The 144,179-nt window shown below is 38.3% G+C and overlaps 1 protein-coding gene and 1 long non-coding RNA gene across 4 annotated transcripts; both read left to right on the top strand.

Annotated features, from left to right (window-relative positions):
- Nucleotides 1-79,804: 79,804 nt before the first annotated feature.
- On the top strand, nt 79,805-101,570 carry LOC309438781. Of its 2 annotated transcripts, XR_014183860.1 has the most exons (4): nt 79,805-80,347; nt 88,765-88,888; nt 96,184-96,233; nt 100,568-101,570. It is a non-coding gene; the product is annotated as an uncharacterized lncRNA (long non-coding RNA). The 2 variants fall into 2 exon arrangements; XR_014183861.1 differs by lacking the exon at nt 100,568-101,570 and having other exon boundaries at nt 96,184-96,817.
- A 1,753-nt stretch (nt 101,571-103,323) lies between these two features.
- PCDH18 (protocadherin 18) lies at nt 103,324-112,656 on the top strand. Of its 2 annotated transcripts, none has more exons than XM_082051331.1 (4): nt 103,324-106,328; nt 107,239-107,327; nt 107,457-107,620; nt 111,472-112,656. In XM_082051331.1, exons 1-4 carry the CDS (start codon nt 103,824-103,826, stop codon nt 112,134-112,136), a joined length of 3,423 nt encoding a protein of 1,140 aa, XP_081907457.1. In that variant the 5' UTR covers nt 103,324-103,823; the 3' UTR covers nt 112,137-112,656. The 2 variants fall into 2 exon arrangements, with proteins under 2 accessions (XP_081907457.1, XP_081907458.1); XM_082051332.1 differs by having other exon boundaries at nt 103,325-106,328; nt 107,242-107,327.
- Nucleotides 112,657-144,179: the final 31,523 nt, after the last annotated feature.

The raw sequence follows: 144,179 nt of genomic DNA, 5'->3' as shown, positions 1-144,179 counted from the left end.
GCTTATCTGGCAGACTAGAGAACCCTGATATTTCACTTGAATCAACTGTTTAAATGAGCAGTTTAATAACAGTCATTATTTGTGCAAGATTTGCTTATGTAGCAACTTGAGTATTTATACAAAGAATAGAAGCTTGATGAAACAGAGTTAAGAAATGCATGCAAGCAAAATTAGATCTGTGCCAAACCATCTTGTTTCACATTTTTTTACATTAGAAGATGAACTCTTTTTCCATAGATGGAGAAGTCTCATTGCTTAATATGGGAGAAGTTAAAATGATTCGTACTGAATTTTAATTGGGTTGATTACACTCTAGGAAAAATATGAAGCCTTCTTCCTGTTCAGGCTACCTGGATATGCTGAAAGAATCTGTTTTCCTCTGGCATGCAGGTTTCTATTTGCAGGGAGTGGGTGGGGCAAACTTTAAAATAATCCAAGCTGGGTCTCTTTAGTTTGGAGAAGAGGAGACTAAGGGGGGACCTTATTAATGTTTATAAATATATAAAGGGTGAGTGCCATCAGGATGGAGCCAGGCTCTTCTCGGTGGCAAACAATGATAGGACAAGGGGTAATGGGATCAAGCTGGAACACAAGAGGTTCCACTTAAATTTGAGAAGAAACTTCTTCTCAGTAAGGGTGACAGAGCACTGGAACAGGCTGCCCAGGGAAGTTGTGGAGTCTCCTTCTTTGGAGACATTCAAAACCCGCCTGGACATGTTCCTGTGCGACCTCACCTAGGCGTTCCTGCTCCAGCAGGGGGATTGGACTAGATGATCTTTTGAGGTCCCTTCCAATCCCAAACATACTGTGATACTGTGGTTAATGTATTTCTGCTTGTTGGAGAGTGCTTAATAACAAGGGCTTTCAGGGTCACAACTTTCCCTGTTAACATGGGATAGGATTCATCTTATCTACATCTGCAATCTGTATGATTACATCTAATGGGCATAATTCATTTGGCTTGTTTTAGATGCATCTCACTTTAGGATGAGATGTGTAGTCCATCGTAGTGCCTACTTATCTCCATGGAGTATGATGAGATCCTAGGGAAAGGTCTCAGATCTAGACTTTTGTAAAATTGATGTCTACTTCTGATCTGGCAGAAACTCCCATGCACGCCTGTTTAATGGGGGAAAAAAAAAAAATATATATATATATATATCTGCTCTTTTAAACTAAAAATTACATATGATCATCATTTTCCATTATAGTTTTACACAGCTTAGCTGTTCTTAGGAATTTGGTGCTTGTTAGATGTACAATTTGTTTCAGCTCATACATCTTTTGACATGACTGCCACTTTGAGGGCAGAAGGAAAGATTAGTCACTGAGTGAATACGACGTAAACCCTTGCCCCTCTGTGTTATCCCAAAGAGTCATTCTGAACTGTCCCATTCGAGGAGCCACATTCTTCTGTCGAAAGACACTGTTGGAGTTTTTCTGCTTTCATAAAGGGTGACGGTATCCATAGATAAGTTTTTCTACTCAACACAACTTGGTCTCTGAGCAATCTCCTGAGTGATTGCTATGTCTTGATTGCCATTCTCTCCTTTTTGTTGTTATGTGCAGAATGTGCAAAAAAATTTAATGTGCTATAGGAATTGTTCAGTGTTTTCTCAAGAGGATTGGTCAATATATATGCCTTTAGAAAAATATTATCTAAATATTTGTGTTTGAGTATTCTTGTGCTCACTTTACCTATGTACTCTGGTAAGTACATTTGTCCAGAAAAACACTTGTGTGACTGCTGGCTTGGTTATGCAAAATAGCTACAGAAAGATATTCAGAAGTGATGCCATGAGACCTGTACATAATTCTAGACTGTAGAATATGAGTTGTCTGTAATGCAGTGCTTAGAAATGTATTTATAGAGCAAAAAATATTTACTAACATTTTTCAGCAATGATTTTTAATACAAAATAAATTCAACAAGAAGTGTGTATTCGCGGGCAACTGAAGAACTACATTGAACAAATTACTTTCTGTAAACCATTTCCCTACTCCTAGATATGAACAACACAAATATTAAAATATATCTTAGAAACTACAAATAGACATTTACATTAAATTTAACAGACTTATCAGGAAAAGAATGCAGGCCATACAATAAATTATCATTAATGCTAACTACTATGTTTGTAGGAGTCTTGACTTCTACATGCAAACCCATTTTAGTTAAGAACAGTAAAGAATATTTAATTCCTGGGAAACATAATATAGATTGATGTGAATATTTCCATATAGGAATTTATTTTATTGCAATAAATTAGGTAATGTAGATATATCTGCATCATACAGTGTAGCCCCTCTGCTAGGACTCCTGCTATAGCTCACAGATTCCCTCCCAAAAACAGCTCTGTTAACTGCAGACATTTCTGCCTTAGCTACTTCTCTTGTCCCCACCCTTGCAGGATGTTGCTGGATGTGATGCTTCCACTATATTTTTCTATTGAAAGAACAAGATAGAGTAATCTAATAAATTAACCAATATGCTTTACATATCCAACTTTGACTGAAGGGACACTGTTGGCAAGGCAGCGTGAGACAACACTGGGCGTGCTTCGAGGACCACGGTTTTATCAGTCACATACAAAAGGGGATGTGCACGCCAGCACCTGGGGTGATACATCTGGGTCTTCATGGTGCTGCTTGAGATGATGACTCCTTTGGTGATGCAGGGCTGATTGAGCCTGTATGCGATGATATGCAAACGTTGTTGTCTTCTCTGGCCCAGCATAATTCTCAGCAATATACTGCACAGGGCTGTGCAGAACTAGGTTGCTGAGGAATAGTGTGGGAGCTGCCACACAGTGCTGCATTGCACTGTGCAGGCACAGGGGTGGATTTGTTAAAGAGAATCAGACAGAAGTAGTCAAAGCACAAAAATCTGCAGTGGCCTTTGGCCAAAGCACCCTTTCCCATGTAGCTCTCAGCAGGATGTAGAAATGTTTTCAAAGCACAGAAGACTAGTGTACATTCAGTAAGAGAAATATAGCCATATTACTGATGGAGAATCATAGCAGCTTTCAGAGAGCTGCTCCACTTGTGGAAATTATTATAAAGCAGTGAACAAATGCAAGTTTGCGCGCATTGGTCTTTTATGACAACTATTTACAATTTGGTTTTAAAGTCTTATTAAGATGACTTACCATTACTTGATTTACGTTTGTTTTACGGAACAAACAACACATGAATTTGCAATAGTATGAATCTCTGCCACATGTATGCCTGTGATATTCTCCAGAATCTTTTGTTACAAATTGCAGTAAAGTTGAAAATCAAATTAGGCAATGAGCTTGTGTGGAATCCCATCCCTCTGGTTTGTAAGCCTACAAAGAAAATAGATCATTGGCATTCCAGTTTAGTTTCACAGCCAGATCAATTATGAAAATGCAACCATGTCGGTGAAGCTGCTTTGACTCAAGGCCACATTCTTATCCTCCCACACTAGTAAGTCTGATACAGATGATGAGCATGAATAAAGGATCTCTAGTATCAAGGGGCTGTTATGCTCAAAGATTGTTCATCTTCAACTTCCGTCCTAGCTATCAAAATGTTTCAACCTCAGGTTATTTTGAGAGATTGTTTTTGTGTGAGAACTAACATCTGAGTTTTTCTTTGGAATATATTAATATTTTCAGAAAAGAGCTTGCCCATGATCTGATTCTAAAGAAACTCACATGCAAGGGTTGAATTTAGGCACTTTTTCACAGGTTTCACTAACTGTGAAGTGCAATTTGCCATAACTCTGAAACTATTACAATATTTCATCTAAGGAAAATTTTAATTTTGAAGGTATTTCAAACAGAATAAAATAGTGTTGGGTGAAAGGAAGAAGAATTTATTCAGCCTGGTTTGAGACAGCAGCTGTAATAGGTAACACTGCTCTCTTTTTTAAAAACTCTTCTTTCTCTATAACAAACAACATATGGTTTTGTAGCTTGCCTCTTTCTTAGAGAAAAGTGAAATATGGCTTCTTCAGAGCTGGATTGCTCTGATACTACTGGATAGAATCAGGCGATTGGGATATACAGAATCCACTATGTGACTTATGTGGTGATATGTTATAATGTCCTCTTCTCAGGTTTGAACAGCAGCCTAATAAATCACAGCGGTATCTGGACAGAACAAAGTAGCCTCAAAAGACAATTCACTAGGTAAAAGTAAAACTTAATAAATACACACTGACTTAGGCTAAAGCTAATTTAAGTCTTTTCACTGAAATGATCACTTAGTTCAAGACATTTTTGCTAGGAAAAAAAAAAGCTTTTTATGAAAGACGAAGTGCAGTGAACAAATCAGTGCTCTAAAAGTAATCTCTGTGTTTTCTGTCTGCCAAAAATCTGTTTAAATCCTCTGAAAATATAAAAGGACCATCTAAGGACATTTCCTGATGGCTTCAGTAGTGGCCAATCTCTTCAAACTCATGGTGAGTTGGAAAATTGAGAAACTGAATCCACAGGATTAGTGTGTCTGGAAAAAGAGGTAGAACAATGGAAGTTCATTAAAGTTAAAAGGTAGTTTTGTTATCTGGATTCAGTTTGAGCTTAAAAGGAGCTTGTGAGGTTCAAAATCCTGTAGAGATTTGACAGCTCAGAATACAGTAAGATAAATTTGTTGTAAAAATTATTTCTTTTGGCAGTAAGACTGATCTATGAATATTAATAATTCAACTTAGCATACATTAGAATTCTGTGGATGGCATTCACGGAAGCTCTGTAGAGGCTCTTCTTTATCTCACCATCCATGAAATATAATTCTGTTTCAAGGGAGGAAAAACATTAACAAAGCTTCTTTTACTTTTCTATGAATCACTTGACTTAGTGTTGGCTTTCAGCTCTACAATGTTCCTTCTAACATGCTGGGAGCTAAGACGCATTTCCACGTGAGCCCCATAGCTGGCACTCACAATCAATAGGTTTGATATGTGCTGCCATTATGCCTTCTTGAGTGGACACAAGAGAAAAAACAGCTCACTGCCAAACACCTGCTTCCTCTGCATTCGCACTGATGGAACCTCTGCTGAGAGCGTATGTCAGGGCCATACTATCAACATCTTTAAACTTTTAATGTTATGAGCCCAGAATAAAATTACTTATCTGGTTATGCTCCAAAACATGTAATAATCTTTCATCTTCTCAAGGACAAGCAATAAGTGGAGTGAATGCAGAGCAAGTGAGAGGTAGAGAGGTTCTCAAACAGGCACACCTATTCAGCAGCTAGTTGTGGGGTTGTCCAGCATGCTGTTGCTACTGCTGATGGTAATACAGAGCTCTGCATGGTTAAGATCCTGAATGGATCCTCAGAAGTAACTGCCATTTAAAAGAGAAAACATTTGATGGTAGAAGAGTGTGGGGCAGCAATGACAGCTGGCAGCTCCACAAGGGCAGGTGATTTGGGTGACCAGGGTGACGTCCAGGCAAGTGACGGGTAATTACCGCACTGACAAGGGGCCTGAATCAGCACTATCACGGTCATGGTCAGGCCCGGAGACACTGACTTGGATAGACTTCAGTTCAGTGATTGCCCAGCAAGTCTATGGTGACGAAGCAGGTCCCAGGTTGAGCCAGAAAGTCAGGTCAGTGTGTGAGGGTCAGGGTTAAGGAGGTACGAGACCAGCTTCTGGCAGGGCTGAAGTGTGAGAGCTTCAGCTTGAAAGCTGCTTCCAAGGGGAGGAGAGGGAAGCCCTTGCTGAGGTTCTTTCCAGGTCCTCCTTCATGCCAGCTCCTAGAAGTGAGCTGGCACTGAGTGTAGGGAGCTAAATTCCTCCAGGCAATAGGGTCTGGCACAAGAACAGTTAAAGGAACATGAAAATTTATTATACCCATTAGGTTGGCTGCTTAAGAAATTAATATTCCAGATCATGCCAACTTGTTGATATAGGAGACGACAATTTTTATCTTATCTCACAACACACGAACCTTTGAGTCTATGTGTGTGTGTACGTATATATATATATAAAAGTGTAGTTTACATAGTTTGTGACCATATGTTAAAATGTGTTACTAATCTTCAGGCTAAATATCAAACCATATGTTCATATGTTCTCCTTTTATTATTTTTTTTATTTTATTTTTTTTTTTAATTTTACTCTGTAGAACCAACAAGTGTGAGGAGGACTCTACAATAAATAACCAATGTAAGAGTAAAATAATATTCCCTAGATGTAAGACTGATAATGTAGGAAAAATAATGCAAAATAGCACAGTGCATGTGGTCACAAAAACATCTGTTGTAACTAAGGAGCTGATCCTGTTTCCTTATTTAGACAGGTGTCGCTCTAAATCTCTTATCACCCCGAAATGTCTGTCTGTCTGATCTTAATCAATATTCACTAGTGAGTCATATTCATTAGTTGTGTTTGTAGGTATGTATTAAATATGGTTCATACAACAATCATGTTGTATGAAATACTAGGATTAATGTGTGGAAAGGCAGAACTTTGTTGCTGGAGTGATTCCTTGCCTGGGAAAAGGAACATTGTTCCCCTTAATGAGTTGCCAACCTGTTAAAGGCTTAGGCAGTCCTGGGAACAGTCATTAGCAATCTGTTTGGGCAGGGAGACAGTTTGGAGGAGGCCCAGGGAATATTAGCATATCCAAAGCAAGCGGTAGTGCACTGTTGCTTGAGGAAAGTGAAGGTACAACTCTTCCCAACTGGGTCACTGTGCTGGAGAGAAGGTTGAAACACATCTGGTGTTTGCACCTGAAGAGTCTCAAAGGGGGATGTGGTCAATAAAAGACAAAAGCTCTATCTAGCTCTGAACCTCTGTCTGTGAAGTTTTTATGGCAAAACTGCAAATTGTCTGCCAGCTTATTAGAGTTAATTGATGTGCAAAGTAGACAGAGATGACTTTTCTACATTCTTTGAAAACTCAGAGGACAGGATGTTTTTTCTGACCGTGGGAAGAAGATGACCAGGGACAGATGGACAGAGACCCGGATGATGGTAATACTCAAATTGTAAGGCTGGTTTAAAAACTTGTAGTGCAGGAATCTGAAAGGTAAAAGTGGCTTCCCCTGGTGTATGAAGTGAGATATGTAGGAGTGTGCCTGAACTTCAGGAATCTAGAGAGTCTGGGGCAGCAATGCCGGAGGGAAAAAGCAATTTAAAAGAAGTAAAACTTTTATATTTACCTATTGTCATAGCGGTTTTGGTCTGCCAGTCTCAGTTATGAAATCAAGGACTAAAGAGGATATCTGACCTGAGAACATCCTGTTATGAAATTTAATAAATGCTGTTAGTACTATTTCATCCCGAAATGCTTCCACTTACTGTGTAGGAATTACATTCTCTGCTCTCTTTCCAGCAAACATTGGAGTAGTCTGCCCACATTTTTGTTAAAGCATCTTAGTATGTGAACTACAGTTGGGAATTGCACCTTTAATGTGATTTTAATTTGTGTTAACATAAGTGAAAGGGTTTGGCAACCCTCAGCAACTGAGCACCATGAGAATGGAAGGGGTACTTTATGACATTATTCCAACACCTGTATTTTGTTTACATTTTTTTCAATTTCCTGTTTTCTTAAGCACTGTCAAAACTCTCATGAAAGTCTGTAGATAGTAACTATTTGGATTCCATTAAAATATTTTTATTCCTTTTTATCACAAGGATATAAAGCATGATGTTTTAATTGCAGGCAAGAGAGTGTAGCTGGAAGCACCAGCCAGCATAGCGCTGTCAGAACTATTTCTGTCTCTAAACGGTTGGCTTTGAGCAGAACACCAAAGACGACAAAACTCAAAAATCATTTTAGGGAGCTGCTGATTCTGAAAGTAAGATACCAAACATCTGTTTCTGGCTCGTTAGCTTACAAGTTACCTTGATGTGAGGAGAAAGATGTTTGCTTGTTATATTTTTCCCTACAGCATTAGCACAAGGTATTATTGAGTCTACTTTTATGCCTTGTACCTATTCATGCACAAAGCTGTGTTGCAAATCTGATGTGTTCTATCCAGTTCTGCTGCCTACCTTAGAGTATGATCACCTGGCAGTCAAAGAGGTCCCTTCTACAGTACTCCTTTTGCTTTTCCCCAGATTTACTGGGAAAGAGTCATAGGTCGGTTTATTGTAGGACAAAGAACCATGATATATGTCCTCCAAAGTGTCCCAGTACTACAGGTTACCTGAGACACATTGCCCTTGGGGGATTTCTTGGTGAAGACACCCAGGCTCTGTCTGGTCTGTAAGTGCCAGGAGGGGCCCCAGGTCCATCAGAGTATGTCTGTGCTGCACACCAGATAGCAGCTTTATGCCAGACAGGAAGAAAGATTAAATCAATTCCATGAGTCCAGCTGCCTAAATTATCGCTACCCAATCTCCACTGGACATACATGAATTCTGAAGAATATACCTTACATACTTCAGGGCTTTACCTGTCATGAGAGGTCCAGCTGCTGGAGCCGAACTCTCTGCTATATTTTGAACTCCTGTGTCCTTTTTGCACAACAAAGCACCTTCTCCTTTCAGTGTACTCAAAATACAACTGGAAGGTGCTATCCTCACACACTCCAATTTTCGCCCCCTGCTGTCATTCCTCCATCCTATTTAACTAAGTCCCATTGCCCTACAGTTTCTCCTCCACCTTCTTTCAGAATGTTTAAGGGGTGATCCCTCTCTCATTTAAGAGGCCTGCCCCCTGAATGTAGGATGCAATAGTAAGGTTTTCTTGCTGAAATAAACAGAGAGGGAGAAAAATAAAGTCTTCTGTCAGACCTCAGACTTGGGTGTTTCTTAGTAGACTAAATCTCCCAGCCATCCTTACAAATACACAAGCTACTGAATATCTAACACATACGCCCATGTACTTAATCTCTAAATATGGTTCACAGTTTTAAAAAAGTCTCAGTTTCCGTATTGTCAAAGGAGCAAAACCTCCTTTTGCTACTGAACAGGAAATGTGATCAGAATAAAGAAAATCGTGTTCCCAAAAAGCAAAATATGCTTTTTCTTTTCTTCGTGGAACAACTTTCTCTAACCTCTGCCTTTCTGAATGCCTGTAACTCATTTAAAAGGAGCAAGAAACACCACTCCTCCACTAACAAAATGTAGTCTTATGTAAGGGTAATTTTTTTTCAGCTTACTTCAAAGAATATCCTCTGAATTTGTGGAGGTTGCTTATTTTCTGTAGGGGACGATATTGTCTCTTAATTAGGCTTTTCAAATGTAAATTCCCAGCAATGAAACATTTTAAGGATAAAAGCGTTTGTTTGTGGCATAATGCCTCAAAGTGTCAACAAATCTGAGCCTGTAATCTCCATATGTTTTGATTACTTGCTATCAGAAGCAGCTTCTTGCAAAGCAAAACTTTTCTTTTCTTTTCTTTCCTTTTTTTTTTTTTTTTTTTTTTTTTTTTTTTAAAAACACTCTAGCTGCATCTACTCTAAACTTACACCTGGTGCCAGTACTCTCTTACAACTGACATATGACTCTTTGAGTGGGAACAAAACCACTTTGACAGATGGGCATAAATTCAGGGATGCCAAACAACCAGTGCCTGCACTAACTTTGAATGCTAACAGGCCATTCATACCCAGTGGTGTCAGAACAACAGCTTGTTCACAGCTCCAGGTCATTAGGAGGGGAGGGGAGAGCAGAACATGTAGTCAGACTAATAAACCTGAACATTATCTTGCTGGTTTTAATACTATAAAAATAAATAATAAATTAGAATAAATAAAGTATTTAACATCTGAATTTAGAGAACCAGGTTATATAATGCATAGAAGGAAACAATGCATCTTCGGTGTAAGCAGCTCTGTATATGGCCAGCTGCTGTGAAACTTTGAAAGACATCAGAAGGAAATTCTTCGTCCAGCAGTTTACACATAGTTTATTTGGCTGCAGTAATGATTTTTTTGTAGCTTGCTTAAGCCATCTTCAAAAGCCGTCCCCAGTAGTAGACCATTCCTAACGATCAGTTATTTGCACAGACAGATTCTGTCAATTTTTTTAGGCAAGGAGACAGACTGGCCCGTCCTCCTCAGTTGCTTTCTATAGTGGCCTGTGCAATGAACCAGGTGTGCAGCAGCAGTGTTTTGCATCTGCTGTGTTAGTTCCACATCACTTTTTAAAGCAAGATTTTGAAATCAAAGGAATTACACAGAAGATAAGTTGCTAAGTACTAAGGAACGGTTCAGCTGGCTCATGTTCAGGTACTCCTCATTACACTGTCCTGGGGGTACAAGCTTACAACACGTGAATAAAGAGAACCCCTTGCTCCAGTGACATATACTCTACTGGATTTTGTACTCTGCAACGATTTTTTACCTTTTTTTTTTTTTTTTTTTTCAAGGAAAGACTGAGACCTTGAAGGATAACAGTGTTTGTCTTCCCATTTTTTAATAATTCCTTTCCATGGAGAGATATTGAACCTCTTGGTACAGGATTTAGGTAAGGTAGCTTAACTCAGGGGAAAAAAAATTGGAAGGGAAAAGACCTTTATCATCTAGGGCTTATTAACGTGGCCAGAATTGTACATAAGTCTTTGTGCTTGGTTTTTTTTATTGGCTAGCTTCAGGCTTTCAAAAACATTTAGTGAAAAGGAAACACCAGACTCAGGGGCTTAGATGGAATTTAGGACATCTGAATAGCTCTCAGAGTGTATAAAATAAGCTGGCTTTTATCTGGACTAAGGTTGTTGACTCTTTGGGGGCATGATTGTTTAGGATTTAATTTACAGTTTTGGCTACATGGCACAGATCTCATTTAACTTTCCCTTCAGGCGCATATTGAAATTTGTTTGACTGAGATTTTTCTAGCCCAATTCTAAGTTTGTTACCAGGGCAGAATGGGTGAATGACATTTCCTGGCCTTCCATGGCTCTGAATTTAGAATTTTTTAATGATGACATCCTCTTGTTGAAAAAACATGCACATGTTTTTTCAATTTGGAAGAAGTGTTTACTTCAGATTAAGGAAAGGAGTAGAAAAAGAAATTCCCCTTCCAAAAGAGAAAGCATTTTTGAGATAGTGCTTCCTCTTTAACATCTACCTTAATTCATGTGTGGCAGTTTTGGCCATGCAGGCCTGACATGTGGAAACAACATTTGATTTAAAAGTTGCTATGGAAAAAGAATGGAACTAAAATGTCAGTACTCTATTTTAAATGGTATTTATCATTCATTTCCAAGATAGCAGCATGGATCATTAGAACATTATTTTTGTGAGAAAACAGTGCCAGTTCTGGTCATAGTCACAACTAATTTAACAGGCTTGAGCGGATGGAGAGTTTGGCTCATTATTTGGAAACCTGAGAGTTCAAATTCATTATTTTATTCTGTTAAAAGAATGAAAATTTTTCTAAAATATTTCTTTGTATTATGAAATCAGTGACATCTGAGAAACATGCACATATAGAAACAGAATCATAGAATCATTTTGGTTGGAAAAGAGATTTAAGATCTATGAGTACAACACTTGTCACATAAATTCCTGTAGACATAGATAAATGTACTTTGGTTTTCTTGAGCCTTTATCTGATAAATATTTATTTTTATGTATATAAATGTATAATAGGAGAGAGAACAATGTAGCCTAGAAGGCTCTTGTAAGTACACATGAGCTACGGACCATACTATATATGCCTTTTCCTGTAAAATAGCTTTTTGCAATTCTGTTTCATTTCTCTCTCATGACAGACAGGCAGGAAACACCAGCCCCTGAGTCCTGCAGAGAAGTGGCATGTGCCACCTTCCTTCACTTTTGCTTGTGACAGGGGCAAGAGGCATGACATATTTGTGGCTGGCGCACTTTTCAGCTGCACACAAATGTAGGATGGCCTGCTCATTTCAGCTGTGGCAAAATCCAGGGTGGAGAACACAAGGCTGCTTTCTGCTTGTGGTCATGATAGGTAAGACCCATACTGGATTTTCCCATGCACGTAACACATATTCTGCCTGTGACCCATGGGAATTGCAGATGGACTTTAAGGTTAGATTGAGTCATGGAAATCATATGATCTGATCAACCCAGGACAACAGTTCATCTAATTCTTCTCCTTAAGTTTTACATCTACCCTCTACCCTTGGGGCAGATGGTAGCCACATTTGAGACAGCTGTGTGATGTGCTTGCTTTTGAGGGTCTTTTGTATGTATGTATGTGCTCCTTAAAGGCTGTTTATTTTCAAAAATCAATATTTTGAAAGACAGAGGAAATCCTGTTAAACATTGACTTTCTCTTTAAATACCAGATGTTGTGAACCTTCCATCTGCTGATCACTTTCCAGACAGATGCCTGAAATAAGATATTAGGCTTTCCTACCTCTAAAATATTCCCCTGCATCTCTGCTCCTACAGCCTTTCTTCCCACTCTTTGCACCAATATCTTAATTTCTGTCCTCCCACATGTATACAGAAATATATATACTTAATTTCTACTACTTTTACTATTTTACTAGAAGTCTTGCATTTTATTTACCACTATTTGCTCTGATTTATTATTTTTAGCAGTTCTGTTATGATTTCTGAACTGCAGGAGATCTGCTGCAAACCAAATGCTTGCACAGTACTGACGACAGCTCTTCAGGAAAGCGAACAGCCTCAGAGACATAACCGTATGGATATTCATCTCCATGCTCTTTTCTGCTCTTGGTGTTGATATGTCACAGAGAGTTAAGGCTCAGGGTTTTTCCCTTATATGGTTAGAAACAGAGAGGGAAGCCCTGGGATCAGAGCAGAGGACTGTGTTGTGATCTGCAAAGTCACATCAGGGCTGGCATGGGGTGAGACATTTTCAAACAAGTTTCATTCTCAGTTTTGTCCATCTGGTGTATCAGCCACTCCTGTAACAGGAAGCAGAAGCACCCGTGGGATGAAGTGAAGGACTATCATTACAACACACTAAAGCACTTTAGTCACATTTGAGCCTGACCTGGGCAGAAAGCTGTGGTCTGGCTTAGGTAGTTTTGTTCTACCTCCAGCAGTGTGCTAAGACAGTTCTGGTTCAGAAAGCATTTAGACGTATTAATAATGTCTGAGCAGGGAAGTCACCCATAGAGACTCTATGCAAAACCAGCCTTTTTATGCAGCAGTAGTTAGAGGACTCACTTGGTATGAGGACTCACCAGGTATTTTTTATACTGGTATTTTATCAGCTCCGTATGCTGGCCTCTCTGAAACCCATTCTTAGCTACATCTTCTTAGTACTACAGGGATAACCAAAGTTGTTACGTTGGCTAGGCAGCTGCATAGTTAAAATTGGGAACCTCTTTTGCACATAATTCCCAATTGTAGATCTCATTCTGAGTCATTCAGGCCTGTATTTAAAAGGTGATTAGAAATTTTAAAGAATTATAGGCATTTAAATAACTTTTCAAACTGTAGCTTCTGACTGTTTGGAAATGTTATTGTGCAGATAGATTGGGAGATGTAAAAATATTTACAAAATGTGAAGATAACATTATTAAAGGTGAAATAGTATGGTAACAAGATAAAAAGAAGCTATAGGTTGAGCATGAAGTTCACATTTTTATTGGCCAAAATGTTGCAATGTGTTTAAAGATTGCTGGGCTTTCAGCCAGCATGAGACCATTCAGCTTTCGGCAGGTCCTGCAGGGTATGTACTGTGACTGGGTCCAGAGACAGAAATCCTCTGTGCTTTTGAAACAAGCAAGCCACACAGGCGGGTTACAACACAGCCCATGCTGACCCAGTTTGAACAGAATTAGAGTCTGCTGGGTCAGACCAGGCTGCAGAGGCTGGCCAGGACCATAGCTCAGTTGCTCAATGTAGCTAGGTACTGTCAACACTAAACTTTGAATGAAGTCAGAAAACATCTGTGTTGTAACCTTGCCTGATGACTCTGGTTTTGGGTTTTTTTTGTTGATGCTCAAAAACACTGAGGAAAGCCATGCATAATATGGAAAACAGTAGGAATATTTGGACTTCAAGAAGTGGTGGGTGGAAACTTATTCTTCTGTTTCACAGATGATTATGTTAGATCTGATAGCACTTAGACCCCATATTTGAAAATTCACTGTGAAAGAACCCAGGTCTGCACTTTGCAACATGCTGCCTGGCCAGCTGATGCGAAGTCTTACAGCCTTTGACTCAGGTGCCAGACAGGGAACTGCAGGGAATTTTGTCCCAGTGAAGCTTTGTTGAATTCAGAAGGAACCAGCAAAACTTGCCAGAACATTGGTCAAGGATGTGAAATGTCTTTTGTGACCACATGCTTTTGGAATTTTGGTGCATTTCAGCCACAGATGTTCTCTTGGAACCAAGTTTTAGCACGTTCTGGTTTAATTCCAGTGCTAGCAGTAGGATATTTCTGAGTGAGTTGTGTTGCACACTCTCTGGTTTCAAATAACTATACCTTCTGCTGTTATTTTGCTCCTACCAAGTAAGTGTCAGCCATTTGCAAAAAGGAATACACTTAGCTCTGTAAACACTACTGTGAAGAAAAAAACATGTCATAGCTGATTATACAGGAGGAGCTGTAAACTCCCTCAAGGGCAGAGAGACCTTACAGAGAGATCCAGATAGACCTAGAGAATTGGGCAGTCACCAACTGTATGGTATTTAACAAGAGCAAGTGCAAGATTCTGCACCTGGGATGAGGTAATCCTGGTTGTATGTACAAACTGGGGGACAAGAAGCTGGAGAGCAGCCCTGTGGAAGGAGATCTGAGGGTCTGAGTTGATGGCAAGTTGAATATGAGCCAACAGTGTGTCCTGGCATCAAAAAGGGCCAAACAAGTCCTGGAGTGCATCCAGCACAGCTGGTCAAGGGAGGTGATTGTCCCACTATACCCTGCACTGGTGTGGCCCCAGCTCAGGTACTGTGTGCAGTTTTGGGCACCTTAATATAAGAAGGGCATCAAACTACTGAAGTGTGTCCAGAGGAGGGCAATAAAAATGGTGAAAGGCCTCAAGGGCAAGACTTATGAGGAGTGGCTGAGGTCACTCGGTCTGTTCAGCTTAGAGAAGGCTGAGGGGTGACCTCATTGCTGTCTACAATTTGGTTGGAGAGGACAGCAGAGGGAAGGTGCTGATCTCCCCTCTCTGGTGACCAATGGAAGGACACAAGGAAATGGAATGAAGTTGTGTCAGGGGAAGTTCAGATTGGACAGTGGGAAAAGTCTTTTCACTGAGAGGGTGGTCGGTCACTGGAACAGGCTCCCCAGGGAAGCTGTCATGGCAGCAAGCCTGTCAGAGTTCAAGGAGCATCTGGACCATACTCTTAGTCATATGGTTTCATTTAGGTAGTCCTGCGAGTAGCAGGGAGTTGAATTTGATGATCCTTATGGGTCCTTTCCAACTTGAGATACTCTATGATTCTATTATATTAAGCCTAGCTTTTAAAAATATGTACAAAAATATTATGTGCATGTGTCATGTGTGTTCATAGCAATCTACATATATGCATATTATACATATAAAACACATCCATATATGAACATAGTTCATATGTGCCCCAGTCACTAGTGATATACCTAATGTCTATTTAAATGTCCATTAATGATTATGTGTGATTTTTGTTTACTATGGAGAATGCCCTATAGGGTACATAGTTTTGAAAGCTGTTCAGTGCTGTGGACATAGTGAATACTGTAAGGAGGAGCACAGTCTCTACAGAATTCTGCAAGGATGATCTTTTACTGCCTAGACTGAGGGAGGGTGAATTGGCCTGAGTTACAGTTTCATACCACCCAGGCTAGATTTCTCCTAGTGCCCAGTAATCCTGACTGCTCAAAGAAATACCCAGCTCCAACCCTGGTGATCTGTCTGCTCCAAACAAACTTAACAACAAAGCTCTAGTGGCTTATATTCTAGGAAGCTTTAGTGTGGAGAAGACTTCAGAGGCAGGACTGAGCCATGTGACTTTGGCTCAATTTTGGCAGAATTAACTTAAGTAAGGGTGAAAGCAGGTCTAGCTCTTTTATCTAAAAAAACACTCCCATAGGATCCTGCATTGGCTCAGATGAGGGTGTGGATTATTTTTTCTAAATATCTCCAGGACTGACACTGCCTAAGAGGTTAACCAGAAAGCTGTTGGTAGATGTAGAACAGAATCCAGGTCTCCTATCTGTCTTGTGTCTTAGCTCCAAAATCATCCTTTCAAGGAGAATTCCCAGGACCAGTCATGTTTTGTTATTTATAAGCATTAAATTCACTGGTATTTTAATTTTTAAAGTTTTATAGAGCTGAGGAGCCCTTTTCTTAAGCTCTCCAGATGCTTAGAGGCAAATATCTTTCTTTTCTTTTTTTTTTTTTTTTTTTTTTTTTGTTCTAACTAAGCCTTCCTTTAACTGGGGGGCGGGTTGAAATCACAAGAGAGGCTTTATGCTGCTTTCCTGTTTTCCAACATGACAGATGCATTAGAAAGTGTAATGCACTCTAACAAACAAGGAAACTTTGCATATTGAATATAGCACATGAAATAATAAAAGAAGAACAGCTGCTAAGAGACAGAAAGGAAAAAAAAAAAGAGATAAAAGTTAACTTGAGTTGTGTTTTATATGAAGAGCTTTGAATTCAGTCAGATTTAAAATTCAATGCCAAGTACATTTACAGACATGTGGGAAATCAGGTCACATACTCTTTGTTAAGTCTGCTACTACTGGTATAAAACAGGGCACACAGAAATGTAAGCCTGTCACAAGGGCACCCTTTTTCTTTCATAAAATGACAATTTAACAATTACATTCATACAGCGATTAATGTGACCAGTGATAACTGGAAACAGGATAAAACCAGAAAGGGATTATAATGAGATGGAAACTTTTCCAAAGTTTAAGGCTATCTGAATCTTCAGGTTCACAGAGTAATGTTTGTGCCAAATCTGTATTTGCTAAATGAATGCTAATGAAATCTTGTGCATCAAGACATTAACTTACCATGGAAGGCATTAAGAAAGCACACTTTCAGCACTGCAGAATAAATAACTGTTAAAAGTGAAATGATTTCAAGGGATACTGCTGTGCAAGTGCCACTGATCTCAACCGTCAACATATAACCAATAGAGAAAATGCATATAGCAAGTTGCCTTAGATTCCCAGGTGTGTGTCTATAAGTGTACTTTGTATTAAATGTTAGATTAGACTGGCCTTGACCAGCCAAGTATTTCCACTTTGTCCATCCTCAGAAGCTTTGAGGGTAAGTTCATAGTGGTTTTGATGCCTTACATTGGACTTGAAGCTTAGAGGACATGGCAGACCGTGCCCAGGAAAAATGGCTGAAGCTGTGTAAGGTGACTCTGCTGAATCAGCTTTGGTGGTTGCATCTACTTAAATGGAAATGCCTGTTCCCAATAGGTTAACGGATAGTAGTTTAGTCTAGATTATGTCTGCAGTGTCCTAAGCACAAATATATGGAGAGTGGTCTCATGGTTACAGCAGTAGGACTTGCTTTAGTTTGACACGTGAGAAACAATAAGAAGATAAAACTAGCAGAATATGCTTTGTGCTTTTTTGCTGCATTTTAGTTTTCCATTAACCACGCTTGTAAATATCTTCTGAGTTATAAGTCCTCATGCGTGTTTTAAGTTCCAAAATTGGAGGCAGGCCCCCTCTCTCCTACCACAGAGGAAGCCTGAGAGAAATTGTTTTGGCTTCGGATTTTCAATAACATTAATTTCAGTGTGTGTGAGACAGCAAAGCAACACAAGATGAGACATGTTCCATCAAAGTCTATGCTGAATTTTCAGAAATGTACAAAGTCCTCAGCAGGGCATGCTCCTCAGCAATGCTTTAAATGCAACTGAGAAATTAAGCACACTAGACATGCATGCTGCGTTGCTCTTTGCTTGAAGTATACAATGAACTTAACAAACCCCAAAGAAGACCTCTATAAAAAAACTAACATATCTTGTAGGCTCTGGATGCTTCTTGAATGCTGATAAGCAATTCCTCCCCTACATATTCCATTAATCCTTTCAGCCTCTCAGTAATTCTGTCAAAAAGGCCCAGCAGGTCTGGCTGTTCGCCTTTTTGTTTCAGACCCAGTACTGCAAATATCAGAGTACAGATTGCACAAATTTCAGCATATGTGCCTGGAGCCTGACAACAGCAATTGGATAGAGACAACAGTGGGCACTACACATCATGCAGCGTTTTGTGATTTCTTCAAACTAATATGTTTAGCCCTGTTGGTTGTGAGGAGAAGCAAAAACATCTGTATGCTGTACATGTATTTTTGAGTCTCCGTGCAACCTAAAGTAGGAGTTCCAAGAAGACACAAAGGCTGACTGAGGGGTTAGGGAGAGCAGTGGGATAATTACAATAATATTTCTATCTTCTTTCTGTAGTTGATTCAGAAGGGAGCGTGAGCAAGTGGGACTTGTCCTGAGGGTGACTGCTTGGGCATTCTTGTAGGACTTCTGTGCAAAGTTAAACTAAGCAGCCTTCGTTGCCAGGTGACATGATTAACTAGCATTTCTACTGACATGGATAAGGAGTGTAATGATATTTTCATACTAGCTGTGTTACGAGATCAGTAGCCTTCCGTAGGGAGGTAGCAGTAACCAGCTGCGGGGCTGGTATAGTGAGAAATTTTCATACTGTGTCACAGGGTAATGCTGAGATCAAGGCTTATTTTGAGGGCATTATTGTATTATTGAATTTTCTCAATAATTTTATTCTCCAGTAGGATTCTCATCACATTAGTCTTTACTGGATTTATCTGTTGCCTAAGGTTTGAAAATCAGGCCACTCCTGGTTCTAGCATTAGCCCTTTCAGCATGGGGATCTGTGCCCTCCAGCTGCTCTGAGGAGCAAGGCAGAAGGGTAGGGCAGGTTCCCTGAGGCCCCAGACTCTCCTGCAGAGGCAAAATACCCACCCAGGTGCATAAACACTCCTCTCATCACCTCTTCCTAGCTGAAGTGGCATAAAGAGGATTGTGCAGAAACGAGAATCTGCCTTTTCCTCTTTTCTGATCAAGGATGGCAGATACCTCTCCCTGACAACTGCTCAAAGCACCTAGTGTGGCAGTGGTGGGAAGGGGCTCTCAACGCTCTCGAAGAAATATAGCTTGATACCATACTTGCAGTGACAGAACCTGAAATCCTTTATTCATTTGTAGTGTGTGGTATTTTAGTCTCCCTGTTTTTTTCTTATTTTACACACCTGTGCTAAGATTTTGCATTCCCTCAAGCAAAAGCTTAGGAGGTGTTATTTGGGGTTGCTCTCTAGGCTGTACTGGATGCATGTCAGTTCTTACCGCTTGACAAGACAGACCACTATCTTAAAATAAACAGTGCAGTGACCAAGAGGAATGGGGTGGGGAGGGAAGAAAGAGAAATCCCATCTAAGCCTCCAGTATTTTAAGTGTTGAATTTCACATCACATTTTCTTGGTGAAGATGAAAAGCCTTAAAAGAAAATCAGACTTTGTAATCAGATGATGATGCATGAAAGGAGGTGTCTGGATAATGTGACAGATGATCCTAACCTTCATTAATGTTCTTTAATTGGATTAAGCTCTATGAAAGGCCTTTTCTTCTTTTTCAACACCTTCGGGGCTCTTGGCTACACAATGTGAATGTACAGAACATCCTGCAAAAGGGCACTCATCCAGCTTCATAGACATATGCTGTACATCCTGACACTGAGTTAACATAAACAGAGCTTATCTCCAATGACAAGGCCCCTAGGGTGCCAGGGAGTGGTGGCCATCAAGTGATAATTGGGCAGTTACAAGATTTGTTGCAGCATTTGGAGCACTAAATCCCTTTACAACCTAATGGATTGCTGCACCAGGGCTGGAAGCTGTCAGCACACACATCAGCTCTTCAAACTATTTTTAATAAAAGCACAGACTACAGATGATTGACAAAGGGACTGCCTTGCTGCTGTTGTTAATACTGAGAATGCTATTCCCTGTGTTGTCTCACAGTTTTCAATAGGACTACCTGGGGAGTAAGGTATTATTGAGCATAAGCCAAAGTGGCAGCCACTCTCATGAAATGATGGACAGCAGCGGGAGGAACATATGTTTTTGCCTTGCTCGACTGGGAACCCGTTCTGCATCATTTTAGACTATTTTTGTGAATAAGGTTTACTCATACAACTATTTTTCTGACCTCCCACTCCAGGCTTACTCATTTTGTCTGCTTTTAAAGATTCAGCAGATTCAACACTGGCAAATTCCTCACAAACATTGACTGTAGTAGATTTGTATGCTGCATATGGGTTGTTAGTGGTGGAAAAAATATTAGAGAGAAATAATTAAATAATCAGGGTGGGAGATAAGAGCTGTGTGCTAAAGGAAAAAGAAAGAAGGTTTCTAAAACAAGAAGTGCATTTCATGTCCCATAAAATATAGCATCTCATGTTAACCCATTTTGCTAGTCATGGAGTCTTCCTCTTAAATTTCGCTTACACTTCCTCTACCTCCCACAAGCATTATATTATGTGGTTAAGTCAATGAGTATGACACTGGCTGTGGCAGTTGTGCATTCAAGTTGGAGATGCCATTGTACATGTAAATTTCTGTCTCTTTAAAACCTAAAAAAAGCAGAAGCAGCTGGTTTTTGGTTTTCTTACATTATATTGTCTTTATGTTCTTGGAAGTGTTTTTCTAAAATTTGTTTAACATACAGTATTTACAGTAATATTGGAACTACAATTTCATGGGAAGCTACAACTGTATCACAACTAGAATACTTTGTGCAAAGAATGTTCCCACAATACGTCTTTAGGGATGTGTCTGGGAGAAAGCCAACAATTCTGAAATATTTCATATTGATTCATGACTTTCCAAATGTTATTTTAGTCTTCTAGATCATAGTATGTGACACGTTCAAGATTTATTTCTTTTCCATACTTTAACAGGCTGTTGAAGATCTTTGCCCTATCTTTTAAGATCGCTTTTGCAGCTTCCTTTTATTTATTCACATGGTTCCAGAGTACTTGATTTTTACTTTGGGAATACTTTGACTTTTGGTCTTTCTCTTAGTGTTAACACATTATTTCTCTAACTTGAAAGGGAATACAAATTTTGCCTTGCTTTCAAAAGCTTGATTTGGCTTTTATTTGCTGATTGAAGCGTGGATGGTGGTTAAGTCAAGTTAGGAAAAAGATTGCTCATCTTTCTTCTCATTCCTTGATGTGATTAAGTCTTTCTTGTTGTTCCTTGGTGTTTTTCAGCCTGTACTAGTTTATTTATTAAATGAAGAAGAGGAAAATAATGGTTAAAAGTAACAATCTTTTGGGACTTGAACAACTCCCTAATGCGCATAGCATTTTGTTCCAGCACAATATCATACCTCTGCCCCACTGAATGTGGTTCTACAAGGAAAGCCTAATACCCATTCAAAAGAAAATGCATAGAGTGACATTACAGACACACAAATAAGCCAGAGTGGAATATTTTGTGCTCACAAACCATCATGGCCGATTTACTGTGAAAGGCTGTGTTCTGTTGCCATAGACATTTTCTAAACTAGTAACTTTTGGTACCCTCAATAATTCTATGTAGTCTGCGTGTTATTACAGCTTTAGAACTGGAACTTTACAGCTGCTTGTTAAAAAAATAAATAAATACATAAATAAAATAACAAGCTGTCAAAATCTGAGGTCCAGATGCCTGTTAGACTAACTATGTAGATAGCTTAAAATTATTTAGGTGGGCATATTTATGTCAAGAATGTTCTTGCCACCCACACCTTATACCTAGGTTTGCACTACAAGAAATTACCTAGGAACAACATCCCTTCAGAAATAGAAAAAAGCCTTTCACGTAGTTCTGTTATGCCATAACAAAGCCACAAAGAACACAAACCTTGTGTTTTTTCTCTCCCTTTCTAGGTCACCTTTAGTGAACTTCATGCTGCCTTGCTCGCTGACCTCTGAAATAGAGCAGTCAGCCAGTGACAGCCTGCTTCAGGCTAGAACTCTGTTCTTCTTCAAACTGCAACATTTCCCATTAATAAACTCTCTAAGGTCACATGTTAGTAACCAAAATACATGCATGTTTGTAGCAACCAGCAGTGCTGCAGAAGTGCTTTAGAAGAGCACATGCTATCAGCACACTGGATTGGGGGCAGCACTGCTACATGGAACTACAGCCTGCCAGAAATAGCAGGAGGTGACAAATTGTTTGTGACTGTTGACTTAGAATTGATGTTTCTCATGTGCATCCTGCAGAGGTGAGCACTTCTCTCGGGGAGCATGGCCTGACCCTGCTCTGGGGGTTCAACATGTTCAGCATGTCTGTGGCTTGGCTGAGTGCACTGACATTGTTCCAAGGCAGCCCAGGCTCAGCTGCCTACAAACTTGAGGCTGGAAGGACACAGGTGACCTGTAAGCCTGCTGCAGGCTGTGTGGGATGTGTACTGCAACCTGGCTTGCATTTCCCTCCACTTTCCCCACATACAGAAATCTCTGCTTGTGGTGCCCAACTTGTGAATTCCCATTTTCTCTTTCCTCATCCTTCCTCAGTTCCACTTTGAACAGGTAAAACTTTTTGCCTTGGCAGTTAGGTCTGTGTCTTCCCAGCATGGAAGACAAAGTTATGTACACACTGATGTAGGGGCTGAAGAAAAATTCTTAACTAGCATTGTGATGGTGGTCGATCAGTTTGTTTGTAGGTGTATATAACGTGAAGGCCATTGTGGCACAGGCATAAAATTGGGAGCCTATCAGGATCTTTAGTTTGCAGACCTGAAACTTTTTTGATGTTTTTGGAGACTCCCCTGACTGTCTTCAACACCTAGAATGGAAGAACAGTGAAGGCACGAAGACCTCCCCCTTAACTCTGTCCACAAACTAGTTCAAGTCTGAAACAGTGTGAACAATTAACCCGATGCTGCACACAGTTGTTTTGGTGCTTCCTTATCCTACCTGTTTTTCTACTGATCACTTTGTTGCACTGGAGAGATTTGCTGGGTCTAAATTGGGTCAAGGATTTCTGAAGTGTACTCCATTACGTGCCATAAATACACAGGTTGTAAGTGTACAGTTAGGAAAAGTCTTTCCTCTATTTTTCTTTAACTAAGCAGGTTAAAAGTCTTCATCTGATGAAAGCAAACAGGAGGAAAATTGAAAAGTGTTAATATATCTGAAGCCACCCATAAGGGCCCTTCTAGAAACTATTGCATTTGTCCACCAAAAACCTTCAGGAGTGCTTAAGAGGAAACTTCCTGTTGCCAGTCCTCTGATGTGCTGCTTAGGAAAGGAAAGGCAGGGAATGCAGGTGATGCTTGCAAGCTTCAAAGCTCCCTATCTCCCTTGAGAGATGGATAACAAATCATCCGAACTCTCTGTATCATTTTGGCCTCTTTGCTCTCTAGTTTGGAGCCAAACATATGGTGACTGGCTGCAGGCAACATCCTTCAAGCTGGCAGGACAGGAATGCTGGCTGTCAGCTCATCTGCCCCTTTCTTTCTGCCACTTCCAAGGAGCATCTATGATATTGCTCTCATGCTGATATTTGAGTGGGCCCAGACTTTTTTTATAGCTCCAACCAGAAAAGCCACTGGGCACTCTAAAAAGCTATGAACCTGAGCCAAATGCAGACAAATTAAGGAGTGAGAGCAGAAGAGTTACATCTGTCGGGTCAAGCTGTGTGCAAAATGGCTTTGGAGCTGCTGAAATGGAAGAGGAATTTCACCATGTTGAACTTCTCATGAGAAAACAGCCTGCTCTTCCGTGTCCTCCTCCCAAGGCCTGTGTGAATCAGCTGAAGTGGTATGCAGTTTACAGTACAGCTCTGGAGGAAAAAAAATAACAACAGGCCTGAGAATCCCAAGGAGATAAAGATGCTTATTATAGAGCCCTTGTACTGCTAAGCTGTATTTTCTCCCAAGGGCAAAATCTTAACAAGTAGCAGTGGTCAGCATGAATAGCAATTTAAAAGCATTATTCTCTTTTCTGGAGAAAGATTTTGAAAAACTAACTTCATCAAAAAACCATTTCCTTTCAAGTATTTTACTGCTACATTATTGATATGTTTTCCTTTTTAGGGAATCATTTACACATAAATATAATCGTTCCCTTCTTAATTAGTCTGCACCAGCTCAGGGTATCTTCTGAATGCTGGATGTGATCTGTGGAAAGAGCAGGGGATGTAGATTTTTTTTTTTTTTTTTTTTTTTTTTTTTCCCATGGGGAAAATCAGAATGTCTACTTCAACTTGCTGTGCATACTTATAGAATCATGGAATCATTTTGGTTGGAAGAGACCCTCAAGATCATAGAGTCCAACCATATGTAGACACACACGCACAGTGCATGTGTGTGTGTCCTTACAGGATGTGGTCTGCTTGCTCTCTTAGCACGTCACTGGTTCTGAGCTTCTTATCTTACCTTGATGCTGTACTGGTGCAGGCTCATTTAAATATATAAATTGCTCTTGGGAAGGCCAAGAGAGATCATTTGATAGTTACTGCTAAAGGAATAGTCACCAACCAGCCAAATATCATGTTTGTGCTAATTGTTGAGCCGGTGATGAGGCACAGAATAGCCCCCAACACTTCTGTTAACCACTCAAACTGGGTAACATAAGCTTAGTTAGCTGCACCTTTTCCCCGAGGGCTACAGTTTCTCCAGGCTGAGAACTGAGATCATAAAATGACTTTATATCTCCTCTTTTGTATGACCTGTTTTCCTTCACATGTGGCATGCATTTCTGCTAACATAAAGCTGGAAGCCAGATGCAAAATGGGATGCTATTTTTGCTGTTCCACTGGGACAGTAGTAATAGTTCTGTGGAGTAAACAGCAAGGGATTTTGCTCTCGCTGTTGTGGGAGTGGGGTGGGCTGTGTGTTCAGTAGTGAGCAAATACATCTCTTAGTTGGAAAGATCCATGTGGGATCTCAGCTCCTGAGTACTTTTGTTTTTCTCTCTAATGCCATGGAAGCTACTGGCAGGACTATATGGAGCACATAGTATCGTTAAAAATCTTCTAAGAAATTTCCCAAAGTTTATCTCTGTTTCTCTGAACAATCACAGAGAAGCAAGATGAAGAAATGTGATGGGTGCAAGGGTTGGTATGGCTAGGAATGCAGAGACAGAGTTGAGTTTGAATTTAGCTATAGTGTTTCATGAATCTCCTTAGATAAATGCTGAGGGCAGCAACAGTCAAATATTGATTCTAGAAGATGTAAAGTACCAGAAGATCTTTCTGTCAAGAGAGGAAGAAAAATTTCCATTTTCTTTATTATTTTCTAAGCATATGTAGTGCAATACACATTCTTCTGGTCAGAACTCTGACCTTCATATAATATGCGTAAGTACAGTCATATGAGGCTCTTTTTTTGAAACAAAATGACCTCAGTTAAATGCATTCTTCTTAAACATGCTATTTCTGCAACTGACCACAGATTTACATGCATAAATTTGGAAGTTTGATTGAATCATGGAGTAAGCTCACATGAAGTGGGATACAAGATAGCTGAAGCTACTCTCATGTCAGACTTAACTAAAACTCTGATCCTTTGTCCATGAATGAACATGCCTATATTAGATTCTTCTCTTGAAAGACATCATGTTTTTTTTTTTTCCTGGAAATTAGCATAATTCCATTAAAAGAGTTGAAACTATCTTCCAACCAAGTGCTAGCAAATCAGTCTTGAAGCTGTTTTATCTAATGGTGTATAAATTAACCATTTAATGGGTTTACTATAGCTAATAAAAACTATTTAGCAGATTCCCCTTTCATTATAACCTGAGGGGTCTGATGCAGCTTGAATGCACAGAATCTCTTAAGAAAAACAGATGTGTGTTTTCAAACAAGTCTGAACTTATGTCCAGATGCCTTGGGTAGAAAACCTTCTGAAGATTGTACTGATTTGTGTCCTAGGATGTACTGCAGCTTAAAAATTTTGAAGGCCAAATTACCTTATTTTGTTAGTGCTGGTGGACCTGTATGGCTACCTTCACGCTTGTTCTGTGGCTCCAGCAGTGTCTCTTCCAAGCCACAACAGCAGAATATAGATCGTAGTAGTAGTAGAAATATTTTTATTTTTGACTTGAGAGAATGTCATCAAAGGAGGTAGATGAAACAAACATCCCTAAATGCAGACATAAACAAAGGTTTGTGTTTTGTATGTACATTATTTTATAGGTGGAAGGATCCTTTCATACCATATATTTTGCAGTTGTCTGTAAAATGCCTGCAGAGCTTTTAAGGTAAGTATCTGTTGGCTAAATTAAGAATTGATCTCAGTCTGCAGACGCTATGTATGACCCATGACGTCAGGAATAGGTTACAGTAGAGATACAGGCTTGTCCTACCAATAACAAGATTTTCCTTTAAGCTGGCTGTGCTGTCATGCCTGATACTTGCAGCTCACCTGCTTCTCCTCCTCTTTCCTTTAACCACCAGCACAAGGGGAAAACTGACCCCTTTACATTGTTATCTCCCCATTTTTGCCACAGAAGATAGGCATAGGAGAGGCAGTTTGAATTTTTCTTAGCTTTACTCAGTCACAGCAGACAGTGGATGCAGTCTGTCTCCAGACAAGTATTTCTCTTGTGGCACAGAAACTTGTGTAAGCCAATGTCAAGTTACTCTCGAGATGAGTTTTGAAGGGAAGAATTTGCAATACTAGGCAGTACTAGAAAGTAATGGTTTCCAGACAGGATTTTCCTCTGCAGACAATAAACTAAACTCTGTCTCTGCCCCTTATGTACGTAATTAATTCAAGGTGGCCTTTCTTGGGTAAACACTGGAGGGGGAGAGAATTAAAAATGGTTGCTGAAGTGTGTGGAATTTACATGGTGAAAATAAAAATATGAACATAACTTTTAAAATATCAGTTTCACAGTCAGAAAGATAAACTTTCTGAAGAACATTTAAAATTATTGAGGCTTCAAGTACATGCTTCATCATCTTCCTCCTGTCTGTCGCCTTGCTGTGCTAGCTTTGTGCAATGTTACATTCTTCCAGAAAAAGAAGAGTGTAACAGCTGGTCCCAATTATCTTAACTACAGTGTGACTACAGACATAAATGTCCCCCATTTCCATTTGGTTCCATGGCTTAATGAATGAATTATTAAAAAAAAAAAAAAAAAAAAAAAGAGAGAGAGAAGGAAAAAACCCAACTGTGGCATTTGTACTCTGCTTCACCATTTGTTTCTGTTTACTCACATTAGTGGAGCTCAGCTCACATGATCTCCCTGATCAAATGCCAACATATTTGATCAGAGAAGAGAGCTTTGCAGAATTAAACACACACAGTAGAAAAGACTATGTTTGATACAGAATAACATTAAAAGTTCCACCTGGAACGAAATGATTTTTTTTTTTTTTTTTTTTTTTAAACAATGCTACAAATGCAGACAACTGTACTAATAAGAATGCCTTTTTATTTCAGTTAAGGGTAACTGAAAATCACCCCATGTTCTGATCCTGAGTGACCTTTATCAAAGTCAAAGACTCCTAGCTACACTGAATTATTAAGACAAAAACTGTATGCTCTGTACTGTCCTTGATAAAGGTCACGTGAGACTAAATGTTAGACCTTTTCAATCTCTTCACCTTAAGTAAAAACATTATTTTATGTACTAAAGCTGTCTCAATTAATTTAGTGTTTTAAGGAATTATTTGGGTCCAGTGTGCCCAGAGGAGTTTTGTGTTAGTTTATAACAAACGAGTTGTTGAGTTGGGAACAGGTAGAACCCTGGAGCACCTGCTTCATGCATTAGAGAGTACAGTCATGCTGTTCATCTGTCCCCATTCCATATTCACCTTGCCCTTTTAGAAGTCAGGTGAGAACAAAGAGGAAAGCTCCAGGAGAAAGTCTGACAGTCAGAAACTACAGAGAGTAGTATGTTGTTAATACATAGCCAGTGCTTTTTCAGGCTGTCTTCTACGAACAGTTTTTCGCCAGAGGCCAGTTTCCTCTCACACATGTTGTTCACAAAGGCCCTGTACAGGAGCCATTCCTCTCACTGGACATGGCCACCACTGCACGGTTGCCCTTGCTGGCTTCTTATGAACTTAACTTTGCTGCAACTGAGCTGGCTCAGCTCTCTAGCCACCATTTGCCAATAACGGGGTTTGGAGATTTTTGGGGAGAAGCATGCCTTGGAGTCAGTGAACACACTTATGTGGCCTCTTCTTTGAGCCAATGCTCAAAGCATTATTCCAAATAATTTCTTATCATTTATGTAAATACAAATAATGTCCATGATTTAGCATTATCAGTGGCTCTGGCCAGGACACTTCAGCCCATAAAGATGAAAAGGTCACAACCGCAGAAACTGCCAAGATCTGAATGTCCTCCATGGGGAACTGTGGAGATGGGACCTTGTCAGTGCAGGTACAGTAGCAGTTGAAGCCTTCCAGTTTCATAACTTGGAAAAACCCAGTAAATCACAATGTGATGGAAGAAACAAAGCTTACAAGAGCCTGTAATAACTATGTTCTAGTATTTTGAGACAAGATAAAATATTACATCTGCAAGTAAACGTACTGCTATTTTAACAATATTTATGCTTTACAGAATATTTAACTATTTCTTTTGGAGGAACTACTCACCTGTTGATGTCTAATTTGGCTTTATCAGTTAAGATAAGAGGTCTGGACTCTTATGTGCTGTCTGAGCAGATTACACTAGCCAGATTGTGGGAGGCTTTTTTTGTTAGAAAAAAATAACATGCTCTATACAAGCTTCATTTTCCCTCTTGCAACAGGATGTGACCTCTTCCTTTCACTCTCCACTTCAGACAGGCTGTCTGAGGAAAGCAGTGAGCCTGGCGACTTGTCGCTCACTGGGGTAGAAATCTTGTTCAGGAATTGGACTGAGTTGGTCTCGCCCTGAGGCAGAGGCTAGCTGAACCACTGTGAAAACACGTGTTAGGCTTTGTGAATATAAGAGGGGATTTTTGTTACATAAAATAGGTCGATGGCAACATTTTGTGCAATATCAAGGGAAGCTACTATGTGACAAGTAAGTTGCTTAAAAAAGTAAAAAAAAAAAAAGGTTGTACAAAAGACCTTTATGTATCTTCCAGTGCAACTCTGCATCAAGATGCTCCTGCTACAAAACGTTCTTCTGTAATAACACAAGAGAGCGAACATTGATTCTCCTTTAACAATGTGGTTACAAATGTTTTTCAAGGCAATTAAAAAATGCCTAACATTTTACCATTTGCTTGCACTGGTTCTGGCTGGCTGCCTGGAGTTCACAGGAATGTCTCAAATTCAAGTGTTTAATAATCTCCTGGGTTGTCTGTTCCATATTTCAAAACACTAAAGCAGCAACACTTGCAGTATTATAAATAACACAAACAGATATCACTGTATGCTTCCAAGTTCAGAAACAGATCACTAGCATAGAGAATATATTTTCAATTTACTGGTATCAAAGCTAGCTTCTTACTGTCATCAAGTTTATTCACAGAGAAGTTATATTTAATAATGATAAGAAAGACCAATATTTTTAGGCATATGATCTGCATTTTAAGGCAAAGTGACAAAGTTAGTTGCCCTTCTGGCTTTTAAGGATGGGTTTTTCGGAAGATCTTAGTGATGACCAGCTTTATTTCTAACACAGACAGTAAGTATTTGTTGTTGATTTAAGCCAGTGCGATCAAGTTGTGCTGAATGAGTTTGGAAATTCCACTTATTCTCCAGTATAATCCCGAGTGTGACTTAAATTTTGTATTCATTTATTTTCTCCTATTTTTGCTATGAGTTAATTTAGTAACTGTTTTTTTCACACCTATATGGTTTTGGCTATTTTCATTTCCATAAGTATTGGCAATAGCTTTAAAACTCTGTCTCTTGCTATCCCCGTTCCATTAAAAACATGAGTGTTTTCCTCTTAATTCACTTGGGTATTTTACAAATCACTATTTCTCATCTCTTACTGCTGTCCATTTCACAAATGTAATCTATTCACTGAATCCATTTTGGATTCAACTGTTCCCATATTTCAGAAGCATTTTCATCTTGGGCCTCAGTTCTTCCCATAGATAAAATTAAATGACATAATACTTCAAACATTAAATGCAGGATGGGACAAACCATGTTCTCACTGTCTTGAAGTATATAAGAATGGGTCATTAGCATCTGAAAACTTCAGTCACAAATTCATTTCTGAGGGTAATGCCTTATTCAGCAAGTCTTTGAAAGTGTCTGACGGGTGTTTTTATGCTGCAATCCACAGTGTACTCAGCTCCGGAGAGCCTCCTGTGCCCATCAACAGGGTTTGGACGTGGACCAAAGAACAACATGCGGTCAGGTAGGAGGCTCTGCCAGAGTGGAATAAGGCTACAGTCTCCAGAACAGGATGAATTGGCCAGTCGGGTCTATAAGGATTTCTTTAATAATATTGCTTTTGGCTGAGTCTCAGCCATCTCCTCTTTCTTCCTTTTTCATAATACTCATTTTGGCAGAGCTCAGAAAATTCTTGGCTCTCACAGAGATTCTTAAAGTGTAGCATTTATAAAAAGTTTTGAAACAATGAGCTGCCCCAGAAAGGGTAAAGATACTCCGTTTTTCCTCAGACATACATATTCAAACTCTGAAATAATTAAACAGGATGGAGAACAGAAACTAAGTAGCAGAGGCAACAATAGGGAAAAGTATCTTCAGATAATAATACCATCTTGTGTTAAAGAATGCTTGATAAGATTTATCAAAGTGCATTTATTTCAATATAATTTAATTTATTTCACTTCATCTATTAAAAATATTTAGAAAGAAATGTTGATCAAGAAGGTTAAAGTGTCAGAGTTTTTGTCATTTCAAAAAATTTCCATCACTGAAATACTTACAGGTACAACAACATACCAAAAAGAAGAAAAACACTTTTAGATGCACATTAATATATAGAGAACAGTGATAGTTTACAACAAATGAGATCAGTACAAGTATGGATTCTATTAGATGTTTCCTGTTCTACCATGTGTAGAAAACCTGTAGCCATGTAGTCCAGTAGAATATTGGAGATAAAGAAATTCAGACTTCTCAAAAAAATAGCATTTTTTGTTTGTTTTCTTTTCTGCTGAAAACAATTTTAAAAAAATCTTCTTGAAATGTTGACAGTATAATTTCTGAAGAAGCACTTCATAGATGGGCTCCGCATCTGGGCAGTGATTCAGTAGAGTTTTTAAGCATGTGCTTAACTACATGCACATCAATAGCTTCTGCTGGACTTGTTAGCAGTGCTCTCATAGTAATACTTAACAGTGCACCAAGTGCTTGACCATTGCAAGGTCAAAACATTCATTTCCATCTAATGATTTTTGGAAGTTCTTTTCAGCTTTTGAACCTCACAGAATCTTTAGACTTCAAAGATTAAAACCGTTATGAGCTGCTTCTCATTAATGACTAATGTCTGTTCCTGAAAATGTTATTTGCTGTTGCTCTGATAGGCACAGTAGTGATAGTTCCGTTATTACTTTCAGCCGATATCTGAGCTAGCGAAATATACTGAATAAAATCTGACATTAAAAAAGAAAGTTAATTATTAATTACCTATTTTTAACATTGAGCTGTGGGACAGACATTGAATTTTCTCATAAAAATGTATCTGATATTTAAATGTCTATTCTGTGTGTGACTGGACCTGGACATACTAATAGGCTTTTAAAACGTGTTGTTCTACCATACATTACAAATGAAGTGGTCATTTTAATAGTCCCTAAAGTGCTATTTGTTTTAACATGGACAACAAAGTAATTAAAAATGCAAAGTAATAGATGGCTCAGATTTAATGTCTTTGCATTAGATTCAAATTATCTAGAATGCCAAGAACCACAGAAATGTATCCTAAAAGTGTCAATACAACTTATTAATTTTTCTGAGCTACAAATATTTGGGAAAAAAATATGTCTTAAGGTTACAGGCAATGCAGAAAGTTTTGTTAGGTTTATTAAAAACAGGGTCTCCCGTCACCCTGTGGAGAAATTAGAAGTTCCATAAAAATTATTTTCCTTAGGCACCCTAATAAAACTTTTTTTACGGTGCAGGTAATGCTGTCCAGTTAGTGCTTCACAGCTGAACACTAACGACTTTCACAGGTGTTAAAATGTAGGACTCTTTTGTTCATCAGAACCAAAGTTGCTCTATAAACATTGTCTTTGTGATTTATTGGGATGATTGTCCTAACAAAAGGAGAAGAAAGTTGTATTTTTCTTTGTAACCTTAAATTAGAATTAATAAACACTAAATCATAAACAATATGAGGGAGTAATATGCATTTGTGAGTAAAAAGATGGGTGTGTTTAGAGTAACAGTGTGGACTATAGAGGTACATTTGACATATATTTGCAGATGTAATTCCCAGTTCCTGTAATTGCAGAATAATTTATTCTAGGTCCTTTTTCATATTTTGATCAAATTCCACCTTCAAACAGGATGATTATCTTCCACTGCTGATATGGGAATGCTGCTTCAAAATCATACTGTTCTGTTCCTAGAAAACTTTTGTCTTATTCCTAACCTCATTTGTATTGATGGCCAGTAAATATTAGTTTGATCTTATGCTAACAGCATGCCATAGGATGTTGTCTAGGATGTTCAGGTACACAGAGACTTTCCTGAGGACAAAGGCTATTGCTGAGCCTTGTACCTATGCATAAACAAGATATTTTACTTAGTATTCACAGGTATATTCACCACCAAAACTATCCTAGAGGTCTTACTTTTGTTAGACAGTAAGATACCTTTGTGAGGAAAGGCTTCTGTTTCAAGAAGAGTTCCTCTTCAACATTTGTGACAAGAAACAGAGCATTGCAGTAAGGGACTCAGCAGTGTTTCATACACAACATAAACACTTCCCAATTTTTGTGGAAATATCTTTCTTGAGGCAGCAGAACTACATTTAGCTTTTATAATAGCTTCCCCACATTGGTGGCTTGTTGATAAACATCTGTATCTTTCTGTTATTGCTAGCTGAAAAAAATCACAGTATAAAGCAGCAACTATGACTAGTCCCTGATGGCATAACCTTTAAATGTTTACTATATCATTTCATCCCTTTTTTATAACTTCACATCTCAAAATGCTCTTTTTCCCTTGTATAATTCTTCTTCTTGAAGTTACAGTGCATCTTGTGTTTGTATCAGGAAATTTATCAGCATACTCCTGCTTTTTCTAGTCAAGATGATTAATGAAAATAATGTATAAGATCGTTCACAAGAGTGATCCTTGAAGAACCGTATCAGAAACATCCCTCTAGCCCCAGGTTTTAATGCAACATTTATCTCCAATTTAACCAGTTCACAGAATCACAGAATGTTAGGGATTGGAAGGGACCTCGAAAGATCATCAAGTCCAATCCCCCTGCCAGAGCAGGAACTTACTATTTTTCTAATTCTTCACAATTTCCCATGTGCACTAGTGCTTAATTCTGTACTGTAATCCAATACTATTTCATTTTCCTAGAAAATAAGTTTTATAAAAACTTATTCTGACTGGTCTGTAATTTAAAAGAATTTTTTTTTACTACACTCATATTTATTCATTGTCCAAACAATAGCATACACACCAGTTTTTGTAGTTGCATAATAAAATTATATTGGGCTAAATCCACGAAGATCACAGAATCACAGAATGTTAGGGATTGGAAGGGACCTCGAAAGATCATCTAGTCCAATCCCCCTGTCAGATCAGGAACACCCAGATGAGGCTACACAGGAATATGTCCAGGTGGGTTTTGAATGTCTCCAGAGTAGGACACTCCACAACCCCCCTGGGCAGCCTGTTCCAGTGTTCTGTCACCCTTACTGAGAAGAAGTTTCTTCTCAAATCTAAGTGGAACCTCTTGTGTTCCAGTTTGAACCCATTACCCCTTGTCCTACCATTGGCTGTCACTGAGAAGAGCCTGGCTTGAAGGTCTTCTAGCCAGAGTGCCAGGACAACTCTTCCTGAAACCTATGCAGAAGGATTTAATACTTTCCAGAATTAAATGTTCCCAGATGAATATAGATTAGTTTAATAAGAAACATACACAACATAGGTTAGAATAACTATATAGTATTAAGTGATTGAATTGTAGGTATCTTGCCTCTCTGACAGCAGTTTCTTTTCAACAATGAAAACTGACTTGCACCGAGATCCTCAAATTGACTGGCCAGTAATCCAAAACATATATTTGTAAATGATTTTCAGGCAGGAAAGTACATATTTGCAACATTTCTCCTACCAAATGGATAGTTAGGAAGGACTTGTGTCACTAATTTGGAAATGACTTGATCCTGCTTTCAATGACCAAACTCCAGTTGACTTCAACTAGGACCAAGATCGAATTATATGGTGTTTGTAGTAGCAAATTTATTTATTTTTTCACATTTTTCTCAGTTATAGATATAAACCATCCACTTTCATAAATAAGAGTTCCTTCTGCCAAGTCCAAACCAAAAAAGAAGGTCTCCCATTGCTTGCATAAATTCTTCCATTTTATGAGTTGGTACTCCTGCTTCAAAATCTGGGTATGTTTTGTTAGTTTCACTATTTGTAGAGATGAGGAAGCAAGCTCTAAGAACAGTTAGTTACTATCCCCATGAAGACAGTAAAATCTAGAGTGTGTCCTTTCTTTCACCATTTCCATTTCTTTCTGTGAAAAGTTACTGGAATGCAAGGAATTTGGCATTGTAGGAGGTCATACTGGAAGTTATCATCATATCCTTCAGGGCAGCTCAAATCATGCCCTCTCTTCACACTTTCTTTCTAGCCTACTAACACTTCCTCAAAATTTATGTGAAAAACTGCCTCTGATCTAAAAGTGTTCAGTTGGGGACTGGGGAAAAAATGCTGCTGGGAAGGGAGAAGGGAAAGAAGGGTCAAAATATGTTTTCTTAAAGGCTTTTACACTTTATTTCAGAGTCACATCAAAAACAAAAGCCTAACATCAAAGAGGTTGTAGACATTGTGAGATATCATACACATTTAAGCTTTGTTCTTCGAGAAACCCTCTGGAAAGAGGAACTGATAGTACAACAATCTTCAGGGATAATCATATACAGCAGTAATGAAAGCTATTGGGATGCTACTGGGTTGCTACATGCTGCTCACTGTGTGTCTTTGTAAAGTAATTTACTGGAAAAAAGATGGAAGATGACAGCCAGAGAGGTTGTGGAGTCTCTGTCTGTAGACATATTAAAAATCTGGACACAGTCCTGGGCAAGCTGCTCCAGCTGACCCTGCTTGAGCAGAGGTATTGGACTAGAGGATTTCAGGAGGTCTTGTCCAGCTTCTGTGATCCTGTGACATGTTATTGGTAACCAGTAAATATGAGCCTTTCTTGCGAGGAAATGAAGACTGGATTTAAAAAGCTATAGAACAGCTAACCTTGTAAGCCTTTAATTTGGCCAGTATCCAAATTTTCATACCAGCACATGTTGATTTCCAAAATCTAAATCTGAGCTCAGTATTTTTTCCATCTCTGTTGCATTGTTCTTATTTTTACAATGCTGATGTTTGTGGTATTACACAAGGTCAGATAACATATACCGTTTAATGAGCAACCAAGGCTGATACAGACCTGAAGAAGAACAACTTTGAATGTATGTGCTAGGAGATCCAAGTGGTGTTCTCTGCTTTATGTTTGGTTAGGGATATGCTATTATTACATTGAGAACCTTGGAAAGTCATTTGTCTCTCCTGAGAACGAAAGGTAGAAAAGAAGACATGGTTATTTGAGGCCGACCTGAAACTTGTGTCTAGTAAACCACATAGCTTCGGGGGTCTGGGAACTGGACCAGGGGGTAGGAAATAATTTGTTTGGTTTGCAGGGTTAGTGAGTGATGGATGAGAAAAAAATGAAATGTCATCTAAAATTTGTCAATCATTTCCGAAATATTGAGCACCTCTTGGTTTGGTTTTGCTTGTCTTTTTTTTTTTTTTTTTTTTTTTTTTTTCAGTGTTTTTTGTTCGTTTGTTTTTTTGTGGAGGTTTTCATTTGTTTGTCTGTTTTGTTTTTTTTTTTAATACTCTGCAGAGAGCACTTTATTCAGAATCACAGCATTAGAATATACTTCAGTAGCTCTATTTTTTACTTAGCCCATACGTCCTTTTGCTCCAGCTATTTATTTTCTCCATCATATTAGTTATCTTTCAGCATAGTCAGGTGCTGTGTGTTAAATATTAACTATCTCAAACTACTCTAAAAGAGTGGAATTTTGTTCTGAAGGGAGAAGGGGGTTTTTAAGCCAAGTCCTATGGAGTCAGTCTCATAAGGGATTTTGGATCCAAGCAAGTCTTTCTGAAATAAAACTTACACTGATTTCAACAGGAATTTTCCTTTCATATGTGCTGAGAAATGTCTTATAAAATCTAAATCTGGTAAAGTAACTGCAACCATATACTATTATCTGGCATTATAAGAAGCATTAAAATATTGCATTTTATTTTACACACATTTATTGAATGTTTGATTTCATAAAAGAAGCAGAGAGAATCACCACAGTTTTTGATACACAATTTAAGTTATTGGAGGGACTCCTACTTCTCTGAATTGGCTCCCAAAGAGAGACAAAAATATGTTGAATTGAGGAGGAGTCCAGTAGGTAAGGCTTAAACTGCTACAGAATTTCAGTTCCAGTTGCCCTGCGGACTTTAAGGGTTGAGATACCTTGGAGAAATTATATGAATATATATGCTCTATATCTATTTTACGTTTGTGACAAAGAGCCTACTGTGTAGTTCAAGGAAATCAGTTCACAGCTTTTAATAATAGTGTATTTGGGCCTAACAGGGCTATGTGCAAACTAGTGCACATACAATGTCTTCCTTTCTGTCCAACAGTTAATTGTTTACCAGGGACCCTGCCAGTGCTGACTTGAAATCTTGTTACTGAACATGATTTAAGCATAATACATTTATAGGAGAGAAAAATAATGGTTTAAAATGTCTAAATTTTCTGACAATACTTAATTTTTTTTTTTTTTTTAATTAAGGGCACGAAACACATGAGAAATTGATGATCGTATAGATTACATGTTGAAAACTCAGCTATTTTTCCCTTAGCAGAGCAGTAACACTATCTTGTAAACAGCTTTGGTGGAAATCAGGGCACTTCTCAAGTAAGATGCCTCTGTTCAGCTTTTTTCCCCACTTCCCTTTGCCCAGCCAGTGCTTTGACAGATAACCAGCTCTGACAAGCACACTCCTATGCTGTGGAAGTGCAGGTCTGCGATTTTGTGAAAGATTATACTTCACCATCTAAGTGTTCAAGTCATTAAGGGAGGAAAAACAACTTTTTGTTATCATTTCAGTTTTCCTTGCATTAATTCCAATGGTTTGCAATGACGCTGGCAATGCTCACATCATGCTGTGCTGAGAACAGGCAGTCTCGGTGAACTAATCTCTCACCACCCACATTGCAGCTCAGGAACTGCTCAACACTTCACAGTTCAAAGCACCTTCAGGCTTTATTTCCACACTTCTTGAGTTTGGCTTGCTCTGTGAGTGCCTAAGTGTGCTCTGACAGTAAGGCAGAATTTGCACTATTTGTCCTCTGGAGAGGTTTTGAAGCTACAATATAAGAGGTTGAAAGCCGTGAGACAGACAGAAAACCTAGAAATACCACTGGTTCTTGAGAAAAAGTGAAGTGTGAAAGAGCAAAACCAAAAGTAAGGACTCAAAGTGCATAGTAAGGCCCTACTGTCTGTGTCCCTGAATGAAATTGTGCAGAGTTTTACCTCAACTTCCAGAAAAAAATGTATATCTGACCATAAGCTGCAGTTGTTTACAGAGGGGCACAAATTATTTCTGAGCAAGTGAGCTCCAGAACCAAGGAGGAGAGTGAAATTAATTTGCTTGAGTTAATTAGCAAGCTGAGAAAAGCAGGTATGTCAGAATGGTAAGATGTCTGTCTTGTTCTTGGCATTCTGGCTCCTACTTTTCTGTCTCTGATATGCACCTTGCTCCCTGGGTTTGAGTTGACTCCCCAGTTTCTGATGTATAGAAAAGCTTGCCTGGCTGTGGTAGACTTATGGGAGAAAATAAGTTTTTATTTGTTCTAGAATCAATATATTTCTATAAACAGGATTGAGCAGGGTCTGGCATTCACAGAAATATTCTTCCTTAAAACCAGACCGTGTCATGTGAGAAGCCTACATGTCAGGAGAGTTTGGTTTGACAGTGAATTCCCAGTTTTATTAATAACAAGAATAAATAACAGGACCTTAGTCACTTGATAGACTTCACAGATCACTCCTGTCTCTTTCCCTGGAGTAGAAATAATCTACTCAATTTGTAGTTCTTCTGAGACATCTCCACAGGAAATTTTTACATCAGGTTTCTTTGTAGAAGCCTTGTACATAGACCTAATGAAGAATGCATTTCCCTTTACAATGTTTCAAGTCTTTCAAAAGCCCTTTCAGACTCTCAAGAACTGTTTCAATTGTAAGACTGTATATGCTTTTTTTCAGTGAGGAATTCACATTTCAAACATATTTCTGAGAGGAACTAGGGGCTGTCTTATCCCAAGAGGTCAATGGACCGAAGTATCTATCTAGACCAAATTGCTTCTAAAGCTTACTTGATGACAGAAAAGGAGTGCCTTATTATTGAAAGGCTCTGAATGTCTTCACAACTGCCTCTTCAGCAACCAGCCAGAACTGATGACTCTTTCAGACGTCTGACTTTCTGGGAGAATGTCAGTATTTGAAATAAAATTATGGTACTTAGCCCTCAGCCCTATTCTTTCAGAAGCAGAATACTATACTTCCATTTCTTTAGCACGAAAGAATTTGACATTTGCTATATGGGCCTGATGACCCTTGCTTATGAATGTAATAAGGACTGCACAAACTCAAGAACAGCCCAGAATAGAAAAGAATTAAGGACTGAAATTGTCAGGATAGATTTAAGTCTTCTTTAGTGCAATACTTCCCAGACCTGTGTATCTATCTTATTTGCTAACTTGTTTAATGGATTAGGTCTGTAAGCACAAATACTTCTCCATGGCTGGACACCTGTTTCTTAGTCCAAGCATTTTCTTATTTATGTTTGGGGTGGAGGGATTAGGTTTTGTGATTTCCTTGTTACAGATTTTCATAAATTTCTTTCCTGCTCTCAGAGACTTTGATTTTCTTAAAACTTAAATCCCTTGCATTTAATTTTACACTTTTACTGCTCTTCTTTTGCGTTATGCCTCTCTCCGTTTGTTCCCCCTTCCTTCTTGCCTTCAGCGTCTCTTCCGATTTCCTTCTTTCTTTTGCTTTTCTACTTTTAATGGCTGCTTTTGGAAAGCTAAAGTGAAAAAGGGGCTTAAATATTTATTTCCACAGCAAAACAGACACTAACTGCAGTATCTCTGAACACCTACCAAGAGCTTATGGAAAGAAGGCTTTCTTTTTTTCTTTAAACTGTGCTTTAAACACTCTGAGAGTGCATCATTGTGATCTTAGGCAAAATTTCTTGAGGTGAACTGAGTAGGTGCTGTTATAAAGCTTTACTAGGTCTCTGTAATGCAATAACACAATACCATTTAGTGAATCTCAAAGGAAATAATTAGGAAAAAATGCCAATTAGATGATAATTATAGGTTAATTTATGAAACTTCCATAATTATAAGGTGTTTTAACTACATATATTTTAAAGTACTTAAAGTGATGTGGCAATACTAGGAGGGAGCTAAAAGGAACCAATATTAATATTTGTAAGGATGTTTTCATTTGATTTTTTAAAATTATTTTTATTTTATTTTATTTTATTTTATTTTATTTTATTTTATTTTATTTTATTTTATTTTATTTTATTTTATTTTATTTTATTTTTTTTAGGAGCAGAAAATAGGTGGATTCACATTGGATCAGAGAGATTAGAGTTACACTGATCCTGTAGGATGATTAATGCCTTCTACTACTGAATGCTCAGCTTCCTGAGGCAAGCATCCATAGTCTTGCAGGAGTGACCACTAAATGAATGTTTCCTCAGGCTAGTTCAGCTTATGCTGGGCTCTCATGATAAGTAACAAGCTTAACCTAAGGGCAAAGTAAGAGGAATGAGCTTGTTTAGATAAATTTTGCTATTTCACACCAACTTTACCCCTTTCATGTCCTCCCTCCTACTACTCCTTTGCATGCTGTCTGCACATCTATTGACACATTCAGGCTTGGAAGAAATGTTCATGGAGGTTGGGAAGACTTTGTGTGGTCACAAGTATACTTTCTGCCTTTTCCAGCTTCACATTTTTACCTCAAACCTTCTTGTCAAGATCTTTATTCAGTCATACAATAATTCACCAATAAGTTGGACATTCTAATAGATTTTCAAGTGGGACAGATTAGAAACTAAAAATACAAATAGATACTTCTATGTTACAATCTCTCCACTGTGTTTTAATGAATGTGTACATTTCTAACTATGAGAGAGGCACAAGACATGGGCATCATAGTCTTGTGTGCACTGGGTATGGCATAACAGGAATTAGTGGAGAGAAAATAGTACCTTGAATATGAGTAGAGAGGAGCTTGGCATAGAGGAAGGCAGAAGGACATCAGGAAATTCAGACACATTTGGATAATCTTTTAAAAAGCATCAGAATTTTTTAGCCTATTCTGAATCAAACTGTTTTTTCATCTACCTTTATGCATTTTACTACTTGAGTTGACATTAACCGTATGTATAGCTTCTATGCTAGCACACATCAGTATTTAATCTTTTACTTCAAACAATGCAGGAATTATTTTACATCCTTTCCATGTGTTTCTTATTAGTATCTTGAAAGCAGAGGGACCGACCTCCCAGCATTTCCTGCTCAGAAAGCATCCAGTTCTAAACATCTAGAGAATATCTGCAAATATTTGTTTATAAACACATTTTTAGAACTTAGCAGCATTTTCAGAGTCAGGCTGGACATGAAGGATGTTTACAGTTGTCCATATAGTCGGATCTGGAATGTGAATGGTTTGTTACAGGAAGAAATATCTTGAAGGGTCAAATAAAGAGAGAACTGTAAGCTTGATGAAGTTTTGTTTAGTCGAAGTTCTAAATAAATTCCTGAAGGTTTTCTCTTGCTCTCGGCTACTTGACGCCTTTTGATCACTTACAAATGGCTCATGTGGGACTGTTAGGATATCCAAAAGCAAACCTTCTGCAGGCTCCCAAGTCACTTTATGCTAACGCCTTACTACAGCCCAGTTAATTCAAACAATAAGTAATAAATCAGATACTTCAAGCCATTCTGCTACCATTTTGAAGAATGTTACTCTACCCTTCAGGACCGATGGTTGTGGCTCAGCTGAGAATACAGAAATCGGTGTGATCTGTGTGATATCTTTGTTCTGAAGATGCATAACTCAAGAGTTAAGTTTGCCTGATACTTTGGCCTTATTGTGAACCACAAAGTTGCCATGCTTTAAAATCCACCATCTAAACCAAACTGTAAATCTCCACACCTTAGAAGTATTCAATACTGTCAAGAAATAAAAAACAACCAAAAAAATATTATTTTTTATTTAAAGGTATTTAAATTGAGACAGAAAGGATATCTATTAAAAAAAAAGTTGAAATTTTAAAACCAGTGCATGTATATTAAAGACAATTTGTCTGAATGTTAATTGTAGGATGCTGTGTTTGGCATCTTCTAGCCACACACAACTGGAGTAAAAATATTTTTTTAGATAACAATCTTGAGGGCTTATGTAACTTCTTTGTTATTATAAATGCAAAGTCCCTTGTACATGGGCTTGCTTTTTGTGAGGATGTGACTAGACTTACCACTCCCACTTTCGATTATAAAAGGCATTGTCACTTTGCAACTCAGTGTTCTGCTGTATTTCAGTGATTGCATCCTAAGACTTTTTTCTTCCCATTTGTTTAAAGAACTGCTTTATTTTTTCATCAGATAAATTGCAAAGCTGTACAATATTTAATTTTTTTTTTTTCCATTTAGAAATTATGATTATCTGAAACTTCTTCAGCCATAGCTTTTTTCCTGTCTTATGTGGAGATCCCAATACTCAGCAGACAGTTGTTATCAGGGCTTCCAGTCTAAGTTATTTCATCCAGCCTGGCAAAAACACAGCTGAATATCAAAAGGATATTAACATTTCAGCTTGCCAAGAGTGGCAGATCTGATTCAAAGCCGGCCCAGAAGACTGCAAGTAATGGCCTGTTAAAGAAAGGTGACAGATTATCTCATGCTGTGTTTCACGTGTAGTCTAAAAGCACGCTGTGAGACCTGGCTAAAGCTCTAAAGAAGAAAATACATCTTATGGCAATATTCATCTAACAAAAAGAGAGACAGAGATGCACAGAAATCTCAGTGGATTCCTTAAGTCCAAGTTCATAGGCTGGGATAATAATTAGTAAGGATTTTCCCCTCTCTTTTGGCTCACAACAGGCTTGCAATCACATTGCAGGGCTGGGCAATGTCTTCATTCACATTTGCTGAATAACTTCTGTGAATAATCCACAGCTTCTTGCTTTTTCACAAGCATTTCGCCAGTCACAAGTATTTGACATGTGAGCTGTTTCCTTTGGAAACACAGATCACGTAATGTGTCTGATCCATTGTTAGATCTGAAAGAAGGTTTTGATGCAAATTTTTCTGATGATGAATTTAATACTTTTTTCCATTTGAAGACACTTTCATTTCCCAACAGAACATGGTTCTTTCAATGTTTTTCTGATCACTTCTAGTGCTGAATCTCTGAAAAAAATATTAGCTAAAGGAAAATGTGAACCATATGTCTGTACCTGTCTCTGTAAAATGACATGCATATAAAAATATCCAGGAAGTACTGCAGATCAGAGGAACCTTATTTAGACTAAATTAAACATGTTTTGGATCTCACACTTCTTGGAAGGCAGTGCATTGGTCTAATACACTAGTCCAGACTATTAATGGAAAATATATTTTTCCAGCGTGTGTGCCAAAAACCACACTTAGTGGAGCAGTAGAGAGGAAACTGGAGAGTGGGTGATGCATGCTATTTCCTATCTTGAGTCTGCCTGTCTGCTCTTGCATCTCCAATAAATCTGAGCAGCATAACTCTTTGTGCTGTATTAAACTCCTTACATCACTCCTGCAGGGGGATGGGGTAACTTGAGCAGGATATTCTTGGTAATGGGAATCAGACCCCTCTCTCTGAGTGGGAGGCAGTCTCTCCTTCAGTGCTTCCGATGAGTCATGCAATTTGTAACCTCCCCCTGTAAGCCCAGTGCCAACTTCTTCTATTCTAGCTTTTCAAACTCAAAATGGGTGCATTCACTTGAGAAATGTGAACAGGGCTGCAGATCATTAGCCAGGGTTCAAGGTGGCTTGGTTGTCACGGTTGGTGTAATTTTTAGTGTCATTCAAGGCACATTTGCTGATGAGTGAATTTGCATAATAATTTCTAACAATTTGCTTTGATCAAACCCCATGAGTCTATGGGCAAGACACTGGAAGATGTGACTAGAGACAATTAAATGCAGGTGAGAACGTGGCGGATACTTACAGCCATATGTTGAAAAGGTGTTAGTTACGTGATCGCTATAGGGGGAAGGCAGATTAGCACTGAGTAAGGGTGGTGCTAAACCTTTGTCATGCCTCTTCCTCACTCATTTCCTGGCATGTTTCTTGCGGGAAACAAGGTCCATGGGTGAGCTGGGCCCCTTGCAGGCTGCTGGTCACAGAGGCCTCAGGCTACAAGAAGTTTGCAAACTCTCTCGCAGTTGAGTTCCTGCTCAGTTGCACTGCAGTTACCTGTGGGAGGCTTGCCCAAAGCAGGTGTAGTGGCCAAGATAACAGGTAGTCTTGCATCTCACCCTCGGAGAGAGAAGATGAAGGCAGCATGCTCAGGGAGCATAGCTGGCAGAGATTTCCTGCATGCTGAACTGCAGCCACCGAAATGTTAAAGTATTAAGAAAGAACAAGTCAGAATTTCAAATATGTTTGTATTTGGCAAGGTGTGAAGGGACACATTTGTCATTTATTGAAATAGTGGTCCTAGGGCGCTCTTTGTTTAAGCAATTTTTTATTGAAGTGGTTATTGCGATAGCTAATACTTTCAAAAGCAGGTTTGCAAACATTTTTTTACATCACAGAATAGCCAATGATGAAAAGTTTGAAAGGAAAAACACATTTTTCTTGCAATGTTTTCCCAGTGTTGAAGTTAGATCATTTTCAAATTACTGTGAACAAAACAACAAACAGAAAAATGAAATAAACCATACAGACAGCTCTGCTAGGGAAGAGATTAGTTGTTCATCGGGGCAAGTAAGACCCCTGGATGCAAAAGCTTTTCATGTGCATGAAGGTCTGGTCTAGGAAGGCTATTTAACTTTATTAATCTCTGAGAACTATTTTGATTATGTCTTTTTAAGCAGCTTGTTCCATATAAATTGAGTTGTTTGTGGTTTTTTTTTCTTTTTTCCCTAACTCAGCATTATCTGGGAGTGAACTGATCAATACATTCTCACATCTGCCTACACTCATTGATGACAATTTCCCAATGCCACAGGCAAACAACACCTTTTGGCAGTGCTTTTTAGCTTCTGCATTCTTGTTCTGAGCTTAAACTGAATTCCAACAGCTACTGAAACATTTCCAGCTGAGAGAGAGGAATCTGTAATAGCTAACCCTATGATGGGCTGAATATGCCATTCCTCTTTGAGTTACAGGAAAAAGAACCTATGATAATATTTCTTTTGGGTTAGGGTTATTAGAAGAAAAAATCCTGGGGAACTCCTCAGTGTGGGGAAGACAACACCAACTCTGTAATTCATCGCATATATGAGATCCCTAAGAAAGAGGTTGCAGTCAGTGGATAAACAGATACTGCATTCCTCCACAGAATAGTAACATTTCTTGTGTCCTGAACTCAGAGAGATGATTACGGTAACAGTAGGGAAATAGTTTCATTCTTCTGTGACTGGCAAATGACTTGTATTGTTTCTCCTTTGCAAGAAAGGTTACATTCTTACTTTTGTCAGGTTTTTCCTCATTAATATAGGAAGTGCTGATGAGAACAGTATTCACAAGCTCTTTTCCATATATCTGGAATTAAGAAGAATTATGCTCTATAGGGAAATAAATTCTCAAGAATGTAAACAGGAGTTTTATCTTTGTCTACTTATTACATAGCACCTGATGCAATGGTGCAGATTTAACGGAGAGGCAAATTTTGGTTTGCAGAAACATTTGGTCTTATACTTTACCATCAGCTGTCAAGGAGTCTGCTTGCTGCAGATCCCAGATGAGGTGCAGACCTGGCAGTTAGGAAAACCATCTGCTGACTTTTAAGGTACCACTTCACAGTTTGTTATATTTAACCATTGGCCAGTTTGGAAGATCCTGAAGTACCTTCCTTCTGCACAAGGTTTCACACCTACAAATATCTAAGTATTTCAAGGGTGTAAGTTGTTCTGCTCTCCATCAATGTGGCAAGATGGGGCCACGGTGGTGCATTCTCTCCACTTCCCTCTTCCAGTGCTCCTCATGTACTGGTGAAAGCAGCACACGTGTGATGTTTCTCCTCTCCCTTCTTCTCCCTGCACCTTGCCCCAGGGTTGTGTTGTAGGAGGAAATTATTTTTAATGCTACTGAGTAAAATCAGATGTGGGAGCCACTCTGTCACCTATGTAAAACCACACAGTGCTGTGCTTACTAGAGTCACTTCTCATTCTGTAACTGCACTTAACCCAAATGATTTGAGCATACAGGTCTGTGAGATTTGGACTTGCACAATTAGCCAGGTAATGAGCTAAATGAATTTTTCAGAGTAAACTGATATATGCTTACAAGTCAAATTAAATGTAAGGAGAATTAGGTGTGTATTTCACTGGGGGAGCAGAGCCCCAACTCTCAAGAGTGGTGTGCAGCTTGCAAGAAAACTGAATGCATTTCTGTGTGCTGTTGTAAGAGGCTGCTGGAGAATGAAGGTTGCCATAGCAATACAGAAAAATTTTAAACAGCTAATACTTCCTACACAGCTGAATAGAGTGGGCTGAGTAGCAGAATCTGAAATCATCATCTTTAGCACAACGAACTTAATTTTAAATGCAGTTGGTAAATGTTTCATGTCACACTGCATATTCTACAGGACTTCGAAGTGCTGCACCACTGTAATTTGTAATCTAAAAGAGCAGCACTCAAAGGCAGGAACATTCAAGTGGAGTGATGGCAGCTGAGTACCACAACATAAAATGAATCAAGCCTTAGCAAAGGGCCAAATATGACAGTAAGGCAAGTGTGATGTTGTGTCCATTTAGAAAAGGACTTTGATTTTGACAGTCCCTTCTGCAACCTGGCTCCACTGCAGATTATAGAAGGCTGGAAAAATGTATAAGGAAAGTTATCACTTTCTTTAAAGCACCCACTACATGCCTCTCACTCTTTTTTTTATCTTGATCCATCCTGCACCAGTCTTCTGCCACTGACAACAGCCGGTATTGCATGCTTTCAGAAGCTATAACGACAGAGCAGATAAATGGTTTTCCCTTCAGTGATACACCTGTCCAGGAGCTAATTTGTCAGGCAAACTGCAAAGTTGATATGTTTATGAGCTGTTATGTGGTTTGGAGGAGGGGGGATGGTGGGAATTTATTTGTTTGTTCGTTGGTTGGTTTTGGTGTGGATTTATTTATTTATTTATTTATTTATTTATTTTTAATGATCTAGCTGCTTGAAATCATGAGACTCTTCTGCATCTCACTTTTAGACTGACTGCCTTGAGTAGTTTTGATCTATCAACAAGTTTTGTCTTCCCATTATTAACTGACTTTTTTGTTAACTTATAACTGTGTTGACCACTACGAGTCTCAAAACAGATCTTTGTAGGATTTGTGACAGAAAAATGTTTCCTCTGTTGTGAAAACTGAATATTTAACCCTTTTCCTATGTTTAAATAGTGATTATTACACAAGCAGATGCTCTTCTTTTTCCTCTCACATGGAGCAACACAAATGTGGGATCTTGTCTAAGATTTTCTATACCACTTTCTTCCAGCCTGGGGAAAGAAAATTACCTAGTTGCTGAGGATAATAGCTTCCCACATGGTTAAGAAACGTCACACATGATCTATATCCAATTTTCTCCTGTGAGCATGTCCAAAACACACCAAATACTTAGGTCTGGCTTTTTCAAGTCTTTGCTCTTGGTGCGGTGTTCAGCTACAGAGGCATTATTCCAGGCATAGCAGAGTTAGTAGGCTCAAAAGTCTCACAACAAACACATTGTTCTGAAGTAAGTTTGTTACAAAATCACACTGTCTTCAATGCTGACAGAGGCTATTTCATTTTTGCTGAACAGTGTGCAAAGTAATGAATCCAGCAAAGTTACATTATATAGTCACCCAAGGGGGTTCTCCTTGTCCTTGCTGTGCATACAGAAATGTGCAGTCTAGCAAGTAACTTGTATGTGGCTGCATATTTTATTTTTCCTCTAAACACTGTGCTGTCAAAACGTATCTATCCTGTCACATGGAGCAACTGTGTGTCAAGTTATAACTAAATCCCTTTGCATAAGTATATGGTACCTTAATTGCATCCTTTTTGAGTTTCTTTTTTTTTTTGTTTTTTTTTTTTAAATTGTCTTGATCACTTTTGGTAGCATGTGACATCTTACAGGCTCATCCCACAACTTGAAGCTTAGACAGGCTCATCTAGCTGGATGCTTTTATAACCGGTGGCAGCTGTGTTCATTTGTAAGCTGGCATGCCTGCATTGCTGGGCCTGATAGCTGGCGACTTCCATGAGAAATCCAGTTGTTTTTATAAACCTGACATTTCTGCACTGTCATCCATAAGCTATAGTATGTTTCTCCTTGTCAATAATCACAGCTGATCTGCACCTTATTCTTTGGGTGTCATTTCCATTTAATGTCACTGTCTTTAAAATATTTCTAGTTTTTTAATTGTGGTTTCCCTTTGAGTTATTTTCATGATGGACGCATTACAGAAGATGCATTTTTACTGTATGAGCATCTTTGTCTTGGTGATCCCTCAAACAGTGATAACACAGAGGCTGAGGAAACAAGTTGTCAGCAGATGTGAAATTTTACAATGTGAGTAGACTCAGTTCCCTGTTCTTGTTATATTTCTGAAACGGTCAGAAGCAAGACACTACAAAATTACTACAATGAAATATACACAGACGAAAGAGGTGGGTAATAAGGAAATACACATCTGTTCCCACTTCTGATTTAAAAGAAAAATCTAGAGGTGATTAGCTATAGCTCTTCATTTTTAGCATTCTGATGTCTTATCGGCTCTGTTTTCTCAAATCTATAAATAGTGCTTATACCTTCTCTAAATTTTAGACAAATTTACTGTAATTGGTGATGTTATCTCAGAGGATTAGGCAGCCAAAGTGCTTTGACTTTCAATAAGACAGGAATCCTTAGGGACACCTATTCACTACTGCATTATCAGACTCCTCTTTTCTGTCTTCCCCCATTCCCTCTGATACACCCAAGTACATGTCAGCAACAAATAATATTAATAATGTCATCAAGTCTGACAAGCTTGTATTAATTCTGCTCCTGTTTGTGCTTTTTCACATTGCAGCACTGAGGCATGTTAAAATAGCAAGTTATTAGTAATCCTCTAGTTGCTTCCCGCAAATCCTCCTTTTCCTGCTATGTCCCCAGAAGGATAGCTTGGGGACGAAGCAGAATGCAGCTGAGCTTTACAACATGCAGGAGAGATGTCCTCAGAAATTTAGTGACTTACCCTCAGGAGTGCAGCACCAGAACACAGAAGCATGAGGATGGCTTTAGAAAGGGACTGTGAACATCTGTTGCTAAGCTAACCCAGATGCTCAGGCCCCAGTGTCAATTATCCGAGTTTATGCTATAGTCCAGGCATGTCACAGATCCCCTTTGAAAAGGGGCCTTCAGTTACTAAGTGATGTCAGAGTATTAGTAACTTTATGATCTCAGCCTACTAACTTTTGCCCAAATCTGGAAGAATCGCTGTAGATTGATGAACGAAGAAACACTGTATTAGGCAGGGAAAGCTGTAAAATCATTGTATTACTTCTACTATAAGCTCTATTTTAAAATGGTTATAAAATAGGGAAGCTAGGAACACTGTAATATGTGTATGTATTATCTTATAAATTTCCTGGTTCTGAAAGGTTGTGCAGAAAATATTGCCACTTGCAGATGTATCCCATTAGAATGTTTAACTGGAAATTGCATGCGGTTTTATCAGACTCTGGTTGTTGTACCCCCATAATTAGGGCAGGTAATAGCATTTTTGCTTCTTATTTATGAATCCTCCTGTGAGAACTCAAATAGGAGAGATCCCTGCTAATAACACATTTGGCACAGTTCTGAGGAAAAAGATGCCAGAAAAGCTTCACTAAAAAATTAAAATATTTCTTCTCCACCAAAGCTCTACCACCATGCACAAAAACACAGAAAAGAGGGCAGAATGAAATAGATGTGAAATGGGAGTGTCCTTCAGAAGGCATTCTCAAGAAATAAAAGAACACATTTATATTTTATAATGTAGTCCCCAATCACCAAAGAAAAAGCATAAAATTAAACAATTCCCTATAGACATTCTGTATGATAGCACTGCTTTAATAATTAAAACAGAAGTCTTTTTTAAAAGAGCTCGATGTACGGTTCCCTCCTTCCTTCTGAATTCATTACCCTGACTGACTGGGAGAACTCTACATAAAGCAGTTCAATGATATAGTAGCAGCTATATTTTTTTTCTTTAACTTCAGCTTTCTTCCTTTATTCATGCTCTTATCACCCTGGATTTCACAAGATGATCTGACTGACCGCCTTTGAAAGGCACAGTCCAAGTAACATGGCATTTTCCAGAAGTGCACACATAGGCGGAAGGGAAGCCAAGTGGAAGATCCCAGGATTTCTTTAGACAACTGCTGTCTTTTTATAGTTTTGTTAGGTCACATGGAAAACTGGGCACCTTAAAACATATATTTTTGCACATTAGACTTCATGCATTTAGATCTGATTATGATTTACAGGAACAGTGCATGTGGCTCTGATATCCCATTTTAAAAGGTATGCTTTCTACATGGACTGGACTTAAAAAGCCAGCACAGCAAGTTTCTCTGCTACAAATGGGTCTGCTGGTCTGGCATGGTCTGGATTTTTGGAAATATCTATTATCACTTGGGTGGTTATGAATTCTTTCTACATCAGTTTGAAAGCTGTCTCCTTTGTGTTCTCCTGTGCCCAGATGTGGGAACTGGTGCCATGGGTGCTGCAGAGGGCTCATGCACCAGTTTGGTTGCTGCTGTTGCTAGTGTGTGCCTCCTGGTTATGATCAACAAGAAACCCCCGCCAGATGCAAAATGCCCCAAGCCCACCTATCAAGAGATTCCACGCTAGTTCCCTGACACAGAGGTCCCCACCACCACGTCCAGCTTCTTGAGAGTAAGAAAACATACCAAAACTGCATCCCTGTAAGTAGAGGAAGGTGCTACCTTCTGCAGCCATTGCAGTCATTTTGGATTAGGAGTTTGGGGCCTCTGGTAAATCAGAAAGTTTATTTCTCAGAAGGACTATGGGAAAAATTGTCACTCTGTGTGTCAGAGAGGGATTGGTTAAGGGTAGGGATTATTTTGGTTTGTTTTGTTACTTAATCTAGCAAGCACTGATGGATAAATTTGACAGTGAAAATATTTTCTGAGGTTGGTTTGAGAGACACCTTTGGTGACTGTTTTGTTTTCCTGGTAGTGGCAAAAACAGAAGTGCTGTATATCCCGTCAAAGCACAGGTTAGTAGGAATACGCAAAGAATATGAGTTTTTTTATCACCTCTAATTAAGTAATTATGATCTCACCAGAAAAGGATACTTACAAGAATGTGACAAATGTTATAATACATAGAAAGGAACTAATTTTCTCAGTGAAAATAAATAGATCTTGTTAAGAACATAAACACCTTTTGGTCTTTGAACTCCTATGCCAGGAATGTTATTTCTCAGATGACATTTTTACACAGCGGCTTTGCTGTAGAGCAAAAAAGTAACTTTGGGGATAGATACTCCCTTTTGTTACTACGTAGGTGGGAAAGCAAGCTTCCTGAATTTGAGGAGGTGAAGGAGTCACCTCCACAGCTCATTTTCCTTCTTAAAACACTGTCTCTGGGTAACTGGGACAGTACCAAGTATCCTCATATGTTTGCTGTTAGACTTGCTACATTGCTAAAGAAGGAGCCTTGGGAGCTGATATGGAATGTGAAGTGCAGAAATTCATACCGTTCCCCTATTATTTATATAATGCAAAAGCCAGGATCGTGTAAGTAGACTAAATAGATTGCCACTCAGACTGCTTGCTAGTATAATACATTGGCACAGCCACAAATGGAAAACTGTGATGAAGAAAAGCAGAATCATGTCTCCTTTTCAATGCTACCTGGAAAAAAACAGGTGTTATCTGTTTTCTCTTTTCTTTTTGCTGATTCCATTTTCTATCTAAACAATACAACAATGCATCTGAATTCCTTGTCATGCCCAACTACAGTTCTTGAGATTTATTTTTCATGTATTGGAAAACCCTGATTTGGCCATAGGTTTCCAAAATAGCCTTCTGCCTTCCCACCAATATGTAAGTTATAATACTACCCTTAGTGTATTGGAGAAGCCATGGTAATGAATATATAATTTAGTAGGGATTTTCTAAATATTTTTTCCTCTGTGACCTTTCCTTAAACTCACTTTCTCCTCTGTTCATCTCTTGTGAATGTGAAACACGATGCAGTGAGAAAGTATTCAGTATGAAGTAGTTCGATAACATTACCAGCCAATGTACTAGCTATTTTTAGATGTATTATTTCATATTTCACTGCCTCTATCACTTTTGTCTGTCTTGAGCTTCACAAATTGGTCCTGGTTATATCCAAAAATCACACGCTAGAGATGTGATCCATTTAGTAATGAAGAAATAAAGGAAGGGGAAGCCATAGGAAAATTCTCAGAACAAATCCACTTTCCTGTTTTCTATTAAGTATTTTCTTGTGTCACATGGAATACTAAGCACCTAAATTCATATTGTGAAGTAATAGAATTTGAGTGTGAATCTCCAGTGTCCTCATATGACTATTTACACCCCCGGTTGCCTGAAGAAAACGGCATGCATCGTGGTACAGTTGGCCCCAGCCGTGCCATGTGATCACTGTAACTTTCCAAGAGGGCTGGCAAGCCTCACAGTTCTGTTCTCATTGCCTCCCATTTAAAGAACACCCTTGCTGGTCAGAAAAGCTTCTTTTACACAGGAATTAAAAGAAAAAAAAAAAAAGGCAAAAAAACCCCACCAAAAACAACAACCCAACAAACAGCTGCTGAAACCTTTTTATTTTCCTTATAGTACTGATTATTTTGCATTTAGGAGTATCAGTGTTCATTTTGTATGTGATAGTATATTTCCTTTTGCTTATGTGTTGATAGGGTGTGATTTTGTATTTCTTTTATTAAGAATCATTATTTTTCAATAATTATTTTAGCATGTAGCTCTTTCTAAAAGACTCAACGTAGACAAGATGATGTCTGAGGAGCCCACAATGCAAGTTACATTATAAGTCAATGCAGTAGCTTTTCAGCTTTTGATTTTGCACAAAAAACTGTCTGAAAGGGTTTATGATTAGTAAGGGAAGTAGTGTAAGGGGTGAATAAGTTAAGACACGGGTGACATTTTGTCTCTCCAGAGAATGTGTTAAGAGGCACAGCAGTTGTTATACAGGTATGGCATATTGAAGGTTTATATCATTGGACAACAGCCACCCTTTGTAAACCACTGTGATGATCAAGAAAATACACAACCTGTTCCTGAAGCCAAGGAAGAAAAGCCTACAACTCTTTTTCTTCCCTAAGCATCCTTCCACATACATATTCTGTGGCTGCATAATATAAACAGAAATGGATCGTGACTAATCTCAATTTTCAAACATTTAAAACTCTTTTTATTTGAATTTAGAAAACAGCAAGCAAAACATAAATAATTCTTAGATAGAGGTTAAAAAGGGATGAAAAACAGAAGCCTCAGAAAAGAAGTGTTTTCAAACTCCTGTGTGCAGAAGCCAGAGTGGTCATAGGCCACCACTACTGAGGTGGGTGGTGCTTTCAATACCAGGCTGCTTTAGAACCACCTCTACAGAGACATAGAAGAAGAGAGGAGGAAATGCAGTTCTGGCAGGTGATTATCACAAAGCAAGCCCAAATATGAGGTTACTGTGCTTCATTTCAGCTATCCTGCTTCTGTCAAGTCCATTTTTTTTTTTTTTTTTAATTGTGGCTATAATTTTAGGCAGGAGAAATAAAATAATGAGTCCACATACCTGGAATATTAGAAAGACTGGAAGCCAACCAAGAGGAAACAGTACCACATATTCAGCTTTAGCTTACTGAATCATCCTCAGTACACTATTTTGTGATAAGTCTGAAGCCACAGAGGCTTTCTTTTGCTAAGACCATATCCTCCTCAGTGAGAAAAGTTCGAAAGTCATTTGACTTCTTATGCACTGAAGAATCATTGAGTTAAATTGGATTGCTATTCTCTGGGATACACAAAGGTATGACGAGTCTCTTTTTTTTTTTCTTTTTTTTTTTTTTTTTTTTTTTCTTTTTTAAGAGGTCAGGCATTCAGAGGTAAATGCTCTCCTTCTGGTTTTGTGAAGAGCTTTTACATTTCAGCGGTCGTACCATTGTAGTGAGTGAAACCAACAGACCATCTGGTCCTGTATTTGATCTTTGGTAATGGCCAGTACCAGATGCTTCAGATGACGGAGCAGCAGAATCCACTGCAGAATAACCAGTAAACAAGGGGAGGTTTTTTTCAGCTCATGTCAATTAGTGACTCGTTGATGCCTTACAAAATGAGTAGTTTTTATTTCTTGTATTTTTTATATTATCCAATAATCTTAATCTTATAATTGTTCAATACTATTTTGGTTTTGGATTCTGGGAATACTGATGGTGGAAATATATTTATTATCTGCCTCCACCTTTTTCAGGAGTACATTTCATTTTTCCAGTTGACAATAGAGATGATCACAGGATTTTTCATTTTGTGACGTAAAGATAATTTTCAACACAGCATAACTATTCCAGATACATTAGTAGAGATACAGTTAATTCATTATTCGTTCCATTGGCCATCCTGTTCTTCACCTCAGACTTGTTGTTTCACCCCAGTTCAGTAGGAATTTGTTTTTGTAATGATTAGACTAGCAAGTGGAACAAAACTTAATAAATACCATATCCAGAAGTAAAAGAGGACCATGGTTGAATGGGTCTTGTTTTGATGTGGGCCAGACATAATAATTTTGAAGCCTAAGTTAAAATTCAGGATTATTGAGCCCAATTAGTATTTCAGATCCCCAAAGCTTTGCTGATTCATTAGTGCATTCTCCTGCAACCTTTGCCACAACAAAGTGCTCCCTTCATTAGTAGCTCTTGGTACCATTGCAGTACAAGCTATTTCACAATATTTTTTAGTTTGCAGGGTTGTTTTAGGCTGTTACTTCCAGCTAATATCTTACAATGCACTGTTGTTGGCCAGGCAGTGGGATGTTCTTGGTCAGTAATGGTTTATGTATTTTATCTTGCTATTTATAGTTTTTTAATCATATCATTGACCTTTTGTTTTTATTTTCGTGCCAGAATAGTGAACCCTTCTATCTCATGAGATGAAATTTTATATGCTGATTGTCTCAGACCTGAAAGAATGAGCCAGAACTTTAGACCAGAGTCTCTGTATCATGCATGTATGGTGGGAAGAGCTGTGCATATTCACCTTTCTAACCAAGCTGTATGTGAACAAGGTTCAATGATCAGAAATGGAGACAATGGTTCACTTGTTTTGGTGGGGATACAGCTGATTGCCTTCATAGCAGCTCTTATGATGGTGTGTGTTGGATTTGTGACCAAAACTGTTTTGATAACACAGTGATGTTTTAGCTATCACGGAACAGTTCTTGCAGAGGGTCAAGGCCTCTTCTGTTTCTCAGGCTGCCACAGCAGTGAGTGGGCTGCGAATGCACAAAAAGCTGTGAGGGGACACAGATGGAACAGCTGACCCTGAGTGACCAAAGGGATAGCCCAGACCATATGATGTTGTGCTCAGTGATAAAAGGAAGAGGAACAGGGGACATTTGGAGTTATGGCTTCTGTCTTCCCAAGTAGCCATTAGATGTGATGAAAATGGCTAAACACATATGTGTCAATAGGAAATAGTGAATTAATTTCTTATTGTGCTTTACTTGCATATGCAGCTTTTGCTTTACCTGTTGAACTTTCTTTATCTTGACTCACAAATTTCTTCCCTTTTGCTCTTCTCGTTCCTTCTCCCATCCTGCTTAGGGGGTAGTGAACAAGTGGCTGTGTGGGGCTGAGCTGCCTGTTGGGCTTACCCCCCAACAAATGTCTAAAATCTCAAGTGTTATTCTAAAACAGCTATTGGCTTCCTTTACTTGCTTTTAAAAAAGTCCTTGGACTCCCAACTTCCAGAGATCTTTCAGAGTCTGCTAATTTCTCAGATGTTTTGATCAGCTTTTTCCTACCTTTCCTGTACTTTATAATTTTCTCAGCTCATTTTGTTATTAAAAAAATAAATCTAACAGTGAAAAGGACAGGTTTTGTTTTTTTTTTTTAACATGGCTATCGGAGAAAGGTTCACAAATCAGATCTGCCACCTAGCCAGAAAAAACTGCAAAGAATTAATTAATATATGGAAGGAGCATGCACCAGAACATGATTTTACTTAGAGTGCACAGAACCAGCACATTTATGACAGAATTGCTTTGCAGCTACCTTGGGAACACAATTTTAAAAGTAACCTTATGTGCAGAATGAGCAATAGTGGAAAAAGACTGCATGTTATGAAAAGTTAACTGCAAAGTCCTGAAGAGTAATTTTGTCAAGCGTGTAGGAAAGATAATGAAGTCAAATAGCTGTGAAGTCTCACTGCTGTTTCATGGCAGACACACAATTGATTTGGCTTCATATAGAATCACACGTGTCAATAGATGAAAAATTCATGTAGGCTCCTAGAAAATCATCAGCCTTTTGGACAGGCTTAATGTGCAATATGCTGTATTTATATGGATGCAAATTTATCAAGTTTGGGATGCTTGTGGTGTACAAGTGTGATACAAATTGGTTCTTACAGGTAGCATTTGCATTTTCAGTTACGTGATAGCTGAATTGTAAGGTAGTCTCTAGGTGCATTTCTTTTGAACCCTGCATAACATGGTTATTTCAGTGTACCTGTCATCTCGCAAAACTTTTCCTCACTACACTGAAATGATACTGTAACGAGTTATTTCTCTCTTTGCTAAAGACAAAGTTATCCTTGTTTTCAGCTCAGTTTGGTGAAAATGTATCAACAGCTTTTACAAATCACTGCAAGTAGTAAAGAAGAGGGAGAAATGAGTAAAAAATAATCTCTTTCCAGTATGAATATTTACCGTGGCATGAAAAGACAATTGATTCTTACCATGATTAACTACAAGAAATCCTAACACAGCAAAAAAAAAGCCAATGATAAATTGACATAGGGAAGGGAACTGAATGAAAGGAATAGGTTTTCACTATAAGTATAATCTAAAGCAAGGCCTCAAATCACCAGATGGTTTAAGGGATTAGCCATCTTTCACCTTCCTCCTCTGTCCCCTCCCCTTCAAGTAACAGGTTCAAATGTTCAAGTAAGTAACATAAGCATCCAGACAGACATAGCTTAAAGGGTCTTTGTCTGCAACAGGCAGCATGGTAAAAGGTGTCACTAACTAGTAGTGTTATCTCTGTGGGAAGAATTATATGCTGGAGTTGTGTGAATGTTTCTTTGCTGATGAAAAGACATTCATTTGGGTTAAATGGAAATCTTCTCTTTGAAAAGTTTCAGTTTATTTTCAGTTTCTTTTAAAGGACATAATGTTTATGTTCCTTTTGTAAACTTTGAAACAAATACCATTCTGTAGTGAAAGTAGTGTGGTTTAAAAGCTGTTACGAATCTCGTATTTGTTTACTCCAATTAGGAGGAAATGGTTAGATGTAAAACATAGTTTTGAATTTGCAGAAGGGATTTTATTCTTAATTTTCATTATACAGAATGTTCTGTCCGAGATGTTTTCCTGAAGTTTACTTCTGGTCATACTATTTTCTTAGGGGGACACATGCACATACCATCAAAATATGATCATGACTGTTAGTAAGTGAAAATCATTCAGGAAATCTTAGTAGACTACATACTACTGAAGACAACTTTTTAAGTCACCCTACGAGAAAATGTGGAGTAAAAGGTGTTGAAGAGTTATCTTGCTCAATATTTGTAGTGCTTGATAAGTAGATAAATAAAGGACTTTAATCCTTGTTGTGAGGGCTATTGGCTATGCTTTGACAGCATCAAAATCAATAACTAAAATCATAAATCATATTCTACATTTAACAATACTGATTATAGTAAAAAATACTGAAGAGGGCAAAAAAAGGTAAGGCAAAAAGCCAATGAAGCCTGTGTATAACTATAATTCATAATACTGTGCCATTTATTCTTGTGCGTTACTTCTTTAGTTCAGAAAATATAAACATAGTTTAGATTTTCAGCTGGTTGTACTCTGCTGACTTTTAGCTATAGACTTAAATTACTCTCTTTTTTCTTCAACAGAATTAGCATTTTAACCTCTGTGCAAGATAAACGCAGAAGAATAAAAAAAAGCTAGTTGAGTTTAATAACTTGATTTTATGCTACAGCTTTGATAAAAATTTATTTTCTTCCTTTTGCTCTGTTATTTGCCTTCTAAATCAGGCAGCTACAGTACAGTGCATGATTTATACTTGAGATGCTAAAATATTTACTTTATTATATATTCAGACAAGCTCTTAATGTTATATCAAAGTTTCTATTGTAACTCTTGACCTTTCAAGGTAATATAGTGGCCCCATTGAAATCACAGGTAAAGATTTTTGGGACTGAAACAGAGGGGAGGTTGCCATCAAGGATGTCATTGTGGCAAGGCTGTAATGCTCATAGGAAACTCCTATATTCAGAGTAGATTCTTACTATGATTTCACTCTGTATGTTTTCTTGACTGACCTAATACCTGCTGTTATTCTCCTGAATGATATCTCAGATAACAGTATATAATCAACAGCTGTGCTGTGATGTTTGGGTACAACGGTACATGTGAAGGATGAAGTTTGTGATGTACATCTATATTGACTGTTTAAGTCACAAATTAATATGGTTCAGTTGACAGCTTGGTGCCATCCAGCACCCTCTTTTCTTACTTCCAATGATATAGGTGGTGTGGAGAAGACAAACATTGGTTTGAAATGGGCACAGTCTAACAAGCCCCTGGGACCCTTTGACGGACCCTCTCTACTTAACCATGGTGCATGTTCTCTAGAATCAAGGAGCTTCTCGTTTCTTGTACCATATAGGAATACGAGGAACAAGAAAGGGGATGTACCTGTCCTTTACTAATCTACTTTTAGGCCTCTCGGTTATAAAAATAGAATAGAAAGAATAGTTGGACTATTGGACTAGTTGAACAGTTGGACTAGTTGATCACCGTGGGTCACTTCCAACTGCAATGTTTCTCAGTTGGAAGTGACCCACGATGATCAACTAGTCCAACTGTCAGACCAGTTCAGGTCTGACCAAGTCAGAGCATGTTATTAAGGGCATTGTCCAAATGCCTCTTCAACACCGACAGGCTTGGTGCATCAACCACCTCTCTAGGAATCCTGTTCCAGTGTTTCACCACCCTCTCAGTAAAGAAATGCTTCCTAATATCCAGTCCAAACCTCCCTGGTGCAGCTTTGAACCATTCCTATGTGTCTATCAGTGGCTATCAGGGAGGACATCTCAGCACGTCCCTCTCCCCTTCCCCTTCTCAAGAAGCTGTAGAGAGCAATGAGGTTGCACCTCAGCCTTCTTAGCCCAAAGTCTTTAGCTGCTCCTCACAGGACATGCCTTCCAGCCCTTCCATCAGCTTTGTTGCCCCCTCTAGATACATTCAAGGACCTTTGACTTGTTAAATTTCATCCCATTCATAATAGTCAAATATTTCAATCTGTCTAGAACCCTCTCAGTCTGAAAGTTGCAGGACTGGTATCTAAACACATTGACATTTATAGCAGCCACAGTATTTCTACACAAATTACTCATCAAAACACAGAATTTAAAGCTGTGGGCTCTAAACATGGTTGTATGTAAGACAAAAATGCTTCCTGGTAAAATCTACTTTCTAGTCCTTCTCTGAGTGCTGTTAGTGTCATTTCAAAAAATATTTGAGCCATAAAGTTATTTTCACAGGAAAAAGTCCTTAAAAACATACATAGCTAAAAGACTACATGCAAAATTCAGCCCCACAAGTTCAGTGTCAATGTCCCATGTGCTAGACTTATTTTGAAACCAAGTAGTTTGGGACAATTTTACAGTTGTTCTCAGATTACAGTAAAATCCAAACCAGACTATAGCAACGTGCAAACGTTATTGTTAGTCTGTCTTTCAGCTCTGGTCTTGTAAAATAAATTTGAAACTGCAGCTTTCCAGCCGAAAAGCTTTCAGACCGCTGGCCATTCAAGATGATGTGAGATCAAATGGGGGGTGGGAGGACCACCCTTTTCAGAGGTGGGCACAGGCCATGTAAACAGATGTGGCTGCGCTGAATGGGCCAGTCTGAATGGCGGCTTTGTTCCTCGCCTTCCCCGGCCTCCCTCCTTCCCTCCCTCCTTCCCTCCTGCCAAACAGGGACACGGCACAAGCCACACTAGCTGAGGAGAGCTTAAATTCTGCCTGTTACAATTTAAGAAACCCCAACTGCACTGATTTGATTAAGTCTGTCAAACAGCACGAAGGTTAGTTTACCTCCCCAGAGCCATTTCAGAGGCTTCCCAAGCAGTGTTTACAATATATATTTTTTCAATGTAGTTAATTTAAAAAAGGTACTGTCAAATGATTTTGAGCAGAACTTTTACATTTCTAAATTAACTGTAGTTTATTTTCCAGACTAACTCATCTTCAGTTGTCTGTGACTCAAGATGAACCTATGAATAGTAGCTTTAATATATACATACATATATACACTATTCAATAGCTTTACATTAAACACATTCCAAGAAGGAAGCCTCATGAAATACTATAAACATATTTTATAAAATTACATATGCCATGCATTCAGTAAAATCTTATAAACTGATCGATTGTAGGGGCATGATTCAACAGTGTTGATACAAATTCACCTTGAAACTTCCATGCCGCTGCTGAGTTACTATACACATGTTCATTGATTTATTTCATAGGGAACTGTTATTGTTGAATACTTGTAAAGGTTGCATATACCAGCATTTGGAAGCCTGCCCAGGTTCCTTTAGATAACCCCAGGGACACAGAGTTTTGTGATTTCTGAGGCCTTTCTGGGGAAGAAACAGCAATAGTAATGCAGTTGTAGTTTAACAGTTTAACTAGCACTTCATTTTACTGAAGTAAAGTGGCACCATTTTCTCCATTTAAGTTCAGTCACAAATTTATTCGTAAAATACATGTTGTTGCATTCTGCTGCACAGGAGTGGTGGTTTTTCCTCTCCCCTAGTAGTGAAAAAAAGTTTGTAATGAATGTATTTCAGATGTGTATATTTTGTCATTTTGTCAACTTCGTGTGTAAAGGTCATGAATGTATTTTGTAGACAGTTCTGGGGATGGAAGCATGCCAAATATCACCAAGACAGAAAAAAAGGAAGCAAATCAGGAGAGAAAGGAGGGCAAAGGAATGCACACTTTGTAAGTGCCAGTCTGCATTTCTCTCATATTAAAAAAATACAGTGTGGTTCTTCTGCAACAGCTAAATGTGCACACGTGATAATTGGTCTCGTTAATTTTCCATCCTCTAAGTCCTTTGTTTGTATCAACAGCACCTTGAGGAAGCTGAGAAAGCAAAATAAACCCAACAGCATATTTTAAATAGTATTTCAGGGTTGCCCTGCAAGCATTCAGTTTGCAGTTGTGCTGCAAATCTGCAGCCATGAGCCATGGACGGGAGTGTGCACAACCCCTTTGAGGGGGGATAGGGCTTGTTTATTTATTCTTAGGCATGTTATTAAAGCCTGTTTTATTTATTTTTTTCTTTTAGTAATATGAATCTATCTCAAAAACAGTGATAGGGAGTAAATAAGGTGGCCTGATTTAATTTCTTGTTCTGCCACACACTCTGACTTTGTGTCTCATGTCATTAATAGATCTAATAGGATTTTGGCGTGAAACCAGAGGGGGAGGGAGGAGGGGATGAACTGCAGAGAGAGCTGCTGCCTTTCTCAACTCGAAAGCGATGTCAGGCCTATCAGCCTTCTCTTTAGTCCTCCCTGACAGAGCTGGAGGCATTTTTCTATACATGAATGTGTCTCATGCATTCATGAGGCTTTTTGACACCACAGTCTCTTTTGTGAGGAGCTCGATCACGGCTCTGCCCTTCTCCCAGCTGCCATATGGTGCAGTGGAAGGAGGCTTTCAAAGGGAGAGCGGGACAGAGGGGCTGAGGCAGGGCAAAGAAAGAAATGGAGCTGCGGCAGATGAAATTGATTTATTTTCAGAGCAAAAGGGGCAAGCGACTACGACTGGTGGAGAGAGGGGGATGCTTTGCAATATAAAACCATCTCCGGAGCCGGCAGCCAGGCTGTCCGGCTGACAGCCGTGCTGGGCTTGCTCTCCAGGCGCAGCGCTTGAAAATAAGCATATGCATTTTTGTTATCTTAGTAATGCTATCTGAGAAAGACTTATAGCCCTGGTGCCTCAGCGCTGGCCTTCAGCAACTCCATTTTGGCTTGAAATTTTACTGGTTTTTGGAGAACAAAATCTCTCTGCCCTACCATGTGTGTGTAACTGTCATGTGTTAGTCTGGCAATGTTAGAAGTTTCCAAAAAGTATCTGTCTCCAGCATGACATATAGAGAATGACTGTTTAAAAGAAAATATCAGGTGATAAATTCTTCTCTCTGTTGAATGAGTGCAAATCCACTAAAATCAATTCAGTTTGTTTATACTTATAGGTCATTACCTTGTTTTACCAGAGTGACCTACTTTATTTAAACAGAATATTAAAACCAAGTCAGATTTACTTGTTATTTTCCCTGCCTTACACTTCATTCAGCTTCAAAAGGAAGCCTGTTTCACATCTTCTGGCAGTTTGACTTCCAGATTTGGTAGCAAAGTATTACAACTTGAAAAAAAAAAAAAAAAAAAAGGAAAATAATGTGTATGTGTCTTAATTAAGAGAGTTTCTTATGTACTTTATTTAAATTTTGTGGCAAATTGAACTTTAATTTGGATATCAATATGGATCAGAAAAATATATACAAGGACAAATTCATCAACTCTGGTTAGGAAAAAGTTCTGATTAGACTGAAATTGCAATTCTTATTCCCAGAAAATAATAATATTAAATCTGTGTAACTACTTTCATACCTCTCTGGGACTGATCTGAAGTGTGCAGAATGCATAGGAAGGGAATCAATAATATTATTTAGAAATATTGAAATGTTTTGTTTTCAGTTAATTTAGTGGTGTTTTGTGTCCCCTGAACTGCTTCAAGAAACTTAGGGGAATTGAGGTTTAAGGGATGTGTTGAGAGGACTGGGCAGATCAAAGATATGGACCATTTCCACAGGAAGAGAAGATACAAAGACAGGAGAGACGATGAGAGGGATATGGTAGAAGTTTGAAAAATCACTATTAGCATGGTAGATAGGGAATCACTTTTCAGTCTTTCTCAGTGAAAAGACAGGATGACACCCAATACTAATTTAAAATAAAAGTTATAAAATTAGTCAAGGCAATCCTTTCTTCCCACTACGCATAATTAATTTGAAGTCCTCATTCTTGCAGGAAGTTACGAAGTTCAAAATTATAAATGGATTTAAAAAACCAGATTGAAATATTCATTTGAAGAAGCATAAAGTAGATTATTATGCATTGTGCTTTGGATGCAGTCTCTTGCTTAGGAAGTCCCTAAAATGTTGCATTTTTGAAGTGGGGACAACATGTGAGAAGAAGCAATTAATTTCTGATTTGTTTGTTTCTTCATACCTCTTCTACTGACCAGTGTAAAAATGCAACTGTATACTAGAGACTTGTTTTATCTGCCCCTGTATAACTATTATTTTGTTCTTATAAAATATTTGTCACTTCTAGTAAGCTGGGCTCTGTCCTTACTCCATTTATCCTGCAGGTACTAGTCATCTATTTACTTCTGTAGTTCACTTTTGAGGTTTAACTGGAGGGAAGATATTGAAGCACTTGGGAGGTATATCAGACAGGGAAAGCTAGCTCACAGGGGAAAACTCCAGTCCACTTCCCATGAGACAGTGTTGGAAACTCAAGTGGCTACTGAAAGAAATTGAACTGACTCTAAGCAAAATACTAGTTTTCTGAAAAATCAACTGTGTGGCTTGGATTTGACCCAACACAATTTTTATAACAGACAGATTAGTCTGGAATAAAAAAATTACAGATTTTGTAACAGAAAAAGCTCTTTTATAGAGATTGGACTTTCCATTTCCCAAAACATGCTGGGTAGTTCACTTAATTGATCATTGCAAATGGCTTTCTCTAGGAATGCTAAACAGTAACCTAGGTTACTAATAATCTAAAGATGATTCTCACACACTGCTTCTGAAACAGCATTCCATATGTTTGGCTTGTTTCAACCTGGAGGTGGGTCTTCCCTGTCAAGGTTTAGGACCATATGGCAGAACTGACAAAGGAGGAAAACAGTCGAAGGAAGAATAGGAGGCAGAGCCCTTGGAAAACCCAGAAGCTGCGGAGATGGCACAGAGCAAATCTGAATGACTGTGAGGGACAAGGGCTTCTGCTGCCTCTCCTTGCTGGAGAACAAGCTGCTGTCCCCACAGATACATTCCCATGCCCTCAGCTAATGCTGTCACTCTGGGAGCTGATGTGACCACCCTGTGGTTTCTGTTTCTCCCAGAAGAAAAAGAAATCCCTTTCACATGTACACAGCCCAGGTTTTATATGGTGTAACTGCAGTGTTGTTCACCATGTGAGGGACTGACAAAAAAAAAGAAGAGACTTGCTGAAGTGTTGGTAGGATCTCACTGTGCTAGCAGAGCTAAGGAAGCACAGTCCCAGCTGTCCACCGTCTCTTCCATCCCTCTCTCTCTTTGAGCACCCTTAGCTGGCAGCAGCACAAGAAAGGAAGGTCACTTTTAAAACGTCCCACGCTGCAGAGCAGAAGTGTTGGGACAGATCACGTAGGTCCATTGAAATCCTGTAATAGTTGGTGCAGTGAAATGGGATCATCCTTTCAGCCTGTTCACTGATCAGAGTACATGGAGAAATGTCAGTCTGAATTCCTTTGTCTTGCATTCAGCAATGCCTCTGAGTAAGAGTCAGCAAAGCTTGTTTTAAGTTAATGATTGTGCTACACGCAGTCCTCATGGAGAACATGTGCAAGAAATCATGTTCCCCTTTTATGCATATGTCAGCCCTTGAGAAAAGTAGAATGAGATTAATAAAACCACTTCATCAAGATTATTTCTGAGAATTTTCCACTGAGTCTTCCAAGTTTCATATCTTTCAGAATTTAAGTGATCCATATAGTCATGTTTTGCTTTCTGCAAACAAATACATGAAGGAAGGAAAGGAAAAGAATACTTTTGTGAGTTGGTGGTGGTCACAAAAGAACTATTGTGTTGTTTGTTGTTGCATTTTTCTTCTTTATTTGTACACAGTAGGAACAATTCGTATTGTCAAATGAAAAGATGCTGCAATTACTAATTGCCTTAAAAAATGCTGCTGCTTTTTGAAAACAGAAAAGCAGCACTTGGGCTAAATTCTGACTTTGCATTATAAATCACTGTTAGTCACAAGCACACTTATTCAGTATTCTTCTCTACCTATTATCACAGTAGAAAGAGAAAGACAAGATTACACAAAACAACAGACAGATAAGGGGGTTTTTTTGTTTTGTTATTGTCGTCGTTGCTATTATTATTTACACTTAAGAAAGGAAGAAATGCTCTGCTGGGCCAAACAGTGGCCCGTCTATCTCAGGACTATTGTTTGGAAGTGTGATAGTGATTGGCATGTGAGACTCTGTACTTCTGTGAGTCCAGTCCCCTCAGCTTCTTGATATCCAGAGTTGTGTTATTAGCTGTTTTAGGACTAGGCAGGAATGTTCCCCCTTTTAGTCCACTTGATGACCAGTTGACCATGAGCTTGTCTAATCCCTAACCTGCTGATACCTCCAGACAGGAAATTGGAAATATAAATAACAACTTATGTGAGAGAATGTATTCTTATTGTATGTTTTAAAACAATGCTTTGTAATGTTATGGAAATTCTTTAGTAAAACATGGCATTTAAACAATTTTAGAATATTTAGTAGAATCATGGAATTTGACCAAATAACTATTTATTTACACATAAAATCTAACTAACTGTGGCTTAGTTTGCAATACTCAGATTTACAGAGTTACAATTTATTTTAAAATATAACAGTTATAGCTATGAGTTTAATCCTCTCAAAAATACCAGGTATGAGAAAGCAATCTTAAAATTAACTGTTTATAATCTTAACTGAAGAGAGTGGAAGTTCTTAGCACCTTGTCTTATTCTAAGTAAACTGTTTATGCAGTTTCGCACGGTCAACAACTGTGACTTGCAAGTGAAGTTAAATTATTTAACAATCTGATTTTTGTAAGGACTCAGTCTCAGTATAGATCAGAAGCATGAAAAGAAATTACAACACCTTTTGACAGATATCTTTGTTTTCTGAAAACTGTTTTCCCAGTATTATTTTTGAGCTACCCAGTAAAATGTCCTTATTCTTAAAGACAGAGTGAGTGCTAGATACTCACTGCTTCAAAGGTAGGTAAAACACATTAACGCAAGAAACTCCTCAGCAGCCCCCACAGTATTTCCAGTATGGCTTCCTTGTGAATCCCTATTACAAAGCCATGGCAATTATATTGCATGTGGGTAGTTCTGCCCTGTTTTTCAAAGAGGGTGCTAAACCAATGAGGATAGCTTACTTCAGGTACTGCAGCTAGAGAGAGTCCCCGAGGCCATGGCATCTGAACTAATGTTTGTCACTTCATACAGATATGGCATCCATCTTAATTTTCATTGAATATAGAGTTTTGGAAAATAATTTGACAGGACATTAGACAAGCACTGCTCTACTCAGACATCTCAGTTCATGATTCTGGGTAGCACAGAAGTGCCAGAATGAATTGGTTTTCAGATGCTGTTACTCATATAAGGTTTTGACAATGAAGGCGTTATTGTATCAGATTCATTTGAGTATCTTAATTAGGTGCCTCATCACTTTACAATAATTATGTCCTATCTATAGCTTTAATGATTTAATATGGAATATCTGTAGAAAGATATGCGTATCTGATGTTTAAACGTAATCTGATATATTTACAGCCTGTGATAATTACTGTTATGCTGTTTTTTTTGAGGGGAAGTAACTGACAACCTTCACTGTACCATGATTGTCCTGCAGACTCCAGGTAGGTCCTTGCTGTAGTCTGACAACTGAACTGTTCTTGAGTCTTGCCTAGCACAGGGGGATTTTTAGAGGAAAGTTTCTCATTGACTATACTGTCAGAAAATTGCTGTTCAGAATGGAGCAGGAAACTACTAATTTGTCAGAGAAACTTTTGAAAGCTATGAGTAACAATACTGAAAACTTACATTTAGAGACACATAGATGAGAAAGTTGCAAGTTGATTTTATATTCCATGGAAGATTTTTATGGAGCACTCAGTGTAGCACCTATTACTACATGTTCTCCTCTTCATTTTAGCTGCATTAAATCAGCAAGGCTACAGCATATAGCTCAGATACAGTCTATCTAATCTGATACAGTAAATTCCTGGGCAGTAATATGCCAGTACTTGACACTAGCTAATCATATGGCTATCAGGCAAACATCCTTCTCATTTCACACTCAAAATCTCCAATAGCAAGAAGTAGCCAACTTACAGGTACAGCAAAAAATTGTGAGAAATTATTGCTTGTAAAGGCTGAGTAGAACTCTGCTTTCCTTTAAAACAAATTGTTATCATTTTAAATATAATGAACCTGTGTTAGTAAAGAAAATAGATCAACAAAATATAAGCTGACTGCTTAAAAGAATCTTATGGATTCTTTCAGCACATGTGGGAAAGAAAACATTCTTATGCAAAAGTTATGAAAATGAAAAATGGCATTAACAGAACCGAGTAGTCTAGGTTATACTTAATATTGAAGCAGAAGAAATCAGTACAAATCATGGTACTCAAAAATGGTTTAGCATCTAAGGAATAAGTCATTCTTAAAAATAATTTTTCTTTTAAGACACTATGTAGAACTGACACGGATATGGGACAGTTTTGATCACTTTAAATTGAACATATTTTGTACCATATGAAGAAAGCTGAATGAAAGAGGCCCTGCATCTCTTCTGCACACAAATTCCTGTGAATCAAAGCCTTGACTGATGCTTTTTGTGGAGATTAGAATTCAACAATCCAAGTAAGTTCAAAAGCTTGATGCCTTTTCAGTGTCATTTCTCATTTTGTTCTTTTTTTCTGTTTATAAGTTATGTTTATATGTTTTCTCACATCTACCTGACATTACAGACTACCTTTTTCTACTGTTGTATTCTTTATCTAGTCTGTATTCTTTAGGGGTTTAAATACTAGGAGCTAGAAATGGGAACATAAAAGAAGCATATGGAGCCTAGGAATCTGTGTTTACTCTGGTAGCATCAAAATCTTTTCAAAAAATTCAATGGTGGTGAACCCAGAACATATGGATTACAAAATATATATCATATTTATACATGTACTATTTCTATAGATGGTAACTTTAGAAGGTGTATGTGCTATCAATGTCTTAGAAGTTGTATTTGCCATTAAAATGGAGCCACAATAGTAAATTTTTTCACAAATTGTTGTTAGGTTCTTGAATCCTGATAAGAAAGGGAAATGCAGGAAGTTAGTTAATTTTTAAAAGCTCTGCAGATTTACTGATTTTTACTGATTTCACTATGATACAAGCATTCATAGACATATTTCCAGAGATAACAGCATTCTAGGAAAAGCTATATGCTTTGTACCCTGTAAAGGAAGGAAATTAGGAGCTGTGCTGAGAAGCCAGAATTTTTGCTGAAAAACAGCCTCTTAAGTTTGTTTACTTAAGTTACAAAAATTTGCTATGTACACACTTCCATAACTACATTGGTGTTGCAGCTCATTAAAGAAGAAGATGATCTGTATTCCTCACATATGGAAGTGTCCAGTGATTTTACCCATTCAAGGAAACTGGTACTGTTTTTGTCCATGGCATTGCACGTGCTGGGATATACGGTATAACAAACTGTGTGGGTTGAGAAGGAAAAAAGAAGCCTGGCCTGCTTTTGATGCTTAGTGCCCAGTAAGTGTTTATATTATAGAATTGCTTTTTGTCCAGTTTCCTTAGTCATTCTGCTCTCTGCATCATATATGGTTGATTTTTCTTAAGCTATAAGTGTACTTTGCTCAGCAGCCAGAGGTTTGCTACTAAGGATTTTTAACTTTCTGCCAGATGGTTTCTGTTAAATTCTGGAAAAAAAACAAACAAAAAAAATAAGCCTACATACAGGTTTAACCTTAAACACAAGTCACCTTATTTTATCCCCAAGTTAAGCACAGGTCAGTGGCATACATTTCTGTAGTCTTGACAGATGCAGTAGGTGATTCCTTAAACAAACACAAACCTAAGTAGAGGCAATATTTGCACAGATAGCTTTCAAGTTAAACAAAATAAGCCCCCATTTCATTACTGAACACAGTGCAATAAGCACATCCAGCCTCTGAACAGAAACACATTTTTTCTGGTATTTCAGCCCTAGAACATATTGAAGGATCCCTGTGGCCAAATAAAGTAAGTTGAAAAAACATGTGTCATGAGAAGCAGGATATTATCCTGTTCGCCACTTTTATGGGGTCACATGCCTTCTAATGTTAAAGCTCAATCATACAGCACTTTAGTCACACAATAAGTAAGTACACACTGAATCGCCCCTCTTCCTGTCCTTGCTTCTTCCTCCCTGACCCTCAAAGGAACTGTGGAAAGAGTGAAAGAAAGGGAAAAAAAGATGACTTACATTTGTTAGGATTTAGCTTCTGGCAAGAGACATTATAAGGAATTCATTTCCGGGCACATAATTTACATGCCCAGTCCTCCCTCCTACTCCTTTTTTTTCTCCCACCCTTCCCCCATATTCCTCCTCCAAACTGTCTTCTCCCTCGCAGTGTTCACCACAGCTTCCTGCCGTATGTTTGCTTTCTATTTTCATATCCATGGGAAAGGAATCTGCTCTAGCAAAAGGCTTCTATCCTGCCGGTGCCGGCTGCCGCTGCCACCTTCTTCTTAGGCCACAGGTATTTGGACTTCATTAAGTGACAGCGAAGCGTTGAGCAAGTGACAGTCATTAAATTTTAGCACAGTCAGCTGGAGAAATCTCCTCTCCTCTTTGAGGCTTTTTTGCTTTCTGCTGGCAAGCTCCAGAAAAAATAAAATAGTTTTCAATTTTAAATATTTAATCTAAATCCTGTTTTAGGGTTTTATTTTGGGGAAAAGACAGTCATGTCCCTCTTGCTCATTAAAAGGCTCTCTGTTGTGTATCTTTGATGCTGCTTTGGGCAGCTCTGCTACTTTGATCCTCTTAGAAATAGGCTCATTACAACATCCACCTCGCAGAGTAACACTTCAAAGAGCTTTGTGAAGGACAAAGGGAGGAATTTAGAAACAGAGCCAAGTGGCTCTCAAGTATCTTGACTAAATTAACTTTGTATTAAGAGTTACTGGCCCAGTTGCAATTTTGAGAGGAAGAAACAAAGCACTAACTCTGTGTGCTTCTTTCATGCATTTTATATCAAATTAATAAACACACTTGAAATCTTCTAGGACTCATTGCCATAACTTCTGCTAAATGAAGCAGGCACCACAGTTGTCATATCAAAATTAAAGTTGCTTTGGAGTTGTTAAAAAGGCTAATTGACTTTACTACTTGATTTAAACTGTCAGAATGATAGAGCCAACATTAATCAACCAGTGAGATTAACAGAGAAAACAGGCAGTTCTCAAAGTCACTATCTGCAGAAACAGCAGTAACCATGTACATTTTCAACACTCTCAGATCTATCATATCTTCAATGATTAGATGATTGGTCATTCTCCAACTACTTTCATTACTTGTGACATGTTTGACCTAGGACTTCAGTTTGGAAGTCATTACCATGACAATATATTATTTGTACTGCATGCTTTCAGCACACATCACAGGACTGGGTGCTGTACATCAGAGGGTACTTAAGCATCCTTGTCCCAGAGAAACTACAATGTCGTTGAGAGAGCTCAGCCAAAACCCTAAGTGCCACAGTTATGCTGCTGAACAGGAATGGGCAAAACAGTCCAGCCCTTGTGCATGACTGTGAGCTTAGATCCTCAGCTCCTACTGCCATAATCCCTGGCGTGAGAAGGGCTTTTAACTTGTGAGTTATCAGATGACCCAGTTTAAGTAGTAATAATTCTTGATGTAAACCCTTTGTATGTGTTGTACGTCAAATGTCAACATCATTCATTACTGGAACAGCCTTTGAAAACAGGTATGATGGTCTCTTCTAAAGAGAGCACAAGGACAAGACAAATTCACGTAAAAGTTCTGACTTTATTATTTAACCTATACATCTGCCTTGTGGACATATTCACCAGAAGGTTTTCGGAACATACCAGAGTACCATTTGTCTGGGGTTTGAGTAACATAATCTAATCCTCACAATACTTAGTTTAGGCTTGAGCCATTCTTAGTTTAGAAAATTCCTCTTTAACTAGCAGGTGTTTTACAGCATCTAGTATTACAATACAAGTTGTTCCTACTACTGTGAAAGCATAATATGCATGAAATAGACAGAGAACACCACCAGGGTGCAGATGGCTGTCATTCATCAGGCCTAGACTGTGTTCATTATGTGATTTATTGCTCCACAATAACTGTCAGTCCCTTGCCCACACATATTTCTACTGTATCTTCCTAGCAATCCTTAAAATGTACTTCTTAAAATCATTAATTTACTTCTTGCAGAGAGGTATCAGTGACTTTAATCAGTGAGCTATGATTTTACTGGGGGTGAGGGGTGGGAAGAGATAGAGATGTATGAACTTTTGCTAATATATCTTTCTTTCAAAATAAAGAAATTCAGAGTCTACATATATTTGGTTTACCCACATGTATCTCTTTGTGAAGTGTGAATTCAGTATTAATACCATTTCAATTATTTTTCATATGGGTTTGACAGGGCCCCTGGGATTGTACATCTGGTAAAGAAGGTAGAGAAGGAAAACATTACTTGGACTGACCCCTAATGTGACTAAATTTGGGGTAGAGCATTTGGGGATCAGCAAAGAAGCTATTCATTAACTTATTCCCCTTATTGAGGACGCTGCTTCCCAGCCACTCCAACCCATATCAGTCTATCTAACTGAAAGGTATGGTGATCAATCATTTCAATTTTGTGAACAATTTGTTCTCTGCTGTTAAATGTGTTAAATTGGAGATGAAGCATTAACCATTTTACTGTTAATATGTCCTTTAGCTGCAGCATTCTTCTCAGCAACAACTTTCATTCTCTGGTTCCCATCTTCTAAGCTATTATTTAAAACTTTAGTATGAAATTCTGAGGAAAAGATCAATACTCTGCGTAGTTCATTTGCAACTTGTATTGCAAACTTCACCTAACTCCGTAAAGCACTTCTTTCATATTTTCTGCTGGTCTTTCTGTCCATTATTATTTTTTTTTCCTCATAGAATTTTTTTTGCAATAAATAATGTGAGATAGCCATCTCCGTAGCTATATCACATTACTTATACCCTTCTTGTGGTAGTTAAAGTAAATACATAATGATTACTAAGCTGAGATGTCTGTTCTTAGAAGTAAATTCTGGGGTATATGTAATCAGTCTGCTCTTTGCTCTTTAAATTTTATCTGTGCAACCCAAATACGCTTTGCAAAATTGTCTTAATTCTGCTAAATTCTGCTCAGCCCTGATGATCTTGAGGAGTGTAGTTTGGTTTTTTTTTCCCCACACAGTACGATAGGTAGAGTGTCCACTTGTTCACTTATCATTACTTCACAGTACATCATTCTTTTATAAGAGTTTGGACTTCTCTGAGCCCTTTGAATCAGGCACAAATATCAGATTTATTTCTTCCTAGTATGACTGATATGTGGTGCTTCTAGCTCATCCTAAAGTTTTCCCTATTACAGCTTCAGCAATGAAACAGAAGTTCTTTCCAGTGTTGTCTGATTTGAGAGTTCAGTCAATATCCAACGACTAAACCATAATTAGTTTAGTAAGAGAGAGGAGGAAATCCCATCCATTTCATATATAAGGAAGCTACAATTAAGAGGGTGGAAAGTCAGTCTCCACTGTTGGACTGCCCAGACTACATGAAGTTTACTCTAGGGCAGAGCTAGAGAGCTGCTGCTGGTTTGGGATCTTGGAGGGCTACTTTCTGTCCTGAATGCATACCTCAACATGATACTTTTATCTTTCTCTTTAATGCAAATCCTACTAAATTCAGCCTTGTTTCTGATCAGTCACAGTCTTCCACTCAGAAGGCTGCTTAACCTTTACATGTGGGCAACAAGTCTGGCATAGGCAGAGCCAGTACTAGAACTTAGGAGTGTAAGAGTACAGACACCTGCAGTGTAACCTAGTTATGTCTGTAGATATATGCAGCTTAGGTCCCCGCATGCTGAGTAAACAAGAAAACCCTGATTTGTCCATGTCAGTCTTGCTTTGAACATCGATTACTGCTTTGTCTGGGAGATAAGTCAGCTGTATAAAGAGACAAATCTTCTTTCTTCAAATAACAGAAATGTCTACCACATGCTGTGTGGACTCTGGGATCAAGTCAGCCCTTCAGGAGAATAGTTTTTAAGTAGAGTAGCAGTTCCCCATTTCTAATGCACCTGATCTCTGAAAGAATTCCTCAAAGCAAAGACCAGGTTATAATGCAATTTCCTAAAACTTTCCCACTTTTATTGTCACTGGCCAGAGAGGTTACAGGCACTGACATCAAGTCTCAACAGAAATATTTTCTCCACCAGTATTTCACTGTCAGAGCCAAGTGGCCCAAGCAGTGACAAATAGAGCCCTTTCAGAAATGCAGTTATTCCTCGCATTTCTATCGGCATGGGGATGCTGTCAACATTGTGGTTTTGATAGAGCATGGCACTTACACAGTGGTTGCTATGACCTCCTTTTATGTAGAGAGGTATTCCTTTCTCTGACTGCACTAAGCAAAGCCAGAAAGCTCAAGGTATTTAGAGAGATTCTCCTATTCTTGAACTGACCTTTGTCATTTCTGTCTCTAAATCTATGGTGCATCTTTTCACAAGAAACTCAGATGTGTTTGAACAGAATACTTGCTGACAACTTGCCTTGAGGAAATAAACTTTTGTAGCTAGAAAGGTCTTTCAGGACAATTGGAGGTTTACTGTTCTAATGGACTACATACTGACTTGAGGGCAATTCCTTCAAAGTTAGCTTTTCCTCTAAATTTCTCACCATTTTTAACACAGTTGACTGTTAGTCAATGAAATACTGGTTTTAATTCACATCTTAGCTCTTCTGAGTTCTTCTCCAAAAAGTAGACCCTAATCTATATTTCAGCTTCCTTTAATATCCATTTTAGGTGTCACCTCATGGCGAAATAGACTGAATTTTATACTATGAAGTTGTTAACATACCCAAAGCAACATTCATGCCCAGTGTATGAGGAAACCCAGCTTTTACTGTTTGCTTTAGTCAGCTTGTAATGTTCAAAATCTTTCTGCCATGTTCAATCAAATAAGATTTTCCTTGGAAATTCTAGGTCTCATATTTCACTATCTGTTTCATTCTCCTGATTCTCTATCTATTTCACTGTCAACTGAAGAAGATCCTGATAGGAAAAATTTGCTTACTAGAAAGCTGAGTTTAGTGTTCTTACAACTTTATCCTATTTTGAGCAATGTAGCAACCTCTGTAACAGATTAAAAAGCAGCCAGTCGTGGCTCATATTGTATTATTAGCAAATCCTCTGATTTGCTGGGAATCTTGATCACTTATGAGTTTTTGAAAAAGTATGCTATTAGCAGCTGCTGTCGTTTGGACAACTTTTCTTCCCTTTCAGTCCCTCTCATAAAGATGGGTAGATCCTTCAGATATAGCTGCTTTAATTGTGAAGCACCCTTACCAGCACTATGAGTACATCTAATTCATCATGTAGTGTCCTGGAATGTCATCCTTCTACAACATATAAATATGGTTCTATTTTTAGGACAACTTATCACTTCCATATAAGGAGAAATCAAATCCTGACACAGTCCTCAAAGTTGTGACATATCTCTGGGAAACTGTTGCCTAACTACACTGTTCAGTTCATAGTAAGTTTCTCTCTTAAAAGTCTTAGGTTTATCAACTACAGTTTTCAAAAGCTCAAGGGAATTCATAGCAATAGGAATATATTTATAAACTTGGACTGCTTTCTCATGGGAATTTAGTTTATCTATTGTTTAGTTTCTGGAAAAATAAAAAAAAAAAATCACAACTCTTGTTTTTATCGGAGAAGCTAAGAAATCAGAGACAACTGTAAAATAAACATAATGGAAAGGGATGACAAAGTGGGACTGAAGGGAGAGGAATGTGCTAGGCTTTTTCCTGCCTTTAGTAACAGTTAGTCCTCATTTCACCACAAAACTACTAGTCATGTTTTCACAGGGCACTACATTCCCTTGTTCCTTTATAGCAGAAATAAAACCCAGTTATCTAAGTTCTTTTCTAAGAAAAAGATTAAAAGGTACATTCTAAAGGTTTTGAGGGAAATAGATATTTAAGCGACCTAATATTTATTGTATTGTGTGCAAGCTAGTTTCTAAATGAACTAGATGATCACTATAGGTCTCATCCAACTGAACTATTATAGTCTAAAATATCTTGAGCATTGATACCATGCTACAGTATTTAAGTGATTGTGTTTACTCTAAACTTCTGTAGCAGTAGCAGATAGATTGGTCTCCAGTCCATACTTTTTATGGGTTTTTGTAGTAGAAAGAGGTTGTTTTTTTAACTTAATTGTACACATTTACTAGGGGGGAAAAAAAAAAAAAAAAAAGAGCTTTATTTTAAATACAACTTGCAATTTAAAAACAAACAAAACCAACAAATTAAGGTATTTGAACACCTATTAGTTTAATAAGAATCACATTGAAGTATTTATTTTCACTAACAACAAAGTCAAAATTAATCGTTTGGCAGGATGACAGATTCCACTTGCGAATGTGTTCTGAAACTTCTGTATATATTTTTCAAAGGTGTTTACTGACATTATTAGTTATATTTCCTAATCTATGGATCATTTGAACATCTAAGACAAATGAACATAGACAGATTATATACAGAGAGTGAATACACTGTGCTTAGCTGGCTATTTTTTCAATACAAGGACACAAGCACCTCATGGCTGATGTAAATCCCATGTATAAATACAGCATTGTCTAGTAATTAAAAATTAATTTTTGTCTATGAATTCATGATCTTTTTGTGTTCATGAAGCTCAGGACAGGCAGAGAGTTGTTAACCTGCTAAGATATATGAAATGGGATATCTTACATCATCTGGGGTTACGGTGTTATTGGCATGGTCATTAAGGAATGGATGAGATAGTCAAGCCTGATGAGACTGTGTCCTCTGTGGCTGGTCCTGCTGCTGCCTGTGAGATCTCCAGGTTCCTCTGACTACTATGGGGTCAACAGAGCAATCCCGGTGCCAGGCACTAGACAAAAAGTCAGACAGCTTCTTTCTGCAAGATGAAAAATGAGATGGCAGAGTTCAGTGATTAAGGAACTGGTCAAAGAGATTAATGTCACCAAACTGAGACACTAAACTGACCAGACATAACTCACAAGCTAGTATTACTCCAGATAACATGACAAAATGCTCTGTCCCAGGGAGATCTATTTTTGATGTACTGGCATCTGAAAAAGAAAACTGGAATTAATAGTCACATAATTTGTTTCCCACTCCCACCCCTCTTAAATTATTGGACAGGACTCATGGGAGGGCACAGAGGCTTAATGCCAAGGTTGATGAAAACTGACCCATTTCATTTTGCATGTGACTGGCAAGACGAATTTTAGAGAAACTGTGGCAAAAGCCTCATGTTTCCACTGACGAATGCTCTACAACAGATCTCTCAAAGACAGCAGATGGGAAATAGAGCAAAGCTTTTATAATACAGTGGAACAGAGAGGGACATTTCCAAACCAAATAAATAAAAAGATGAAAGCATAGCAAAGAGCACCTTTATAAATGTTGGTAATAAAGGGATATGAAATTAGCTATCAAAACAAAGCTTGCTTTTTCTGTCTTCTTGCAACCATGAGGATTTTTGTCAGCCAGACATCGCCTCACTAAAGTTCATGCCTGATCTGCACATTGACTGCAAGTACATTGGTAGAACAAGAAATAAGATTTTTTTTTTTAATCAATTTAATGAGCATGAGGTAAATACACCAGGTTTGAGGTATAGATATATTCTTTTTTCTAAGATTGCGTAGAAGGTAAATTGAACTTATCCATGTTAAAAGGTGTGATTTAGAGTCGCCTCTGAACAATGTGTATATAGCTGCCTCTTTGCAGCTTCAGTCTCAAAACTAGATAATTATTATCCCTGAAGGCTGGGCACAAGCTAATATGCTCTGCCTCCAAAATTTCTGGACTGAAACTGTTGCTGAGGGAACAGATACGTCTTTTTATATCTGCAAAAATCTGATTAAAAGTAATTATGTTGGGTTTTACATCAGCTTAGCTAAATTGATTCATAATTTAAATCAATGCAAGATGATAGAAGTGGTCCTAGGTTTCAGAAACAAAGTTTTCTTACAGTGCTTGCTTATGGTTGTGGAGCAGTAGTCTAGGTATGGAAGGCCGCTATACTTGTAAGTGACCATTGTGAATTAAACTCAGGTGAGAGCAACTTAAAAATGCTGTCCATTTTTTCCTGAAGTGGTACCATGTTCCTACTACACTGTTTGTTGCCAGGCAGCAAATATTTTGCTGCTTTTTTTTTTCCTTCCTAAAAAAACAGGGTTTTAATGGTGGTTTCTGCCTGGAATTACTTGTCCTTTAGATAAAATGATGTCTTCTTTCTCTCCTTAGCAGGTACAGCTGCAACCACGGTTCACTAACTAAACTAAAATGTTGTCCAGGCAAGATCACAGGTATGTAGAATGGTACAAGCTGGCAGTTGGCAGGTATTAGCTGGCAGTACCTGAAGTGGTTGTTAAATAATTCGCAGGCCAGTGACTTCTCTGTATGTATATCTGTCTATGATATTTTCTTTCTGATAGACCCATTTTTCTGCCCACCTTGTGCAGCTGCATTTGCAAGATGCAATGCAATATTCCATTTCTCACCAGTTTAAATGTGGGATCAGCCTCGCCTTGACCATGGCCATGCAGCTCCCAGACAGGCTGAACTTAAGCTATTTCAGAGCCCAGTCAGGCAGCACTCACATGGGTCTGCAAAACTCTATATAGGATTTAACCTTCGTTATGTCAAAGGGGCCTTTGAATATTCATTTCTTTTCAGAAATAATGGTTCTGAAAGTTCCCAGCATTGGTTATATGGTAACATTTTTCTCCCCCTAGTCTCACCTATAAAGACGAAGGTCAGGATCGAGCGGATGAGTTGATTGTAGCACAATGTAATGTCTACTGGCCTATTTTTACCCTCAGAAGAAGCTGGAAACCTCTCTTCACATTTTATATTCATTTATGCCTATTTGCTAAGTAATTCTTTTCTTCTTTATCTTTCTATACCCTGACACCTCAATCTTCCTGACATCTTACAATAGTTAATGAAAAACAGCTCCCTGTCTTTTCGTTGCTTGCTTTCTCTCTCTTAATACTAAGGCATCGGATGATAGTTTACTTTGCAAGACTTGAAAATGTTGTGTTGTACTTCTCTTTTGAAGAATACATATATATTAACAGGGCTCAAACCACAAGCAATAATGACAGCCTTATAAACATGATTACTAGCTGAGACACAAGTACAGACACTCTCTTGAATATATCACCCAGGAATTATTTTCAGCTCCAGATCTGAAAGCAATTTTCATATTTTATAGACAAAAACATGACACCTAACTCTAGGAGAAACATAACCTCTCTAATATATTTGGAAACACAATACATCTTCTAAATAACGCTGTTTCAGGGATATCTACACACTCTCTATTATGAGGGTTTTTCACTAATTCCAGCTCCTTTGAAGTCCATCATCTACTTAAGACATGCAGATGCTTTTAACAAGCAGGATCTCTGGCTTCTCAAGAGACAAAGTGTTCTGAGAATACAAACAATTAAACTCTTTTAAGCTAGTGCTCAAGACTTAATGTAATTAACATTGAAAGTAAAACACATCAAATCCAACAAGGGGTTGAATTTGTTCTTAATGTATTTTCAAAAATCTGGGTAAGAAAATCCAGATGGCTGAAAATGGATACAGCACAAACTAATGTTTATGCTGTTAATGTGAAAGAGTTATCAAGTGGGCAGGCTGCACTCCTGGCACTCTCAGCAGAAATAGTTGTGTAGGTCTCCTCCTTGTTTTTTCTCTGTGAGCTGAAATCACAACAGGAGTATCAGAGGAACTATGGAGCCAGCCACTGCTGTGCTGAAAAGATATTACCTGCACACCAGGTACACCTTGTATTTTCGCATCAGGTTAACTGTTTTATGACTGAAATAAAGAATGTTTTGTAAAAAGAAATCTAAACTCTACACAGGTAAAGGGAACTGTTGGCTTATGCAGTGTGTCATATACAAGACTGCCAACCTCTTCCAGATAGGAATCATGACCAAAGGCATCCATTCTTCTAGGGTAACATCCAGGTTGGGAATTAAACAGCCCTTCTATGCATACCACTTTTTCAAGTCCAGTTGAAACTTTGACTGCAATCTGCCAACTCTACACCTTCGTAATACCAGTGTCTACGGCAAACAGTAAATCTGTCCAGACTCAGGGTTTACACCAGTGAGACACCTCCTTGATCTAATTCAGATCTCACAGCCCGCTAAATTAAGGACAGATTAGTCAAAATTACCATAGACAGTTGCTTCTTAGGTTTGGATGGGAACTGTATTATTCTAATTCATTGTTTTTCAGAAATTGATGGGAAGTGCTTTCCTGGTGCTGATTGTTGGAGAAACTTTCTCTAAATCTCATTTATTTTTTTCACTGTCTCCTCTCTCACAGTATTACAGCATGGACAAACTTTTCTCGGCAGTACTGTTCTCACTCATTTTGTCCACAAGACGTTTAGGCTGTCTGGAAACGCACAGCTTTTACAATGTCATTTAAAGCTTCATCAATTAGAAAAATTAGTTTTTCAATGAAAATCGGGTAGTTTCTTCTAAATTTAAATGTTATCTCTGCTATTCTAGTAATTGTTTTGTTCACTGTTTCATTTATCTGTAAGTCAGGGGAGATGGGTAATGCTGGACACATTACCAGATCTGGTAACACAGGTGTCAAACGAGTTAAGATGGGAAAATACAGCATTTGGAAGAAGAAATTGAATAGCAGGAGGCATAAAGCTTGTTATTCTGGTGGTTTGAGTTAGGGCTTTTGCAGTGCTCTTCTGTTTGCATCTGTTCTAGTTCAAAGCAATAATGTATTTTATGTACCTGTGTCTGTCTGATTCCCAGTTGGGTTTATCTCACTGTTCTTGAGAAAATGAACCATCAAAAAAGATCTTTGATAACATGAACCTCTGGCTGATCTGTTGTTCCAAACACAAACAGCTTCTGAGTATCTTAAACTACCCTACCTTCATTTCCTCCTCAGCAATGGTCTTTACGACGCTAAAGTATTCCTACTCTAATCAATTTTTCTGTTTGTGTTTGTTTTTTCCAGGTTACTGGCTTACAAGTCATAAAGTGTCCTAAAAACAGTGGGAATTACCCAAGACATAGTAGAAGCTCTGCTATCCCAGTGATGGCTAGTAGCTCTTCTTTGCAGAAATTCAGAGCTTACCTCAAAGCTGGGTAGTATAAGACAGTGACTGTCACGAGTCCATGCAAAGCTCATCACTGGTAAAACTCATCTACTTTTATGTTTACTCATACGTTCCAGATAATTTTCATGGCTCCACAAAATAGGTAAAATAAAAGTCTTTGGTAAGGATGAAGTGCTGGCTGAATTACTAGCATGCCAGTATGGCTGACTTCAGAACTAATTCCCATTGAATACTTCATCTACTGAGAAATTTTCTCAAACCTGGCCTAGAACACAATGATTTGTGAGCTTCAAATTCCAGGAGAAGCTGTGCTGTGGATTAGGACTAATTCAAAGCCCCCTTAAAATTCTCTTTTGCTTTTACCCACAGGCTAACCCAATTCTTCTTCCCTCTGGCCAGAATGCATGCCAGTGAAGGGGAAATTTATTTCCTGAATCCATGCTGCCTTCAGCAATTTCAAATAGCTCTAAATTATGTGTGAGTATCTCATTTCTTATTGATATTTCTCCTTTAATGTTACTGAGTGCATAGGTCTGCACTACTCGTTCAGGATTTTTTTCATAAATATCAGTTCTAAATCACTAACCCTGTTTGGACACTTACCATTATTCAGACTATCAAGGATTTAAACAAGTATTCAAAAGTTCTTGTGTTCTTTTCTCCTCAATCCTGGCTTGTAATTTACTTGAATTTATAATGCCTTACAAACTTCAGATACTTTTAATGGCCTGTCTGCTTTAGCGTTATCATAAAACCTTCAAACATTTCACCTTTGCATTCGTCAGGATGTGACATTTAGCTTTCTCTGGAAGTACTAAGACAAAAATTAATTCTGCCTCTACAATAATATCAAATTTCTCTGTCACCAGCATCTTCCTTTTGTTCCATAATGGTCCTATTAATGTCTTTCTTGATAGTTTGCTTATCTACATGCAGAATCTCAGAGTGTATAAGAGGACTTGGGAACAACTCCACATATGCATTCAGGTCTAACAGTACGAGGTACACTGCGTAACCCATGGTGCATATGCAAGCTTTTGCACACTTCTGCTATTCATACAAATGCAACATGTCTCTGTTGCATGGTATACATCATCATTTGGGGTTTTATCACTAAGCATGAAAGTGATGCCAATCAGCCATTCTTGCAATGCCCCTTGACTAATGTCTTGCATTTGTTTTGTCTACATTTTTCCCATTAGCTTGGGACTGTCACCTTCAGATCTTCCTTTTCAACTGTAGGAAAAGAATAGTGCCAGTCTTGAACCAAATCTAAACATAATTCAGTGTTTGGCTCTCACCCTTATTCCTTGAATTAAAGTTCTTCGGGCCAAGATTTAGAATTTGATAATGTTTGTGAGTTAAAAATGAAGACATTACAAGTGTCCTCTTTAATGTAACACTTAATGAAACATAACTGTAGCTCTTCTAAAATTCACTTCTTTATTGTTAAATTCAGCTTGTAATTTCTTTTATATATTATATCCTGATTAAAAAAAAACCCTAATGTATAAATTTTCAAAGACTTTTGTCTCACTTGTTCATTCTTTACATACTGATTTTCCAGAAAGAAAATAGCTGACCAGCTGATTACACAAATTAAAAACAAAGAAAGAAACAAATCCACTGTATGAAATATTGTTAAAGAAAATACGCTCTGTAAAAGAGAAGTTCCTCATAACTTCTCCCTTATGCTTCTTATCCCTTCTTTCCTGTCTCCAGAATCATCCTTTAATCCTACTTTTACATTTTCCTGAAATAAAAGCCTCAAAAGTTGCTGTAATATGGGAAAGTGTCAGGTCTAATAACACATCTGCTTGCGATACAGTAGTCTTTCATTCTCTTCAGAGGAATATAATCTAGTCTTTTATTAATAATACAAGTTATCTTCAGAAAGAGATGCTAAGGAGAACATAACTTTCTTCTCTATTTTGAATTCACTTTGTTAAAGAATATAAATTCCAGGATTATGTCTGTTATCAAAATCTCACTTTCTCTGCTTCACCACAATATCATCTACAGCTGGATTTGCTTGCCCCCATCTTATATAAATTTTATGTTTCTTACTCATGCATTATTCCTATGGCCTGGACTGATTAATTTGTAGTTTTTCCTGTAATACTAAGGTTTTCTTGCATCAATTCTTTAGGAATCTTGGGGTTTTCCAGTTACGCCTATTATAATTGAGCATGTACAATTCTGAATGTATCCTTTTTGGATGCACTCATATTTGTTTTCCAGCTACTCATTTGCATTAGCCATCCTGACTTTGTCCTTATATTTGAAGAATTTGACCCCATACTGAAGTCAACTGGGAGGACTGGAGTTCTGACATAGTACATCACAGTAGACCAATAACATGTGCTTTCTGTCCACCACTCATCAATTTACTCAGAAATTAATCTGATTCTTTTACAGTATGTAAACTTAATCAAAAGCATGTGCATGATTTAGGAGCCTAATTTGTATTTGCATAACTGATGGACCTGTCAGGTCCAGAGTTTTTTAAAAGTATTAAGTACCAGGCCAGCTAAATATATAGGTATTATATTTTGATTGTGTCTAGGTGCCAAACTCATTATTTCAGTGTACTTTCAAAGTTTCCTGCAGTGATCATTCAGATTATTCAACATTTAATCATCTTTCAAAAATCTTGCCTTTGAAAGCTGGAATTTTAGAGTTGTCTAAGGCATTTATGATTCTACCAGTTCTCTTTGATTAATGAGAAATCACTGCACGGTAAAATTACTTAATTTACCTCTGCCAAGGAACCTAATTAATTCCCATTTCTTTTAAGAAACATGTAAAAAATAAAATGTTAATGATTCCATACAACTTAACATCAGGTTTTACCTAAAAAATTTCCTCTTAAATGCATCTTCCTGTGATCCATGCCTCTCTTCTTAATATTGAGTACGGTATTTTCAGATTTCAAAAAAAAAAGTCTAGCACACATATTGTTATACAGCTTATATTAAGAATACCCTCTCTGACTGAATGTTAATAGGAAATCAACCATCAAAGCAATAAATGATAGCAGGCACAGCTGTGAAATTCTCAGAATATAAAGAAGAAAATTATACATGAAAATAAAGCTGCAACAAGCCCCACAAACCAGGTGAAGGAGTAAGGGCCACAATTTTTTTCTCTTTTCCCTCTAAGAAAGGTTAATTGTTTTTCAGCTTTGGCAGAAAATGTACTACTGAATGTAAGTGCATGTCTAGGGAAATGGGGTTAGTGATAGCCAAATGAATATTACGTACTGGTAAATCAAGATGAAAATGAATTACAGAAGCTCTTCCATAATTGTAAACTCTTTTAAAAGTCTTCTTCAAGTTTATACACACTTTATTAGGTCTTTCACCTGAAGACAGGAAAGTCACCATGTTTTCACCACTACTTTCTGTGACTCATTTACCCACGTATTGACAGATGTCTACACAGTGCTGATCTACACAGACACTTTTCCTGGCATTGGAATGGAGAAAATAGATTAGAATAAACCAGGATTTTTAAAGTTAGTCTTCATGATCTGGGAACTGGATTTGTTTTGGTTTTCTTCACAAATTCTTATTTGTGAAAGTTTTGAGAATTGTGATTTACTTCCATTTGATAAGCAAATGAAATCAAAACAAAATATTTCAAATGTTTTGAGAAATGGGGCAGAACAGAAGCAGATAGTCTTTCTCTGGCCAAAATTTACTGGATGACCTTGGTTTTCAGACAAGTTTTCATTTAAAGTTTTGTTGAGAGAAAAAGGTTCCAGTAAATGTCTTAATTTAGGTGAAATAGCGTATTTTGCTAAAAATATAAGAAGTTGAAAATATCCTGGCCAGCTCTAGCAGGAAGGCAGAAATTAAGCCATGTTGTTAGGCTGGTTTGCAGCCCGCTGACTTCAGTATACTTTAATGTTGTTTAGGCATGTGCAAAATAATTGTGCTGCTGCTTGGAGATCGGATCATCAGGAAAGGAAACGAAGAAGCTGCAGCTTCTCATCAGGTCCTTTCTTCCCCTGTCCTGCCAGGCTGCTGGCTCTGTTCAGCTGCTTCCAGGGATTTCTCTCTCTCTTTCCTATATGACCAGCTGCTAACTGATTTTCCCAGCAGCATCATTCCTCCTAGCTTCTGCTCCTCTCTCTTCACCAGTGTCGAGTGTCACCAGTGTCAAGTGTTGATCCTAGGACCCCTTTCTGCTGGTCACCTGAAGCATCCACTGCCTGCTTCTCCTGTGCCCCTTGCCCCACAACTGTCTTCATCCAAAACGGACATTCTGGAGGTGTCCAACAGCTCAGTGAAGGCTCTTCTCTTTCCCATACCTTCTCTTGTTTTTGAGCTCAGTCACTGTTAATCCCCTGGACTGCACCCACTGTTTCTTTCCAGCTGGCAAGGAATTTCTCCCTCTCTTCATCTGTTTATATGGTGTTCTCAAAAGACACAGCTGGAGCTTGAAAGTGATAATTCAGTCCACATGTCCAACAGAAGAAGGTAAATGAATAGCCAGAGCTCCTCAATATGATTTTGAAAATCACAGCACTTAGGGCTTTGGGTACCCTGAATATAGCCACAATTTAACCCAGAAGCTTGCAGAAATCTGCCATTAATATTACATGACCCAGTGGGATCAAGGTATCATTTCTTCTCAAAGCTGCAGGAAAAAAAAAAAAAAAAGCAACACTTTCAACTGAAATGCCTAATTGTGAACATTCAAAGCATTAAATATTTTGACAGCTGGAGAGGAAACATGTCCTGGAAATGTCCAGGACTGTTATTCATAATATGATACAATACAGTAGAAAATCTAGTTACTTTAATATATAAAAAAGGGAAACTTTGCATTTCCTGACAGAATCTAAATAACATCTTCCCTTGGAAGAGAAAAAAGGCAAGTGAAAGAAATCCTTTCTAGATGATCATTATGTAATGACAAACACTCAGCCCCTCTGTTAGACTGATCTAAATAACACTCAAGCCAGACAAGACCTCCCCTGTCTTTAAGGGTCTTTGGGTGAGGCTTTTAACTATATAGAAAAGATAGCTTGACGTTTGCAGTAAATTACCCACTCTTGACTTTATGCTGTTCCACTCTTAAACAACTTCCCTTATAGACACCCACAAAAAGTGCTTGCACTGACTGCCTTCATAAAGACGTTGGTCTGTATCAGGTCCTGCTTTCTTCTCCCTGTTCCAATACAAAAGGCAATTGAATAGGAGCATACACCAGTTTTAACCCAGCAATGATCTCAAGAAAAAGAAGTTATGCATTCAAGACATACCTAGAAATAAATTTACTACAACCAGCTGTCTAAGTAGAGTAAGCGTAACACCGACCCACTAGAGAGGATGTTTAAACTTTGAACATCTGACGCTATGCCTTTAACTTAGCTCTGCTGCTTTGCTGAGTGGAAAATCTAGTTACTTGAATGTATAAAGAAAATGAAGACTTATATTTCATGACAGAATCTAAATAACATCTTTGCTGTCCAAGTGAAAATCATGTCCATTACACTAGAATGGTTATGTACATCATCCTTCTAGTTTACATTGTTAGAGTGCTTTTACATCAAAGATGTCATTTTATTTTCCATCAGACATCCAGAGGTTTCTTGTGCAGCCTCTCTCTCCTCCTGCTCTGCCCTCACTGCTCATTGTTTTACTACCAGATACTATGAAATTGTAGGTATTTTTTTCTGAGCTGTTTTTCACAGGTTGGAGTAAAATATATTTATAACATGAGTAAATTCTTCATTTTAAAACATATAAAAGGTATTTCTTTATTCAGAACACTGTCCGAACTTAGAGCAGACAGTGTATTGTTAGAAGCAATTTCACCATAAAAACTTTAAATGGTGTCTTAAAGCTTTTCAAATATAGTGTGTTGTCTTTGTGGCTCTGTAAATCACTAGCCTGTTAGAGGTCAAAAGATTATCATTTAGAGAAAGGTTTCATTCTTTATGAAGGAAACTGGTAAACCAAAGCTATATAAATAAGCTGTCTGCCCTGAGACTTAGTCATGTGGCAAAATATATCTTTGCTGTCAAATGCAGAGATGCTAATATGAGGACAGTATCTATTGTTCTCATGCAGTGCTCATGGATTGCGGGATTTGTTTATTACGACAAAGTGAGGCTAGTGGATCATATATCTTTTCAGTGCTCCTAACCTTTTATCCAGAAAAGATCAGGAATTTACAGCAGGCTACCTACGGTGATGAGGTACATGTAAGAAGGGAGCATTTCTCAGTCAATAAACACCCACACTACTCAATCAAAACTTCCTTGGTTTATATGTTTGACCTTGGGATAAGTACAGCATTCCAATATTGTAATTGAAGTATTATTTTATTTCTATTTCTTATACATGTTCTCAATCTTTATTTCATCATAATATAGGTTTATAGTAAAATTACCAATATACCTGGAGAAATGCATATATGTACACATATCTTTTAAAGAACTTGGTTGTGAAACATGATGCTCAAGTGGAAGGTATATAGTGCTACCATTATGCTTCTGTGTTAGCCTCTGACAAATTTGGAATGAATTAACCTAAATAATGCTTAAGCAGGGCAACTTGGTTCCTTGACTGTCCAACAGTTTTGCCAGTCAGTAACACTATAATTAGGATTTAAGAATATGGAAAAGTTAAGTGGCTGCAATTTGTAATGCAGAATTCCTGATGGTTTTAAAACTCCCTTTAAAACCCCAGAACTGGGATGAATGCAAACAGCTGACTCCTATGAACATGTAGGCACATGAGAAGGAAGCCTTTCCCAGGCAAAACATGCAGACATTCATTTATATTTTTAGTCTTTTTTTCATATGTTGAGGGCTTGATGCTGAAAGTAAGTTTTCATTATCTGAGTTGATAGCTAACAGTCAAAGCTGTTGTCTCCATATCTTTCAGTGACTGGGAAACCGATTTATAACAATACATGGATGTACTGAATTAAAAAAGACAGTTTTAGAGCAGTGACATGTCTTTTTTTTCCTACAGTGCACACTCCACTAAGATAAGCCCAATGCTCTAGGAGAGCTGTATCTACTTGGAAAGGCCTTCCTTCCTTCCTTCCTTCCTTCCTTCCTTCCTTCCTTCCTTCCTTCCTTCCTTCCTTCCTTCCTTCCTTCCTTCCTTCCTTCCTTCCTTCCTTCCTTCCTTCCTTCCTTCCTTCCTTCCTTCCTTCCTTCCTTCCTTCCTTCCTTCCTTCCTTCCTTCCTTCCTTCCTTCCTTCCTTCCTTCCTTCCTTCCTTCCTTCCTTCCTTCCTTCCTTCCTTCCTTCCTTCCTTCCTTCCTTCCTTCCTTCCTTCCTTCCTTCCTTCCTTCCTTCCTTCCTCCCTCCCTCCCTCCCTCCCTCCCTCCCTCCCTCCCTCCCTCCCTCCCTCCCTCCCTCCCTCCCTCCCTCCCTCCCCCCCTTCCCCCCCTCCCTTCCCTTTTCCACTTGTCCTTTTGCCTCCTTTAATTGCACCCCTGGAAATGCTCTGCCAGCTGGAGGACCAAGGGGAAGGGGCAAAAGTCTCACACCATATCCTGCCGCTTCATGGCCCACAGTTAAAAATGTTGCAGCAACTGGTGAGCTGAAATTCCAGTTCCTGAATGGAACTGAGCCCAGCAGCACCAACAGCTTGCACTGCTTTGCAGCTTGGTGGTTCCAGATCTTATCCAAATTTCACCCTAAACCAGTTTGAACAGGCTGTAAAAGCTTTGAACTTACAACCAAACTAGCTTTTACTTCTGAAATTTCCAAGAGGGCTCCAATACTTAAGTGTCCTAAACTGCTATTTCAAAGATTGTTTCATTAACGAAATATGCATGTGCTGCTCCCTCCAAAAGGCCCTAATACAGTTCAATGTGCAAAAACCACTTTTCCTACATGTATGTATACATATATATAAGTATGCATATATGTGGGGTATGTGTATATATGTAGGTATACATATATATATATCTATATGCAGAAGTTTCTGACATAGTCAAAATTGTTACATTCAGGACAGATTTTGTCACAAACATGCACCTGTCTGCATGAATGAATGTAGCTTTTTTACGTACAAATACAGGCACAATAATGCCTAAGAAAATATAATAGCCCTTGGATCTGATCTGCTGTTGAGGTCACATCCTTTCATCATTGTTTGGAAACTGTATCCATTGCTGGGGACTGCTATAAGAAAATGATAAGATTTTTGAGCAAAATTTGGGCATAAGTATTTGAAAAGGAAGATGACAGTTTCTTTTGTTTGCCAATGACAAAACTGGAGTTCCATAAAGAGCCATGAAAAATAGCTTGCAAAACAAAGGTAATTTCATTGGCTTCATTGTGACTTCTAAATGTAATTTTTTTAGATTAATTTAAATATAGTGCTGATTATATGTGTGTGTGCATATATACATATATTCATACCTACAAAAAGGGTAATTACAATGGATTATCTTTTTGTTACCAAATTTGCAAAATCACAGAACCAAAAAATAAGTGTGGTTTAGGTGAGGGAGAGTATGCAATGTTCAGAAATAACATTTATTTTCAGTCAAATGACTATGTCTGAATTTTTCATGGGTATAATAGAAATTCTCATGTCCCTCAATATCACATTTTTTGATATAATGAAACCACCAAAATATATTATCATTATCATCATCACTGGCATTTGTTTTGATTTTCCACAATAATGAAAATAATTCATCATGAAATTTGAGCTATCAAGGTTTCACTAAGAAGTTTTATAATGCAACACAAAGAGTTAAGATCATGTTTACTAACAGATTTACTGGAGTGGCTCCAACCAAATGTAACAACTTCAAATGCAAACAATTCCAGAAATACATTTCAAGTCCTAGTTTTTGTTCATATCTATTATATCTTTTTATTTGCTCATAAATTCTATCTTTTTCTTCTAGGAAGTAAAATAAAGGTCTTCAAACCTACAAGAAGTCCTCCACTCACTGTGTTTTTCTCCAAGGAAATTATTGCTTTTTAATCTGCCATTCATCTCATCCACACAGGAACAAAGTGGATTTTCAGGTCAGATACTTCTCTTGCAAATCAATAAGATGTTGAAAAGTTGAGTTTGGAAAGTATAGTAAAAATATATGTATGTGGCTCCCATATAAAAGAGGTACTTAAAACTGTACAATATTGAGAGATGTTTGACTCTCTTGCCACCACTGGAACCAAAGTGTGTTCCTGTACAAGTGATGGAAATGAAGTCTTACTGAATTCACATTGTTGTCAAGGAGGTGTGCAGGGTGTGTTCTTCCAGGCAACTTCTTCTTTGAGGTTAAATACACTTACATATGTAGATAAATTGGTTCATACAATACTAGCTTTGACATAAATATAACTAGCAAAAAGTAGACTTTCTAAAAGGCTATAAAAATGGCACTTTGGGTACCTGGGCAGCATCAACAAGATTCAGCTGTGTTGTGGGGGTTAGTTATGAATCATGATGATGAAAATGGTTTTTGCAATTAACCTGGAATATAAGTAATCAATTTTTCAAAAGTAAAGCTTTTATAAATGGCAGGAAAAAAGAAAACAAAAACAAAACAAAAAATGAACTCCAGTTTTAACTTTATAAGGAGTCAATTATCATAATTGAGCTGCTAAGACTGACCTGGTATTTAAATAATGGGAGTTTTCAGAAGCAGGTCACTCCAAAGACAAACATCAGGCTGGCTAAGAAGGCATTGGGCCACCTTGAGGATATTTTTCCCTATGCAGTAATAAGCTTTGTAAAACAACTGTCCATGGCCAAATTTGACTGTTATGTGGACTGAAGAGATGGGAACTGGCTAGTGATGCTAAAGCATTCACTGTCCTTCATTTCTCCTGGTCACTTGTACTTGTTCGCCTGTAACCAGCTTGGGAGGCATTTTGACACTGAGCCTGTTTCCACGTTGTGGCATTTGTTTCCATTCAGATCTAAACTTGCCCCAATTAAAGCTCGTTTCCTGGTTTCTGCAGTGATTCAGAAATAGTTAAATTATATATATTTTTTAAAAACACTGATTTACCAAGTCTAATTTTGTTTTTGTGTCCATGTGTTGGTTCTGAAAAAGTTTTCTTATCAAAACTCGACTCCATACTAAAGCATTTAAGTAGCTGTATTTCCATGAATATATTAATTTCATTACTTTACTCATCATTCCTGAGAAGAGGACCTGAAATGTGTGTCTTCCACTTCAAAGACAAATTTTATTTGTATGTATGGATGTATTAATAATATATATATGTATATATGTATACAAACGTATACATACATACTTATACACATATGTTTTCCCATGCAAATGAGAGATGAGCCTTGATACATTTTGCAGCAAATTTTTGTCATGGGCAGACCCCTGTAGAAGAAATATGACACGATTCACACGCTTTAATAGATTTCACCTCCAAGTAGCGCAGATTCTTCAATCTTCCAAAGGCAAATTTCATGCTGTTAGCAAAACACATTTAGACTAGGTAAACTTACTTCCTGACTTGCTTTTCTTGTCATTGTAATATGAAGTGACCAAACGCAAAGCTTTAGAAGAAAATATTCTTTTGGCTTTTGGGCTCTTCCCAAACATTTCACCTCTCAAGTCTCACTCTTTCTGGTTTTAAACTTTCATAACTTGTTTGGGAGTTAATGAGCCCCACATGTCTTGCCTCCCAGCACAAGCTCCTCTGCGTCAGCTGAACCATCCTGCTCCTCGATGCAGGGTCATGAAAAATGACATTATTTCTCAGTACCTCTGCAAGTATTTTTTTTTTCCTCCTTGTTTATACTCTGAGGATTATATTTGCCTCTCAAGTGTCCCTAAATAAGGTAACTGAATTTAGAACACAGCAAATTTCCTGTGTAGCTAGAAAGACAGCAGACAAAATAGCATTGCAGCACTCCATTCTCTCTTCACTTCCTATGAAATATGATACTGTGATCAAAGTTTTGGAATTGATGAAGCCCCCCACAGAAACTACCCATTTTACCAAATGATGTCTCTCCCTTTCCCTAACAAAATCACCAGAGAGAAAGCCCCAAGAGTGAGACCATTCTGAATGGAAGTGGTTCTGTGGAAAAATCAAGAATCTATTTAAAGATCTATGTGTATATATCTATGTATACACATATATAAACAACTTTTAAGTTGTCTCAGAAAACAAATCACAATGAGCAGTGGCGAAGCAGCAAAAGCAACTCATATTTGATAAAGAAAACAATAGAATAAGACATCTAGATCAAATACAGTGACAGCCGTGGTAAAAGGAAAAAAAAAATCCACAAATGTCAAAGACAAGACTGATATATATTTTTTTTTCATATGGATTTTCCATATCAAAGTATTTCCATATCAAGATGTTTGTACCTGGCTGTGTAGGTATTCTTGTTACTAATTGCTTGTAGCATTTGTGTGCCATAATAACCCTATAAGTCACATAACAGTCTGTGATTCAATGAAGTAATTTAGCAAATGAGATTGGCTAAGGGAATGGTCAGTGGCTTTCAGTTTTAAACAAGTAACTTACCGGGGGAATTCCTGTTAGGAAGGATGGGACGAAGCACTTCTCTGTTAGCAAAGTCAGGCTGACTTCATAGGATTCATATGAAAATCTATGTAGGTCTTTAGTTCAAGTCTGACTTCCCTTTTATTATATTTTTTTTCCTCTTTCAGTAGTTATGATTCTTTCTTTAAATACTTAGTGTATGCATTTGTTTTAAAATAGGCCAGGCTTTAATGGTTCAACAACATCAGGAAGAAAGCACGTATAATAAAATCCATAAATGCTAAGATTATTGTATTTCACAAATAGATTTTACAGTAGATTGGTTGCTCTGCAAAATACTAATGGTGAGATGTCAGAGAAATTCTCTCTTTCCCTCTTCTCTCTCCCTCTCTTTCTCACTGTTTGTGTGTACACGTAGTGACAAACCCTCCAGGTGCTCAGTTCCATGAAACTAATTTCATAATTCTTCAGTTGTGGAAGATCTATTAAAAAAAAGGTAACCCTTTCTCTTTTGTGATTTTGGGGCACCATAAATAAAACCTAGTGGTTTTTGAAGGGAAATATCTCTGAAGTGTCCTTCTCACTCATAAATGTGTGAATCATAAGACTATACCTCAGCTGACAACAGAAGTCAATCATTTTGGTCTCATTTCCACCTGAATGGAGCTTATGTAGGTTAGGGTCTTTTCCTTTTTTCCCTTTTGTCTCTCTGTAAAAAGACATATTCTTTCAGGTGAGTTATTGCTGTTACAGTGCAAACACCTATTTTGTGTTTAAAGGAAACAAATGAATTTTTAAAAAATGGAGTTCCCTTCAGTTACACTCTTTTATGGCAAATGAGACATGAATGTGGTCCACACCAGGAGTCATACACTGAGAGTTTCTCTCATTCGTTTAATCCTGTTAAAATGAGGGACTTTTGCTGCCCAGGCACTCACTGGTGACCACAGAATTTGGCCCAGTAGCAGATAGTTTGGCATGTGGACTTAACAGAGGCAATCAAGTCAGTTAATATATACAATCCAGGTAAAACCAGAAGCACAGTGCTTCCTTCTGCAGCCTCTGGGTTTTCATCTTACTCCAGTTAACTGAATTCTGAGACAGTCCTTTATATCCACCAAAGCCAGAGAGAGTCCAGAGAGTTCCCTAATGGTGCAAGCAAATGAAACCTTCCTGAGCTGTCAGACTCCACTTTGCATGCACTGAAGGTTATAACCACTGTCCTCTGAAGCATCTGGCTTCCCTGATTATTTGTATTCATAGTGATAGAGATGGACAGGAGGGAAAAATGATGCATTAGGAAATGAACAGTTATGTCTGTTGTGCATAACAGGATCCACAGTTGGCTTGTGAGAAACTGGAGCAGGGATACACAATGTTACCCTTTTTTCCTCAGGGCAATGTAATGAAAGGAAGCTTGAGGAACAGTTATAAGAATAGCGTCTGCTTGAAGTACTAGTTTTGGATCATAACTATGTTGAATTGCTAATGGATCATCTGCTTTTCATGGTTGAGTGCTGTTGGACCTGGGTGGATATCAGAAAGACAATATGAACAAAACTTAGTTAAGAGGATATATAACTTCCAAAATTAAATTCTTAAACTGTTATTGGCTGCAGATATGAGACATCCATACAATCTAGGAGTTTCCTTTCAACCTCATCTAGATTCAGTGATACACACTTTGGCTGAAATTAAACCATGAACTCAATCATGCACATAGATATCCAGGTCAACAGACTTCATTCATCCTTCTTACGCTCAGATCAACAAACAGATTTGAGTCAGTCTTCATTAGCTATAAACAAAAGCTGGTGTTAAAGTTGTTAAGAAAAAGGTTCTTCAACATACCTAAATGAGCTGACATGATCCCTAATGAAAATGATAATTTAAGAAAAAGTTTTCTATAATTGAAAAAGAAAGCACCCTGTTTTATTTTCAAGTCACACCAGGCCTGGGGAAATACATGCTGTTAGCTTTCATAGCACGTATGACAGATTACACATTACTTAACTGGTTTAAAACCAGTGCAGGTATTTTGTCTAAAGTGATCATAAAACAAAGCTAACAACAAAAAAACATCAAACTTGTCAAAACACTGAGGTTTTTTTTAATACCACTTTGTAGATTTATCACTGGTTTTTTATAGCTTTTAGAATTTAAGTGTCAAATTGTGGGGGATTTTTATTGCTAGCTGTTGAACAATTTCTTTACCAAGGTACTCAGAAAAAACATTTGAACTATGTCATAGAACATGTTATAGAAGCTATATAAAAAAAAAAGGCATTTAAACAATGCAGGATGGCTAGGACAATTCCTAGCAATAATACTAAACATTGTCATGGGGCTTAACTTGTGTAACACTGAATCCTGATAGCAATATACCAACTTCAAATAGACTCTGCCGTTTATTTGTATCAAGTTTTCCTTTTGATCTATATATTGAAGTTTTAATGGAAATTATCTATATGCCATCCTCTCTGTGCTTGATTTATCCTGCATTTACTTAATAGGTTCATTTTGTGATAGAAGTCTGTGGAAGGACAAAGCAAAAGACCAATATCTTAATAGAAAGGATGCCCTAAGAGAAGGCACCCAAACCCAACAATTTTAAGTATTTGAAAACTGCAAAAGTAGTCTATAGAGATTCATTACAAAGTTACTTTAATTGAACTTTTTGTGCTCTAAAAACATTTTATATACATGAAAATACATATGCACACATATCTTTGTGTAAACCCTACAACTTATTTCAATGAAAAGTCAACACTGCTATATATTGAAAGTATTTGTTTATGCTCTAAGTTCCAGTCAATGTATTATTATTATTTACTGTTTTAGTGAATTTATGAAAAAAAAATGCCAGCTGCCTCATTACATCAAGTTGAAGTGTTCCAGGTTCTGACATAGCTGTTTTGGACCACAGAATGAGGGAAAAAATGTGGGTGTACCCATATTTATCTAGCCTGGTGAGAGAATGCATTCCAGTAAGTTAAGGTTGTTTTGGAATAGTCTTGCGTATTTATTTTAATTGAAATCTGATCAAAACAAAAATTTTTCTGATGGATGAAAACTTTACTTAAATGGCTCCATAAAAAATAGAGCACATTTTAAAAAATATATTTCCTATACAGTTTATACCTTTTTTCTGGCTGTAAAAATGTTATAGTTTATGGTATGATAGCAACAGAACACTTTCATTTGAACTAACGGGTTTCTAATGCATTTTATGAATACTAATATGTACACAATACATTCCATACAGTTAAGACATAATGCACTACTCCAAAAATGGTCAACGCAAATTAACTTTGAAGGGTGTCTGTGCTGGTCTTCCACCCATTAATTGCATGATGTGAACCCCTACAGCAGCTGATTTAGAGAGCTCACCCTGGTTGATTCTTGCTGGTGGAAATTTGCCAAAATGATTACATCAACTTTCAACAAACCACATGTACATGACAACAGTCAGCAAACAATTACTTAAAACCCTATAATATAATTTGTAATTTGACATAATAGACTCCTCTTTCAGGGTTCACATTTCCATGACAAAGCCAGGGGAACTGGGGCAGTTCTGCAAACAAGTGTGGGCTCTGGACATCAGGGCAGGAGATGGCTCTCATCCCTCCTCTCCTCTGGGCTTGCACAACAACCACGCTGCTTGCAATCTGAGATTAAAACCCTGACAGTCATCATTTTGGGAAGCTCGCTAAAACACCAGCATTTCTTTCCTTTTAGCTCTGAGCAATGGCTATACCCAGCTTATGTTTTGACTAACAAGGCAGTGAGGGGGTTGATGAAAATAAACCTGTAGTAATGAGTAATGGAAACAATAACACTTCCTTGAGTTTTAAAAACATCTGAAAGCAAATGTCATGCCCCTGCCTCATCCCCAGCTCTATGTGATATTTTCCATCCTCCTGTGTTACAAAGCCCCCATAAAGGCTGAGTCTTGGGAAAGACATGTTGTGGTAAATGTATTTCTACTTAATATTCTTCAGTAAGGTCACAAATCAGTATCTATGCAACATACAAAAACTGCAAGATTATCACAGATTCAGGCCTTGAAGCCCTTCTGTTTTCTTTGTTCAAAGGCAAAGATCCTTGACATATATTCAGGAGACAGATTGGTTTAAATTCTCTCTCTCTCCTTCCCCTCCTCTCTGCTTTCAGCTGAGTGATTTATTTGAAAAATGTGTGACATCTCTAATTTTCCATTTAGGGGCTAGGAGTTCTTTGTAGCAATAAAAGGACATAGGGCTAGCAAGGAGGAATTATGCAGCATCTCTTGTAAGAAAATGTAAAATATTTGCAGTTATATGTGGGATGAGGACATGTAAAGGAATGTGAAATCTTTATCTGCAGATAAGTGTTAACATTTTGTTTAGGCTGTGGTTGCCAGAGGAAGATTTCAATTAGTTCCTGCTAAGACCAAAATTCTCACTTTTTAGTCTGGTTTCCAAATTAACTCAAAGGTAGAAAATGGACTTTTTCTCCAAATAATAATTTAAAAAGAAAAAAAAAAAAAAAAAAAGGTTTGTCAGAACTTCGACAGTGGTTGGAAGCATGGAAGAACAATGGTAGTGCCATGTAATATCTCCTGATTCAGTGAAAAAGGTTATCAGCTACTTACAGGAAGCATAAAACCAAAGAGTATGATTTTCAGGACTAACATAACTTATACAGAAGGAAAAAGAGCCATTACTATGAATGCTGAAAGTTTCTTGGTGGTGCTGGATGTAAGGCAGTTGATTTTAGGCTGTTAGTAGCTATTATGTCAATTTGCTCTTCCTTCCCTGAGTGTTTCTCCGTGTGATCTGTTTTCACAGCCCCTTGGCCTGGACTCGGAGGCAGAGGAACCCGTACGTTCAGATGAATGGTAATGAGCATTGTCAGAGAGGCAAGAAAATTGAGTCCTTGCTCTGGCTGCCGGGGCCAAGAGCTGCAGGAGCTAATTGTGTCAATGGTAATGAGACTGAGCAGGCAGCAGATGCTCACGTGCCTTTACAATCCAAATACCACCAACAAATTCCTCCCACAGAAACTTTGAGGGATGTCTTGGCACCCTGGAGATGGTGATAGACCCGGGCTCAGCCACATGCCACCTGCTAAAGCCATTGTTTAAAAAAAGAAGGAGAAAAAAAAAATAAAGGCTGTTATGATAACAAAGTTGTTTGCTGTCTCCTGCAATGACTTTATGGCACCAGTTTTAAGATACTGCAGCTATTGAAAAAAAAAAAAAGAGGAACATCTGATTCTTTAAAGAGAAACATTTGTATTGAGCACTGTTAACAACTTACTTGGGAAGCCGGATGTTCAGTATGTGTTATAATACATATTCTGCTGATAAACCATGCCTGCCTTTTTCCCATTACAGCTCCCACTGTGCCTGCTTCCTACAGCAGGTTTACATTTCCACATGTTTTCCCATGACATCGAAGCAGAGAGCATTTTTTTCCCTTTTTTTCCCAGAAAAATCAAGAATAAAAAAATGCAGATAGCATGTGGAGTGCTGTATAAATATTTACTGTAGAATAAATTAAACAACATATTTGGTCCTTATTCACAAAGCAAGCTGGGTGGTGAATTGTGCCTGAGGTTTTGAAGAGGGGAAGGCCATTAAGGGTCCCTTAATGACAGTCCTTTGTAGCACAAGCTTGTTAAATGTGGCAGTAGAGAGAGGTTCAGACCCTTCCAGGAAACATTTGTCCCAAGAACATCTATTTCTGGAGAAGTCTGGTCAAATGTCCTTTCTCACCACAAGACTTTGTGTCTAGCTTTGCGCTCCTGCAAGGCTCACACTCTTCAAGACAATTTAAACTGACCCTATAGCTGTTTGAAATTTTTTGGTGGATTGGGTTGGTTCTCATCAGTCCCAGAGTCAGAAGACAAAATTGTCCTAAAAACACTGAAGTAGTCTCTGGCTCCACCGTGGCTGCACACAGCTGAGCTCTGGCTCTGCTGAAGGTGATGGACCCTTTCCCTTCATAAGTGTCCAGCATCCTTAGAGTCTGTTGGTCACAAACAGCTGCTGGCAGTAGGTAGATGACTGGATCTGGATCATTTGGCTTCAGCTGTCAGTGGAAGATTGACCACATTCTTTGTCTGGTCTGAAGACACTTCAAGCAGCAATTATGCTCCTTTTTTAAACTCCCAGGGGCAACAGGGAAAGTTATAGCTCCTCAAAAAGCTTGGGTTGAGCTGGTAATTCGACAAGTATGTATTGCAGCCCTGACTAAATTCACATCTGCACCAAACTTCAAACCTTTCCTTTACAGAAACCCCACTCCTGTGAAGAAAATAGTATCACAAATGCAGCTGCTCCTTCTGCTCTGTATGAAGAGTGGCCATGGGAACATCACCACAGGCTAGTTAGTGTGTTGCAGGGTACAAGAGCAAGGCGTTTGCCAAAGCAGAGTAGCAGTAGTGTAAGAGGCAGAAAGCCTTTTAGATGTATGGATGTAAAGTATTTCGAATTGTAGTGCATTCAATACATTAGTGCGTTAACATCTGGAATAAAAACAGATGTGGGAAATCCAGTGCAAACACACTAGTGTGCCAGGCTGAAAACTGGTAAGCATTCCTCAGGCAAACAGTACAGGTGCTGACAGTACTTTCCCCGTCAGGAAGAAGAGGTCTTGGGTCTCCATCCTGGTGACCACTCCAGCCTCACGGTGGCTGCATCATCAGGAGACAGGAGATGACAAGCACCTCCATTCCTTGAGCTCCACTTTGCATGCACTGAAGGTTATAACCACTGTCCTCTGAAGCATCTGGCTTCCCTGATTATTTGTATTCATAGTGATAGAGATGGACAGGAGGGAAAAATGATGCATTAGGAAATGAACAGTTATGTCTGTTGTGCATAACAGGATCCACAGTTGGCTTGTGAGAAACTGGAGCAGGGATGCACAATGTTACCCTTTTTTCCTCAGGTGTGGTGGGAAGGAAGTGTGCCATAGTTCTGACCAGGTGCCTTTTATCCCATGCATACATAATATTTGAAACCTCATTTCACTGGGGTGCATATTTTGCTCTTAAAGGCAATTTTGGGTAAACAGCTATCAAATAGAGATACTCTACTTCATGCTTTACAAGGAAATAGCTAAACAAAATTAGAAATGCATTAGTGTGATCAAACAATGGAATCTCCATTATATACTGTGCCATATTAACTAAGTCTCAAAATAACTCAAAAGCATCCGGTGATATATTACAGGCATTTGTTTTTAATAGAGATTTAGTAAACCGTAAGTCTCAAGTATTTTTCTCTCTTGCACTTGGTAAAACTTTGAGAGATAAATGTTTTATTGGCTCAGAAAGAGACTGAATATCTATGTACAGTACTTACCATGCATGGAACATATACGAATTCAACTCGCTATTTATATACACAATGCTGCATTGCAAAACTGCCACGGAAATTTACTCACGTAGCAGAAAATGTGCTCCCCTGCCCTTTGCCACTATGATTGATGATAATGTAAAATCTAATTTTGAACTCATAAAAAAAAAATTCTCACCCATCAGCAGGTATATAGAATTTTGTGGTTTGATGTATTTTAATGAATGATCAGATTATTTTTTAAGCAACTTGGAAAAGCTAGAATTATAGATTGGGGTGTAAACTAAATTTTTCTGGTTTTTCCTACTTCTGGATACCTAGTCTTTTGTTCCAGGGCTTCAACTGGCTGTTTATTGGGGCAGGAAGATACTTTTTCCTGATACGGCTATTACCTTTACCGAATGATTCCCAAGTGTCTCAGAGGTGACAGAGAGTGGCCTTTGAGACTACCTGTGTTGGATGTTGCACAGAAGGGGTAGTGACTGGGAACAGAGACTTGTTAGGTGAGGTATCTTCAGCAGGACTGCTTTAAGGTATAGGTATATGTGTACACAGTTAAGTTATAGATTTTGTGGAGGTCAGGATTGATATCATCAAGTGGATTTTTTGCTTTTCTGATTTTCCTGTCCTCTGACCCCATTTTAGATCATTAATTCACTGCCTTTTCAGATGAAACACATAACAGATACTGAATTGAGGTATGCTGTTTAGTATTCCACAGACTAAAATATATGCCCTACCTAATGCATTTGGGCTTAATTAAGAAGACTGTGATGAAGGGGTCACATCTGATAATCCAATAACCCATTCTGCCTTTAACATGTCTCAAAGTAACCCAGCCTCTGATGCACCTCAGTTCTGAAAAAGCTATCGGGTATAAACGTGACTGATGAGAGAGTTAGTAGGCTGGACAAATACAGCATTAATTTGTGATGAGTTCTATAATATGCTTGTCTGTGCAAAAAATCAGACTGAAACATCAGCCTCCTTTCACCCACTCCACTGAACAACATATTGACCTTTGATCAGCTCACTTGTGGGTCCAAGAGTGAGTATGAAATGGTAACACTCCTTTGCCTACAAGGATACTCTTCACTCAAGTTGCACTTGTGCTGCAACAGATGGAAATGTTAAGTCCAAAGACCAGGGAGAGCTTTGTCCTTAGTTTTACTCTGGGAAACAAGCTTGTTGAAGAGGGATAGATAGAGAGGTAGAGGGAGAGACAAAGAGAGGGAGGAAGAAAGAGAAGAGAGAGGGGAAGCCCCCCAATTTTGTCATTCATTGTGATGGAAAAGGTGTTTTAAAATACACTTCTGACTTAGGAAGACTTGTCTTTCACATTCATTACACAGGTGTCAAATCAAATTTTGTCTTGCTATGTCTTGTGCACTGGAGCATAGTGTATATGACATTTTGTAACATGATGCAACATAAGGCAATAAATCATACTGAAAGTGAATAAAACCTCATTTTCGTGTGTGTGCAGGAAGGGGAATGAACCAAATGGCACTGTGTTAATTTCACTGTGCTTCAGTCATTGTTAAGAAATTTATTTTCTTTCTCCTCTGTCCCTGCAGAGGGACTTTTTCTCAAAACAGTTCTTCAAAGTAAAATTCTCTGTCACCTAAGTTTTGCATATATGCTGTGCATCTATGGGATCAGTAACTTTTAGAAGAAAATATGGGCTTGAGAGCTCTATAAAACTCCTCAGAGAAACAAGATGGACTTTAAAGTATATCGACCACAGAAATAAATCTACTTTCAGCTAAATCAAAGACTAATTAATCTGCTGTGCAGCTGTGGTTTCTGAAGTAGCACTGTAGGCAAATGGAAGTGCTATTCAGATTCAGTTTGTTTTTCCTCCTCAGGTACATCACCAGCGAATTCTGAATGCAGCTTTTGAGGAGAACGTGGTGGTGAACGGATCCGTACGAGGTGGGAATAAGGGAGCTTACTCTTCAGGAGGCCAGCAACACTTGGCTCATGAGCGCTCACAATACCGCTCTCCCTAAGAACTGTCTGCTGGCTGCACATGGGACTCTACCTTCTCTTTGTAAGAGAAGTCTGCCATGTCAAATGTGGACTGGAGTTTAAGAGACTTTCAGACAAAACTCTTTTCCTGACTGTGTGAGGAATCAGCCTTGGGAGTGCTACGATTGCTCACAAACACCCCATGGAAGTATCAACTCTAGAAGCGCCACGTGCTTAAATATTGTTGCACCTAAACAACCAACCACAAGGTGTGTTCTTCCTCACCTGTCGGTTCAAATGAATGCCAAAAAAACCCAAACACCCAGCCAACAACAACCAACACAATGCTTTTTCATTACTTTAGTTCAGGATTCAGATAAGTATTATTGTGCCAATGACATTGTATTGTCACTATAAGTGTAAATGGTTAGTCGCAAGACTGTGGACTTAAGTGATAATATTACAAATAACCTGACTGGTGAACTTGCAAAATCAAAAAAAAAAAAGAGGCGCTGTACTTCCTCTCTCTAGGTATTCTGTGGTCTGTCACTATACAGAGTATGCCTCTGAGAAAGACCAACGTGATGAAGTGGAAAGTGATCAAAATTGCATAAAGCAAATTCTGCATGTCTAAATGTACTAAACAGGTACTTGTAAGATTTTTATAATTTAAATATATATATAATATTTTAGTATTTAATCAGTAAAATTATTTTTACTATTAATTATTCATCTCCTGCATTCACCATGTAAAGGGGCAGTGACTTTTTTTTTATCAACAAAATACTTTTTATTGGCACTAAGGGCAGCATTTAATTGGGCTTACTTCCCCAATTATCGTCAGAAAAGAGTTTACACTGGTGTTTTGGAAAAATACTTTAGGAAGATTTATCAGAGATGCAAAAAAAAGCTGTCCATGAACTAATGGAATTAGATTATCTTTGAATTCTCTCCACCAGAACTTAGAATGGCCACTAATTCCTTTCTTTGCTCTTTTGGTGTTTGCAAAGGGGTTCACTAAAGCCTGAATTGATATAATTATTGGCTTGGATTGTTAGAGATTTAGGCCAGATGGCTATGGGTTTCCAAAGTCCCAGTTGCTTGTGTTAGCTTTTTTAGTTTGCCTATAGGGTTTGGGGATCAGCAATTTGAAAGGGCTGCAAACTTGTAAAACAGTATTATTCATGGGGGCAGAATGTTCATCGGCGTGACCCAGTACTAAATACATTCATTATGGGCATTTCTATTCTGCACAATTTGCCACACGGCACTGGTTTGTGGAAAAAAAAAAAAAAAGAGACAACAGCTTATAAAATGCTTTTGAATGCTTAAAAAGAAGGAGAGATCACGCTGAGCCTCCTCTGCTTTCTTTTTGAACAGGAACCTTCTTGGTGACTTGTGCTGAGACTAAGTAAATTGGGTAAATCAGAGATTTACTTTTTACATTTCCGGACATGGGAGGGAATATAAGAGACAAAACAGAGCAATAAAAGAGAGTGAAGGTATGATTACGGGAATCACCAATAAGCAAGTGGACAAAGTTAGCAGAAAAACAATGAAAATCATGGCAAGACCTTGCCTGCAATGGTAAACTGAAAAAAGAAATGCAAAAAAGACAAAATATATATCACATCATAAATAGACACGTTTTAAACGAGAACAATGTATCAGCTGCTGTGAGCTGGATGCAGCACAAAGCTCACAGAACAATCTGTAGCGTTTGTGGTGTACACAAACTAGAGAAGATTTTTTTTTGGGGGGGGGGGAGGGGGCGGCAAATGTTTTGCAGGGTGAATGAGAAAACAGTTTTCGGCAAAAGCAGAGTGGCAAGGAAGCGGTCACCTTCCGAACACTTAGTCTATCTGGTGGCTTATTTTTCTTTAAAACACTTGGCATGTAGAAGGTGTACTTAGCACTAATTGTCATGGTGAAGCATGAAGTCGTTTTTCAACTAGAATGAAAAAGACCTTCTGAAGAACCACTGGAACAGCAAGTAAAAATAAGCACCAGAAACACGCGGAGATGATTGCGTACACGCACATACAGAACCCAGCTCAGGCAAATGCAGTTGTGCTAGGAACAGAAATGCTGCAAAAGGGAAGCCAAGGGATGGAGAGGAGAGGGCAAAACGTTACTGACTTGGACAGGAGGAGGGAGAGATTTCAAGGCACGAAGATCTCTCTGTGCTCCACGCAAGGAGCACAGATGTTGGGAAAACGCAGGTAAAAGGTAAATAAGCAAAAAGAAGGCATGGTCACGGACACGTCAACCTCAGCTTCTTTACTAAGCAAACGCACTAAAAAGATCCCAGTTAGTTAAACAAGGGAACCTCAGAGCATGTAAATGAGGAGCGCGATCGCATTTTTCGTGGCAAGGGAGGAATTAAAATCACAAAACCCACTTGAAACTGCCCTGAAAATGCAGGGGCGGGAGGGGCAAGAAGTTGATTTAAACTTGCCTTTTAGTAATTTCTGCCCTCCTCCCTCCGTCCCCGCTTCCCCCCAGATTCCCCCTCCCAGCTTCCCCCTCCTCTTCGGCGGCGGCGAGCAAGCGCTGCCGGCGGGGCCGCCCCCCGCTCTCCGCTCCCCCCTCACCCCGCCCGGGCGGGCGCGCAGGGCGGGGGGCGGTGGCGCTGCCGGCCCCGGCGGGGCGGGCGGCCTGATTGGCTGGAACGGGGCTGGGCACATGGCGGGCGAGAGCTTTGTTTGCCGAGTTGGAGCGAAGTTGCGGAGGTTTTAGGCTGGAGCCGGCGAGCGCGGATGTTCAGTCTGCCGCCGAGCCGGGAGAGAGGGAGGAACGGAGCTCGGCGGGAGGCTGCGGATCCCCGAGCCCCCCCGCCCCGCATCTTCCCGCCCCGGGATCCCTGGATGCTGGCTGGGGGAGAGGAGCACGCTGCCCTGGGCGATTTCATCCTGGAAGAAGAGCGGGGAGTCAAATGAGGAAGGGCGGACCGCGTACAGATTGTATCTGGATGTCCTGGCACGGTGTGTATGAAAAAAAAAAAAAAGCAAACAAAAGTTTTCTGATCTGTTAAGATATTAATACTTGGCTGACTAGAAAAGGCGTTTTCAAGTTTTATAAAGGACCAGATGTGCGCTGGGTTTGAGGTACCGAAGGAAGTCGAGATAATTGCTTTTTAACTTGCTTGGAGAAATGAATTGCAAAACCTTACAAATGCACCGAATCGGCAGTAAAATGCACTTTATATTCATTTTTGCACTGATGATAATATCTTTCAATAAGGCTGTGCTGGGCAAGAATTTGAAATACAGGATTTATGAGGAGCAGAGAGTTGGGTCGGTAATTGCGAGACTATCGGAGGATGTAGCTGATGTTTTATTAAAAATGCCTAACCCGTCCTCGGTTCGTTTTCGAGCCATGCAGAGGGGGAATTCTCCCTTGCTTGTGGTCCGTGAGGATAATGGGGAAATCAGCATAGGAGCTAAAATTGACCGGGAACAACTCTGCCAGAAAAACTTAAACTGCTCCATAGAGTTTGATGTGATCACTCTGCCCACTGAACATCTGCAGCTTTTCCACGTTGAAGTTGAAGTGCTGGATATTAATGACAACTCTCCCCAGTTTTCCAGAGCACTTATCCCTATCGAAATATCCGAGAGTGCAGCTGTAGGAACCCGGATCCCTTTGGACAGCGCTTTTGATCCAGATGTGGGGGACAACTCCCTTCACACTTACTCTCTCTCTGCAAATGATTTTTTTAGTATTGAGGTGCGAACCAGGACTGATGGTGCTAAGTATGCAGAGCTCATTGTGGTTAGAGAACTGGACCGGGAGTTGAAGTCAAGTTACGAACTCCAACTCACTGCTTCAGATAAAGGGGTGCCTCAGAGGTCTGGATCATCCATTCTGAAAATAAGCATTTCTGATTCCAATGACAACAGCCCAGTTTTTGAGCAACAGTCATATATAATTCAACTCCTAGAAAATTCACCGATTGGGACTTTGCTCATAGACCTCAATGCTACTGATCCAGATGAGGGCGCTAATGGAAAAGTCGTGTACTCTTTTAGTAGTCATGTGTCTTCCAAAATTATAGAGACTTTTAAGATAGATTCAGAAAAGGGGCATCTGACCCTACTGAAGCAAGTGGACTACGAAGTAACCAAATCCTATGAAATCGATGCTCAGGCTCAAGATTTGGGGCCAAATTCTATTCCAGCTCACTGCAAAATTATAATTAAAATTGTGGATGTGAATGACAATAGACCGGAAATTAACTTAAACCTGATGTCCCCAGAGAAAGAAGAGGTAGCTTATATTTCTGAAGGGTCACCCTTGGACACTTTTGTTGCCTTGGTCAGAGTGCAAGACAAGGACTCTGGTGTGAATGGAGAGATAGTTTGCAAGCTCCATGGACATGGCCACTTTAAACTTCAAAAGACTTATGAAAATAACTATTTAATCTTGACTAATGCCACTCTAGATAGGGAAAAGAGATCTGAATACAGCTTGACTGTAATAGCGGAGGACAAGGGAACGCCGAGTCTCTCCACAGTGAAACACTTTACTGTCCAAATCAGTGATGAAAATGACAACCCACCCCGCTTCCAGACAAACAGATATGAAGTTGTTATTTTAGAAAATAACTCTCCAGGAGCATATATCACATCAGTCACAGCCACAGACCCGGATCTAGGCGACAACGGGCAGGTGACCTACACTATTTTGGAGAGCTATATTTTGGGAAGTTCTATAACCACCTACGTGACCATTGATCCCTCCAATGGGGCGATCTATGCCCTGCGAACCTTTGATCATGAAGAGGTAAATCAAATTGCCTTTATGGTTCAAGCAAGGGATGGAGGGAGCCAGCAGCTTGTTAGCAATACCACGGTTGTACTAACCATCATTGACGAAAATGACAACGCTCCCGTCATCGTAGGGCCAGCACTACGCAACAGCACAGCAGAAATCTCAATCCCTAAAGATGCTGGAATCGGCTTTCTTGTCACCAGGATAAGGGCTACAGATAGAGACTCTGGTATGAACTCTGAACTCAGCTGCTACATTGCAGCTGATAAGGAAAACAGCATCTTTGTGATGGATCCCAAAACTTGTGACATCTCTATCAATGTGAGTGTTGAATCAGTTCCAGCAAAACAATGGGAGTTTTTTGTGATAGTCCAGGATAAAGGCAGTCCTCAGCTTAGTACTAAAGCACTTCTGAAATGTACCATTTTTGAGTATGTTTATTCATTTTCAAGCACAGAAGCTACTTTGGTAAGCCAACCCTCCCTGGATGTCTCCATGATAACAATTATATCTTTAGGATCAATATGTGCTGTGTTGTTGGTCATTATGGTTATTTTTGCTACGAGATGTAATCGAGAGAAAAAGGACAACAGGTCCTACAACTGTCGTGTGGCAGAATCGACCTACCAGCACCACCCAAAACGTCCCTCAAGACAGATCCACAAAGGAGACATTACGTTAGTGCCAACCATTAATGGCACTTTACCCATCAGATCTCACCACAGAGCTTCTCCATCATCATCTCCAACCCTGGAAAGGGGACAGATGAGCAGCCGGCAGAGCCACCACAGCCACCAATCGCTGAACAGCCTGGTGACCATCTCCTCTAACCACGTGCCCGAAAATTTCTCCCTGGAGCTCACCCATGCTACTCCGGCCGTTGAGGTAAGGTCCATACCTTGTTTTGCACATCCATTCACTCATATGTTCACTGGGGAAGCGTGGAGGTGCTCTGCACGCCAGCTGTGAGAGCACGGGGTGATTGGATCAGTGCCCACTGAGAACATGTTATGGATTTCTCTTCAGATGTCACAGCTTTGCAGTTTTACTCCAGTACCAACTGAATCCATTACCATGGGGAACAGGATTAAATCTATTATTAACAGAATTATTTCTCAGTTCTTCCATGTAAGGTCAAAACAATGGAGTGTTAACATAGACGGTATTCTGCTCTGGTTTACTGAGCTTTCTTTCTTCCTTGCCTTCCCTTCCCTTCCCCTCTGTATAGCTCCATTTAAGAAAGAGTGCCAGCATACTTATATAGGGAAATGATGCAGGGAATTCTTTCGTTAATGGGGATGGAGAACTAAGTGGTTAAACACTGGCACAGTTTAAATACAGCTGTTGTAGCAACATATGATCATAGTGTACCTGATATATGCACACACTGATGGCAAACTTTGGTACTAAGAGCTGTGTCCTCGTAACTCTTTACATGTAGTTCAATGAAATTTTCTTTTGAATTAGGATCCTGGAATGGTAAAGGGTTGATTTTTATCTATTAAAATGAAACTCCTCCGTTTAATTGCTTGGTTTACTTGTTAATGAATTAATTATTATCAGTTCAGAGGCTAATGAACAACAATGCATTTCCTCATTGTACAAGGTCTTCAGATGTTTCCTGTGGCATGCACTATAATAAAACATAGTGTGTTGTAATGCATTACATATATGTAGGAATTTGATTTACTTAAACTTCAAAGAAAAAAAAGGAACACAAAAGGGAATTAGTGGCTTTACAACTAGGGATTTGAGCTTTCATTTCAAGGAATCAGTCTTTTCATCTTTTCTTTAGCAGGTTTCTCAACTTCTCTCGATGCTTCACCAGGGCCAGTATCAACCAAGGCCAAGTTTTCGAGGAAACAAGTATTCCAGAAGCTACAGGTAAAGATCTAGACTGTTCTGCTACATATGCTTGTACATGTCTCAGAAAATACAGACATGTATTTTGAATCAAAAAGTGGAATATAACATAATAATTTAATTCCACCATTACCACAATTCTCTTTGCAGATATGCCCTACAAGATATGGATAAATTCAGCTTGAAAGACAGTGGCCGGGGTGATAGTGAAGCTGGAGACAGTGATTATGATTTGGGTAGAGAGTCTCCAATTGACAGACTTCTCGGAGAAGGATTCAGTGACCTTTTCCTTACAGATGGGAGAATTCCTGCAGGTAAGAGCACAATGAAAGCTGAACAGTTTATTTACAGTGCTGCCTGGCTGTCACTTTGATAAAGCTACTACTAAGAAAGCAAAAATTCTTTAGCTTTCAACTGTTGTGTTTCCTTCCTTTTTACTCTGATGCATGACGAACATTGAGCTGAAGCCTTCACCTATCTAGTAAAATGAAACAACTGAAAATTGGCCCAGAGCAATGCCTGCTTTTTCTGTTATTCACATCATCATGAGCTGGCTCCAAACTCCCCCACGAAAGCACAGTCTGTCCTTAGATTTTTAATGACTGGGTGGATGTTTTTGCAAGGCCAGGCCGTTATGGTTTGTTAAAAATACACTGAACTGTAATTTAGGAGATAGATTTTCCACAGTGGATTTGATCCATAGGATACAAACTTCTGGAGTTCAGAAGTGGACTGTGAAGATGTTTTAGAAATACGGATGTACAAGAAAGAAAAGTATATTTTTTCCCACTGAAAAATGAACTTGAGTGGCAAGGGAAGAATCTAAACGTGCCCCAGATTTTAAATCTTTCAACCCTAGTTTCTAGAAGAAAGATCTTAAGAAATACAACTCATGGACAGAGGTCGGAATTACTTTAATAATTGTGCAGCCACTGGTTGTACCCTACCTCTAGTACTTATTTCAGCTCATATTTTGTTTTCTCTGTGTAACTGACAGGGCCGGATAATTTCAGTGGGTTCTAAATTTACACCAACAGTGTAAGCTTTAAAAGCTTAGTAAAATAATTTTATACAGAGGGGCACATTGCTTTCTGAGGTGGTGCAGCACATGTTCCTTCCCCAGGTGTTGCCCAGAGCTGCAGCTCTTCCCTCTGCTGCCACAGGCAACACCGGTGCGGGGAATCGTACCTGACCTCAGTGCGTTTTGCTCTGAGAAATATGCTCTTATGCTAGACAGGAGTAAACCCCAAAAGTTTATAATTTGTTCTTTTTACACATTTTAACTTTAATATTTTCTTTGTGTTTCTTTTCTTGAGACTAGGTTTTTTATCACTTACCCAGGCATTCAGCTATCTCCTCAACCTAGTCTTACATACCCAATGTTTCAGAATCAGAGACCTTGAAAAGTTACTATTTTTTCAGAATCTTTAGCCTAAATCTGGAGCCCTTATCTATTTTTTTATCCTCATCTCCCCCAGATCCTACTATTTATTCCTCTCCATCTAGCATGAGACTGCGTTAGTAAGGACGCAGGGAGGGATCCGCTGGAGCTCTCAGTTGCCAGGGGAACTTCAGCTGCCGCGGTGTTTGCTCTGGCATCTATCCCCGATGCTGCCAGGGAATAGCTGTCCCCATCCTAGTGGGCAGCAGGAGCGGTTACCCTCATGGCTAGCCAAAATGCCCATGGCTCATTTTCAGCTCTCGCAATTCAGTCTCTAAACAGGAAGCCAAAGGGTTGGATTTCCAAAAGTGTCCGGCCTTCGCCCAACACTAATTGCATTCAAAGTAAGGAAAACTCCTGCTGAGTACAGACAGAACTGGGTTGGGCATTTAGTCTTACCCAGATGTCCATTTGCTGCCATGTGTGGTATTAGTCCGTCAGCTAGATATGCTGTACCCCTCCAGATGAGACCTGAATGGGTCTACAATTCAAACAAATAAAAAGGAAAGGAAAAACTTCCTGGAGTTTTTCCTGTTCTCCATTTTGAAAGGTTTCTGCATTGTCAGTCTGGACACAGGCAAAATGCTGTGGGAAAGTCCTTGCAGTTTGTCCCTTTAAGGTGGAACTGGAAAGGAATGGAGCCAATCTACCAAAACTTCAAAAACGATGTGATCAGAAAGTTCAATAACTGTCCTTGAAAGACAAGATTATTTCTCTTTCTCTTTTTAAATCTTCACCAATAAGCCCTAAGTTCTGGGGAAAAAAAAAAAACAAAACAAAACAACCAACAAAACTGTTGTGTATCTGTTTTTTGTTTATTTATTGCCGATTTAAGGACAGACTGTAACACAATTCCATTTCCTTGGAGTATCTTTTGATCTTATTTTCAAGAATGTCAGAATTGATTATTTTATATGAAAACTAATCCTGAGTTACAAAACTCACAATGAGACAATCCTCACATTTAATGAAATCCTAGACCATTGAAAGTCTACTATTAAATTACGGGAGCCTTCTTAATTAGAACAGCAATCTTCACCTTCTGGGTGAGGATTGAGAGTTGGTTCAGACCCCGTGGATCTCTTAACTATCTTTTCTCCTTTCTAACTCTTAGGCATTTCCTGCACAATGGCACACATATGCTTTTCATATGTGGGAGCAAAGCACTTCAAGGCATTTGAGTCATATCAAGGCTTCAAGCACTGATATTTTCTAGGTTGCTTTTGTTTTGTTTGAAGCTCACTGATCAGCAGGCCATTTGCAATAGCTTGTGCAATACCCAGCCTGCAGCCTAAACCTGTACTCTTGAAGAAATTCATGCTCTCACATGTAACACACAGAGAGAGTTTATGCTCAGAAGAATGGAAAGGGCACTAGGAAAGCAAACGTGATGGTCTGTGTAAAGCTCAGAGATAAATAATGCTGACACCATCAGAGTAGGACTTTATCAATAACTGGTGTGTTCTAAGCTGAAATACTCTGTTCAGTTCGCTTACACCATTGCAAAATGTTTTTTTGATAAACTGAGTGGATCCAGAGCCAGATGGAAAACGTGATGAGAAAGCGAGGAAAACTTACAGGCCATGACTGCAAACGTTTTGTTTTAGAAGTGGCATTTCTCATATATTCAGTATACAAAGAGAAAAGGAAAAGAAACTCTGTTCTGCGTGTGATAATGTAACCCTTAATTGGTAGAGGATTAGGGCAAAAGTTTACTGTGGTCAAAATATGTGTAATGCAAACAGTCTGGCATTTCTGAAAACTTCTTTTTGAAGTATGTGATTCAAATTCAAGACGGTGGCCCCTGCAGCACCTACGTCTTTTCCAGCAGGTCTTTCAGGCACCCAGGCAGCACCCAGCCCATGCTGAGGCTTCGTGTCCCACAGAGTTGGTTCCCTTTTGGAGAGGAAAATTTGAGCTCTCTCCTGGCACATCCCTCTTTGCAGCCCTGCCAAATAGCCCTCCTCACTGGCCTGGATGCCCACCTTTTGGGTTAGAGCCCCCCTTGTGCCAACACCTGAGCCAGTGTGGTCCAGCACCCTGAGCTACAGAGATGCAGGTGCTCCTCAGAGCAGCTCCAGTATAAACACTGGAGTCACACAGGGTGTGAATTAAGCCCTCGGTATGCTGATACTGGATTAAAATTTAACTGATCCAGTTAAAAAGTTAAGATGGCAGTGGATCACCTAGTATTCGAAGTACACCTTACTGTCAGATCAAGAGAAGATGTGTTAATGAAGAGGGAGATCCTTCTGTACAGTTTTGTCCTCCTTTCTGTCCTCTGTCCGTCTATTGCCATGTTCTTACTCTGATATGCTTCTCTAAGTGCATGTGGAAGATTTCACTAAAAATTAAGTAAAAGCTTAAAGGTAGACACCTTTTTGTTTGTTTTTTTGTTTTGTTTAAATGAAATAGCACTGTACAAATGTCTTTAAGTCCCACATGGGATGTACATGTTTATCTTCAACCCTAGTTTAAGAGATCGCATTGCTGTCTTACATGTTCTGCATTTATCGTTCTCCTGTTATATGACACTTCAGAAATGGAAGTACATTTAGATCTGGACCACTTGCATTTGCCATCTTCATGCACACAGAACAAGAATCCAAACGCCAGATCTGAACATCTTTGGAGACATTCAGTCCTTGTGTGTTAGTCCCTGTGAATGTAAGTGGTAATTGCAGCAGAGGGAAGGCGCTCACTCTCCTCTTTTCTCTCTTGCAGCGATGCGGCTGTGCACGGAGGAGTGCAGAGTTCTGGGCCACTCAGACCAGTGCTGGATGCCACCGTTGCCATCTCCCTCCTCTGATTACAGGAGTAACATGTTCATCCCTGGGGAGGAGTTCCAGTCGCCGCAGCAGCAGCTGCAGCAGCAGCAGGGCGTCGAGGAAGACCCACAGCCTGCAGATGCCAGCGAGAAGAAGAAGAGCTTTTCAACGTTTGGTAAAGACTGCCAGAGCGAGGAGGAGTCTGGGGACACCTGCACCTCCTCTCTCCTCTCCGAAATGAGCAGTGTCTTCCAGCGCCTGCTGCCTCCCTCGCTGGATGCCTACACGGAGTGCAATGAAATGGATCGCTCTAACTCGCTGGAGCGCAGGAAAGGACATTTGCCAGCCAAGACTGTGAATTATCCACAGGGGGTGGCAGCCTGGGCAGCCAGCACACATTTCCAAAATCCTGCCAGCAACGGGCCTGCTCTGGGGACTCACTCGAGCGCACAGCCGTCCTCTAAGTGGCTGCCAGCCATGGAGGAAATCCCAGAGAATTACGAAGAAGATGATTTTGACAATGTGCTCAACCACCTGAGTGATGGTAAACACGAACTCATGGATGCCAGTGAGCTGGTGGCAGAGATTAACAAGCTGTTGCAAGACGTCCGGCAGAACTAATTGTTTCAAAAGCCTGTTTTTCCATGTTTATGGAAAACTGGAAGGGGAAAAAAAAAAAAAAAAAGAGAACAAAAAACAGACTGAGAAGAACTGGCATTGCCAACTAGTTGCATTTATCATAAATGTGTCTGTGTATGTTGAATATTAAAATACTGTATTTTCATATGTACACAATGCAAGTGTGATTATCTTTATCTGTATTTTAAAAATACATTTGTACCTTATATTTATGTGTAATTTAACAAATAAATTTTATTTTTGTACACCCACAGCAAGCATGTTTTCCTAAGTGTATATATATGGTACCACCTATGTCAAACTGCCAGCATTCTTGCCACACAGGCATGTTAAAAAAAAAAAAAAAAGGAGGGATATAGTTTTCCCTTATTATTTCTTTTGTCTCAAATGTTACAAATATTAATTCAAACCACTGAAGAGTTATGCAAACATTCGTTTAAATAAACAATCCAACACCTTGTTGCAATGGTCCATTCTTATAATAAAGAGTTGTCAACTCCCATGAAGCCTAAAATGTCCTTTTTATTTTTATGCTTTTGGTCTGTAGATTCATTTTCTCATGTAATTAATGTATTATTGCAGTGTTTTCCCAAGTGAACAAATCATGGAATTCAGTGGTGGGATTTCCAGTTGACTCTGCAAAAAAAAGGTAAATTTTGTCTGCTGTTGTTATGCTGCAAAACCAGTTGAAGTAAGCAGTGTATACTTGAAAGACAGCAATAAAATAAACTTTTCTGACCTCAAGCTGAATTCTCAATTTATGTAAATAAAAATAGGCCAGAGTGTTTTATACTTGTAAATGACACCAAAATAAAATGTTTCATCTCTCAGGAAAGCAGCTGATATAACTATATTCTTTAAGTGTGTCCATCTTTTATTTGCAAAGTAGTATAGTGATAATTGAACTTCCTAGAAAAGAGCTATCTTGCTATTAGTGGCTGTGACCTGCAAGTACATTGGCTCTCACTGAATCCCATCCTATAGCAGGGCTTCTCCCTGTACTGAAGGTAGCTTAATGAAAACTGAGCAATTTATACTATGGTGCCGTCACCTCTGCGGGATAACTAATATTTCTCAGATAACTGTCAAGAGTCAACATGGTCCCTTTAGTTCCTTTTTTTTAACAACAAAAAAATTTTATATATATATATATATATATATGGGTTAGCCTGTCATCTGCAGGGAGATTTTTGTAACACTTGAAAAAACTCAAGTGAACCTGTGCATATAAACTGACACATACCTTTACTCTGGAGAATTGCACTTGTAAAGTACCCTATAGTGTATTTTTAATGGTGGATACAGAAAATTCCTTAAAAAAGTCAGAATTTTGTTATCTGCATAAGCTTTATTTGCTTGTTCCGTAAGGAAGCTTTAATCTCATCTTTGGATTCCCAGTGCTGTATATGTGATGTTACACATAGATATTTGTTGGCATCTGAATAATGGAGAGATTCACACCTTGTTTACACTTCAGGAATATAGCTATGCTAGTTAGAAATACCATGACCTCAGATTTCTAACAAAGTATCCATGTTGGCAGAAACGATAATGCAGATGAAACTATTGTATCAAAATGTCTTTTTGTGTATATGACACATTGAAGGCAATTGGCTTATCAGTGTTGGTACAAGAAGATCCTCTAACAGTGGAGGCTCTTTCGGTTTTGGAGAGTTATTACAGCACCTTTAAAATGCCAGAATGGCCTCAGTCTCATGGAACTAACTCCAGTTACTGAAGGGAAGAAGACATAACATCTCATTTACTAAATATTTCAAAGCCTCTTCCCTGTTTTACCTCTACCTTCCCACTGAACCTCTCCTAGGTCTGTTGCCTGTGCCCAACCAGAGCCAGTCCACGATCTTAGATCTAACTTTTCTCACTCCTAATCCAGCTTTTAGCCATTTCCATCTCTCTGGAGTCTCATCCCCCTTCCCAGCACCTGACACACAGACCTTTTTTCTTGTTTGTACTTGTCAGGCCACTAATGGCCCCAATCAGGTTCACCTGGGTCCCACCTTCCCAAGGCCTCAGGAGCTCATTTAAGCTCAGCCTAGGGCATTCACCTGTTGTATGAGTGTTGGTCCCTACTTTTGTGTCCTGGATCAATGTAGGGCATATTCATAGCAGTGTCTCCAACCCCATCTCCTCCTTCTACTGCTGGTTGCAGTCCTCTGATAGATCCTGGTCTGTCCCCTTGCCATGGTGGAGGCTGTTGATGGATCCCGTTACTAGCACCTGGCTCAACCTGCTGTATTCAGGTACTGTATGATGGCACTCTGTCAGTGATTGTACTGCCTGTGTCAGGATTGTGCTCAGCTCCTGGCCTGTCTACCCTTCCCTGAGCTGCCCTGCTCTTGGTGTTCCAATGCTGTAATGTTTATCCCAGGTCCTGTCTCTTTATCAGTAAGGCCAATTTGACTCTGAAACCAGTCTAGACGCTGTAGCAGCCTTACCAAAACCTGAAGTTCATGAGGCTTCTTTCTTAGCTAGGTGGTTTCTGTCTCATCTTCCCCCTTTCAGTTCCCCCCCCCCCTTTTTTTTTATCAGTATCCAGTTTTGGTCCCACTCTCCAAGTTCCCTCACCCCTACCTTGTTGTCCTGTCATCTCAGCTCTCTGACTGTGCTTCTCAGTCAGTTGTTACCCATGTACTAATCCTGCACAACCCATGGCTGTACTCTTGTGCTTACAGAGCATTTAGTGTCCCAATAACACTGTCTACAACTGAAATTCCCAGTTTTTACTTCTTCAGCTGGGTCTAGTTAACATATTAATCAAATTTTCTCTTGCCATAATTTTTCAGGTGTGACTGTGAACTCAGCTGGATTCCTGAATTCCTATGCACCCAGTGCCTCTTACTGGGTCACTGCAAGTGCTGGCAAGGGATGATGTGCCTGGCTGCAGCTCCCTGCTACTCACTTTGCATGAGAGTTGAATGAGAAAGGGAGGCCCAGGCAGAGCAACTCTCAAGACAAAGATTTCCTGCTCAGGAAATCACTGGTTATTTGATAGACACACAAGGTGTGTGAGGTCATATGAGTTACCTTAAAAATGTACAACATGGTAGTACAGTTAATAGCTATTAAACTTGGAAATTATTTTAGGAGTTTTCTATTGACATGGATAAAACATTGCTGTCTGTTATGAAATCAGCAGCTGAAAATGAAACTCTCCTTCATGTGATGTAGATTCTTCCTTCACAAATAAATGCAGATAGATATTGCTTTCTATTTCTAGAAGAGGCAATATTAGACCTTCAGGCTCAGATTGGCTTGCGCTGTCTACACACTTGAGGGGCAGCCTGATAAACTGCATTTTTACAGTCACATCATCCTCTAGGGATTACCAACCTGTTTTAAATTTAAAAGTCCTTAAATTAGTTTATGCCCACTGGCCCATTTCATGTGGATAGTCTCTATGATTTAAAGAGTCACTGTTTGCAGAGGGGGCTTTCTAGCAAAAATAGATCCAAATGAATTTCTCTGGTAGCACTAGGCATCCACATATCATAAAATGCATAAGGTTTTCCTAGAGGGGTTTCTGTACCAACACACAGTATTTGGTGCATGTGTTGCTGCAAGAATCTTGTAATGTAAAGAGACCAGTTATACCAGTCTCCAGGAGCAAAAATGTTTACTTATATCTAAAATGCATCAGAGTCTGAGCTGCATTTACTATCAAGAGGAAGATTGCTAAAAATCCGTAGATTGTGGTAAGGGGGGGGGGGGAATCTAGGAATCTATCTTAATCCTACTCTGTTTAGACTTCCTCTTTTTCTCAGGCTTCTCTTATAAAGAGGTGAAATTATATATATTTGTATGTACACATGTATATAGATACTTCGATAAAAATCCTAGCACCAAATCACTTCTATGTCAAGAACAGTGGAAACCGATATGACACAAACACTTTTAAAAAATTATTTTTATTTGCTACATTTTGATAGCTAATAGAGGGTTAGGGGTTGCTGTTGTATTTTAAGCATCAAACTTGCAGGATTACCCTTTCCTTTGCTGGATTGCCGCACTTCTGTAAATGCTTGGCAGAATTTTATTCTTGAAGTCAAAAGGTTTTCCTTTTTGTTATCACAACGACAGAAAAGGTAATGAAAGTCATCAAATATTAATTACCAAAATACTGGTTATTACTATGTGCTGGTGGTTCTGTCATTGCTACCAAAGGTGAAATTAGTAAGACTTTTGAACAAAAAAAAAGCTTGATTAATGGATGTTCAACCACTGTTTTTCTCCAGACTCCATGTATGTTGGTTTTTTTTTTTCAGTCACTTCTGAAATGAGGAAACTCAGAAATGCATTGAAAGAATGATCAGAGCTAGTGAGTTTGACCACTTAATTTGTGTTTAAAGTATTTCTGTAACCACTGCATTGCATTTTACTATTCGATGTCCATTAGGATGAACACATCGAGAGGATGTGGGGGATGTGGCTCTCAGTAATGTCTTTGTTGCATTCTACACCCTGGTCATGTTTATAGTTACTTATAGTTTAAGAACAGCAATAAAAAGCAAACAAAAGCTACCACAAAATATTTAACCTTTAAGGTTTCCTATCTTTTTTAATGAAAAATTGAAATTCATAGAAAATGCCAGGAAACTTAATTTCCTCCTCTTCTCTGCAACCTGCAGAGAATGTCAGATGTTTCCAAAGATTAGAAGACTTGAAAACCTCGATTGTCAGCTGCATATATGAAACATAAACTTTCCATGCTGCAGCACCTACACTAGGGTAAGCAGCCAAAGTTTGCCTGCAAGCTGTAAAAAAGGCTGGATTTATGCAGAAAAATCTTGTGTTTAAATCTGGCCAGGAAAGACAACACACAAAGATTAGTGTGGGTTGCTTTAAAGTACAAACACAGAAAGAGCTGCCTCTTGTTCAGTGCAACTGGAGAAGATCAGCATAGTGTCTAAATTGAGATCCCTAGGAACTATGGCAAACATAAGTTTCCTTTCAACAGTGCAGACTGTTACAGAAAGGAGTGAAGTTGTATGTGAAATTATATCCCAAGGTCAGACTCAGTTTTCACATAAAACTCATCCTGCAACATTTTCTGTAATGCAGTTTATACAAACAAGAAAAGGAAGTGTTACTATTGTAATGTCAATCAATAAAACATCATAATTAGCAATCCTGTCTCACTTTACATTCTCAGAGCTGTAGAGCCATAAATGACTGAGGGCTTTAAAAACAAACAAACAAACCAACCCCCTCTTCCCCCCCCCCCCCCCCCCAAAACAAACAAACAAACAAAAAAACCTGGATCATTTAACCCATTACTGGAAAAAGAGCGTCTCTGAAGAGATGCATAGGAACAACTTAAAACATACCTTATTTAATTAAAGCTCAAGGGAGACTCAGAGAGAAATAGGCAATAACCTAAGCTGAAATGTGACCAGTGCGCGTGTTCTCCCACCACTTGCACAAATAGCACTGTGGGAAATATGGTGAGAAATGACCACGCAAACTGTTTTACCACTTTCATGAAGCGTTTAAAGCAATCACCATGCATCCAGTTTCATTGCATGACTTTGCTTTAGTACCGACTCAAGAAAAGAAGCACTACATAATGAATCAACAGCACCCCTTATACATAGCCTAGGTATTCCATGAAAGGCTTTTATCTTTGTAATGACCACACACAATAAATGTCAGGTAAGCTTCAGAAGTTCACAGAGTCACAGAAGAAAGCTACTTGATTCAAGTGAGATGACTTCTTACATATATGTGAAGAAAAATATTTTTATGCAGACTGAGGGACAGAGCTAGAAAATCTCTTAAGTAAACCATAAGTTTATCTAACATCATTTTAATCTAAATCCTAAATGTAAAATCTCAAATTCTTGTTGATTGAATTTATGTCTATGAGTTATAAAATTGCCAATGACTCCTGATGTATAGGTGACTATGTATGTTTCCATGTAAATACTACATTAATTTCTCTAGATGAGGAAAATATCTGTGCCTGCTGACAGCATGGCCTAAGCATGTGAAGGGGTAAGTGATCCATTGCCTGGGTGATGTCAGGGCCTCAGTGCTGTGGAGGTTTGTCTGTCTCAAGACAGTTGCAAAACCAGACTACAGAGAAAATATAGGGAGAGGAAGAAGAGGGCTGCATGCTGTGACAGGCACTGGAAAGCAAGGGTCTTCTTTTCTACCCAGTCACCTCTGAACTCTCATTTGTTTATTTTCTCTCTGTGGCTGAAAATCTGTGTTTTAAATGTTAAACAAAGACAGTGGCTTCCATGGTTAAAATCGAAACTGTATGATAGGCTAGTGGTTTGGACAAAAAGTTTAAGCTTCCTGGGAAGAGAAAGGGATTTGAAGCTGGGATTTTTCATAGTGCTGATAAGGATAAAAGCACCTGCTATACTTCCATATTCTTGTATTTTGCAAGGAATAATTGTCGTAAGTTCTTGCTCTGAAGATAGGATTGATCATGGTGCGGTTGGTGGTTTGTTTTGGTTTGTTTTCTTTAAACTTTTATGTTTAACCCAAGTCCACTATATTACCGTTCCATCTTCTCCCTCCTGCAGCCCCTAGACATTGTTGCTACTTTGTTGCTTGTTGCTCAAGCAAGGTTATCATGAAACAGTTCAAGGAGTTGATTTGGCTGAAAACTAATAGTTTGCTCATGATCATGCATGTGCTGCTGCAGAGGTGCGTCCTGAGTATAACACAGTCTGGGCTTAGGTTGGCATCAGTTGCTCCAGACCTGTGCCCTTGCTCACCAGTGTGCACACAACTGCTGTAGTGTGAGAGCTGCTGTGAAAGCAGCTGTGAGAGCCTGGAGTGCAGGGCGAGCTGCAGAACATTTTGGGTGACATACCCTGGACTCTGTGCTTTAGGGCTGCTCTGCCAGTAATCCACAGCCTAAAATGGTTCTGATATGGCTGTGGAGGGTGGTCTTTCTCAGTAGACTGGAGCTTTAATCCAGACCACCATCATCTGCTTTCCTTACTGACAGGTTCAGCTGTGACATTCCCAGTCAAGTGCAAAATTCTTCTAGTGTATTGCACAGAAAGCATGCAAATACTATAGAGCTCCTTATATCAAAAGGTGCGTGTGTTCTTTTGTGCATTTAGTCTTAAATTGCTGTGAAAATCAGTGTGAGAGGAAGCCTGCCTGTTTAATTCAAATTATTCCTTCAGTGTTTTGTCCCTTCCCTCATTGGTTTGGATACTAATACCCTTCATCTTGTTGAAACACTGAATGACTCCTGTCCTGTGCGGTCTAGGAGAGGGTTCTACACTTCAAGTCCACAGACTTTTACAGCAAATATGGACAGTGATAATTTTGATTTTTTTTTTTTTCTTGGTGCTAAATTATTCAGTGCAAAATGGTATCTTTGCATGTTAATATTTACCCGCCTGACAAGAGTAGTTTCTAGCTTGGTAAGGCAGAGTCCTAAGATCACCATGGCAATGTTAAATAGCAACCATGAATTATGCCTTAAAAGGAAGTTTTATTTCTGCTGTGTATGGAAAATGAAACAGTCTCTTACACTTGGTGCTGTGTCTATAATGACTTGGCATGAGTTAGTGTCTTTATCTTTTATAAAGATAAGACTTCAGCAATGATTATATTTAAATCCCAGAAGGGGAATTCAGACTATTCAATTACTATTATATACAGAAAAAATAGCTAAGACAAGGAAAATAAGCAAAGTCTAGATGAGAGAGGATTGTGTGTCTCCTTTCCACAGGCTCCAGCTGGTCTTGAAATAAAATGGTTGCTCTCTTTACACATAAACAGATTTGTTACATGTGCATTGCTGTAAAACATGATTGAAATGGGAAGGGAGATGTGAGAGCCTGGCAATCAGTTTTCCATGTATGGATGGATGGATCATGACAGATTCCTTCCATTTAATACCAGAGTAAGAGGAGTTGACTGCTGGCAAAAGCTAACTGTAAGAACTTGTGGTCTAATTAGCTGAAGGTACAGCCCTTGTCTTAGAGAGTATGTGGGCGAAAAAAAAGAACCAACAAACATTTGCAAATTAGTATAGCGCTATGCAAGAAGAAAATGAAAGAAATACGTTTAAAAAAATTCCAATTTTCTTGTTAATCAGATCTGTGCTGCTTCAAGTAATGCCTATTATCCACAGTATTTGCAAATTGACAGGTAGCCTGGTTAGCTTTTATACAAATGATGACAAACAACCATAGCAGCTTAATGTGCCTCTGACAAAGAATGATGGACATTTTTTATTCAAATAAAATTAAAACACAAGCTTGCTAAATTGGCAGGTTTGAGACCACCTGGACTTATTTTGACCCATCTGGCTTTCTTAAATTATTATGAGAATTAGGTCACCTAATTAAAAAGAACATGTTGACTAGTAAAATGCTTGTGGTAAAGTGATCTATTTATCAACTTTTCAAAATATCAGTAGGTGATATTAAAATCCTTATACATCCTCAGCTTTAGATTTTGTTGTTGTTATGACATGTCTGACCTGATACTATGGAGAGTGCTATAATTTAAACTTCTAAATCTTTTAGAAAGACAATATAATTGGGACATTACAGTTTCAGTGATGCAGTAGGTGAATGGCACTTGCATTATTTTAAGGAATCAAGTTTTGCTATCACAATCACGCCTTATGGTCTTAAAAATCTGTGAAATGAAAACAGAAGCATAGATGTATATGTTGTAGGGCAACCAAAATTCAGGTCTCTCTGATGGTTCTTACTTACTGTAGCATTTAAAACAGCAAAGTATGTGCTGCACGTGTTTGAGTGTGTAACTTCATATGGGAAATAGCAAGAGATTTGTCACTGAAAACATTTGTAAACAACTGAAAACTCAGTGGCTTTCTGCCAGTGTGGGTGGACAGCAAGAGTACATGTATTACTCAATACAATTTTCTTCAACATCGTTTACAAAAGCCTACAACAAAAGCTTCACAGAGAATATGCAGCAGTTCAAGTTAACTGTGCAGAGTGATAGTGAAGATTTGTAAGCATAGCTAGGTCTGCATTTGTACATGTATTAGAGTAAATTACTTGATTCATATCACATACTGCTTTATGGAAAAAGTATGCACATCAAAAACTGCAATCTTAAAATACAAGATTTAGGCAAAAGAAAGCATATATTAAAAAGGTGTCAGAAAGGAGCCAACATAATTACTTGGCAATTAAATTAGAATGAAACTTCCAAAGTTAAAATATGAAGCACAGCCATTTGTAGCCATGCAGACTCACAGCCAATTGCAAAAAACAAGAAAAAAAAAAACAAACCTATCGTTTAGATCATGTTCATGTGAGTGACTGTGCATGCTCTGTGGTTATTAGATGGTTTAATTTCTGAAAAATATAGGCATTCAAATACAGAATGAGAATCTATATGAAACATATTCCTGTTTTGCAAGTAAATTTAGGGGGGGAGGTTTGTTAAAAAAATCATTGCCATGACTTAAAAGAACTCCTGAAAGACTGTTGTGGTAAGAGTACAAAAAACAAGTCTTTTTTTATGGTAGTGTTTCACTGAAAATAAAACTGGAGTTGAATGGCAAACCACGTATCATCCCTATCAACTTCAATTGTCAGCTGCTGACTGGACCTAGTAACTTTTGACTGGTAAATATTGTTAGGTGTCTGTGGCCTTACTGGGTGCAATCCCACTGAGGCTGATCAGCACTGTGGCAGACTGTTAATACAGGAGCTGATTCATTGAGCCAAGAGGTTCCAGCATGGTCTGTTCAAAGCTTGGCTGAGGCCAGAAAAGGCTGTATGTCTATCAGCACCAGCAAGAGGAGTCTGGATGAATTTGATGTCTTGTTCCAAGGACTGTTGGCTGCATGGGTGGCAGCCAAACAGACAGTGACTGTGCTGTGGGCAAGGCTACTTGGGCTGGCGGGATGAGGAGGTAGGTGTCTTGTGGAAAAGGCTTGTGCTCGCTTTCTCATTTTCTCCAGGCTTTTTGGACTGGTTACCAAAAAGATTCATACCCCTTTTACTCTGGCACTCTGGGGAAGAGGAGATCTGGTATCTTTCTTGGTTGAGTGCATTGTCCTTGGTAATGGTCTTTTATACTGAAAGCAGCAACATTATTATTATTATCTCTCTGTGGAGTCAATAGGCAATAAGTGAAAGCCTGTCTGACTTCAGAAATTAAAATTGATTCCTTCAATTTGGAGACAGCTTGTGTTCTCTCCATTCCCCTTGGAAGCTGAACACACAGAAACTGCTGCCAGAATTAAGATGATGCTGCAAGCGTATCGGAAACAGCACACATAAATATCAACAGGAGGCAAACACAAACAAACATGGGTGCAAAAGGGTAGCGTCCATTCGGTCATGCTGGAGGCAAGTGTGGAACAAGAGAGGAATGTCACCCGGGTGGAAGGTGCCTGAGAAAATATTTCAGCTCTAGTTTTCTCTTGAGAATTGTGCTGCAGTATGTTCCCAGGCAATTTAAAGAAGAATTACTTACTGTATGTTCCATATGGTTGGAAGAGTGTCTTAGGGCAATTTAGTTAAATGTCGAGCCTGGGACTCATTTTACGAGGCCACTTAAATTAAATAAGGTATGATAGATTACTTCTAAAGAGCATTAGCAGCAATGTTGTGTGTTTAGTAGCATTATGCAGTTTAATGGTATCGTCCCATGAAGCATTGTTTGAAGGAACAATACCTGAAAGCAGAAATAAGGGACAGTGTGGTGAAGTGTCTAAGTTCATAAAATGTGAACATTTTTTGTAAGGGGTGTTGGAGACAACATAATGATCCTTTCTTTCTTACTTAACATTTTAGAATACTTATTTCAAAAGAGATTATTGATGAGAGAGATATTCCAGTTGTAGCACATTAGGACTTGATTTTCCTCTTATTCCAGTCTACCTGGGGATGGCTGTCTGGTCCTGACTACCTGGAAAGGCTTCTTGCCCTGCCCAGTATTCTTCTCCTTACCTTTAGTAAATTATTCTGTGATCCGTGAGGGCTTTTAATCACATTGGAAAACTCTCAGGTGAGCCCTTAGTAAAATAAGTAATTTAGTACTTCATTAAGTATTTGGAAAAGTAGCATTTAGTAAGCTTGCTTAGGCAGAATTTTCTGATGTCTCCTACAGCTCCAGTATCTATTAACATGCTATTCAACCAGTGCTGTTTGCTCTGTTGAATCGCTCAATATTTATGGTTGTTTAATCTACTGGGCAAATAACCTAGAATATATATTGCTGGGACTCAAATATGTTTTATAACACAACATGAAATTCAGCAAAATACTTAGGTTCAATCCGTTCAGCCAAGAAGACTATTCTCTAAATTATTTTTGATGTGTTTTCTTGGTATTGGATTGTTTTTTTTTTCTTTGTTTTTCATTACATTTTGAGGAGATCAATGTAGAATATGTTAAAATATAAAAAATGAAATCAGAAGACTTATGTCTCAGGTGAATGGAATTGGCTTGAGGACAAACTAACTATGACTGAATATAAAAGTGTTTAAAAAGGTTTTCATAAAGTGAATATCAATGCTCAGAGCTGGTGTGGATGTTTTTTTAACTTTACAAAAGCATATATATTTTTTCAAGTACAATTACTTTTAAGGCATTCAATTAGAGAATACAGTGGTTATTTAAACATAGGAATGCATGGAGAAGGGTGCCCATATTTAAAACAAAACAACAAAGTCAGACCATTGGCAAAAGATGTTTTGTAAAAAGACACTTTTAATCAGCCAAAGTCATGTACGTCTGAAAATATAACAGGTTCTTTGATCATGATGATCCTACACCAGAAGATAAGCACTTTTCTTACTTGCCCTTTCAGAAGGGCTTAGATAGATAGCTCAAGGACTTGAAACATAGCACAGGTGAAAAATACAGACTCTTCCAGTGACAGGTGGAAAAATAACAGCCAAACTGGAGAGACGATAACAATATTTGAAATATTATTCATTCCACAAATACTGAATACAAATCACAGTATTCTAGAGAATTTTTAAGAGTTACTCCAGTGTTTAGAGGCAAGAAAACAAATACAGGCTTAGGCAAGGCCAAAGAACAACAGAAAACCAGAAGCATGTATTAATGTAAGAACAGGCAGACTTCTGCTCCAAACTGTACTTAAAAGAGAGTGAGAAGTGCTTTCAACAGTTAGTTGTTTCTGCTGTTACATTGATCCAAGCCACTGTTTTACAAAGGCACAAAATTTGCAGAAAGGTAGTTCAGGTTAAGCAATGTCACTGGTAATGGAAAGTGTGGCAGATGTTCTCTAACACCATTCTGGAAAACGGCAACTACTTTTTTTTTTCTCAAACTTACTTGTATTAATAAGTAATTTGATACTGTCAGACTGGAATTTTCCAGCAAAAGCTTGCCAAGTACAATATATCCAAGCAGTCAGAGCTACAGGGTGGACAAATATCTCCTTTTAAAAAAAGAATTTTCTGAAATAGGGCAGGTCCTACTAAAAGGTAAAGAAAATAACACCTTGATATCTAGCAGAGTTTGATGCTGGAAGGCTGTCTCTTAACTAATTTGTTGACACGGTAATTAAATTTTCTGCTGGATAGTGAAAATGCTTTATAATTTAAAACAATGAACATACTCTTAATATAACTCTTAATATCTGGGTTTAGTTACCTCATTTTCTCTGTTCTCTAATAAGATGTGATTTGTAAAAAGTTATCTGGTTCTCTAATCCAGAAAACTGACATGTTAAAAGACCCGTCGCCCATCTGTAACTGCAAAAGCAAAGGATGAGACAATGAGGAGGAAATGTCCTGGATCTAATTCAAGAAGGACATTAACAAAGAAAATGGTACCTGGTTTACTGAACATGAAATCTGATCTCCAAAACATTACAAATAGAAAATGCATTTCTTCATTCTGCTTCCATATCTGAGTTTGTTTTTCAAGTGACTCAACATCAAACATAATTAAGAGAAAAGACCAGAGTATCAGCAGCTGGTTGTCCAAGAGAAGTGCTTCAGACCATTTTGGTCAGTTTGAGAATAGAGCACAACCCTTCACAGAGGATACCTAATGTGCATCATGGAGCTGGATCATGAGTAAAAGCCTTAGCAACCACGATTAGGCGAAATTGGTTGGAGGCTGTGGGAATATTAGGGAGAAGGAAGTGGACTATCCCCACAGTATCTTCTGTACTATTCTGTGTTACAGTAGTTTTTGTCTTCTCATAGCACTGTGTTTATTTAGCTGGAGGCTATTGGGGACTAAAGGGCTGAGTAACAGAGTTGCACATTTAAATTGAAATGCATGAAATGCATAGGCTTTCCGTTTGTTTTAGGATTTCAGATATTCTTTCAAGAAAGTCTTGTGAAAAACAGGGATTTATAGGAATTGCAGAACTGCAAAAGACAATAACATGAATGATAGAGGTATTAAAAAAAAAAAAAAAAAAAGAAAGGAGGAGGAAATGGCAGAAATGGGGGCCCTAAGTGAAAGAGCAGAGTATTTAGTTCAGAGACTGGCAAGAAGCTCTGCATACACGGCTCATTCAGTTCTTGCAAAGCATAACAGGATGGAAATTAGAGACAGAAAATACTTATTAGGTTATGCAGGCCATTTCCCAGTGTTGGCAGAGAAGGAAAGATGTGGAAAGTACATCTCACATCACTCTCTCATGTCCTCTCTTACTATATTCAGAAATGACATGAATAAACTCTGGAGAGAGTCCCACCCAGTCACTTGTAGCCAGAGGAAGATCAGTCTCATGTGAAATGCTGGGAGAGGGGAAGGAGAATTTGTAGGATGCTCATAGAGATGGGAAAACCCTTTACTTAGTGACCTGTAGTGTTTTTACTGAATTTATTGGTGTAGGAAGTGAACAAACACTGCTGTGATAATCTGGTTTGCTCTAAGATCTATTCTCTCTTTGTGCTCATACCCTAAAACCTTTCCTTTGGGCATTCTCCTGCAGGGCTGTGCCCTCTCCATGCTGGATGTATGCTTTTGAGGCCTGAGATCACTTCTGATGGGCAGTGGGTCATGTGCCAAAGAGAATTCTTGACAGCAATTTGGAAATTTTGCAAATAATACAAATCATTATACTTGAGCTGTTTTGATGTGCTAGTCAAAAACTGATGAAAGTGATACCAAAGTATCCTTGTAAGAGGGGGGAAGTCCCTTTGACTCACCTTAAATATATGACAGCTAAAAATAACAGAAGTTTAAACTAAATGAGATCTGCTTCTCTCTCTCGCTCTCTCTCGCTCTCTCTCGCTCTCTCTCGCTCTCTCTCGCTCTCTCTCTGTTTGCTTTTCAGCTCTGTGCTCTTTTTTTATTCTGTTTTTGAAGCTGGATTCCTGTAACCACTACCACCAAAGCCAGGTCATGTGGGTAGCAATTCAAGACTGAGTAATTTTGTGAGCCGTAATACAGGCGTAACTATGGCTGCCAGAAAAGAATCTGTTTTATTTTCTTTCCTTTTTTTCTTCCTTGTGGAATTTTGTTCATTTATCTGGGTTTTATTTTGATTTTTTCTTTTTTTTTTTTTTTTTACTTTGTATTTTTTAAATGTGTTGGCAGATGACTCTGAAGCCACCTGGCTGAGTTTTTGCTTTGATTAATTTTTAGAAAGCACAGTTATAATTACAATCCCTCTCTTTTTGCTGAGGGTGCGCTGGACAGCCTTTTAAAAATGCAGTCGCAAGCAGTCAGAGTCATACAGTTACTGTAAATAACATGCCATAAGTACACTTAAATAAGACAAAGGAACAGCCATAAAAATACATGAAAACATTGCAGTTATTCACCATAGCATGTGAAAGGTCTGAAGTTAACTAGTTATCAGCTTTAAAGATTATTAAACTTTTTTGTTGTTGTTTTGGTAAAATAATTAGTCTGGCATCTTGAAAAGTGATGTGGTGGGGGAGTAGTAAGCCAAACTGTATTGGAGTCATCTGCTAATAGCAAAGGCAGTCTACCCTTCTCTGAGACTCTGGACAAGAAATTTTTTTGCAATTGTTACCATATGATGTCTGCAAGATCTGAGAGTCACCAGCTTATGAGGTATCGTGGGTCTGATCTTTCTGGTGTCAAAAAGGATATGTCCTTTGAAGTTATAATAGTGGAGCAGTTTTATATCAGCTACAATATCTGGCCAAACTGATTAACCAACTATAGTTGTGTTTTGGGGGAGGCTTACCCTTGATCTCAGATACTTTTGAATACAAGGACAGCCCAGTGCATTACTCTAGGTTTTGTATTCTACTTGTTCTTTCCTGTGTGAAGCTTGGGGAGATCCCAAAAGAGGTTTATGTTGTTGGTATCTGAATTAGCTTACTGCTCATGGTCTGATGGAGAAGTCCAGGGAAGCTCGTGGTCACCTTTTTAACCACAGAAGGTGAGTAACAGCCACTAGCTTTTCCCTTGAGCAGTGACCAGCAAAAGGGGAAGAATATCACATTTGATATAGTGCAGACTAGATAAATGACACCGTCCTATCTCCTGGAGGTAAAAGAAGCAAACCAAAACAAAACAACAAAAACCCCAACTCTCTACCCATAGAATACAACTGTCATTAAAAGTAATACAAAAGCCTAATGGAAATAGCTATTTAATATCCAAATTAGAATGTTCTGAAAAATAAAATTAATATTATGGATTATTATTTTTACTTGTACTCTGATACCAGCTGGGACCACCTTAGGACCCTTCTAATGGGGACAGGAGAGAAGAGGTCTTGGGAAAAGAGGGGATGGGCGTAAGTATTTTCACAATCACACGATTAAAGGCCAATAAAAATAAATGCTTATCAGCTACCACTTTTTATTTATATTTGTTTATATTTCTGTGTTCCTTTATCATTTGGGAAAGAAGGATAAATGAGGAGAATAAGTCTGTAAACAGGAATTGCAATTGTAAACTTTAAAAATTCAACTAAATAAGTATTGTGGTTTCATTTTAGTTAAAGACTCTGAGTATTCAGCTGTAAGTCACCAAATGTTGATTTAATTATTTATTGCCAAATTCTGAAAGGCTTAAGTACCTGTTGATTTTTCTCCCAAAAGATCACCAGCTGGCTTATTACACAGAAATAGATAAAAAGGCAAAAAAATGAAAACAATTGTGGCAGAGAAATACATAGATGTGAATCACACTAGTGAGAATGGTGTTGTACTGCTAGAAGGGCTGATACAGTCATGTGAATTAAATAATAAAGTAAATGCGACATTAACAGAAATTGGCAAACTGGCAAAAATACGGATAGTATTTTGGTTTTTTTTTAATGCATAGCTTCATAGACAGTGACACACCAAAAGTTTCTCTTACTGAGAATGTGTTCTGATAGAGCTGAGAATAGAAAGTGACAGACAACTAAGTTGCCTACATGTACATTTTTGTCAATTAGCTTTTATGTTCAGAAACATAAAAGTATGTAATAAAATTCAGTGATATTACAGATAGATTTCTTCCAGTGAAAAAAAATTCTTCACAATTTCAAAACTGCTTTGAATAATTAAAAAAAAAAAAAAAAATTTACAAGTAGCAAATAAGAGGGTAGGCTTTACATTTGTGAATTTTCCATTTTAAAACTACAAATTTACAAGAATATTATTTTCATATTTCTAAACAAAATATAAAATTAAAATGGGATAACTAAGGATTTTTATTTCTTGATGGCTTAATTTTAGATGACTCTTAATATATACCCCAGAAATACTTCATTTTTTCTAGCAAACAAAACACAAACTTATTTCATAATTAAATATATTATATTATTCCCTATTCCACTGTAATGTAAGTGATACTTTCATATGTAATGCTTTTTAAAAATATCGTGTTGACTGTCCATTATTTTTGTATTTTTCACATTAAAAAAAAAATGCTTCTAGCTTTCTGTCCTGTTTTTTTAAAAAATAGGTTTCTTTTTTAGTGAATTTGCCTGACAGCTAAAGCTTTCATATTAACTCAATTCTCCTGAAAAGCCAGATACATGTTTTGGTAGACATAGCAATGGAATACGAGGTCATCATAGGGAGGGGTGCCCATCTCACGAGACGGGCAACAAGAAACAGGTGACCAAAAACTGACCAACTAAGTATTACATCCCATTCACATGATACTTCATATAAAAGTGGGAGATCACAAAGATCTTGTCCCTTTTCTCTATGGCCAACATTGGGAGAGGACCTTGCGAGTCGTCCCTGCGAACTGAAGCCAGTGACAGAATGAATCCAGTTCCGCTTGGCTGCTGAGTCCAGTTTGGAACTGGTCCTACATCTGCTGGAGTAGTTGCTGGGACTTTCAAGATTGGTTTTGTATATTTTATATTATTTTCTCTATTTCTATTGGTAGCATTAGTAAAAAGTTTTTAATTTTTCCAACTCTCTTCTCTCTCTCCTTTCCCTCCCAATTATCTTTCCTTAATGGGAACAGAAGAGAAAGAAAGGCTAAAGGGGAAGAAGTGGGGGAGAGGGGGTTAACAATACATCTGTCATGGTTTTATTGTCACCCTGCAATCAAACCTCAACACTTTCTAACATAATGGCAGTATGCTTATGGCAGTAACTTCTACTGCTTAATTATATATAGTTCAAGAGGAATAATTTTAGCAGTTTTGACAGTCATTATATTATATGAAAGAAAACATAAACACTTGAATTGCATTCTCTGTTATTTGGTGGGGTTTTTTTTTGTTTGTTTGCTTGTTTTAAAGTAAAGGTCCAGTTTCTGTAGGCAAGTGTGAATATAAACAAAAGAAAATTAAGGTACAAATAATTAATCATTACTAATTAAATTACTGAAAATATTGTTCTCTTATTGATATCCTTTCTAATCCTAATAGTGGCAGTTTAAGTTATTCAGTTACTGAAGTTATTGAGCTACTAAAATATTTTTAATTATGTTCTTGTGTAATGCAAGTGGTACCAGTCCTGTCAGTGCAGTATATGGGCACAAAATTTAAACATTATAATTGAAGATAGGAATAGCTGTTCAAAATAACCTTCAAAAGAATTTTTTCACTCAGGCCAGAACCTGTTATACTGAGGAGCTCAAAATTCAACTGAGTTTTAGCATGTTAGTCACAAAGTAAAGACTAACTCACTGACCTTGGTAACAGTAACATGAGTAATATGCCCAAGATCAGTCTTACCTTGGGTTGAAATGTTAATGCCAGACCTTTAAACCATTTGGGTTAGGCCTGTGCTTGGATGAGCAACCTTCAGGAACATATGAAAGAACTTCAGGCAATCATTCTGGTAGTGAAGACTCAATTGCAGTTTATTATAGCTTCTGTTTGAGCAAGGTATTGTGACTACTTGGTGGGAGGAGGAGCTGCAGTTGTGACCATTTGAAGGTGTTATTGAGTTATTGACATCTGTCATAACAGTTTTACGCACTTGTGCAAGTTTAATCTGTGTTCAAACTACGGTCTAAGCATAACTAAACAGCTGCAAACTATCTGCTACCCTTTCCATATCGACCAGCATGTAAAGAGATCACATCAAATGACACTAAAGGAATGTGAATTATAATGCACAAAGTAATTTAAAATTATTTTTGCTAAAATTCTGTCTATTTTTAGACAGGAATAGAAAAGCTGGTCTTACAAAACACCTAGGTCTTTAACAAGCTCGAGCTACCAGGCAGGGCCCAATAGAAACAAAGCAGTCCCAAAGGCAAGAGAAGCCCTAGGGATAACATGCTACTCATCATAATTTCCATCCTATATCTTCACAAATCAGTGCTAAATACAGCAAGTTTGCTGTGACTATTAAACTGAAAGCCAAGACCATTCAGAGCTTCTGGTCTTGTATGCCTATACAGATGGCTTAGATCTTCCTCAGTCCTCAATAAAGTAAAAAACACTAACACAGGTACACTCATGTCTGGTTTTCATTGAAAGGGGATATGAACACTGCGAGGGCATGACAACTACATTATGTACTGCCTATCAGTTGAGACAGAGCCTGTTAAAAGTAGGCTGCCTGTCCATTTAAATATGCTTAAGGCAAACCCAGCATTTATAATCTATTCACGATCCTAATAGCAATGAACATTAGAATTAGTCTATAAGGCTGAAAAAGAAAAAAGCCATCAGCTAAACCCTATCTTCAGTAAGCAACTTTTCTTCAGCCCCTCTCACCCTCCTCTTTCCATCTGACACTGTTTTCTTTTTGTGGTTTAGCCTGGTGTTCCATGAGCTGTTAAGTATTTGCAGTTTTGAGTGATTCCGAGAATATCTGAGGACTAGATCTTTAGCCTTAAGGCACTATTGTTTATTTTTTGTATTTCAGCAGTGTCTAGATGTCTCACTGTGGATTGAAATCCCACTGTGAAAGGAGCAATACAACCACATGATAAAAATAAACTCTTGCCACATTGTGCCACTGGGAGAGAAATACATGATCCCAGATTGTCTTTGGACCAATTGTAGTGAGAACAAAAGACAGCTCTAGTGAGGAATGATGACAGTTGATACCCATCCATGCATATTTATAGAAATATTGAAAATCAAGTTTGAGGATTTACACTTTTTACAACTTTATAATACTTTCATCTTCAATTGACCCTAATTCATGCCTGTATGTTGGCATTTTGCTATACGTGAATCAGACTGCATCCTGCATGTTAGATAGCATCTGAAATTGTTAGAGTCAACAAATTATGGAAAGATTTGACATTTTAATGTTTGAGGTAGATGAGAAACGGTCAATACCAAAATTACTCATGAGTCAGGTAAAGTTCTAACAGAAAGAAGAAATCTGAGTTTGCATGGCAGACTAATTAGAAAAAATGGCCTGAAATTAAAAAATAGAAATGTTTGATTCTACTCTTACCAGTGATGTATGCACTGTTCTGAGCTAAAGCATTTGCTAATATTGAGTATTGAAAGGCTTAGCTGTTTAAACATTTTCTTATGCAAAAAAAATCCCTTCTACTCGGGACAATACAGATGCTTGTAGGTTGGTCTGTAAACCAAATTCTAGTACTGCACTTCGTTAGAAAAAATATTGCAACTCTGTGGAAGATAAGTGCAAGTAAATAGTGTTGTATGATAAATATTAATTAATTACTGTTTGTTGTATTTTGCCTAGATTAACAGCTACTGGCTTCACAGTAAGAATGTTAAACAGGTAATCAGGAACAAAGACTTGGCAAATTTAAATTGGACTTTTAATTCTTGTTAAATTTTGTTGAGCTTTTTTTTCTGAAGAGACTGTTAATCAAAATATTAGAATTACCCTATGATCTAAACATCCAAAATATTACTGACCATAGCAGCTCTTCCAGAGATAAAAGTTAATGAATTTTCAGCTAACGTCCACAGTATTAAATATATCTGCCATGATTAATGACTTGTATCATCTTTCTTCAAGCAAATTATTGGAAGATGCAGAATTTTTCAATGCTTGCATAAACTGTGGCCCTAAAATGTTTCAAAAAATTGAGGTTTCAAGGCTTAATACAGCAAGCAAGTGTGGAATTCTTATTGGCATGAAATAACTTCATTGGCATGAGAAATTATACTGAAATTAAGTTTGGTAGAAAGGCGATATGAGTGCCAGTGCTGATGTGCAATATGCAGTCCTTGAGCAGAAAATACTTATGTGTTTTATAAGTGTAATAATACTATTTTAAATGTAATTATTATACATGTAAAGATAAAAATGTGTTTGGAAAATCAGAGCCTACATTGCTTGCAAGAAGTCCGTAAGTGTGGGTGGGTTTTTTTAATGTTTGTTGTTTTTTTGGTTTGGTTGGTTGTTTTTTTTTTTTTTGTTTGTTTTTTTGTTTGTTTCTTGTTTGGGTGTGTTTCTTTTTTGTTTCTTTGTTGGTTGTTTGTTTGTTTTTATGAAAGTATGATGACTTTTATGGTGACTTTTATGTACGTTAAATTTCTGTTGGAAAAAGTTTAGCAGGTCAAAACCCAAAGCTGCATAAGCACTTACAGAGACTAAGGGCATCAACCTACCTTGAAAAACGGGATAGTGAGGTCATTTCCTATGCAACTAAGTCATAAAATGCCTGTTTTTTAATTGTTTTTACAAATATGTGAAGATTTCTGTCTAGATAGAGCAGTGTGAATGACCACAATCAAGCGTAATGAATTTCTTATCTTTCATGTAGTCTATGAGAAGTTTTTAAAAAGGTATCCTCAGGCAATCTTTCCTAAGGATCTGCCAGTAAGATGTTGCTCTTTTAATAGACTTTTTAATTTATATGGGAAGAGAAAAGAAGAAATTCTTTAGTAAAGCTTGTGAAAAACTGTGATTTGTGAATGGTGAGGCACTAGACATGTATAATTTTGTGCAAAACTACAGGAAAGGAAGCACTTGCTTTTTTTTTTTTTTTCTTTTGTTTTCTGCTTTGTGGCTTGTAAATGACAAATTAAATTTACTAGCAATACCCTGCAGTAATATTTCAAATTATGGTAAAGAATACAGTGTAGAAAGTGTTGAGTTATAGAAGAATGAAAGAAAAAGGCATTCATGTTTGGTTTTTTTTTTTTTTTCTTTCTGGAAACATGTGCTACATTAAAACAGTCCTGAACCATAATTTAAATATTACAAGATGCCACAATGATTCAACTGCAGTGTGTTCAAATTTTTCTTTAAACAAGCTAAAAAGTTATGCCTGCTATTAATATTGAGACATGCAAATTAAGCTAAGTTAAATCTTGATATTAAAGTAAAAGTCTGGGTAACCATGGGTGCTCACTTGCAGCCCACAAAAGGATGCCTACAAAGGAGAGAAGAGCCTGAGCCTCTCCCCTAATGATGCTCCTCCTCAACCTGGCCCATGCTAGAAAATTTGCATTGACACGTTTTTATGATGTTTTATTTGTAGCTGTTGTTGAATGATGAAACCCACGAAGAAAAAGACATTATCCTACAAGGCGGGGTGGGGGTAGTGTCTAACAGTGTCCTTTAAGCCCTTTAAAATGAGATCCTTTTGTCGGCTCAGGCGAGTGGCGGCTCTTTAACATTCTGAACCTGCTATGGCTGCTGGGGCAGTTTATCACCAGAGAATAGAAACGGGCCCCTGGCATATCAAATTAAAAAAAAAGGGGGGGGGAGATGGGGGGAGGAAAGCAAAAGAAAAGAAAGTCCTGGGCGCACAGACAGTGCATTGTGTAAGTGGGGTTTAAAAAGCCTGCCGTTAGGTATATTTCATAATCTGAAAAGACAGACCGATTTTGGCCCCCTCGCCTGGTGGGATCAGTGCTGTCAGTGCCATTTATTTTCAATCCCTGATGATTTCTGTATCCCCACAACTCTTTTGCATAAAAATGAACCGTAAAGGCAGTCAAAACACCTGCTTTACTGACAGGCCCGATTAAAGCTTTGATTTATCCTTCAAAGTGAGAGCTGATCTGCTGTTCCTGGGGCCCGGCGCTGGTGTATAATTCATCAGAGGCTGAAGGTCTCCTTTCTGTGCTCCCCAGCTTCAGCTGTGAGTGCCTTTTGTACCTGCTTGAAAGTTGGGCGAAGGCTGAGAACACCCACCCCAGCTGGAGACCAATATTTTTTCCAACCAGACCGGTGCAAGTTTCTCAGTCCTTCTTATTAAGTGACAATAAATTACTGGACTAATTTGGAAGGCCCCCAAACACAGGATGATGTGTTTCTGAAGAGCCAGGCCCCGCTCCCACTGTGGGCTCCAGGGAGTGGCTTGACCAGATGGAAAGGAATTGTGTCACTTGCCCCCACTTCATGCTTTCCCATTGCTAAAGACCTTGATGCTCAATTTGGAAGTGTTGTCATGTGGGAGCCTGTGCTTCCTTTATGGTCAGGTTTAGTTCTGTAGACTAAAACCTTCGTTTTAGGGACTGTACCGTGTGGGCTATGTGGGATAACCTTCTCCCTAGGCTCATAAGCAGCATAGGAAGTGGGAGCGAGCCTTGCAATCTCTTCTGGGGGCAAAGCTTCAAAGCTTTATCACTGTAACTGCAAAGTTAGATATGTCTTAAACCTGATGGAAGGTTGAACTGAATCACAGAATGTTAGGGATTGGAAGGGACCTCAAAAGATCATCTAGTCCAATCCCTCTGCTGGAGCAGGAACACCTAGATGAGGTTACACAGGAAGGTGTCCAGGTGGGTTTTGAATGTCTCCAGAGTAGGAGGCTCCACAACCTCCCTGGGCAGCCTGTTCCAGTGTTCTGTTACCCTTACTGTTACCCTTCTCATTGCTAGTTCTTTGCTTGTCTTCCCTTCAAGCTATATTTTATTTCACCCTCCATTAAATTGTAAATAAGAATTCAGTACCCTCTCCCTCCCAAACTTCCACTTGCAGCTACCTTATCTCTCCACCCCCCTGTCATCTCCATATGTTTCTTACCTGCATTCTTGCAGCTTCCTCTCATCTATGTTCAAGCATATACTTCCCTCAAGTTGTATTCATTGACTTATGAATAAACTCTCATCCACAATCTACTTGTTTCCCATTTGGTACTTGTGCATTAACTTTCCCTTTCACTTCTTTTTCCTCTGGATATCCTCTTCTGTTATGCAATTATTAATATTCACAGGCCATTTTGAGGTATCAAAATCTCTGTGTATGAACAGCATATATAAGCCACGTGTATAAGCACAACACAATGTGCATAAAAGTACATATACAGTATAAATGCGTGCACAAGCATAACACAGTTATAAACAGAAACCTTGAAAAATTGTCTTACAAAGACTATAAAACTCAAAGTCATGCAGGAATGAGTCAGTCTAAGAAGTTCAAAGGCATTTAAAATGTTGCAAAATCAAGCCTGTGAGAATGTCAGCTCCTCCTTTGTTCCTCCTAGATATCAAATTCAGTGTTGCACCATGGAAAATAGCATTGAGTCCATTTAAAGTGTTCCTAATGGGAATGAAGAGCATTCATGCAGTTTCAAACATATGCCCCCAGCCCTATGTTGTTCTGCACTAGTATTGAGATATGATGGCATGTCCTGATGGAGACTTGAGGGAGCAGGGCGATGAAGCAGTGGATGAAGTGAGGGGGCAAGGGGAAAGAGTGGAAAAGGGCTCAGGTGCAAAGTCCCACTCCATAGTTTTCTCAGTAAAGACAGTATTTAGATGACTTAAGATAACTGTATCTAAAGCCTAAATTAGCTCTGACTTCTGAATTTTCAGCATCAAAGGAGAAAAAGGTTTTTAACACCTTCTAAAGAGAAGGTGTATAATAGCTTCTTGGGCATTGACATATTACTCTCCTTTACATGTTTTTGTTAACAGATGTTTCCTCTTTCTGGACAAAATCTATCAATAATCCAGAAGAACTTCAAAAAATATCAGCTATGGGTTTAGATTCGTCTTTCTTCTTAGCCCTAATTACTGTTTCCCAAAGAGTCCAGCTTCATGATAATCCTCATATTTTCATCCAGTTTCTCCAGTGAGGGTTTGAACATCTCTCCCTGTCGTACCTGAAAGTTAGAAGGAAACAACCAGCATTTGACTGTAGTATTAACTGTACAGCAGCCTGTTCTGTACTGTGTAACATAACAGGTTCTCAGTAACTCAACTGCCTTGTAAAAGATATTAGAAAATTATGCAAAATACTCATTTAACTTTCATTGCATCCAGGAGAAAGAAATATTGTGGATGATAAATAGGTACAGCACCAATGGTTCTGTATCACTTCTTGTTATGCTTTATCAAGACTTTATTCAGAATATTTCAAAGGATGTTGTCTTTACTCCTTGAATATTACACCTTGCAGACTCCCACAGTAGTGCTCTTTGTGAAGATACATTGATGATTGTTACCAACTATATAGCGAAAAAAATTGTAGGTCTTAGTAAAATCTTTAAAACAAAATGAAGGAAAACCTTCAGAGAGAAATTTCCCAGTAAAGGCTTCACAACCCTGAAACAGGTTTGCAGCCAAATCTGTTTAGCTTGAGGTAAGTACAGAAGTCTCTCAGTGAAATTCTGGCAAATATCCACAGCTTAACTGTGATTGAAAAAAAATACATAAGAAAGTAGAAAAGAAACCCATACTTGTTATTACAGATGATATATACATTTTAAGATATTTTTCTGACAAAATGCTTAGTTTTACTTTTAGAGTAAGTTTCCCTGTGTAAAGTGAAATTGCTTCCTTCATACAAGCCAGATCAGCTTTATGAATATTAGATCACTTACCCATAGTACATATAATAAACTTGGGATGTTAGATACAACTGTTTTGAATAAAATATTTACTTCTCTCTTTGGTCTTTAAAATGTTGCTTAGCCTAAAAGATATTTTAATGAATACATAAAACAAGTTCATCAAAATTCAAAATTAATAGAGTGCATACTTCTTTCCAGATGCTTTTGCAATTGATTTTGCTAAGGGTAGTTTAGTTGAGATGCAATGTCTCTCACTGAGGACCTGTTCATTATAAAATGTTCATTATACAATACCACTGTATTTTTTTATATCATGTATTTTTCATACTGTAAAATTTTAATTTTAGCCATATCAGAAAATGGTCCTATATGCTACTAAATGCAGTATAGACCTGTAAAAAAAGAGAAGAGCAACTTGCTGTAATAAAAGAAATTAACTTGACCTCACAGAGATGTAGTATTTCCCAGCTGTTAGAGCTAGACCATACTAAAGAACCTTACATACAAATCTCACGTTGCTCATAAACATTCAAATCCAAGCCCTGGATACTGCACTGGAGTTTTGCTATTGACTGCAGCAGTACAAGGCCTCACTTCTTGCTTCATGTCTGGCAGAGTCATGACTACAATGGGTCTTTTCATAGCATGCTCATGAGGAGCAACCTATTGTGGAGATAGGTCAGAAAAAAAATTGCCTATACAGAAGTATTTAGAGATGCTCTACCTGTTTGGAAAACTAGCCCTGGGAGCCCCAAAGAAATTGAGTTAATTGAACATGCAATGGTCTAGAAACAGGAGAAAAAAGAAGAGACTGGTCACAGCGTCTAGTTGTGTATCTCTTAATCTAAACAAAAAGATTATTTTAATTAAGGAAGAGATATTTAAAATAGGTTGAGAGGGTTGCTTTACAAATATGAGCAGAAAGCTTAAAACCCTGTCAAGACCAACACTTTTTGTCTTGTCTTGTTTGAAATTCTTTCCTGTTTAATAGCTGTAACACGTAATCTATGAAACAATAACCCAGAGATCTGTTATAAAAGATTTCACATGCGCAGCCAGAGGAGACTACTCTTCCCAGGGATTTGGAGAGCTGCAAGTCAAAGTTACCTCAGGCAATGCCTGACTGGGCTCAGTAAGTCCTCTCTTGGCAAGACATTTCCTAGGACAGATGTCACTAGATAGGAAAAACTTACTTAAATCATGTATATAGAAGCTACCTTTTACTGACAAGCGGGACATATTTATTAAAATCTGAAATTACTTTATTTGATCAGACAGACACTGCAGTTGCAAGCAAAAGAACTGTTGAAAATTAGGCTAACCATGGCAAAGCTTTACTTGATAAAGTTTTATTGTTTAGCTTTAGTTTGTTTGAATTTTTTTTCCCTGCACATATACAAGGAGATTCACCTTTAATATTTTTGCTTTTAGCATGTTCAGTTGAATTTACTGCTGAAAAGGTTGCAGTCAAAAAGAGAAAAAGAATGTTAGAAAATGATTCAGAGCAACATGCCCTTTTGTCATGCCATGATTTGAGTCTACGTGGCTCTAGTTTTAAAACTCTAAGAGAACAGTAGCACATATTCAATAATTCATGCTCTCTAATTAAACACTGGTGACTGTGCCTAGATGAATTTCATTTTAAACAGAAGTGTGTCCTTAATGTTTCCTCTAACAACAAGTTGTCAGAAAATAAATCTTGTTTGTTTCCTCAGTTGGTTCAGAACATGGCAGCGGATTCAGTACAGATCTCATCAATCCCTTTGATGTTTTTGTTCATGGTCATGGCAAACTTGCCACCAAAACCTGACTTTGTATGCATATATCCTCAGTAAGTAGCAAATATCAAGGAAACCAATACAGTGTATTCTCGCTGTGTACAAATATTCAATCTTCTCTACCTATCATGGAAATGTAGTTTGAGATAATTTCTGTGAGTCAAAACGTGTTTGAAAGCACACTGCAGAGAAAGCAGCACTTTAGGTTAGTTAAACTTACATTTTGACTTTTCATCTCCCTTATTACATATATCTGCTTTTAATATCCAGACATGATATAAATAAGCCACCTATAAATACTTCAGACTAGTGCATCTATGCTATTCCATCTCATTGTCTGCAGTCAGTTTACGTTTTGCTGAAAACCAGCCCAGACTCATAAACACCACCAGGCTTATTCATCTTTCAGATAGGGAATGTGTAATGAATGCTTATAATTAATTACACAATTGATTATATAGGAGTGAATGGTCTGCCTCTCGTGAAGATTGGATTAAAGAAGTAAGATCTAGTCTTTCCCAAAATAGTAAGATACAGGCTTGGGGAGTGAGCTGTAATGAAAGCTGAATTATGCAAAAATATGACAGCTCTATGTAGCATGTAATTGACTGTTGGTCTGCTCTAACAATCAAAATTTTCTGCACAACATCGTTTGTTGTATCTGCATTTGCATATTGAATGTCCTTTTCCCTTCAAAGGTCAACAAACTAACTAATCCCCACGATTAATCTGATAGCACTCCAATATAAAGGAAGACCAGCTATGAGAACATTTCAGCTTTCTGAAAGAACCATGACTTTGTTTGGCAGTTTTTTTATATACAATTGGCTTGTGGTCACAGTAGAGATAGTTGTTTAAGTAAGAAAACAGTGATCAGAGACCACATAAAGATTATAATACTACAGCGACAATACAGAAGCTTTGGCATAACATAGCCTAAGATTGCAATACCAATTAGCTTCTTTGCACATGTTCAAAAGTTATTTTGTCAAAAAATGGAAAAATTTCAGTCTAGTGAAGCAACAGAAAAAGGTGCAATATTAATTAGTTCCTATCACTGAAGGCAAAGGACAGGATGACATGTATTACTGAGTATAGCTCAAAGCCTTTTCCTGCTCTTTCATGCTCAGAATGGTAACTCTAATATAGGTAATACTACCTCTGAGTACACAGTACTTTTAAAAATTATTCTTCTGCCCTTCGGAATTTTTTCTTTCATATTGCTATATATTTGCAAACTACCTCAAATTTAAAATAAGACCTTTGAAAGCAATGGAAAGTGATAGCATATCTCACGGGATTAGTTACCTAAGGTAGAACTTGTTTAAGGGTATCTATCCTGGCCATATCAAAGAGGCTGAAGTACTACTTGGGATGTTTTCCCCTGTTCTTTGACGATGATTAGAGAAGAAAGAAGAGGGAAAAAAACAAACAACCAACAGAACTAAGAACAGAAAATAAAACATTCCTTATAACAAACATTTAGTTTGAATGTCAGACTCTCTGGAAAGATGTTTTTTTCTCAGATGCTCTGCTTAATATTATCAAGTTAAACTCAAGCAATTGTTCACCACTTTTCAAATCAGCTTGTGACACTACACAAAATGTACCTAAAATAATAGTTTTCTAATCACAAGGCACAGATTTGTCATTTGATCCAAGGAACAGGGATTAAAAAAAAAAAAATCACCCTCCCAAAAAAAGGCATGGGGTGGTATTTTTGTGCCAATGTTATTTGGACAGTAAAATACTTATGAAAGTAAAAATGTTCCTCTTTTAAAAATAAGTTTAAAAAACCCAAAACAAAACAAAAACCCCAAACAAAACAAAAAAAACCCCAACCAAACAACAACAAGCACACAAAAAAAAAAAACCCAGAAGAGCACAACACACTAGGGCTTTTTTCATTTTGACTTTGTCAACTTCTGGCTTTACAGGGGCATGTGGATATGTGTCAGCCCAGAGGATATTTTTCCAGTAACACAGTGTTCTAACTAAGTTATTCATGAACATATGAGCAATAAGCAAGTTCTGTTAGGTTTCATTTTGGTTGAGAAAACAACTGCAACAACCTTATGTTCTCCTTTAACTTCCTGTTTCAAACACTGTCAGACTAACCACAGATCTGAATGAGTTTTCAGTCCATGGTAAATCTCAAACCAAATCTGACATCGTTTAAACACTTTTAGTTAACAAACACTGTTATTGAGGAAATGAAATAAAGAAGAAAAGGCAAAAGAGATCATGCCACATGTTTTGCAAAAAAAAAGGTCCTGAGGCATTGGGACATCTTTATTGTTGTTTTGTTTTGGTTTTTTTCCCTTTTTTATTTTTTTAATAGGACTGGCATCTGCTGATTTTCTGAAGAAATGCATTTCAAAGGACAAGGAAAGTAAAAACATATTAACAGTTAGTAGGTGAGTAGAAGGTAGCAAAACCAGAAGGACGGTAGAAAGCTTATTTAGAGTCAACATATTTTCAAAAGTCCCAAAGGATGGAAATTCATACCCAGCAGACTCATTCTGTTTTCACCCTTAAGGGCTGCTGTAAGGATGGAGTAATGAAACAACAATCTGTTTTCTAACTTACAGCTCCAGTATAAGCTTTCATAGCCAGCAGGTGAGGAAGCTCCCTTTGAGAAATATTTCTGGTCTTGTTCCTAGTGGCCAGTGGTGGAAAATAGATTCCCTTGGTGGAAGGTCTTCTATTTTACTTCAGGAAGGGTCATTTTATTCCTTGCCACATGTAAGTCAACAGATTAAATTACAAAACAGATATATGGTGGTGTTTGGTGTGTGGTGGTTCTTGTTTGTTTGTTTGTTTGTTGTTGTTTCTTTTTTTTTTAATATTAATTATTTTTAAATAGAATGAGGCTAGAGTCTGACAAGCCTAAATGGAATAAAGCTTCCACTTTTAAAACTATTTGTTTTCCCCATATCTTCCCCTGCACAGGAAACTCTTATTATGTGGCTTAATTAGAAACATAGTTCTGGGATGGGAATGTATAAGGCATAATGTTAGACAGCTGAGGAACAAACTTATTTGGAAATCTACTATCTGATGAACCAACAAAGGTTTGGAAATGAATTATTCAAGACCATACTCAAACTATTCAGGAACCCTGATATGGGGCTTTAAAAAAACAAGCCTGGAATCTGTTTAGTGTATTTCTCCAACTTGGGTCTCTTGAGGTTTGGTGAGCTCCATACATGGGAGTAGGAGAGAAATACATTTTTGTGATCTTAGTGAATGGGAGGAAAGGGGTGCTATCATTAATGATGTGCCAGTATTTCCAGCACTAACTCATATCTACAGGGAAGGCTGTATCGCAGTTAAATTGATTCTGCATGGATGCATCTATCATGAAAAATAAATTTGATTTATACACTACCTATATTTCATGACAAGCACATAAGAGAGTAAATATACCTGAAAATTCCTTGTGACAAGAAAAATACTCCTGTGTAGATGGGTGTGTGTGCATGTGAGCATGCATCTGAGTTTTCAATGACAAATTCGAGGTTTCCAAGAAAATCAAACATTTTCTGTGAAAAATGTTTTGTCAAAAATATTTTTTTTCTTTTTCATGGAAAGAAATTAGGAAAGATCTAGATATAATAATTATACTCTTAGATTTATAAATTATCCACATAAGCAAGCCGTTCAGAGTTCTGGTATGAGCAGCTGAACTCTATTTCCATGCAGACACACATGAAAGCAGATGTCTTTACAAGGTCTAGGTTATAATGAGAATTTACCATTCAGCTGTGCACCATGGAGAAAATAATTTACTCTGAAGTTTTGATTTATCCATCATTAGTATCAGAATGTATTAATAATTGCTTTGCACAAGCCAAAAACTATTTTATGAAAATATAAAAAGTATATAATCGCAGTTTAGAAACATTTTATCAATCATTTGAACTGTTTTTATTGCATCAGCTTGTCAGAAAGTCAAATAATTAAATGCATAGTTATTTCAGTTGCTCCCTAAATTTTAAAAACAGTTCTAAAATAATTTCAAGATTAGCATAATCACCCCTGTAATACATAACTCAGCCTCTGTCTCAATGTGAGTAACATTGTTGTATACAGAGATATTATCTATCAGCAGTGATATTACCAATTCACAAATTATTTGCTTATAAACCTTGTGAAGTATCAGAAGATCCTGTGTTTTTTCTGCTTCTTCAGAAGCTCCAAGTGTTTTCTTTTTATATTAGTCTGAGCTTATGGGAGCAATGGCAGGATGGAATCATCACTACACAAAACTAGGAAACAAAAACTTAGGACTGAGAATGGTCTAATCTGAATACAACCAGGTTTAGGCCAATTTGAATCACTTCAGGCAAAGAATCTCACAAGGCACCTCCTGCTGCAAGGCAGTAGAATCTTCAGTTCTAAGATTCATCATATTTTTCTTCTTTGCTAGGCTATGAGGATAAAGTCACTGCTAAAAAACTGTATTTCAGGATATTAACAGCCAAATAAATTTGGTTGATGATCAGAAGTGGCCAAGAGAGGCAATTAGGGCCCTGTCGCACTGCTGTGACTCAATGTCTTAGTCTTTCAAGTGGTCTCAGCTGCAAGGCCATACCTCTCACAGAATTGCTTGTGTATGCTCATAATGAGATTGGTCTTGTCTTAAGCCTTTCTTGTATGTGTATTTGTATATATCTATATAGAAATATTTAGACACCCTGTAGTTTAATTTTATAGCAGTAACTTGTGTTATTGATTAACATAGGGTGTCAAAAGAGCAGTGCTTGTTTTCAGCTGTCAGAAGAACAAAAATGATCATACTGCTTATAAATCTGTTTTTTTTTTTAATACATGGATGAGCCTAATCTAAAGCTCAATGGTATACAGCAACTTCTTCAATAAACAAGCCTGCAATGCAGAGAAATGTCAGCATTTCCTGATGTTTTCTATGCTGAATCAGCTGCTATTGACAAAAATGCCCAGGTGACTTAACAGTCTCTCTCCTGCAGAAAGTCAGTGTGATCTGAGCTTTTCAGTCTCTTCTGAAAATGAGACTTACTCTTCTAAGCCACTCAGGCACTGCAGAAAGTATTTTAGGCCTACTAATTTCACAGACAATTTCATGGAAATTATAATTAGGTAGTGAAAACTTAATTACAAAATGTATGCTTTCATGTTAGAAAAAAATGATACTAAATTAAGCCTGTTGTTAC

Source organism: Streptopelia decaocto (genome assembly GCF_964273445.1).
Source record: "Streptopelia decaocto genome assembly, chromosome: 4".
Taxonomy (NCBI): domain Eukaryota; kingdom Metazoa; phylum Chordata; class Aves; order Columbiformes; family Columbidae; genus Streptopelia; species Streptopelia decaocto.
Note: the sequence above shows the minus strand (reverse complement) of the source record. Positions and strands in the feature narration are given on the sequence as shown.

Excerpts from the sequence above, each read along its gene's own strand:
- PCDH18 (XM_082051331.1), top strand. The coding sequence starts at position 103,824 with ATGAATTGCAAAACCTTACAAATGCACCGAATCGGCAGTAAAATGCAC. Across the intron at positions 106,329-107,238 it reads ATGCTACTCCGGCCGTTGAG|CAGGTTTCTCAACTTCTCTC; the intron begins GTAAGGTCCATA and ends TCTTTTCTTTAG. Across the intron at positions 107,621-111,471 it reads AGATGGGAGAATTCCTGCAG|CGATGCGGCTGTGCACGGAG; the intron begins GTAAGAGCACAA and ends TCTCTCTTGCAG.